At 53.6% G+C, this 141,104-nt stretch overlaps 3 protein-coding genes across 6 annotated transcripts; 1 reads left to right on the forward strand and 2 right to left on the reverse strand.

Annotated features, from left to right (window-relative positions):
* Positions 1-4,333: 4,333 nt before the first annotated feature.
* LTO1 (LTO1 maturation factor of ABCE1) lies at positions 4,334-71,683 on the reverse strand. Of its 4 annotated transcripts, none has more exons than XM_005227378.5 (5): positions 71,518-71,683; positions 70,112-70,217; positions 68,985-69,055; positions 8,449-8,560; positions 4,334-4,652 (listed from the first exon to the last, which is right to left on the reverse strand). In XM_005227378.5, the coding sequence occupies exons 1-5, from the start codon at positions 71,565-71,567 to the stop codon at positions 4,599-4,601; spliced, it is 393 nt and encodes a 130-aa protein (XP_005227435.1). In that variant the 5' UTR covers positions 71,568-71,683; the 3' UTR covers positions 4,334-4,598. The 4 variants fall into 4 exon arrangements, with proteins under 4 accessions (XP_005227435.1, XP_010819573.1, XP_005227436.2 ...); XM_002699422.7 differs by lacking the exons at positions 4,334-4,652; positions 8,449-8,560 and adding exons at positions 53,778-65,854; positions 66,111-66,228; XM_010821271.4 differs by lacking the exon at positions 8,449-8,560.
* On the forward strand, positions 43,543-53,004 carry CCND1 (cyclin D1). The gene is given in 5 exon segments (NM_001046273.2): positions 43,543-43,900; positions 45,473-45,688; positions 46,196-46,355; positions 50,153-50,301; positions 52,700-53,004. Coding segments are annotated over 5 exon segments (888 nt in total). The 5' UTR covers positions 43,543-43,702; the 3' UTR covers positions 52,865-53,004.
* Positions 71,684-91,968: 20,285 nt separating the features above from the next.
* On the reverse strand, positions 91,969-97,431 carry FGF19 (fibroblast growth factor 19). Its single transcript, XM_010821272.3, has 3 exons — positions 96,877-97,431; positions 96,371-96,474; positions 91,969-93,618 (listed from the first exon to the last, which is right to left on the reverse strand). The coding sequence occupies exons 1-3, from the start codon at positions 97,115-97,117 to the stop codon at positions 93,307-93,309; spliced, it is 657 nt and encodes a 218-aa protein (XP_010819574.3). The 5' UTR covers positions 97,118-97,431; the 3' UTR covers positions 91,969-93,306.
* Positions 97,432-141,104: the final 43,673 nt, after the last annotated feature.

Genomic DNA, 141,104 nt, shown 5'->3' on the forward strand with positions numbered 1-141,104 from the left:
GTGCAGAACTGACCACACCTGGCCAGAATTTTTTCAATTGTTTACTACTGTTGTCCCTGAGTCAGGAAGATCCCCCTGGAGGAAGGCATGACAACCCCGTCCAGTATTCTCGCCTGGAGAATCCCATGGACAGAGGAGCCTGGCGGGCCTCAGTGCCTGGGGCCACACAGAGCCGGACACGACTGAGTGACAGACGCTTGTACTTGTTGTTATCGTGATGCAGCCACCGTTCCTCTGTTCAGAAAAGAAACAGCCTCGAGCTCCTGTCACTTCTGATCTTGGCGTAAGTACAGGTGTCCCCCAGCTGTGAGCACTGGGCCCTGCCCCTGGCACCTGCCCCTGGCACCGTGGGCAAACACCCACTGAGTCCTGGTCTGACAGAGAACTTCCCCAGGAGTCCGACCAGGGAGATGGGACCCTTTCTACAGGTCACCTGAGTCCCACAGCCCTGACTCTCAGCTTGGATGACCGTCCCGCCCCGACGAGGAGCTTCAGAAAGGAAGACTGCGACTCTCCTCCCCCGGCAGCACAGCCCTCCTCGTTCCTGCTGGGGGGCCACCAGTGGCCCCCAGTCACAGTCCCAGCGTCAAGTCTGGGAAGCTCTGGTCAGTGGTTACTCATCCCCCTCGCCAGGCCCTGAGGGCCACTGGCTGGACAGTGAGGTGTTCACAGGTGGGGTTTATACCCTGTGGTGCAGCCCCTCCACATGGAGGGGAGAAGTAGGTACTGGAAACCTTGAGGGCGGGGCTTAGGAAGAGATCTGTGTCCACCTGGTCAAAGCCTGCAGGGACCTCTGGACCCCTGGACTCTCTTGGGACTCACAGGCAGGCGGAAGTGGGGGGCACTGCCCCTCTGCCCAGAGAAGCACCCTGGACTCCAGGCCCAGGAGCCAGAGGCCCTGGGGACTGGCTGGTCGTGGAGGGGCCCCAAAGCATGCCCACCCCAACCACTGGTCTCCTGCAACCAGAGACGAAGACCCTGGTGGAGGAGCCAGGGCGGCAGCCAGCCTCCGAGCCGGCCCGGGGCCCGGGGGCTGCCTGGCCTTTGTGCTTTTGTGTAGGTCCCTCCCCTGGAGAGCGGGATGTGCTGGAGAGGCCGGCTCCTCCCTGGGACCCTCGGCCCGGTGCAGCCGGCCGCCACATTGTGAGGATGCTCGCGCAGCCTGTGGGGAGGCTCGGGGTGAGGACATGAGGCTCCTGGAGGTGGCTCCCCCGGCCCCGCCAAGCCTTCAGATGAGGACGCTCCAGCCACACCTCAAGTACAATCTCACGACAGACCCGGGGTCAGGGCCACTCACCTGGAGCCCCTCCCCAGTTCCTCCCCCTCAGGAACTGAGAGAACGAAAGTGTACTCCTGCCTTCAGATGCTGCGCTTGAGGGGTCATTTGTTACGCAGCACTAGGGAACGGACGGGCTTCCCTGGTGACTCAGGGGTAAAGAATCTGCCTGCCAACGCAGGAGATGCTGGTTCGATCCCTGGATCAGGAAGATCCCCTGGAGGAGGAAATGGCAACCCACTCCTGTATTCTGGCCTGGGAAATCCCATGGACGGAGGAGCCTGGCGGGTCACAAAGAGTCAGACAAGACTTAGCGACTAAACAACAGCAACAAAAGGTAACTGATACCCGCAGCGAGGTTTACAAGCTCGGGATCAGGGAGTGAAGTCTGGAGGCTTGGAGGCTCTGGTCAATTCAGCTGTACAGCCCTGGGTCCTGGCCCGGAGGCGGGCACCCACAGCCAAGGTTCCCAGAGGAAGCCACAAGTTATGAAACAGGATCTCAGGCAGGGCAAAATGCTCAGAGAGGACAGAAAGAGCAGTGACTGGGCATCTATGCCCCTCCTTCACCGCCTGCCAGCGTGGACAATTCCAGTGAGGTCAGCCAAGCCAAGACCCAGGTCTTAGACCCCAGGTCTGGTGCTATGAGCATCCAGTTATATCTGATTATATTTGACAGCTGGTTGTTACCAAGTCACTGGCTCGCTCCAGCTAGGCACTGGAGAATAAATCCCATTTTCCAGAGTTGAAAACTGAGAACAGAACAGTTAATTAAGTACCTAGAAGTGAGAGACAGAGACAGGTGTTCCTGGGGGTCTGGGTGCGGTGGAAGTGCAGCAAGGTCGGGGGGACCAAAGTGCCTTCCTCCACCCGAGGCACATCGCTCCCTGCGTGAGAGGACCTCGGCCAACCTGCATGACTTCAGCTTCCCCCAGATGTAGGTCCCGGGAGAGACCGAGCCAGCCGGTCCCAGGTCCCACATCCTCAGCATCTGCCTGCAGGCATCTACGCAAGGCGAAGAGGAACGGCTGACCACAGGCAAGGAAACGGGTTAAAGAAGCTGGAGATGGATGTGGAGATGCTCATTCAGACTGAAAGAGCAAAATAAATACCGTGTAATAATGCATGTATGTGGAGTCTAGAAAATGGTACAGAAGATCTTACTTGCAAAACAGAAATAGAGACACAGATGTAGCGAACAAATGAATGGACACTGAGAAGGGAAAGGGGGGATGGGATTAATTGGAACTGGCATGTATATGTTATTGATATTGCTGCTGCTGCTGCTGCTGCTAAGTCGCTTCAGTCGTGTCCGACTCGGTGCGACCCCATAGACAGCAGCCCACCAGGCTTCCCCATCCCTGGGATTCTCTAGGCAAGAACACTGGAGTGGGTTGCCATTTCCTTCTCCAATGCATGAAAGTGGAAAGTGAAAGTGAAGTCGCTCAGTCGGGTCCGACTCTAGTGACCCATGGACTGCAGCCTACCAGGCTCCTCCGTCCATGGGATTTTCCAGGCAAAAGTACTGGAGTGGGGTGCCATTGCCTTCTCCTGATACTGTTACTAATAGATGACTAATGAGAATCCACCGCACAGCCCCAGGAACTCTCCCAACGCTCTGTGTGACCTAAATGGGAAGGCAATTAAAGAAGAGGGGATGCACACATACGTACAGCCGATTCACGTGGCTGTACAGCGGAAACTAACACAGCGTCGTACAGCAGCTGTACTCAACTAAAAATTAATTTTAAAAAAGGAGAACCTGGAGATGCCAAGAAGGGCTGGGTTCAGCCCACCCTGCAGGGGTGTGAGCAGCCCTGCCGAAGGGGTCCCAGGCGACCGTGACGCGCCGGCTCTCAGTGGCGGTGGACGCCTCCCTCGGAGTTCCCAGTCCTCCACCTTCCACACACCTCTGCCTCTTGAAACGAGATCCCACAGGCCATCTAAGCCTTCAGATGCCTGTAATTCCTTGGCTAATGCTTAGCTTAATTAAGACATTGACTTTAATGGCATTCTCACCGATTACTTTACGAAATGGCAGGTCTGTAAGAGGATATTTCCTGGTGAGCGGGGATATCGGGATGAAATCTCCAAGTCATCATTTCAACACAGGAAGTTATCGGCTACCTGGGGCAGCGCTGGCCCGGCCACACAATTGGCCCGCTGTTCCGAGCGTTATTTAAGAGGCTGAGGCATCTACGTCCCCCAGCAGCCAGTGAGGGGGGAGAAAGGATCAGTTGAGGAGGTTAGCTTTGCCTATGAGCCTTCTCGATGTTTGCTTTGCTTTGATGCAAAGGAAAAGTAAGCGCTATACGTTTGAACCCATGGCTTTATCTTTGCCAGACTTCTGTCGTGCCTTCTGGTCGACTTTAAAAAAAAAGTCGTCTTAGGTTCAACTTGCATTTCTCCCTTTCTTTCTTTGTCTGTCTTTATTCCCTTTAGTTTTTAAAAAAAATAAACAGCATATTTTCATAACATTAAGAGACCAGAATGTTTGAAACTCAGCGGTCCCTCAGGAATGAGGCCACCACGCAATTGCTATTAGAACGCAGGAATCCACTAACATCTACAGGCACACCAGCCATCCACCTGATGGTTAGGACTGGGGGACAGGGGGACGGGAGACTGTTCTGTAAGGAATCAAATGCACGGTTTCTCAAATGACTCTAACAGGAGGGGGGTCTACCGCTTTGTTCAGGATAGAATCCCTTTTATTTTTTTGGCTATGTTACAAGCCATGTGGGATCTTAGACCCCCGACCAGAGATCGAACCCATGTCCCTGCTGCAATGGAAGCACAGAATCCTAACCACTGGACCTTCAGGGAAGTCCCCACATCATATCCTCTTTTTCAGCCTGCAGCTCCGTTGCCAGAAAGAACAGTCTGATGGGAGCAGAAAGTGAATACGTCCCCAAGCTGACCTATGGGAGTGCGTGAGGGGGCTCTTCCAGGGTCCCTGTCCATCATCAAAACAGGAGCCCTGTCAGAGCTGGGCTAGCAGCCCCCCACCTGCTCTCCATCCCCAGAGTTCCAGATGGATTCAGCAAGAGGACGCATCAGTGGTTCGTGTCCTTTATTAACCAGACAGGCATTGAGCGTCCATAGCAGGAAGAGGCACTGCTGAGAAGGCTCAGAACACTGCTCGTGAATCTCACAGGATGTCGGCTTTGGAGAGGGTGGTTCCCAAGGCAGATCTCACCACGTGAACCTCTCCCTGCCTGCGCTCGGTGCCAGATTCAGACACAGCACCACTCCTGCGTGCTCCAGCACGTGACCATCCTCCAGCAGGTGTGATGATGGTGACGAAATCAGGAGGGCTTCCCTCAAACCCACAGTGGATGGAGCTGGCCACGGAGGACAGGACCACCTCCGACAAACTGGGGAGGAAGAAAGCCTGCCGTTAGTCATCCTCCTCCTCACTCTGCGTACCCCTGGGCTCCACGCCCCACGAGGAGGAAGGACCTTGCCCCCTCCCCCACGGCTGACGCTGTCCAACTTCTCACTTCCTTGGCCTCTGGGCAGCGGGCTCCTCTGCAAAGATGCACAGTCCACTTATATACCCAGTCCCCTCGGATTTATTCATCAGGTTGAAATCACCTCTTTTTTTCCTTTTCCTTTATAGGATTCAGAGTTATGTTGTTTATTCTAAAGGTTAAAAAGAAATCAAGATCATGAAAAGTTTATAAAAAGCAATCAACTCTGTGATGCTTAACATAATTTCCATAGCTCAAAAGCCACTCAGAAGACCTTTAGAATCCAAAAGCAAAGAATGAGAAATCACCTCTTTTTAATAAAAGCCCAAGGAGAGGCAATGGAAGTAGCTCTCTGAATGCAGAAGTTGGTCCAGGGCTGGCCCACATGGGTTTTCTCATAGCCCCTCTTGCAGATGGCATCATAGACTCAGTTGACATGAGTCTGAGCAAACTCCTAGAGATAGTGAAGGATAGGGAAGCCTGGCATGCTGCAGTCCATGGGATCACAAAGAGTCAGACACAACTTAGCAACTGAACAGCAACTCTCGCAGGGTCCCTGCCACGTGCCAGGCTGGGGGCGGGGGGCAGGCCAGAGAGACCAGGGGCAGCAGTGTAGCTTCATCCTCAATTTGCCCCCTTTCAGTAGCTCTGCCCACACCCCACCCTCACCACTGCAGACCTCCATGGTCAACCCACAAACGCAGCCACTCTGTCCCCTCAAGCTCACTGCGCCTCTGGGAAGCGTGGGCACCCACTCGGGTCCCCCAGGAGCTCGGCTGCCAGGAGCACCTCCAGCCTCTGATGCTGGCTGTTCAGGCAGCTCCTGGTCCAGTTGTTGCTGCTGTTGTTGCTCAGTCGTGTCTGATTCTTTTCGACCCCATGGACTGCAGCGCACCAGGCCTCCCTGTCCTTCACTGTCTCCCAGAATTTGCTTAAATTCATATCCTTGAGTCAGTGATGCCATCCAACCATCTTATCCTCTGTCATCCTCTTCTCCTCCTGCCTTCAATCTTTCCCAGCATCAGGGTCTTTTCCAGTGATTCAGCTCTTTGCATCAGGTGGCCAAAGTATTACAGCTTCAGCTTCAGCCTCAGTCCTTCCAAAGAATACTCACGGTTGATATCCTTTAGGATTGACTGGTTTCATCTCTTTGCAGTCCAAGGGACTCTCGAGAGCCTTCTCTAGCACCACAGTTCGAAAGCACAGATTCATCAGTGCTCGGCCTTCTTTATGGTCTAGCTCTCACATCCGTACTTGACTATGGGGAAAACCTTAGCTTTGACCTGGTCCTCAACCCCATGGGAGCCCTGGCTAAGAACATCACGCTTTGGCCATCCTGGGAAACCACAGCCAGTGTCCGGCTAACTTGGTGGGGGGTGTACAAAAAGCCCCCATGGTGGCCTCAAGAGGCATCAAGTCTATTGGTGCCACATCTGACACCCCAGAGCTCCATGAGGGCCCAGGCTGAGGCCAGTCTCCGGCTGAGACCACCACCTCACTGAGGCTTGCCCCCTGCCCCATCCTGCCTCCTTCACTTCCTTTGAGAGACCTCCCTCAATAAATCACGTGGATCCCAGCCCTACCTCAGGCTCTGCATCCGGGAAACCTGACCCAAGACCCTGCCCTTTTGTGTCTCTGGCTTTGCTGTCTGTATAACATCATGGAAGGACCACCTTCCCTTTGTCAGGGGCCAAATTGTCTCCCCCAAAGAGCCCTGTGTTGGGGTCCTGACCCAGCACCTCACGATGTGACTGTATCTGGAGCTGGGCCTTTCAAAAAGTGATTAAGGTAAAAATGAAGTCTTTTGGGCGGGCCCTAGTCTCATAGAGGTCTAGTGGCCTTATAAGAAGAGGCGGTCAGGACACAGACACACTCAGAGGGACGACCCTGTGAGGACACGGGCAGGAGATGGCTGTCTGCACGCCCAGGATGGGGCCTCAGGAGGACCGGCCCCACCCACACCCGGGTCTGGGGTTCCAGCCTGCAGCCCCTCTGGCTGGGGTGCTTTGTGACAGCAGCCTGAATAAACTCACAGAGTCTTCCTCTCACTGAGTTTCCATTTATCCTTCAGAACCCATCTGAAATCTCATCCTAGGTTCTCTGAGACAGAAGAAATCATTTATCCGAAACGTTTTCGTGCTTCTGTGCGTGTGTCAGTGTGCGCTCAGTTGCTTCAGTTTTGTCTGACTCTTTGCGACCCCAGGGACTGTAGCCCACCAGGCTCCTCTGTCCATGGGATTCTGTAGGCATGAGTGGGTTGCCCTTTCCTCCTCCAGGGGATCTTCCTGACCCAGGGATCAAACCCGCATCTCCTGTGTCACCTGCATTGCAGGTGGATTCTTTACTACTGAGCCACTGGGGAAGCCCACCTCTCTTTACGTATATATATGCACATATGCATATATATACATGCACATATATCTTATCCTCACTTGTGTTACAGTAGTCACATACACTCCTCTCCCTCCCAGTGCAGATTTTGTGATTTAATTTATCCATCCATCCACCCTAGTAAATTCTCCATCCATGTCTGTCGAGCTAAAAAGGCCTGGGATTGAGTTTCTCGAGTCCCCAGGCCGGCCACCTCCCTCCTCCCCCGCCGCCCAGCGCAGGGGCACCCCTGATGGTATCGCAGACCTACACGAGGTGCAGGACAGGCTCAAACACCGGCTCCATTCAGACGGCCCTAGGGACACAGGCTGGAAACTTAAATTTCTTCCCATGCGGCCCAAGTCTTCCTGGGAAGTCGCTGACTGAACACACCTCGCCGGATAGATTAGAGATGAAACTGAGCGGCCGGATCGGTCTCGGTTTCCCGGGGGGCCCCTAATCTGCAGGGCCAGCTTCCCTCGACATCGCCCGCAGGAGTGCGGCTGCTGGGCGGCTCACCCAGAGGTCGGCTGTCCGATATGGCTGAGCCAAAGCTATCTGTTAGGCAGACAACCTGTGTGTGTGTCAGGATCCGCAACCATCATCCTTGATGCTGGGTTTTTTCTTCCTCGTTGAAATGGATCTTTTGAGAGCCAGTCAAGGGGAAAGAATGTGGAAGGATGGAGTGCAGTGGGGTACCTCCATGAAAGAGGCGCTTGATTATATGGGAAACATTAAAAACAGGGAGTTTTCCCTTTTACCACTCATTTCCTTCAGTTACCTATAAATTTCACTGTCAGAGAAACTACCCATCTGTTTTCCTGAAGAAGCGGGTAGAAAACATCCAGAGTGCAGCATATTTACCACAAATGTTCTCCATTGTCAGGAGCTGAGTTTTTGAAGTACATGTACATGCCTCTCTCCCTGCCCCCACCCCCCTAAGAATACTAAGAGCTGCTTTGCATAAGCCGCCGGTTGGGCAGACGGGGAAGGCGAATGCAAATATCATAGGATGGATTATGATCGCCCGGCCCTTGCCTTATGGACAATAGATTTCTCGACAGACCCAACATCAGCGACAGCCAGGTTGCATTTTCAAAAGGACTTTTGTGCATTTTTTTTTTCTCCTTCTTAGTACTTAGGAGTCCCCGAAAAGACATCAAAACCGTTTAGTGCAGATATTCAGAATAAATGAAACTCTTTTTTTTTTTTGCCCTTGTTGGTTGCCTTTGTAATAACGGTCTCCTTATGTGTTTGGATACTTATGTAACTTAAGATGAAAAGACATCTTATCGCCTCCAAGCAGAATGATGGGAAATTAGCGGCATACCTGCAACTCCAATTTGCCTGGGACGGAGTCCATTCCAGACCATGGGAAAGGGGCGCATTTGCTCCGTGGGATCAATCTCACGCCTTCCAATATTTCCATACAACGACTTTTCCTAAAAGCATGTAAAAAAATACCTTGGCTAACTGGTTTTGTTAATGAACATGAGAGGAAGGTGGTCATGGAGAGCCACGGAGGGTTTGCCCAAGAATTTAAGTAACTGGTTTTGGAGTAGATTTGTTGAAATTTTCATGTCCCTCACTGATTTCGCGACATTAAAATGAACCAGGCAAGTCAGGGTGGAAAACAGAAAAGTCGAGATCAAAGTCTCCAAGCAAGTCGGCTCATCTTAAAGGGCCTCAGATGACCCTGCGATGAAATGGGTATAATTATACCCAGTACATCAGGTCGCTGTGAAGCTTAATGACAACCTGAAAGTGTTCTGAGATCCTCAGATGAAAATAGACCACAAACACAGTGTTATTACAGAATTCAAAAGGATGCTTTCCTTTCTGCAATAAAACGCCGTGGGCACCGTCTGAACTTTGTCCCTTCTGGCCCTGACAATTCCCGCCATGTCCGAGTCTTCACCACACCTGCTTCTCAACCCCTTTAAAGTCCTTTGATTTCTGTGGGCCTCTTCACATGCCCCAAGACAATGGTCTTTCATTATGAATACGCTCCTTAGCAACAGTCTCCAGGAAGGAAAAGATATCTCTGCTGCGCCCAGTGGATTCTTACTCATTTCTCCATCATCAACAGCATCATCCTGGGGGTGACTGTGGTACCCACCACACCTGACTTGGATTCTACCAGATCACAACGGCCTTTCTAAAGAGCAGCCAGGGAGAGGTCTTGGGTTTGCCTCTTTTATTTATTCTTTTTTGCTGTAATCAAGGAGAAAGACTTGACTGATCATAACTAAACTTGGTCTCTAATAAACGGATGCCTGCTACACATATTTTTGTTTCCCCTTTGGATCTGCCATCTTCAAATCACAATTTTCTTGTCCAGATTATGTCCATCGGCAAGAAAAATGGATGGAGGACCCTGTGAAGCCCCTGGGCTCACCAGTACATGAAGCAGTTACATAATCCTGCTAAGCCACTTTCTCAGGGGTATTATGTGAAGTTGAATATTTTTTATTTCTAGACACTGAATGCGCTGGAATGGAAAAGACCCTCATCTCCATGAGGTGGTCCCCTGCTATCCCCTCTTAGAGGAGGGAATGGCAATCCCCTCTTGCCTGGAGAATCCCATGGACAGAGAAGCCTGGCGGGCTACAGTCCATGGGGTTACAAAGAGTCAAACACAACTGAGAGACTAACACACGCTATCCCCTCCATCCAGAACACTTCACTCCTGATGGTCACCTGACTCCCTCCTCTTTCTCATCAGAGCTGCACACAATGCCTCCTGGCCTCTCTAGCTTCCCCCAACCCCACTGCCTGTCTCCCTCCACTGGCTCTTGGGATCTCTTGTTGTTCAGTCGCTCAGTTGTGTCCAACTCTTTGCAACTCCACGAACTGCAGCACGCCAGACTTCCCTGACTTTACCATCTCCCAGAGCTTGCTCAAACTCATGTCTATTGAGTCTGTGGACGATGCCATCCAATCATCTCATTCTCTGTCACGCCCCTCTCCTTTCCTCAGTCTTTCCCAGCATCAGGATCTTTTCTGATGAGTCAATTCTTTGTATCAGTGGCCAAAGGATTGGAGCTTCAGCTTCAGCATCAGTCCTTCCAATGAGTATTCAGGGTTGATTTCCTTTAGAATTGAACGGTTTGATCTCCTTGCTGTCCAGGGGATTCTCCAGAGTGTTTTCCAGCACCACAATTCAAAAGCATCAGTTCTTCAGCAGTCAACCTTCTTTATGGTCCAGCTCTCATGTCTAACCTTCATCTGTCAGTTTCCCCCCTCCATCGGACAGAGGATCAGCCCACAGAATGTTGACTTCCCAGCACTTCCAGATAGTGTGTGTGAGGGCTAAGCACACACCCATGGCAGTCCTCAGAGGAGCTTAGGGGCAGGAAGCAAGAGGCATGTTCAGCACGTACCTCCAGCGAGGCACCGGGTGTGGGGGGTGGGGGTGGCGGTGACAATGAGAAATGGCTCTCCTACTTCAGCCTTTGTTCTTGAACCCATGAATTTCAACTTTGGGGGTCACAGCACCATATCTGGCTATTGATTGGGTGCACTGATGGGTAGCTGAGTCATTCACAGGATGCTCTTGTATTCTCCCAGCCTATCTGCTTCTGACTGATGAGAGTAGGTCCTAAGACCAGTAGACCACAAGGCCATGTGTTCAGTGTGGTATCTCCCCAGCTGTAAAATGACTTCTCAATTCAAGGTGTGCAGTCAGACCTCGGGGATGGATTCTGTAAGCCCTTTGATGGATGCTGGGAAGCACTGTGAGCAGAGGAAGCAAACCCATACCAAGAGTAATGGCAGTTCCAGAAAAGACAAACTGCTGTTCTACCCAGATTAGAAGGGCTTCCCTAGTGGATTAGCTGATGAAGAATCTGTCCACAATGCAGGAAAGATGGGACTAGGGTTCAGTCCCTAGCTCAGAAAGATCCCCTGGAGAAGGGAACGGTTACCTCCTCCAGTATTCTTGCCTGGAGAATTCCAGATTAAAAGAGGGTGATGGACTCAACCTGCCGCTAAGGGGCCCACTGGTGCTCTCAAGGCAGGGTGTCACGTTGAAGGGTCATCATTTGTCTTGGTTGCTGAAAGTCTGGGTGTCCAGCATGGGTATTGGTGTCTATGGGCCACTTAACATGCCCCAAGACCATAGTCATTATTTCTGAACACTCTCGTAGTAACGTAATTTCCAGGAAGAAAGAGGTATCTTTGCTGTCTCCTGTGGATTCTTGTTCATTACTCCATCATCAATAGCATCATCTGGGGATGACTGTGGTCATCCAAAGAGAGCAGCCAAAGAGAGATTTGGGGGTCATCATCTTTGATTTATTCTTTTGTGCCATAACCAAGTAGAAAGACTGGCCATCATCTCCAGGACAGGTCATCCCACTGACCTGGTCCCTGCGGGCCTGAACTATGGGACAGGCCCTGAAGGCCAGTTGGCACCCACACACTTTTGCCCACTGCTGTAGGTCCGTCTCCAAACTAAGTTGTTCCCGACCTCCTAATACTGTGCCTTTCAGGCTCCTATCCCATAAGACAAGCCGTGTGCCCATGTCCAGGCGTCTGTGGATTTTCCTGCTTCTGGGTACTTTTCTATGTACAGTGGATGACCAGTGTGCTGCCTGCGGGATGCCCCCACCGCCCCTGCTGTCTTTCAGGGTTACTTCTCAGAGAGGACGTGATGCAAAAAAGAGTCAGTCTTCAGCCAGCTCATGAGAGGCACTTCAGCTGCACAGCCGCCTGGAGTGCCCTGGCCAGGTGCTCCAGCCCTGTTGGAACCTACTAGCAACTCACAAGCTGTTCTTCAAACCGCCAGTGGCTTCTATATTGTAGAGAGCACATCTTGGGGCTTCCCTGGCAGCCTAGTGGTTAAGACTCTGCACTTCCAACAGAGGGGGGCACAGGCTCAATTTCTGGTCAAGAAACTAAGATCCTGCATGCTGCACAGTATGGCCAAAAAAAAAAAAAGAAAAGAAAAATTTCTAGAAAGAGCATGTCTTCACTCAAGAACCCCACAGGTCTATGCTGAGACGTTCCTGGAGAGGTTTTCTGCACTCTCCACCTGTGCAAGCCTTCATCACCTTATCTGGTGGATCGCAAGCCCCTAGGGACAGAGAAACTTACACTCCAGGCTCTGCCTGCCACCGAGCCCTCTAAGACCTGCTCTGGGTCTCACGTGAGATAGAAAGCCTTTCAAACCACTCAATAAGCTGGTTAGAACAGAATTCCTGAGAGTGCTATCGATTTCCACCTCCCCCCAAGTCCAAACAACTTTAAGTTTTGTGCTTCTTTCCTGCTAGCTGTAGAAGATGTAGGATGGGCAGCAAATGGTTCTTTGCTTTAAAGGGAAGCCCCACGGGCCCTGGACACTGGGTCCCTGCTCATTTCATTGGCATGCAGCCCTTTATATTGTCAGAAGTCTCTTTCTCACTTTCTGCATACTCTATGCTCCGTGCTCACCACTTCCAGTTCACATGGGTTATCAGTACAGAAGACCAGCCTGATCTATAGAATATCAGGATGACTATGGTCCCTATGAGGTGTCTTGTTGGGAGAACAGGAGAGTTAGCTCCAGTCTGGAACCAGAGAGCGAATGTGAACTTCTGTCCTTCTCCTATGATGACAAATTGTTTTTTATCCTCTTCACCAATGGGATTGGAGAAGAACACTTCTAGATCAATAGGTGCATACCATTTAACTTCCATTTCTGGCTCCCAGATGGAGAAGTGACTACCAGTGGAAGCTTCCTGCCATAAAGAACCATAAAACTGGGGGGGAAAATATGAAGCAATCTTGTTTGGGCAACAGAAAGCAGGCATTAGAGACTGTGATCCCTGAGAGAAGGGAAATTCATAAGGCAATCCCATTAACTGCCCAGCCTCTCTGCCTGGGGAAATTTCCTGACCACAGTATAGGAGCGAGAGCAGAGGAGAACAATCGTATTGAGCGGAGGGGACTGTGAAAATGATGTGAATCTGTGGTCAGGGTGCCAGAGAGGAGGCAGCTGTGCCCACAGGAACACCTCAGACATTTGCATGAAGATTACCTGCAAGTCTTTGGCTAAGAGTGGGGTTGTGAGTATACAGGGAAAGACTATGTAAGAATTACTCGAGATCAGGTGCTGTGCAGTTGAGAGACCAAAGTTTGCTGAGACACACTGAAGTTGCCAGCCAACCAGAAAGGAGAAGAGACATCAGAAAAGTTGTGCCTTAGGAGTAAAGATCATAACTTACAGCAAAGTCTAGTCTATCTAAGTCTAGAGCCTTAAATCAACTCTCAACAAAGCTTGAAGACAGAATTCAGAAGGAGAGTCAAAGCAACTTAGAGGGGCCCAGGAAAAGCCAGATCCAAGTCTATGCAAGTTCAACTTATCAGCCAGGAATATCCACCACCTACAAGAATAAAACCAGCAGTACTCAGAGACAAATATCAAATTCAAAATCTCTAAAATGTGTCATCTGAAGTTCCAAATAATAGTAAAAAATCTAGACAAGCAAAGCACAAGGAAAATATAACTCATATGCCATAAAATAGGAGTCAATTGCCACTGACCCGAAGATAGCCCAGATGTTGGACTTAGCAGATATATAAAGCCATTATTATAAATATGTTCAAGGATTTAAAGGAAAATATGGCCCTAATGAACAAATCAATAAAGAATCTCAGCAGATAAATTAGAACTGGAAAAGAGAACTAAATGGAAATTCCAGAATTCACAGGCACAATAACAAGTGAAAAAGTAAGTGGATTCAAAGAAGATTAGAAATATCAGTAGAAATTACCTGAAGACAGATCAATAGAAACTATCCAATCAACAGAGAGGCCTTCTCTGGTGATTTAGTGGATAGGAATCTGCCTGCCAGTGCTGGGGACATGGGTTCCACCCGGTCTGGGAAGGTTCTGCATGCAGTAGAGCAACTAAGCCTGCGCACCACAACTGCTGAGCCCAGGCTGCCTGGAGCCTCACGTGCCTGGAGCCTGTGCTCCACAAAAGAGAAGCCACTGCACGAGAAGTCCACGCATCGCCATGAGGAGCAGCCGCCCCTCACCACAACCGCACACAGCCACAAAGACCCAGTCCTACCAGAGTAAATTTTAAAGAGAGAGAGGGAAATCTAAAGAAAGTTAGCAAATGCTCAGAGACCCTTGGAACAAAGTCACATGGCCTGGAATATGTGTAGTTGCAGTCCCAGAAATAAAACAGAGTGAAAGGAAGCACAAAAAGACTGAGTAAATAAAACAAAAAATTCCCAAAGTTGAAGATCTCCATATAATAGGGAGAAAGCTATTTACAGATCCAAGAAACACAATAAATCCCAAATAGGATAATTACAAAACAAAATCCCAAAAAAGCCTGAAAACCATACCTGCACACATTGTCATACTACTGAAAAATAGAAAATCTTGAAAGCAGCCAGATAAAAAAGCACATTACATATCCAGGAAGAACCCAACACTCATGGCTGATATCTCATCAGAAACAAAAGAGATCAGCAAATAGTGGGAAATGATATTTAAAGTGTTGGAAGGAAAGACTCACCAACTCAGAATGTTATACCCAAAGACAATGTCCTTCAAAAACAAGAGAATTGAAATAAAGGCATTTTCAGATCAATAACACACAAGGAGATCAAACCAGTCAATCCTAAAGGAAATCAGCCCTTAATATTCTTTGAAAGGACTGATGCTGAAGCTGAAGCTCCAATACTTTGGTCACCTGATGCAAAGAGCCAACTCATTCCCTGATGCTGGAAAAGATTGAGGGCAGGAAGAGAAGAGGAAAGCAGAGGATGAGATGGTTAGATGGCATCACCGACTCAATGAACATGAATCTGAGCAAACTCTGGGAGATAGTGGAGGACAGAGGCGCCTGCCGGGCTGCAGTCCATGGGATCACAAAGAGTTGGACTTGACTTAGCAACTGAACGACAACACAAGCAAAAATTTACTGCCAGCTGATCTATATGGCCAGGACGCTCTTCCGGTGGAAGCTTCACCCAACTGACAACAAGAGTTTACAGGAGGAATGAAAAGTGCCTAAACCAGTAAATGAGTGAGAACACAACCACATACAGCGTCAGGGGCCGTGTCAGTCTCCTCGTTACCATACACCGCATCTGGCGTGGTTTACAGAACGTCCTGCGTGCTTTGGGGTCAGATGGGTGAGCGGAATGGGAATGCGATGGGGCAGGACCCCCGCATCCTTAAGTGTTTTGTGATGCACCAAGTCTTTGCAGCTCCTCCTGGGGTGGTTTTGCTTCTGCCTCACTGCCTCAGCCAGGAGGGGACAGTTTCAGGTGACTCCACTTGGCTCCTCCCACCGAATGACTCCTTTTCTGCAGGTCACAGAATCAAAGCCAGGGTCCTGCCGACTCTGGATTGCAGCCCCCCGAGTTACACAATAAGGGACCGAGAAAGTGATCGCAGGTGAGCCCCTGGATTCACTGTGACATGAAATTGGGCCAGGACTCTATTTATCACTGTCATTGGGGTCAGCAACAGAGTTTCAGGTCTCCTGGTAGCAGACCCTGCATCCAACAATCCTGGAAAGTCTTTTCTCAGGACACACATACCATGGTCAGTAGCCATGTATCTATCACTTTGGGGAAGGATCAGGAAAATAATGATGGCATCAACCGGCAGTGACATTTACAGGATCTGTCCTCAAAGAGACTTGACTTCTAGTTAATCGATCAATAGTGTCCGGGTCTGTGAACAGAGCCAGACCAACCATCACGTGTATTTTCCTGGTTCCATTGGCACCCATTACCAGCTCCGGCTCTCTTCATTGCCTGACATATTTCTCCTCTGCAGACATCCTGATGGCCAATCTTAGTTATCAGCCTTACCAGTCGATGTATTGAGGGGCCATGGGTTCCATTAGGGAGGACAAATGTCAAGTGTCTTGAGTGAGGCTCTGGGAAATATCTCCGAGAAAGGGGACACGTCCCCTCTGTCAGAGGTAAGGAGATTGCTTCTGTTGATGGGGTGGGAGCCTGTGTGTAAGTGTGACTGCTGATTTCAGGGTGCAATTCCATACCCAGCCCAGCCTCCATGGCACTGCTAACTCAGAAGTTAACATTGTCAGCCAGAGGACTTCCCTGGTGGCCCAGTGGCTAAGACTTCAAGCTCCCAAAGCAGGGGATCGCAGTTTAATGCCTGGTCAGAGAACTAGACCCCATGTGCCGTAACTAAGAGTTCACACGTCGCAACTAAAGATCCTGTGGGCTGCTACGAAGACCTGGCACAGCCAAATAATTCTTTTTAAATGATCAGACAATAGGCTGCCCGGATGATAAACAGAAACCTGCAGATCTAAAGACACTGAAATCCCCTGGATGTTCCGGAATTCATACCAGAGTCTGCCTCATTCCCGGGTGGCTCAGTGGCAAAGCATCTGCCTGCAATTCAGGAGACCTGGGTTCGATCCCTGGGTCAGGAAGATGCCCTGGAGGAGGGCATGACAACCTGCTCCAGTGTCCTTGCCTGGAGAATCCCGTGGACGGAGGAGCCTGGCGGGCTACAGTCCATGGGGCCCCAAAGAGTCAGACACGACTGAACGCACACGTGCTGCCTCATCCCAAACCTCTCGGTCTGCCTACTAGACAGATTTTGTTCTGAGAATTCAGGACCACCAGCCCAAATGGGCCCCCGGTTACCTGAAGAATAATTCGAGTAGGGTGAGTGAGGTTCAAGTTTGCTTAAGGAAGAGGCCCAACAAGCCAGTGGACTCCCGAGGGCTCCCGAGGGCTTCACTGTGGTCTCCACAGGCAGGAAGTTTGCTGTCTCCCCGAGGTTGCTTTCTAAAATGTAAACACAGCTTTTCTCCTCCTCCTTCTTCTTCTTTTTCTTCTCCTCTTCCTCCTCTTCTTCCTCCTCCTCCTTCAGTCTGTGGGATTTTCCTCTTTGACGGTACAATTTGCTAAAAATGAACATTTTGACAAGAAAAATATGTGGGCACCAGGGCCAGGAGGGAAGCTGTGAATTCTCTGCCCGCTGTCCCAGAGGGAGTGGGGGGAGCGGGGGCCGGCCTCGCGTTCCTGCCCCTGGGGGGCAAAGGGACTCCACCTGGGTTCCTCGCACCGTCCCATGCGGCCGCTGTCCTCAGTCCTGCCCTGCAGGGTGGCTCCTGGTGTCCCCCACCACCAGCCCAGCGGGAGCCCTCATGGTGATGACCAGGAAAAGGACCAACTCAGCCATCCCGAGTCCAGTATTCCCAGTGCCTGGCCTTAAGCCACATGACCTGGGGGTGAGGCTCAGAGATGTGAGGCTCAGAGATGTGGAGCTCAGAAGGAACAGGGTTCGAGTTCAAAACCAGTCCTTCGGACCCCAGACCCCTTGCCTTATTTTTGCTCCACTCCGGCCCAGAGGCAACGCTAAGCACCAAGGACGTGGCTGAATGCAGAAAGAAGTCCTATTTGGTCAGAGAACTCCTCAGCCAGAGGATTCAGGGATGGAAAGGAGCTCCCAGTCAGGCTGCTCCTTACCACCTGCCCAGGTGTGAGCAGTCTGGGTCCTCAGGGAGTCTCAAAGGGCCTTAGTGGTCTTGGAGGGCCTCCAGGGGTCTGGGACCTTCAGGGATCTGTGGGGGCCTCTACGGTCAGGGAGGAACTCAGGAGTGGACCTTGGGAAATCTGGGGGCCAGCAAGGGGATTTGTGATCTCAGAGGCCTAGGGGGCCTTGGTGGTCTGGGGAACCTCGAGGAGTCTGGGGGGACCTCAGGGAGTCTGGGGGGAACTCGGGAAGTCTGGGGGGATTTCAAGGAGTCTGGGGGACCTCAGGGCATCTGGGGGATCTCAGAGAGTCTGAGGGAACCTCAGGGAGTCTGGGGGGACCTTGGGAAGTCTGGAGAGACCTCAGGGAGTCTGGGGGAAACTTGGGGAGCCTGAGGGGCCTCAGGGAGTCTGGAGATACCTCTGGGAATCTGAGGGGCTTAGGGATCTGGGGGATCACTGTCTTGCTGAGAGAAACCAGTAGGGTTGGGGAACCCCAGGGGTCATGGGGCACAGAGCTTATCCCCAGATTCAGTTCATGGTGGGACGTCTTGCATGCTTGCAGCCATGTGCCACTTCCTACTCAGTAAACCCAGTGTGATCAGCTCCAGGATGGGAAGCCAGGCAGGGGACCAGGGAACATCCCTGAGGAAGAAGAGAAGTGGCAGCCGTGCAGCCAGAAAGCCTTTCAACTTTCAGGGTCAACACAGCCCCTCCAGATGCTCCAAAGTTAGGAAGCGAACGGCAGCGGCGAGGGTGTCTCGGGGCTCTGCCTGCCCTGACCATAGAAGTCACTGTCCGAGTGAGTCACTGACATGTTCCTGCTCCCTGCAGCACAGGGCTGGGCGCCAGGACCCCGAGCAGGCCATCTGCTCCCGGGTTCCATCAGCGAGGCCACCTGGCTTCAAAGGAACCGGAGTGAAGTCACAAACAGAAAATCTGTGTTTAAAAGCTCAGGGCCTTTGGGGTCACCTCATCATGGGAGCCTGGACCTGGGCGGGGCGGGGGAGGGGTGGGCTCCCACAGTGGCAAGGCACACAGCGAGGAGCTCAGAGAGCCTGTCCAGTTCATCCTGAGCAGATGGCCTGGGGCACTTTCTCGGATGTGTGGCCCATTCATGACTTTCCTGGAAGGTTTTTAAAATTTTTATTCATTCCTGTGACCACATCCTCCAGGAATCACATCCACAGGGAATCATCCAGAATGCTCTGATTTCAGGGCTCAGGTTTGCATTCTTCGGGGGAGCGGGGGGGTGAAAAGATTACCAGGGAAAGGGGTCTGCGTTATTTCTGCAACGGAAACTTGTTATTGTTGTTTGCTGTTTGGACGGTAAGTTGTGTCCAACTCTTTGCAACTCCACGGACTGAGGCATGCCAGGCTTGCCTGTCCTTCACTCTCTCCTGGAGCTTGCTCAGACTCATGTACATCGAGTCGATGATGTCATCCAACCTTCTCATCCTCTGTCATTTCCTTCTCCTCCTGCCTTCAGTTTTCCCCAGCATCAGGGTATTTTGCAATGAGTCAGCTCTTCGCATCAGGTGGCCAAAGTATTAGAGCTTCAGCTTCAACATCAGTCCTTCCAGTGAATATTCAGGGTCGATATCCTTTAGGATTAACTGGTTTGATCTTGCTGTCTAGGGGACTCTCAAGAGTCTTCTCCAGGACCACAGTTCGAAAGCACTCTGCCTTCTTTATGATCCAACTCTCAGATCCATACAAGACTACTGGAAAAACCATAGCTTTGACTATACAGACCTTTGTCGGCAAAGTGATGTCTCCGGTTTGTAATATGCTGTCTGCGTTTGTCATGGCTTTTCTTCCAAGGAGCAAGCGTCTTTTAATTTCACGGCTGTAGTCACCATCCACAGTGATTTTGGAGCCCAAGAAAATAAAGTCTGTCACTGTTTCCATTTTCCCTTTAATTGGCAGCAGCTAACGGAGACCAGCTGGACACAGAGAGAACACTGGCTCCTAGGCAAGGATGCAAGATGAGTGAGATACCGCCCCCTCGAAAAGGCTCTCAGTTTACTGGGACTTCCCTGGTGGTCCAGCAGCTAAGACTCCACACTCCCAATGCAGGGGGCCCAGGTTCAATCCCTGGCTGAGGAACTAGATCCCACATGCCTCCCCTAAAAATGATCCTGCGTGCCACAACAAAGCCTGAAGATCCTGCGTGCTTCAACAGAAGACCGAGCACAGACAAATAAATAAATATTTTAAAAGAAAACAAACCCCCAAAAAAGAAGTTTGCTGGTTAAGGGGTGTGATCGCCTAGGTGGACTAGAGAAGAGGCAGCCCAGCCTGATCTTGTACTGCAGAGTCAGAATCCCACCTCCACCAACATTACTTCCTGCCCTCAGCCCCGTCCACCCCATCAGAACTTTCCTCCGCATGAAGACCCTGGGCATCCCCTCTGCATCCCTGAAATAAATCCCAAACTCCCTGGCCTGACTCCCTGCCTCCTCTACTCGGGCCCCGCCCACTCCTTGAAGTTGCCCTTCCCCCATGCCACTCGCCCGCCTTCCCCACCCCTGCTCCCAGGGAACTCCACCCTCCTGTAGGATAACAGCTCTCGCTCCTGGGGACATCCTCACACTTCAAACCTGATAGCCCTCTCCTCTGCGTGTCCTCTCTGTCTCCTGACGGTTGCCCATTGTTTTGTGATGGTTTGTGTAGGAGTCAAGTGTCCACCTGGTTGCCTGCTCCAGGCGGAGCGAGGTGGTACCACTTCCCCAACAAGCAGGCTTCTCTGGTGGCTCCGTGGTAAAGAATCCGCCTGCAATGCAGAAGATGCAGGGTCGATCCCTGGGTCAGGAAGATCCCCTGGAGGACGGCGTGACAACCCCGTCCAGTATTCTTGCCTGGAGAATCCCATGGACAGAGGAGCCTGGCGGGCTACAGTCCATGAAGTCACAAAGAGTCGGACGTGACCGAGCGACTTAGCACACACGCACCCCACCCAGCACAGCTCAGGACACAGGAAGAGGCAGGAAGATGCTCAGGAGCCCTCAGGAGAGTCCCTGACCCAGGCTTCGGGGGACCATGGCAGAGGGCAGAGAAGAGACTGAAAAGGGGCGGGGACCTCAGAGGGGCTCCCTGAAAGGGTGAGGAGGACTAGCACCTGCCCCTCTGAGCTCTCAGATCTGGGAGTAAGGGGGTCTCTAGAGCTGGTCCTTGGGTAAGCTCTGCGCCCCACCCCCCGCCCCGAAATCTTCAAAACTGTAAAAGCCATAAGATACAACAGAAAAGCCTCCTGCATCCGTGCTCTGCTCCCCACCGCACACAGCCTCAACCAATTTTCTTAGAAAGTCATATTTGAATCTCTGACTGCACCTTTTCAGGAGGGCAGGGCCGGCAGGGCTGGCCTGCCTGCAAATGGAAACTTTGCCGAGAATGCTGTGGTCTGGTGACCCAAACAAGCCCATTTGCAAATTGGCAGGTGGAATTGACCCCGTGGAGATAAAAGGCTTGATTGGGGAACATTTCAAGAAGTTGTTGAGTTTTTTGTTTTTTGTTTTTCTTTTACTGAGTGCAAAAGCAAGAGAGGGCAAAAAAAAAAAATCAAGTTAATAAAAATTGTACTGAATGAAGTTAGACACAATAGTAGTATTTTAAAGCAACAACTTCCACGGAGGCTTTTAAAACAGATTTTTACAAGCTGTTTTTCTCTTTCCTTTTTTCTTGCTTGTTTTAAACCGTGCTCGGTGAAAAGCCTTCTAAATTACTGTTGACCACATTATTTTCAATTCTTGAACCACGATTTTTCCCCTGTGCCTGGGGAGGCTCCATCTCCGAATTTACAGGCAGGCCGGTTCCCAAAGGACAGCTGCTATAATTCAGCTCTAAGATTCCTCAGTGTGAGTCTGCAGAAGCGATTTAATGATAACCGTGATCCCAAGGGACCCCAAAGGCCTTTGATGGGAGACTTAACCCTAGGAGCCCTTGTGATTACTCAGCGGCCCATCTCCACGTCTTCCCAAAATGAGAAGATGGGGTGAGGAAAGACCCATTTGTGGCAATAAACCATTTGAGATCAAAAGGAGGGCTGTGGACTGAATGTTTGTGTTGCCCCAAAGTTCATATGTTGAGGGCCTAGGGAGATGGGAGTGAGCTTTATTCACGTCGCAGCAGGGAGAGTTTGGGAGGTTCACACGGTTCTGGGAAAGGAAAGAGGCAGGCTGGTCAGAGGGCTATCTGGGTCACCAGTGAGCTGCCCTTGTTGGCCATTATGAGAATGGAGCTGCGCCTGCCATGCCAGGGGTGGGCACAGGCATCCTTTGCTTCGAGTCCAGCCCCAAACTCCCCCACCTGCGTCCCCCACGCTGGCATCTGGGTGCCACCCTGCCAGAGGAGCTGCCACTTTTGCGGACACTGTCGGAAACAGGGCAAGGGTGTTTCCCCATCCCTGGAATGCGCCTCCTTTGTATTAATTGGCATAGAATTGCTTTGCAGTGTTAGGTTAGTTTTTGCTGCACAGCGAAATGAATCAACTACATGGACACATGTCCCCTCCCTCGTGAGCCCCGCCCCTGCCCAACCCCATCCTTCGGTCATCACAGAGCAGCAAGCACCTGCTACTCGGCAGGTCCCCATTGCTTTACACTGTGTGGGGTGTTAACATACATGACGATCCTGATCTCCCGACCTGCCCCCGCCCCGCTCCTTCCCCCCATGTCCGCATGTCCCTTCTCTACATCTGTGCCTCTATTCCTGCCCTGCACAACGGTTCATCTCTACCTTCTTTCTAAATCCCGTGCATGTGCGCTCAGTCATGCCCAACTCTTTGGGACCCCATGGACTATAGCCGGCCAGGCTCCTCTGTCCATGGGATTTCCCAGGCAAAAATACTGGAGTGGGTTGCCATTTCCTTCTCCAGGGGATCTTTTCAACCCAGGGATCAAACCAATGTCTCCTGCATTGCAGGTGGATTCATTACCACTGTGCCCCCTGGAAGCCCACCTGCATTAATATAGGAGATTTGTTTTTCTCCTTCTGACTTACTCTACTCTGTATGACAGACTCTAGTCCATCCACCTCTCTACAAGTGACCCAGTTTTGTTCATTTTTATGGCTAATACGGAATGCCCTCCTTTAAATACAGCCCCATCTTGCCTACCAGGTCCAGCTGTCTGCACTTCCAGCTGCTGTCTGCAGGCCCTGAGGTCTGCCCTGGCCTCCGCTGCCCTTTCGTTTCAACACTGTCCCCAAACCAGAGCGAGTCAACCCTCCTCTGCGGGCGGAGAAGCCCCAGGCTCCCTGTGTCAAGGATGTGCTTGCCCTCTGGAAGGAGAGGTAGGGGAATGAAAGGAAGCTCTTGTTTTTTTGGATTCTTCTAGAACAGCCTGAACACAGATGCTTATCACCATATGGAACCGCCCCTGTATGTCTGTCCACCTGTCTGAATCGTGGAAAATTCATATCCTTCAAGGAAGAAATAGTTCTTCTTCCATTCAATAGACTCATAAATATGTATATGGGGGGGGGGACAAATTAGGAGTTTGGGATTAGCAGGTATAAACTTTTGTATATAAAATAAACAAGGTCCTACTGGATAGCACAGGGAGCTATATTCAAGGCCTTGTAATAAACCATAATGGAAAAGAATATGAAAAAGAATATATATGTGCAACTGAATCACTTTGCCTTACCCTAGAAACGAATACCACACTGTAAATCAACTGTATATATATATATATATAGAAAGAGAGAGAGTACATTATGTAAGTATAATACAAATAGAGTTTTGAATCAAACTGAAAAGAACAGAGAAAAAGTATAGTCTAGCCTCGATCATAAACATAGACTTAGGGATGCAAACAGTAAGGAAAACTGGAAAAATTCAGTGAAGCCTGGAGTTAACAGCAATGTCCTGATGTTGGTCTCTTGGCTTTGACGCCCCGGCTGTAGTTATGTGAGATACTAACAACAGATATGTCATGAGGGATATATAGGAACTTCCTGTGTATCTAAATTATTCTTAAAACAAAAATCGTATTCTAAAATTCTAAATATGAGCAAAGACTTTCAGCACTTAAAAATATAAGTGTCTACAGCGACCAAATAGGGTCTGTCCCAAAAATATTGGTGGTGATAAAGCAGGAAAATGACGTATCATATCAGCACAAGAAATAATAAAAGGTAATTGAATTATACCAATAGATATCAATGAGACACTTTGGGAAAAAATCATTATTTAAAAATTTGTAACAATTAAACACATTTCTTATTTTAAACATGATGAAATTGTGGATTTAGAACCAAAAGCCAGTATCACTTAAGTAACAGGTCACGAGCCTTAAAGATCAGTCATCCTGTGATGTGTCCTGTCCAGTGACTGTTCCCATTTTAAAATAAACCTAGAAATACCCGAGGAAGCTGCTTAAGAAGCAAAAGAAATAACATAGAAATGTAGAAAAAGGAGGCATACAAATATTCTTTCTCTTGTGGTCATAAGGGCTTCCCTGGTGGCTCAGAGGTAAAGAATCTGCCTCCCAAAGCAGGAGACGAGACGTAGGTTCAATCCCTGGGTTAGGGAAGGTGCCCTAGGGAAGGAAAGAGCAACGCGTTCCAGTATTCTTGCCTGGAAAATCCCATGGACACAAGATCCTGGAGGGCTACAGTCCATGGAGTTGCAAAGAGTCAGATACGACTTAGCAACTAAACAACAACAATATCGCAAGTATAAACCTGGGAAAGCAACCGGTAAATTAACTCTGGACGATACGGCACATACAAAAGCAAAGGTTACCAATTGTGTATTATGCAAGTGCCAGGCAATTAGAAAAAAATGCTTGTAAAATAAGAGATCCCAAGAGCAGTAAAAAAAAATCAGATAATTCATTTTTTAATCATTTTAATTTAATTGTTTAATAATTGCCTTCCCATTTACTAGAGAATATACAACTTAGCAGGCCCTAATAGGAGAGAAAAAAAAAAGGAAGGCAAAAAGCAGAACTGTATTTTGCTCTTGAGGAAGAAGAAACACAAGAAAGATGATGGGCCAGTGGGCAGAACCCAAATGTTACATATTCAGGAAATTCACAAGACATTGGCCACGTCCTGAAGAGCTCGAAATCAGCCATGTTGGCCACAATGGGAGTATTTACACCAAGGGGATCACCAAGCATCTTGAATCGGGTCTTTCCTTCCTGCAGAGCCGTTTTCCTAAACACCGTCACGTCTGGTAAAGACAAAAGACTTTTACTGGTACTCTCAGCAATGTGATAAATTGACTTTGAAATTCCAGAGGAAGAGTGTACGTGCCCCTGTGCACATGGATAGATCTATGTGCGTGTATGTGCATGGGTGTGACCACTTTAAAAAATTAGAGTTAAAAATGTTTAACTCGTGTATGAACACAAGGGCTTCACAGGTGGCTCAGGGATAAAGAATCTGCCTGCCAATGCGAGAGATGCAGGGGGTTCAATCCTTGAGTCAGAAGATTTCCCTGGAGGAGCAATTGGCAACCCACTCCAATATTCTTGCCTGGAAAACCCGAGGGACAGAGCAGTCCATGGGGTCGCAAAGAGTCGGACATGATTTAAATAAATAACAATGAACAAACAGAAAAATCCAAAAAGATATATAAAGAATATTACCAATGCTAGCTGGGTGGTAAGATTGTAGGTCCTTATTTATTTTTCTTATTTTTATTTTTCATAACAAACATCTATTGCTTGTATGATTAGGAAACCCTTTTTCATTTTTTTTTCAGGTTTTAACAAGCTAGAAGAAAGTAGAACAGCACTTTTTTCCCCATCCATGTAAAAGAAATTCTGACTAAAGAAATGGAAACATCTCATTGGAGACAAGATGGAGGGGTTTGATTATGTTAAAAAAAATTAACTTCTTTCATAATCATATGCATGATAAAATTTTAAAAGAGCAATGCTATGCTATGCTAAGTCACTTCAGTCGTGTCCGACTCTGTTCGACCCCATAGACGGCAGCCCACCAGGCTGCCCCATCCCTGGGACTCTCCAGGCAAGAACACTGGAGTGGGTTGCCATTTCCTTCTCCAATGCATGAAAGTGAAAAGTGAAGTCGCTGAGTCGTGTCCGACTCTTCGCCACCCCATGGACTGCAGCCCACCAGGCTCTTCCATCCATGGGATTTTCCAGGCATGAGTACTGGAGTGGGGTGCCATTGCCTTCTCCAAAAGCATTGGGAAAATGTGTAATAAACAAATAAAAGTTATAAGAAGTATCCGTATGAAACATACAAGATCAATATTCAGTTTCAACTTAAGTGATCAGAGAAGGAAAAACAATTAAATTTATACACCAGAAAATTATGGTGACACATTGTCACACAGGAAAATGCAAAGCTTCTTTACTAGCAATTAAAGAAATAAAACTCTAAACAATACGAAAGTATTATTATACCCCTGTGAATCCAGCCGAAAAAAAACAAAACGATAAGATTCGCTTGGAAGAGCTAAGGGAAAACTATCTTTGCACACTGCTGATGGTGGGACCTGCTGAAATCTGGTTGGGTCTGGTGAGGATTCTGACTGAAAGGATCTTCGAGGATGTCTGATTGAGAAAAAGAGACAAGCTATTTATATTTTTTTATATCACGTTGGAAAATATGCTGTGAGGCAGGGTTTCCCAGGAAAATTTCTGGAACCCGGCCAAACAAGCACGTTTCTACTCTGCAGGACTCCTCAGTGCCTTTCCATGAATCCCCAAGAGTGTGTGACATAGACCCAGTTAATTGGCCCTCAGAATCTTTTTTATGGTAACTTTATTGGCATCCCACAGCACACTAGGCTACTGGAAATCAGAGAGAAAATAAGAGAAGCATTTTGTCTAAAGATGTCATTTCTTAAAGTGAAATCTTAGAGACAGTCTCAATTTACCTGAACGCAAGAAAGGTTGTCCAATTCCCTTGTACCTGGTAAGAAATCTTTTGCGTGGAAGTTCCCTCTTGTCTGCCAGGTAGATAAGCAGGCTTTTTGACTCCTAACTGAAGTCATTGAGAAAGACTGGAATAGGACGAGAGCCCTGCACTTGTCACTAGAGCTCCGTGTCCTGAGATGCGTTGCTCAGGGGTCCTTGTTTCATTGGGAAAACTAACTGGATTCCATTATCATCTTATCCAGAGATATTATCAAAAATCACATGTCCTACTGCAGGCAGACCGGAAAAGTATTCTCAGCATTAGATGCACGCATATCTCGGTTAACCTTCAGAAAGGGGAAGAAACCGAAGCCTGGTTCCCCATTGATGGTGTCAGCTCAGCCAACTGACCCCTGATTAGATCTTAGTTTGAGTTAGGATCGGAAGGATAGACGCATGCACATCTTATTCAGTCTCGTATTCTGCCGATGTGTTTGCCTTCGGGTTTCCTAGAAAGCATTCCTGTTTGAAAATGTCCAGTCTTCTCCCAGCCACGTGGAGGGAAAGAGGAAATTCACACTGCTTTGGTCACTGGTGGGGGTGGGGAATTGAACCAAAGAAACATAAGTGGAAAACCGGAGCATCAAAGACTCACGCACAGGTTAACGTACTTTTACAAGGGCAGTGGTGATGAATACAGCCTATGCCACCCTGCAGGGACAGAGAGGCTGGGGACCCACAGCTGTGGACAGCATTCCCCCCGCCCCCACCCCTCACCTCATCCAACCACTTGCATCCCATAGCTCCCACAACATTTCACACATACACACACACGCATGCACGCATGCACAGAGTTTGTCTGTTTTCTCAGTAGCCTGATCTTGGTAATTCAGGAAGCAAGAGAAAGTACCAAAGTGGTCACTAGCCAGAGAGAACCCATGTGTTCCCAGCAACATTCAAATGACCTTGGCCATCAGGAAGACCTCTTGGGGCAGACCCCAGCCTGGAATGACCCCTGAAGGCCATCACTCCTCAAGCCAAAGACACATCTGTTCCCATTCATCCCATTCACTTCTCATTCCTTGGCCCAACACATCCGTGCAGAGCCCCTCAAGGTGCACGACCCCAGAACGGGGTGAGTTTTCTGTCTCCCCTCCTGCCGCCAAATGTTCACAGTCTAGGACACGGAGCATCTCAAAGACCCAGGTCCAGCAAAAATGAAGCCGGCCAGCTGCGTGCATTTAGAACGAGATGGCAAATGAGACTTGTATTTCCAGGTTTCCAAAGCAGCCACGGAAAGGGCCGGTCTCCACGGCCCACAAAGGCCCAGCCTTCCCAGCCTGTTGCGGCTGCAGGAGAAGGGCCTGTGGGCCACTGGCTTTGATGGCCGCCCCTGGGGGCCGTACTCCGTGGCTGGTCACCAGCGGAGGTTTGCGAGTTTATCACATTAACTGTGTCTGATCCCCGAATCCAAATTACAGGCCAAAGCCACAAAATTGTCTCCCAATCAGAGGCCTCTTGCTCAAGTCCCCCACAAACACCAATCCCCCTTAATCAGGAACCGGGGGACGGGCCAGGCACTCTGCAATGGGGAGCACACTCATTTTTTTTTCCAATTTTACAAAGCTCCTCTGCAGCCTCCCTCTAATTTTCCAGCTCAGGTTCTTTTGAGGAGGTTTTGTGCCTTGCAAGCCAGAGTCCTATGGCAAGCAGAACAACGGGAGGAACGGCAAAAGGCCAAGCCAGAGCCCAGAGCGGGCTGCCAGACCAGCCTCCACCCCTCGAGGTCTCCTGCGAGCTTGGCGTTCATGTGGTCTTGATGCTTTAGTCCAGGCATCTGACCACGAGACGCTCGAAAGCCTATGAGCTCCGTGCTTCTGCGTGATTTCCAAAGAGCTACCTTTGCAGGCAGAATCCCACCTCCCTGCATCCCAGCCCTGCATTCCAAATTCAGAGGGAGACAGCATCCCTGGAGGACAACCTGGGTTTCTTTTTCCCTTGAGCTCTTTGCAAGGCCAGGATGGTTGTGGGAGGGGTGAGTGGTCACCGATTCTAAAGGAAGCAACCTAGGCCCAGCCATATGGGTGGGCCCCACAGTGTGAGAGGCGGACTGCAGAGCAGCCTTTGCGCACAGCACTGGGGTCTCTCTCGAAGGCCAAGCTGTCGTGCACTTGGGGCTGGAGGACCACCGCAAAGGGAGGCTATAGAGGAGTGGAGCACGCGTGGAGGTTTCATAGGAGGAGTGGGAGGGATGGAGCACGCGTGGAGGTTTCATAGGAGGAGTGGGAGGGAAGGGGGGAGGCATGCACGTGGGCAAAGAGGGTCTTGGAACGCCAGGCTACTCATTGGAGAAAGTCTTCAGGGGGCCTTGGGGGGCCACTGGGGGGGTACCCGAGCAGTGGAACAGTCTTAACGTCAAGCCAGGCGATCATTATAGTAGCAACACACACCTTACCCTCATGGTGGCTCTGCTTGTCTGCACAGCTTTACATTAAGTCCTAAGGCCAGTAGTATCAGTCCTCAGACTTTGTTCTTTATACCGTGCTGGTTTTCGCCTGCCCATATAAACTTTAGAATCAGTGTGTTGATATCCACAAAACAACTTGCTGGAATTTTGATTAGATAGCATTGACTCTCTAGACCAAGTTGGGAAGAAGAACTGATATCTTGAGAAGCTTTTTTTCCTAAACATGGAATTTATTTTGTTCTCTGATTTTTTTCATCAGAGTGTTGTAGTTCTTCTCAGATAGATCTCACACAAATTTTGTTAGATTTATTACCTGGGGACGGGGTATGCTAATGTAAGGGCTTCCCATGTGGGCACTAGTGGTAAAGAACCCATCTACCAATGCAGCAGATGTAAGAGATGTGGGTTTGATCCCTGGGTCGGGAAGATGCCCTGGAAGAGGGCATGGCAACCCACTCTAGTAGTCTTGCCTGGAGAGTTCCATGGACAGAGCCTGGTGATCTATGGTCCATAGGGTCACAAAGAGTCAGACATGACTGAAGTGGCTTAGCACAGACGCATGCATGCTAATATAAACAATATTGTATTTCTCATCTCAAATTCTACTTGTTCATTGCTGGTACTTGGTGAGCAGGACTGACTTGTATATTAACCTTGTACACTGCAACCTTGCCACATGCCTTTACCTTTTAATGATTCAACCCAAAAGTTTTACTCGTCACTTTTACTCATAATTTGTTGGCTAGGACAAGTCACACGGCCGTACCAGCAGCAAGGGAGACTGGGAAATGTCATCTTTCCGTGAATAACAGGTGCCGAGGAAAAATCCCGTTTTTGTAGGGAATGGATATCAGAGGATGCAGTGATACCCGGCCCCTAGCCTCCTCCCCGGGCAGTCTCTCCTTGCGTGATTCTGTCTATACGATGCCCTTGTTAGGAATCCAGCCTCCTTCCAGGTATCTTTATTTGTCCTAGTAGACATCAGGTAACCACTGGATCAGCACACACGTGCCTCCCAAGTTCAGTTCAGTCGCTCAGTCATGTCCGACTCTTTGCGACCCCGTGGACTGCAGCACGCCAGGCTTCCCTGTCCATCACCAACTCCTGGAGCTTGCTCAAACTCATGTCCGTTGAGTCGGTGATGCCATCACCAGCTCCCAAGGACCACTTGAATTCTTAGAGATGATGCGGCCCACGCCCACATCAAGGAGAGGACAGCTGCCCCAACTCCTTCTCATTCATGCTCTCAGCACCAGCGCAGCCTGGTGAGGGAAGAGCATTTTACACATTGGTCTGTATCTGCAAGCTCCTCTTTGCATTTCCTCCTGCCTTCAGCCAACACCCTACATCTCAGGGGGCATAGTCTGGACTTCCTCTGCTCTGAAGTGGTCACTGCCCAGCGATGATCATACTGGCTATGTGTTTACAAGTGTCGTCTACCCTGGGGCCCACTAAACTCTGCCTAGGGCACCAGCTTCCCACCCCTTTGTCTGCTGGAGCCATGTGTGAATTCAGGCTCCTCCTGGCCTGGCACCTGGGATGCTCCTTGGTGACAGGGAGAACCCCATGAGGCCACGTCCCGATGAGCCACAGGGAGTCTGGCTCAGGTGTCCCAAGGAAAGACAGGGGGCCTGAGGGTCTGCAAAATGCCTGGGTATCCTTTGGAGTTGTTTTGGGTTTGATTCTTTTTTTCTGGTTTTAATATAAATATTTGTTCATAGGAGGATAGAGTGTATGGAAAGGACGTGGTAGAGCATAGAAGGAAGGGGAAAAATCAACCTTATCAACCCTTCAAAGCTCAGCTCCTTCCATTTTGTGATATGTCCTTCAAACCAGCTACGTACGTCTTACAGTTGAGCTAGTGTGGTACCTGTGCATTTGTATCTCGCTATATATCAACCTCTGGATATGCCATAATCCACCATCCCCTGTGATTGGACATGAGATCATTTCTAGGATGACTCTTGTAAGTTTCTTGTTTGGCAGTGAGGTCACAGGTCTTCGTGCAAGCCGCAAACGTGCTCAATCGTGGCGTCCTTCTCATCCAAGTGTTCGGTTGCAAGCAACTGAAACCAGTGCTGATGGGGTTAAGCAAGAAAGGAAAACCAGATGGCGAAAACGGGCTGGGCCAGGGGAGGTGAGGCAGCATGAACTCCAGCCAGACCAGGCCCCGATCCTGTCTCAGGAGGCGCTTGAACCATCCCCAGCACCGGACCTGCGCTGGCCCAGACCTGGTCAGCAGGTGCTGTGACCTCATCGCTGCGCCTGAATCTGGACGCCCTGCCAGCCCTACAGGAGGGATTTCCTGCCTCTTCTGATCCTGTCCACCACCGGTTCCCATTCAGCACGGTATTACCTCCACTGCGGCTGAGGGGACAAAGCAGAGGGTCCCTGCATGGACACATCCCAGATCTTTCCCCACAAGATCTTTCTTCATAGAGCATGGACCTGTGCGTGGCTAATCAGGACACATGCCCACCCTGTCAAGTTTCTTAATGTCTCACACACGCACACACACACACACAATTTCTGATGCACTCTTATTCATGGTTCTAGACCTTAGGACCTCCCTGAAGATGGAAGAGAAAAGATGAAAGAGAGAGGACAAGAGATAGAAGGACCAGGCAGGAGGTTTGACCAATGAGAAGCCCTCTTTGGATGTGTCTAGATCTCTCCAGTCCCAGAGAACAGCCCTCCCCCGAAGACTGACCCTTCACTTGATTGTATAGAAAAGATGACCCTTTATACACAGAGAAATGAACACATGAGTGTTCAGAACAGCATTATGCTCACAGTCCAAACACAGAAGTAACCCAGATGAATCCATAAAATGTGGCACAGCCATCCAGTGGAATATTACTCAGCCATAAAAAGGAATTAAGCACTGAAATGTGCTACGAAACACAGATGAACCTTGGAAACATTATGCTAAAGAAGACACAAAAGCCCCCATATCAGAGGACTCCGTTTACGGGAAACAGTCAAATTAGGTAAATCCATAGCAATAGAGAACAGGTTACTGGTTTCCTGGGGCTTGAGGGGGTGAGGGGCAGAGGAAAAGGGTGTGTCTATTAATGGGTTCATGGTTTCTTTCAGTTCAGTTCAGTCGCTCTGTCGTGTCCGACTCCTTGTGACCCCATGAATCGCAGCACGCCAGGCCTCCCTGTCTATCACCAACTCCCGGAGTTCACTCAGACTCATATCCATCGAGTCAGTGATGCCATCCAGCCATCTCATCCTCTGTCGTCCCCTTCTCCTCCTGCCCCCAATCCCTCCCAGCATCAGAGTCTTTTCCAATGAGTCAACTCTTCGCATGAGGTGGCCAAAGTAGTGGAGTTTCAGCCTTAACATCATTCCTTAGCATCATTACTCCCATTCCTGGGAGTTTGAAAATTCAGATTTTCATCATCATTTCCTTCCAAAGAAATCCCAGGGCTGATCTCCTTCAGAATGGACTGGTTGGATCTCCTTGCAGTCCAAGGGACTCTGAAGAGTCTTCTCCAACACCACAGTTCAAAAGCGTCAATTCTTCGGCCCTCAGCTTTCTTCACAGTCCAACTCTCACATCCATACATGACCAATGGAAAAACCATAGCCTTGACTAGACCATGGTTTCTTTAGGAGTAATGAAAATGTTCTAAAATTAAATAGTGACAATGGTTGCACAGCTCTGCAAATATACTGAAAATCACTGACTTACACACTTTAAATGGGTGAACTTTATGGTGTATAAATTATATCTCAATAAAGCTGTTTTTAAAATGGTGAACACTGTAATTTCTAGGGGCTTCAAATTTTGTCATTCCTTCCCCTGGGTTTTAAAGTCCGACAAAGCCAGAGGCATCCCAGCTTTGTCATAGCTAATGACTCTGTGGGCCTCGATTTCCTCATCTGTAAAATGGGGAAGAAGTGACTGTCCTCAGAGGCTGATGTGAAGATGAATTAGCTGCTCTCTGTAAAGCAGCTGTGTGGGTAGAGAGGAAGAGGATTGTGTGTGGGGGGGGGACGGGGGGCAGTTCCTAACTTTCCTTCCTGTTCCCACCTTCCTGATCGCTGGATTCCCCTCTCCTCCCGCCCCCCACCTCTAGGCATTGCAGTCACACCTTCCTTGCCACCATCCTTATCTTTCATCTCCTCTTTCCAAACCCCCTCTTTCTATGACTTTGAAACTTGCACGGGAACTTGCTGGTGGGTGGACTCCGAGTTTGGACTCATCAGCCAGAAAGGGCAGGAAGAAGGGATAGGTGAGGCTTGGGAAGGGGCCAAGAAGAGCCTCCCAGGTCTCCGTCTAGGAAAGCTCAGATTCCTCTCCCCCACCGAGAGCTGCTCTGACGTCACCCCTGTGGCCCCAACCCTGCCCTCTGTGACCCTCAGTGGCTCGCTTCCTGCTGTTGTAATCCCAGCCTGGGAAGCCACAAGTTCTGAGACCTGTTTCCAATCCATCCAAAAGCACAGAGCGAAGAGTGCATTCAGCCAGGACAAGGCAGCAACACCCAACTCCCGCGTATTTCCCCCAAGTCCGGAAGGCTATCGACTCGCCTAACAGCACTGCTACCGCACTGCGCAGAGCGGGGGCTGCTCTCCAGTTGCGGTGCGTGGGCTGCTCATCGGCGGGCTTCTCTTGTTGCGGAGCAAGGGCTCTAGACGCGCATGTTGACCGATCTTATTGGCAGTTACAGAAGCTTTTGATTGAAAAAATGAGTTGAGTTGGCTGTGACTTAATGAAGGGGCTCTTTTACACGACTACAATTTTCAGATTTATAGTGCGCCTCAGGGCTTCCCTAAAGAATCTGCCTGCAATGCAGGAGACCCAGGTTCCGTCTGTGGGTCAGGAAGACCCCCTGGAGAAGGGAAGGGCAACCCACTCCAGTATTCTTGCCTGGGGAATTCCATGGATAGAGAAACCTGGTGCGCTACAGTCCATGAGGTCGCAAAGAGTCAGACACGACTGAGCAACTGCCTTTTCACAGCTAATAATGGCTGCCCTCCCCGTGCCATCTGGATTCACCCGCCCAAACTCATTTAGTTTCTGTGAAAACCCTGTGAGGTCAACACTATCCTTAGCAGTCCCTCACATCCACGGGTTCCCTATCGTGGATTCAAATCAACCACGGGTCAAAAAATACTCCAAGAAAATGAAAATTCCAGAAAGCTCCCAAAAGCAAAGCTTGAATTTGCCGCACAGTGGCAACCACAGCCGAGCACCGACAGTGTCGTCGGCGTCACCCGTAACCACGAGACGACTTCAAGTGTACGGGAGAGGGGCTTCCCGGGCGGTCCAGGGGCCAAGAACCCGCCTTCCAACCCAGGGGACTCAGGTTTGATCCCTGGTGGGGGAACTAAGATCCCACCTACTGTGGGGCAACTAAGCCCGAGTCTCAACTAGAGAGCCTGCATTTGGCGACTAGAGAAAGCCCGCGTGCTGCAAATCCAACAACAGCAAAAAAAAAAAAAAAAACAGAAAAAATTTAACAGTGAAGCCTAATGGGAAGCTGTGTGTGGGTTATATGCAGGCCTTTATAAATAAAGGCCACAAGTACCAGCAGATTGGGGCATCTAAGGGGGTTCTGGAATCGGCCCCCTGTGGATAATGTCAACGATTTATCTCCGTTCCCCCCACCCATCTGCTTTAAAGGGTTCAGACTCGGCTTTTCAGCCAAGTGCATACCCTGCAATCTCTCCTTGCGGGGTTTCCTTTATACTGTTCAAACACCTAGAACATTGTCTCCTCTCTCTTAGCCTTCCTCATTCTTGGATAAAGCCTTTCTCTTTACTCCTCCCTAAAATTCTAACTGTGGGACTTCTCTGGTGGTCCAGGGATTAAGAAGCTGCCTTCCAGTGCAGGCGACGTGGATTCGATCTCTGGTCAGGGAATTAAGAGCCCGCATGCTGCAGGGCAATGAAGCCCGCGCACTGCGACTCAAGAGCCTGTGGGCCACAGTCAAGATCAAACCCAGGTCTCCCGCATTGCAGGCAGATTCTTTACTGTCTGAGCCACAAGGGAAGCCCGACTAAGATCCTATGCAGCCAAAAATAAAGAATATTTTTAAAAGAAAATTTTAATCACAACATGCTTTTCATGACTTCTCCTGTCTATCTCTGCAAAGGAGTGAATACGACAGGGATAGTGGTTGCCTATAGAAGGCATCTGCCTATTTTGCCACAAACTTTCTCTTAAAAATAATATTTCCATGTATTATTTCTCAGGCCTCCAGTGGAAAGTCCTGGAAGACACACACCATAACTCAGTTATGCTTGGGCCCTGTCCCTCTGCCCCCTGACATAAACCAAGACCTTACCAAACACAAGGATTTGATGGCAGAGTTTAAACTTTAAGACCCGTCCCATCTTTGCTCTTCTTCCCACCTGTGGTGGGCTGAATGGTGGCCCCCAAGAGTCGTGTTCCCCTCTTGACCACCAGAGCCTGTGCATTCGATGGCTTTTGGAAATAAGGTCTTTGCAGAAGTAATCAAGTTTAGGATCTTCTTGGATTATCCAGGTGGTCCCTAAATCCAACAACAGATGTCCTTATAAGAGACAGAAGAGGACAAGACACACAGAAAAGAGAAGGCCCTGTGAAGACGGAGGCAGACACTGGATTGATGTGGCCACAAGTCAAGAGACAGGGGAGCCCCAGAAGCTGGAAGAAGCAAGCACAGGTCTCCCCAGGATCCTGCAGAGGGGACAAAGCCCTGCCAACTTCCTGATTTGGGACTCGAGCCTTCAGAACTAGGAGAGAAGCGGTTACTGTTGTCTGAAGCCACTCAGTTTGTGGTCCTCTGTTACAGCTGCTGCTGCTGCTAAGTCACTTCAGTCGTGTCCGACTCTGTGCGACCCCATAGACGGCACCCGCCAGGCTTCCCCGTCCCTGGGATTCTCCAGGCAAGAACACTGGAGCGGGTTGCCATTTCCTTCTCCAATGCAGGAAAGTGAAAAGTGAAAGTGAAGTCGCTCAGTCGTGTCTGACTCTTCGCGACCCCATGGACTGCAGCCCACCAGGCTCCTCCGTCCATGGGATTTTCCAGGCAAGAGTACTGGAGTGGGGTGCCATTGCCTTCTCCGTCTGTTACAGCAGCAGGGGGAAAGCATACTTGGCCTGACTCACCAGGACCAAAGAAGGGTGGAGGCTCACAGGGGAGGGAGCAGCGTGACCAGCCCTCTCACCTCACAAGAGCTCAAGGAGCATGTATTTGCCTGTTGGCCAAGCTGCCGGCACTAAGCTTGCGTTTTGCTCGGAAATTTCCCAGCTGCTTTTTCCAGTTTCCTCTTTGGGTTAGAAAGGCAATTAAAACTTTCTAATCACCAAGAAAGAAAAGAAAGAAAATGAAGTCGCTTAGTCATGTCCCACTCTTTGCGGCCCCATGGACTGTAACCTATCAGGCTCCTCTGACCATGGGATTTTCCAGGCAAGAATACTGGAGTGGGTTGCCATTTCCTTCTCCAGGGAAATCTTCCTGACCCAGGGATTGAACCCGGGTCTCCTGCCTTGCAGGCAAGCTCCATTCTAAAGGCTATGACAAACCCAGACAGCAGCATATTAAAAAGCAGAGACACTTTGCCAACAAAGGTCCTTATAGTCAAAGCTATGGTTTTTCCAAAAGGCATGTATGGATGTGAGAGTTGACCATAAAGAAGGCTGAGCACCGAAGATCTGATGCTTTTGAACTGTGGTGCTGGAGAAGACTATTGAGAGTCCCTTGGACTACATGGAGAGCAAACCAGTCAATCCTAAAGGAAAAATCAACCCTGAATATTCATTGGAAGGACTGATGCTGAAGCTGAAACTCCAGTTCTTTGGTCACCTGATGTGAAGGGCCAACTCATTGGAAAAGACCCTGATGCTGGGAAAGATTGAAGGCAGGAGAAGGGGGCAACAGAGAATGAGATGGTTGGATGGCATCACTGACTCAATGGACATGAGTTTGAGCAAACTCAGGGAGATAGTGAAGGACAGGGGAGCCTGGCGTGCTGCTGTTCACGGGGTTGCAGAGAGTTGGACACAACCGAGCGACTGAACAATAATCACTGAAGGAGAGAAGGGTTGACCAGAGTCCTTTGGGCACCGGGAGGCCCTCCGGACTGGTGGTCCAGGACTCCTCTCTCCCCAGTAGGCCCAAGCCTCAGCGAAATGTTTAAACCAGCCTCCCCTGTCCTTCTTCCCTTCGGGGCCCCTGAGGGCAGCCTGTGCCCTGGCCATGGGCTGACGCTGTCAGCAGCTTCCAGTCCGATGGCTTCTTGACACTTCTGCCTCTTTGCTTCCGCCAGTGTCAGTGACCTGCACGTTTGGTCAGTTTCACTTCTGATCACCTCTCCCTCCCCCCTTTTTTTTAAATGACTCTGGGCCCCACCTATCCAAAGACCTGGGTAGGGCCTCAGGCTGTCCACCCTCTTTGACCACCAGAAATCCCCCTTTTTGTTTCTGACCCTCAGCCTTGCCTTGACACTTTAACCCTTAACTAACATGCTTCCTTTTTTAATCATTGGGGTTTCCCTGATGGCTCAGCAGTAAAGAATCTGCCTGCAATGCAGGAGACAAAGGAGACATGGGTTCGATCCCTGGGTCAGGAAGATCCCCTGGACAAAGAAATAGCAACCCACTCCAGTACTCTTCCTGGAGAATCCCATGGACAGAGGAGCCTGCTGGGATGTAGTTCATGGGGTCACAGAGAGTTGGACATGACAGTGACTGGCAATTTTTAAAATTCACTTTTTTACTTCTTTTGCATGTTGAGAAGTAAGAAGGGAAGATTATCGTGGTTAAACTTTTTTTTTTTAATGCGTGCTCTAGGATTTAAATCTCATGAACACAGATAGCTCAGGAGAAGTCAGCAAATAAAAGTGAGTTTATAGACTATAAAGCCATTTTGTAATCCTCTTTCTGAATATAAACTGAAATGTTTAATTAATTCCACATACAGCCTGCATCACATGGCCTTCATTCTGCACAAGAACAAATACATGAATGAATAAATCCAACAGGCCTTGACATATGCCAGGCCCCAGGCTAACGCCCCACACGCGTTACCATAATTACTCGTCTCCACAGCCTTCCAGACACACAGTCATGCTCCCTTTTACAGACGGAGAGAGATTTGCCGGATGCACACCTACTGGCTGATACAGGTCTGTGTGTGATACTCTTCTGCAAGCTCACAGATATGCTTGCAAATTTCCTGGCACCCTGAAAAAGTGGTTTGGTTTTGCATGAATTTTTGAAAAGTAGATCATTATTCTGGTTCTCAGAAAAAGACCCCTCAGGATTTTTTTTTTTTTTTTAAATAATATAGGTAGCAACCCACTCCAGCATTCTTGCCTGGAGAATCCCATGGACAGAGGAGCCTGGCGGGCTACAGTCCATGGGGTCGCACAGAGTCGGGCACAACTGAGACGACTGAGCACGCAGGCTCTGATGGTAAAGAATCAGCCTGCAGTGCAGGAGATAAGGGAAATGAGGGCTTGATCCCTGGGTCGGGAAGATCCCCTGGAAGAGGAAATGGCAACCCACTCCAGCATTCTTGCCTGGAGAATCCCATGGACCCAGGAGCCTGACAGGCTACGGTCCATGGGGTCACAAAGAGTCGGACACGACTGAGCAGCTAAGTACAGGCAGCTTTATGGACGTTCCCTATGCTCTAAAAAGGCTTACCTGGTGGCTCAGAGGTTAAAGTGTCTGCCTGCAATGCAGGAGACCTGGGTTCGATCCCTGGGTCGGGAAGATCCCCTGCAGAAGGAAATGGCAACCCACTCCAGTATTCTTGCCTGGAGAATCCCATGGACGGAGGATCCTGGTGGGCTACAGTCCATGGGTTTGCAAAGAGTCGGACACGACTGAGTGACTACTTCACTTACTTCACTATGCTCTAAGGACGTCATAGGTTCTGTTTCCCAGTCTCACGGATACTGGGTTGAGCCACCGACTGATTTGGAATAGTCAGAAAAAGAAGAAAGTCCTCCTCTGCCTGCTGCAAGTCCTCCACTAAGCTCTCACCGCTGTGAAGGCAGAATGGTCATCGGTCCGGTTCCGTGACGTTCCTGAGATGGAAGTCATCCTCCTGACATACCAGTGGGACCTACCAATGGATGTGTCACAACTTCAGCTGTAGGCTCCTTGTTACGTAAAAAGGAGCAACTTCTGGCTATTCACCCGGACAGAGTAGGCAGGTCGGGATTCACCCTGGGAGGTCCGCAGGCGAGCCCAAGCTGGGTTGTGCGCCTCTCTTCTGAACCTTACGGTAAGCACGGCGCGCGCCGCGACCACGTGGCGGCGGAGCCGAGGCCGGGCGGGAATGTGCGGAATGCTCGGCGCGGCCCTGGAGCCCCGGCCCGGGTTCCCGCGGCGCGCGCTCTTCCCTCCTCTCTCTCTCCCCGGCCGGGCCGCACCCCAGTCCCCAACTTCGTTTCCCCGGACTCCCAGGGCAGGCGATTCTAGCGCAAGCAGGAGGGCGGGGCGTGGGGACAGGGCGCGGCCTTTCGAGCCCCTAGAACCCCGAACCCCAGAATTCCCCAAAGCCGTGTCCCGCCCTAGCCCCGACGTCGCGAAGCCAAGGGACCCTAGGAAACGCGTGCAGCGCGCTAAGTACGCAACCCCTCTCTCCGCACTTGGAACTCTGCCCCCGCCCCCATCCCCGAAGCCAGTGTTGGGAGCCCTGGAATGTCTAGACGGCCCTTAACTAAGACCCCCCGGCCCTTCCCCAGGGTCAATTCAAAGGATGGGAACGTTTTCAGGGCGTTTCCACGGCAGAAAGAAGCAGGCTGGAAGGCTCTAGTACAGGGGGTCCTCCCCGCGGACACTCTCCGGGAAAAGGCGAGGACGGGGGCGCGAGTGACAAGTCCTGAAGGAGGCGGAAGGTGTGCCGCGGGAGCCCACGGGGGTCTTAGAGAGGCTCCTTCCAGCGGAAGTTTTCCGACGCCTCGCGGGTCTCTGCAGTGGCGCCCTGCTCTCTGGGCGGAGGTTGGGCGTCGGGGACGCGGGGCGAAGGAGGGGGCGTGGGGTGGTGTCCTGGTCAGCCGCGGGTAGGCTTGTTCGAGGGAGACGCGGGAGGGGTATGGCCTCCTAGGTCGTTATCCCCACCCACCGCCCAATTCCTTCGCCTTGGCTGGAGGTGGTTATCTATATCAGCCGGGGCACCCGCCCCGCGGTCATTGGTTAGAGACCGGCCAGGGGGCCTGAGCCAAGGGGCCAGGCAATTCCTGGTGAACTTTGGGGGTTCGTATTGCTCAGGGAAGCAGGCGGTGCGTTTTGAGGGCAGAGGTCAAGGAGTTCGAATCTCCTTTCATCTCCGAGCGTGCACCTTCTCCCTTGGGATCCCAGAGGCTTTGAGGGAACCGGGCCCCGCCCCCCAACCTGTTGGGGTTTGTTTTTAGCTCCCGCGCGCACTTCGCCCACGGCCTTAAGGGCTGAGGGACTGTGGTCCCGTCCCCCGCTACCTGCCCGATAGCTTGGGGCGGTGGGAGGCGAGGTTGCCCCAGTTCCCAGCCTGTGAGTGTCCGGGTGGGCCCTGGGGCCGGAGTTGGCTCCGGCTTGTTCCGCAACTTTGGGGCGCAGGGGATCCGCACCGCGTATCCCTGGCGGAGCTATCTCAGCACGTGGACCGCCGTACGCGCCCCGCCAAAAGCGAGCACTTTGTGGGGGAAGTGAAGCCCCCGGAACCCTGCGGCCCGCACTCGGAAGCGTTTTCCAGAACGACTTAAGGGCTTAACAATGGAAAACTCGCAGAGCTGGAGCCAAGTCCTTTCAAGTCGCCGCCAGGTATGCGGCTGCAGGTGACCCCACCTGCACGCGCCCGCCCGCCGCCCAGTCCTCTCCGGGGAGGGCAGGGGCCGGAGTTCTACGGCCGGAGGAAGGTCTCCGCTGGGCCCTGCACCCCCTCCCCAGAGCCCCCCGGCTCAGCGGCGCGCAGCCGCGGTGCGTCCCGGAGTCGGCGCCGCGGCGCGCTGGCTCCTGAATGAACGCGCTCCCTTCCCCCGCCGTGAATGAAGGTTCCCACAGCCAGGGACGGTGGCAAAGGCGCCCGCCGCGGAATTGGCCCTCTCGGGACTGGCGTCCCTCCCGGCTTGAGGTCACTTCGACGAGGGGACCAGGGGGCGAGGAAAGGTGATCTAAGTGACTTTTGCATTTTCTTCCCAACCAACTTGGTTTCCCGTTGAGCCACTGGCCCTTTGTTTCAAAGGGTCATCAAGAAATAGCACAGAGCACTCTAAATGAGCCCAGAACTTGTAGTTCCTGCTTCGTGGTGGGTTTTATCAAGGCCGTGCAAAATTAAACCTTAAGCCGTGAAGTGTTTAAAAGTTGCTTTTTCTCTCAAAAAAAAAAATACATAAATAAAACGCGTCCCCTGCTCTCCTATAAGCAGCCTTTATTAAAGGCCCGAAGCTGTTGCCACCACCACCACCCCCTCCCCACCCCGGTTCTCCAGGGAATGCGGATCTGGGCTCCTCAGGGTGGGGGCTGGGCGGCGGGCTCTCCCCCCCCGGCACCAAATTCCAGCGCCTCCCCCCGCGGGTTCCTGGACGGCTCTTCACGCTCGGCAGCCGGGCTTGCACTTTTGCGCCCGTCCCTGAGCGGGGAAATCAACGAAGTTCCTCGTCTAGATCTGCCCGGCCCGCCTAGTAACAGCGCCGCTCCCCCATTGGCTCATGCTAATTCCAGTTTCCTCCGTCTTTCTCCGGGGTTAGGGGGAAGCTCCCTCCTGGATCTGGAGTCCGTCCCGCCGGAGTGGGCGATCCTCTTTACGACCCGCTGCACCTCGCCGTGGCCAGCCTGCCTCGGGCCCGGGTGCGGGCACACGCGGGGCTCGGGCCCCTTCGCCTCCCGCCCTCCGGGACAGAAGCAACCCGGTGGTAGCGCGCAACCCCATAAATCATCCCGGCGGCCGCCGGGTCGGGATTTTATGAATGAAAAGCAACCCAGCCGCCCTCGTGCACGGGCTGATGCTCCGAGGCTCCCGCGTGCCGGGGCCCAATGCGAGCCTGGGTGCCCAGGGAGGGGGACACGGCGGTGGGCGCGCCCATGTCGGGCCATCCGCTCCTCCCGAGGCGTGAGCCCAGGGTAATTACCCTCCTGGACCCGGAATATTAGTAACCCTGATCCTCGGCGGGGGAGGGGCGCGGGAATCAGCTCTGAAAAGTGAGGGGGTCTTGTCCTGTTGTGTGCGCCCTTGCGAAGGGGAGGGGGGGCTTTTTAATCCGTTTTCTTTGAGCCTTTAACGTTAGGGTATCAGATGGTTTGATGACACTGGACTACATTCAGAGGGAAGTTAATGAACAGTGTTCTTAATTTGGGGCAGGTAGAGTAAAAACTAAAAAAAAATGTTAAGACTGGGTAAGATGTCCTTTTATTTTAAAAATAAGCACCAAAGAGACTGAATCTTTTCATTTTAAAAAACTATATTCTTTTATATTCTTAGAAGTTGGCGATTAATATTGGGGACTCGCGTATAGCCACAAATATATATAGGTTTTGTTTAAAATCATCAGATCAATACACCTATTTCTTTAACTTGTAATTGTTCTGATTGTTGCCAGACCCCCGCCAACCACCTCAGGCTCACGAATGCAGCCCCCGGGCAAATTCTAAAGGTGAAGAGAGGTCCACACCCCCAACAAAGCCAATTAGGAAGTTTCCGGTGGTCTTCTCCCAGGCGGGGAGGCGACTAGTATTTCCAGCGATTTAGCTTAATTTTTAATTTAAAAAATGAGACAGGACAGAGACCACTATTTTGCAGCCTTCCTTTCAGAGTGTTTTTCTAGCTGTTAAATTGCCGGCACAGGGCGGGGACGCGGGGGGAGGGTTGCGGGCCCCCCGCAAGAATGGACTAGCTAAGGTAGGAAGACAGCGCGCAGATCCCCCAGGCGAGGAGGACAGGGCGAAGGAAATGCTGGCCACCATCTTGGGCTGCTGCTGGAATTTTCGGGCATTTATTTTATTTTATTTTTTGAGCGAGCGCATGTTAGGCTGAAAGCCCTTTAACTTTGGGGGTTACCCCTCCGGCATTTGCACAGACCCCCCTCGGTGCGGGAATGAAACCTCCACCGGGGTTGTCGGCTCTGCCCTGAGTCCCTGAATGGTAAATGGTTCCTGAAATTTACACGTGTTAATGAAAATGAAAGAAGACAGACGCTAAGATTCTTTGGCTGCCTCCGCCCGTGGGTGCCCTCGTGGCGTTCTCGGAAATGCGCCCATTCTCCCGGCTCAGAGTGTCACCGAACCCCAGCGTCCCCCCTCCATGCGGTCTCCCCCAGCTGCGTGTGGCCTGCCCGCCCTCCTAGTTGTCCCCCTCTGCAGAGCCACCTTCACCCAACCCCCCAAATCCTGCGGGACCCAGTCGGGGAGGACAGACCCCCCCAACCCCCGCTCCTGCACCCCTCTTCCCCGGCGGGGAGAAAGGCTGCCTTAGGACGGTTTGCATTTCTATGAAAACCCGGCTTCGGGGGCAACACCGCGCGGTGCAGGCGCGGCGCCTCCGGGATGGCTTTTGGGCTCTGCCCCTCGCCGCTCCCCGGCGCTCGGCGCCCGCGCCCCCTCCCCCTGCGCCCGGCCCCCCTCCTTCCCGCTCCCATTCTCTGCCCGGCTTTGATCTCTGCTTAACAACAGTAACGTCACACGGACTACAGGGGAGTTTTGTTGGAAGTTGCAAAGTCCTAGAGCCTCCAGAGGGCTGTCGGCGCAGTAGCAGCGAGCAGCAGCGTCCGCGCGCTCCGGCGAGGGGCAGACGAGCTCGAGGGAGCGCGGGGCAGCAGGAGCCCGAGCCGAGCGCCGACCCAGCCCCGGACCCACCGCCGCCCCCCGGCCACCTAGCCGAGCCCCCAACCATGGCACACCAGCTCCTGTGCTGCGAGATGGAGACCATCCGCCGGGCGTACCCCGATGCCAACCTCCTCAACGACCGAGTGCTGCGGGCCATGCTCAAGGCGGAGGAGACCTGCGCGCCCTCGGTGTCCTACTTCAAGTGTGTGCAGAAGGAGATCCTGCCGTCCATGCGGAAGATCGTGGCCACCTGGATGCTGGAGGTGCGGGGCTCCGGGCGGCTGTCTTAGCACTTTCCTGCGACTTGTTGCGCAAGCCCACTTTTCTTTGCCACTCATCTCCTTCCCTTCTCTCCCACCCGAACTTTGAAGTTTGCCAGAGTGTTGCTAGGAATCGTAGTTCCAAAATATATAGATATTCAGGGTATTTTTTTGAACAGGGAGGGGGTGGGGTGGGGTCGTTAGATAATTCTTTTCGTGGGGGGGGGCGGCTGTCGAAGAGGGGTGCCCTGGGGGAAGCCACTGCCCGGGCCCCCCAGGTGGCTTCGGGGTGCGGGCCCGTAGGCTGGGCGTCCTTTGTGGCCCCCGCCGGGACCTCCGCCGCGCAGCCCCGCTGCGCCTCCTCTTGCCGCCGCGCGGCTGCTGAGCCGCCAGCTCCAGGGGGAGGGGGCATAGATTTGATTTTTAAATTAATATCCATGGACACGTATGCAAGGGCAGCTCGTGCCAGTATTATGCGCCATCTTTGTTCTTTTATTGCAAAGCAAAAGTGTTTATTAATAATTGGGGGCAGGGTGGGGGCGGGGAGCGGCCGGCCAGGCGCTTGGGGCCGCCGCGAGGGGCCGTGCCGCCGCCGGGAACCAGCGGGAGGGGCGCGGGGACAGAGCTCGGGTAGTTGTGGGGGGACCCCTCTCGGGAAAGGGGGCCCCTTTGTTCAAGCAGTGGGTCCCGGGGCGTCCCGCAAGGCCAGCTTGGGCCGGAGAGCACGCCGGGCTGCAAGGTCGCGTGGCCCCCAAGACGCTAGGAATGGACCCTCATCTGCCAGGATCTCAGCTTGGGGGACCTGTCTGGAGCGAGCTGGGGGCCAGGGGCACGTTTGCAGGCTTTCAGAGGGCTCCCCGGGGCACCGCAAGTATTTTAAAATAATTTTTGAAAGTGCGGTGTGGTGCCCTTGCGAGAGGGAAACGGCGCCCGCGCCCAGGGGGAAGGGGGGCCCCCGAATTTGAATTCCTGGGGCTCTCCCCTGAGCCCGCAACGAGCTCCCGACTCCCGGCCTGGGTAAAGGACAGTCTGAGGGTCATTTTCAGGGGATTTTTATGTACCCACTTAATTTTTTTATATTTTTAAATATTTTTTGAAAAGATGACGTCTGGGGAAATGCGGCGCGGCGGCCTGGGACGCCACCTTTGTGTCTCGCAGGCGCTGCGAGCGCGGCGCCCAGCCCCGCGGCCCTCCCCGCTGCCCTGCGCCCCATTTTTTGCCGACCCCAGGTCTGGCAGCTTCCGAAGCACCCACGCGGGCCGGGGTCCCCGGGGCCCACAGCCCGCGCACGGCACACGCCGCCCAGCCGTGCCCGCTCCCGCCCCCACTGTGCCAGCTTAGCTGGGACTTTCCCTTTCAGTTTCGGGGTGGGTGGGTATTGGGGAGTCCCGGGGAAGGGGGGCGCGGCAGCGGCGGCTTCTGCCGCCCCCAGCCCCAACCTTCCGCGCGCTCGGGGACCCCGCAGTCCAGTCGCCCTGGCGCGAGCCGGGTCGGGGGGCGCGAGGTCTCCGCAGAGGGGGCCGGGCGCTCCCGGCGGCGGCGGCGGCGGTCACGGCCCCCGGTGCCCCCCGGCAGGTCTGCGAGGAGCAGAAGTGCGAGGAAGAGGTCTTCCCGCTGGCCATGAACTACCTGGACCGCTTCCTGTCGCTGGAGCCCGTGAAAAAGAGCCGCCTGCAGCTGCTGGGGGCCACCTGCATGTTCGTGGCCTCGAAGATGAAGGAGACCATCCCCCTGACGGCCGAGAAGCTGTGCATTTACACTGACAACTCCATCCGGCCCGACGAGCTGCTGGTAACCCTGGGACCCCCGCCACGGTCCCCGAACGCCCCGTTAGCCGCGGGACCCCGGCGTGGGGGAGGCGCGGGGGTCCCGGGCGGGCCGCCGAGAGACCCTCGGCCCCCAAGGAAGGCGGCCGCACGGGCGGGGCCCCGCGCCGCCCCGCAGCCGCGCCGCCTCCCCCCTGGCCTTCTCTCCGACTCCCACCGCCTCTGCGCCCCCAGCATTGCGAAAAGTGGGGGGCGCGCGCCCTCCAGCGGCGGCGGCGGGGCGGCGCCCGCGCGGTTGACCCGGCCCCGCGTTCCAGGTGTGGGCGGACCCCTGGTCTCCGCGGGCCCAGGGTAGGCTGAGTTTAGGGCAGGACCCTTGGCGAGCAGCACCGTCCCTGCTCGGAATGTGGGGTCGCGCGCTGTCCCCCTCACTTCCCGGGCCCTCCAGCGACCCCCATCCCCTCTCCCCGTCCCCTGCTCCACTGGGGTCCTCGCCTGCGCCTCTCGACACGCGTTTCCCCCGGGTCCGCAGCACATGGAGCTGGTCCTGGTGAACAAACTCAAGTGGAACCTGGCGGCCATGACCCCGCACGACTTCATCGAGCACTTCCTCTCCAAGATGCCGGTGGCCGAGGAGAACAAGCAGATCATCCGCAAACACGCGCAGACCTTCGTTGCCCTCTGTGCCACAGGTAGGGTGCTGGCCCCGCCGCTGGTGCCCGGGAGGAGCTGCTTGGCCCCCGCCTCGGTTACCCCGTCGGTGGAGATGGTCCCCGGGCCCCTCCCGTTCTTGGAAGCGCTCCTCTGTCCCCTGTTCTGGGGAGCAGAGAGGGCTGGGCTGCTTTTAAGGGCTCCAGGGAGGGGGGCGTTGCCTCCTGGGCGGGGGCAGCAGAGGCTGGTCTGTTACCACCCAATGCCTGGGGGCTGCGGGGGCGGGTGGCCCGCCTGCCTGTGTCCAGCTGCTGTAGCTTCTGCTCCCCACTGCAGGCAGGGGTCACTCTGTGCTGAAAGGGGTCTACCTTGGCCGTCCAGCCCCCACTGTCCCCCTCCCCACCCGTTCTTCCCATGTCCTCAAGGAGCCTGAGCTGCGGGGTCCCCCTCCTAGCCTCTCCCAGGCTGGGCCACCTGCCAGGGGCGCCTCCAAGGGTGGGGAGCGCCGGCCGGCAGTGCCTGGACCACGTGCTCTGGGCCGCCGGCCGCGGCCCTCACGCGGGGGTGGCCAGCAGAGGCGCTTGTCTGCCTGAGGCCCTGCCAGGGGCGCCGGCTCTGCTCCCTACTCTTCCTGGGAGCAGCTTCAGAGCGCCTGGGCTCAGGCCGCTGCGGTTGGCAGCAGGAGCCCCACCCACCCACCCCCTGTAACTCCCCTGGCACCATTCTGGACCATCCCTGGGGGACCCTCCCTGGCAGGGCCCTCTCCCCAGCCCCCAGGCGGCCAGTCACTCAGAACCCAGGGAGACACAGATGCCACCTCCTGCTTCTCCCAGCCCTGCCCCCTGAGCCCTTTGACCCCTTCCTCCCTTGGATCCCATGCTCTGGGCCCAGGACCCCTGGGGACCCTGACCAGGGACCCAAGCCCCGTCCTGCCCAGCTCTTCTCTGGGCTGTCTCTCCCTCTCACCAGGCCTCAGCAGTCAGATCTGTTGGGGGCTCCCTCTTGGCGACCTGAGGACCATGTTCCACCAAAGAGGGGTTGGGGTGGGGTCCCCCACCCAGCATCTTATGTCACCCTCTCCATGTCCAGAGGCTCTAGTAGCTGAGGTTTCCAGGTTAGGGGAGGTGGAGAGATTGTGCTACCTGCTTCTTCTGCCTGCTCAAGGCGTGAACCCCTCTAAGAAGGACCCCTCAGAAGTCCTGCCAAGTGAGCCGTGGGGTGGGGGCAGACAAGAGGCCAAAAACATCTCAGCTTGGATGGATCTGAGGGGTGAGGGTGCCCCCTCCCCTGGCTCTCCTGCCCCACAGCACCCGCCCTTGGGCAGGGACAGTGTGGTGGTGGTGGGGCTCTCACATGTGTCTCCCCGGCCTCCAGGGGCCAGCCCAGCAAGCGGGCAGGGAGGCATTCTCTGGCTGAGATGCCTCCGAGAAGAGAAGCCTCCAGAGATTTGCAGGCAGCCTTTTATGGAGCTGAAAGTGGTTCAGAGAAACGACCAAGTTTCCCGCAGATAATGCAAGGAACGGTTCCTGCACGCGCTCCCCGGAGGATGGCTGGGACAGCCCGGAGGCCCCCCCGCCAACTCCAGGGACCCCTGGGAAGTGGGGTGTGTGGCCTGGGTGGGGTGCAGACAGCACAGAAGCTGGGCACAGAGGCCATGCCTGCACTCTGGCGGCTGTCTTGAGAACTGGCCCAGCCAGTGCCCCTGGCCCGGAGTTACACAGATACCTTCTCACACCTGGGGTGAAAGAGGGGGGATGGCCCGGGGTGACTCAGCATTTCATCTGCAGCAGCATTTGGGGGGGCCTAGGGAGCAGCACCCCTCAACCGGGTCCTGAGCTGTTGAACTTAAGCGGCACAGCTGTGTGCTTTAGTCACAAGTGGGGGTGGGAGGTAGTTTCTTGGATGAGAAGGGCATGTTACAGCCTCAAACAGGTTTTGTGAAGTGGAGGCATGAGTACGTGTCCCAGGAGATGCTGTGTCCTCCACATGGCAGGGGTCCCTTTAGAAGGTGCTGGAGAGGGGGGTGGTTGTCTGCTCCTCCTGGTCCATGTGCCTGGCAGACCTAGGTTCTTGATTAGGTGCCCAGGGGTGGTGGGGCACATCACCCACACACCAGGTAGGGTTTTGCTCTGCTTCTAATGTGTGTGTCCACGTGTGCACGCTCTGTGCTCAAGTTTTGCTCAGTTGTGTCCGACTCTTTGCGACCCCATGGACCATAGCCCACCGGGCTCCTCTGTCCGTGGGCTTCTCCAGGCAAGAATACTGCAGAGGGTGGCCGCTTCCTCCTCCAGGGGAATCTTCCCAGCCCGGGGATCGAGCCTGGGTCTCTTGTATCACCTGTTCCGACAGGCAGATTCTTTACCAGGAGTGCCACCTGGCCTGTGGGTGTACGCAGTAGAGCGTTTCTTGTGAGGAGCGCCTCTTTGAGGCTGGCACAGTACCAGGCTGAGAGAACAGGCCCGAGGGGGGTCAGCTCCAATGCCCACTGGCGTTGGCCCACTGGACTCTTGGCCGCTCAGTCGTGTCTGACTCTTGGCGACCCCATGGAGTGGGCAGCAAATAGGAACGGCGCACACGGACGCACGCTTATGCTTGTGCATGCCGTCCAAGCATGTCATCCCTCCCTGCTGGACGGGGCTCTCAAGGTGCAGCCAGTCAGAAGCCATGCTCTGGCCACAGTGATGTCTGGGATTCTGATGGGCCCTGATGAAACGCTCCCAGGCTGGGTGGACCTGCTCCTGTTTAGAGGGAAGTGGGGGGCACACCTCACGGGGGCATTTCTTTTTTAAGTGGTTAGAGCGTGCAGCCCCAACTTTGTCTCCCCTTCAGGGCTGGCTGTCTTTCTCCCCTCCCAGCCCTTCTGCGGGCTCCCACTCCCTGAAAGGAGGCCCTGGCTGTTCGCTCTTACAATGAAATCTCAAGCCAGGCCGTGGGGCGGGGGCGTGCTCCCCCGTCCCCCGGGGGCCGCACTGCCTTTGTGCCCTGTCCCCTCCCACGCAGCTCAGTGGTGCAGGGTGAGGCGGTGGGGACTGACCTCCTAGAGCCCAACTCTAGGCCGAGAGGACCCCCCCCTCCGCCCCCCCATTCAGATGCTGAGATTAGCGGCCTCCCGCCAGTCATTCCTCATTGAAAACGACAGAGGTAGCCTGCAGGCCCTGGGTCACTTCAGTATCCCTTGTGGCTTTTCCACCTTCCATGACACTGTTCCCCCTGAAGGGAAGCCAGGTGTGCGTACAGCAGGGAGTGGCTGACGGGTGACCTTGGCTGGGTGCCACCCAGGGAGCCAGCCTCCCCCCACCGCCCCGCCGCCTGGGTGGACACTTGCCCAGCAGCGTGGGGAGAGCTGCTGAGGACACGCAGATGCAGTGATGAAGTCACGCTGCACCCCTCCCAAGTCCCTGGGGGCAGGTAAATGGAGTGAACATCTGGGCACGCTCCCACGTGGAGGATGGCTGCCCCGGTGCTTGGGGTTCGCGTTGTAGAGGGACACCGCCTTCCTTGTGGGCGCTCCCCACCTTCTTACGACTCTTCTATGTACTGTGTGAATAAGCGATCCGTTCATAGGCTTATATGCCAAGAGGCCTCCGCCAGCGGTTTTCCTGGTCTGCTTTCCTGGCGTCTGTAAATGAGCGTCACGGGCCATGTTCGGGGAGCCTGAGCTGACTTGCTCTCTCTGCCGCCCAGGGTGATGACCAAGGCTGGGGCGTGGGGAGCCTCGCCGACTTCCTGACCATCCCTTTGAAATTTGCAGGACAGGCCAGGGGTGGGGGGCCCTGAACACAGGGTCCCAGGGCGCCCTCACTCAACCCCCTTGCCTCTCTGTCTCCCCCTGCCACAGACGTGAAGTTCATTTCCAACCCGCCCTCCATGGTGGCCGCCGGGAGCGTGGCGGCCGCGGCTCAAGGCCTGCATCTGGGAAGCGCCAACGGCTTCCTCTCCTATCACCGCCTGACGCGGTTCCTCTCCAAGGTGATCAGATGTGACCCGGTGAGTCTCCCGCTCCCGTGTGGGCAGGGGGCCTGCCCGGCTCTGGGCACTAGAAGATATCAAGGGCCTGGGAAGCAGGGGCCATGTGGAGGATGGATGGACCGGCGGCTGTCTGCATCCGGCAGCACGGGCCAGGCTGCAGCCTTGGCAGAGTGCCTGGGGGCACTCCACGCCCTTTCCCGGGGGGTGGGGATCCTTTGGGGAGAAAAGACTCCAGGAACTTGTCAGTGCGTAGGAGGGTGGTCCCCGGGGGCCCCTGGAGCCTAAACCCCTCCCGGGGTGGGGGAGCCATCCAGGAAGAGGGGCCACAAGGCAGGCGGGGTCAACGGTCCGTGCCCTAATGCCGTGTGGGGTGGGGACCGGTCGAGCTTTGTCCGGGCGACAATGTGGATGCCCGATAAATGGAAGCTTTACAAGGGCTCCTGTGAGGTCTCCCTCCACAGCGAGCCCGCTCCAGACAACTTGTTTTTATGGCCCCTTTTGAGAGGCTGCTTCTGTGAAAGCCAGAGTCCATTGTCTCTTTCTCCTTAAAGATGCCATTGTCTTATCCCCCATTCTTTTCCTAAACAATTAAAGTGACAATTACAAGGGTCGGGGGCATTTACCAAATTAGACCAGCAAGGTTTGGTGGCGGGGGAGTCACACCGGCCCTGCCAGGGTCCCGTGGGGGAGACAGTGACCGCCTTGACCCCCGTCCAGGTCTGGCTCGGGCTGCTGGTGGTCCCCCCTCAAGCAGGCGGGAGGCAGAGGAAGGCGGGGTGTGGGGTGGACGCCCGCCTGTCCTCTGCCAACGGCGCTTGGCCGCAGCCTGCGTGACCCCCAGAGGAGGAAGCTTTCCTGTCTGGAGGTGTGGGCATCTCGGAGAGGGAGTCCCGTGGAAGGAGCGGGCATCTCAGCCTCACTGCCAGGGGTCAGCCTCAGCCAAAAACGCCAACGATGGTGCTGTCCCCAGACAGTTGTAGGAAATGGCTGCGTAACCCCTCATTTGAATAGAGATTGTTTTAATTAGACCTGAGACAAAGGCTTCCCGGCTGAAGGATGGGGTGGTGGGGGAATCGTTAGTCTGGTGACCAGGTGACAAACAGCACTGAGTTCAGACAGAAAGTTCTCGGTGGTGGAGGCGTGGCCCCGTCTGCCTTCCATGGGATGAGGCTGAGGGGGCTGTGGGGTGCGGGGCTCCGCAGAGAGGGGGCCCTTCCTGTACCCCTCTGCTGTAGCTCCACCACACAGCCCCCCGAGTTACCGGGGCAAGTGAGCTGTCCCCGGGAGGGAAGAGGGGGCCTTCCTGCTATGGTGGTGGTGGGGCTTTCCGGAGGCAGTGGTGGGTGTTTGAATGGGAACCTGAGGAGGGTGTCGGCAGTCTTGGGTCCCCCGCCACACCTTCCGGGCCTCAGTTTCCGCTTCCGTAAAATGGGGCCATGTGCACATACATGCCTTCTTCCTTCGCCATGATGAATATTGAAAAGGCGTCTCGGGAAGCCTCCCCAGCCCGTAATCCCTGTACCCGTGGGAGATCCCCAGGGGTTCACTCAAGCCCTCCTGGTCCAGCTTCACTTTTCTGGGGTGATGTTCACCATAGCCAGCCCCATCTAGGTGGATGCTGGGGGTGCCTTCTCATGCCAAACCTTGCTCCTCCAGTGGGAAAGGCATGGGTCTGGGCTCTGGACTGCCCTGAAGCCTTCTCCTGGTTCCAGAAGAGAAGGCCTGTGTGGCCTCTGTTTAGCCCAGGAGCCATGGCCACCCGACTACCAGCGGCGCCTTTGAGCTGCTGGGAGATTTGCCCCCGGGTGGGACCAGCAGAGGCCCACAGCCTCCATGGTTCCTCCTCCCCCTTGAACTCGTGGGGTGGTCGCTGCGGGAGGAGGTCTGTGGCAGGCGGGAGCCGTGCCCAGCCGGAGCATCTTCCGGGATGCAGGCCCGAGCAGGAGAGGACGGCGGTAAAGGACCCAGGTCCCCCGGGGCCGCCTGGCGTTCATCTTCTGTCAGGCGTGGCCTAACGCTTCTGACGGCCGTTCATCACAGGAGGCTGGGTTCACCACCAGGGCTGACACGACAGAGGTTAAGTCCAAGAAGTGGGGGCTCAGAGGGCCTCCTGTCCGGGCTCAGATGATGCTGCTGAATGTGCTGAGGGGGCCGCAGTGGGGCCAGTGGGAACCTGGGGGCTGGGCTCTGCTGGGGGCTCCGGACAGGTGGACAGGGTCAGCTGTGTCCACCGGAGCCCCTGGGTCCTGAGTGGGCTTGCCACCGCTTGGGTGATCTGCGGGCTCCTTGGGCCAGGGCAGGGGAGCAGCTGGTAGCCAGACAGGGTCGGCACTGTGGATCCTGGAGTCTGAGGGAAGCAGCATTTGAGGTTAGTGGAGCCTCTTCTGAGAGCCCCGTGCCCACCCCCCTCGCCCAGGACTGCCTCCGCGCCTGCCAGGAGCAGATCGAAGCCCTCCTGGAGTCCAGCCTGCGCCAGGCCCAGCAGCAGAACTTGGACCCCAAAGCCGCGGAGGAGGAGGAGGAGGAGGAGGAGGTGGACCTGGCCTGCACGCCCACCGACGTGCGTGACGTGAACATCTGAGGGCACCGTGGCAAGGGAGGGGCCGCCCCGGCCTGGCCCCCTCGGGGGGACAGCGGCCCCCTCCTCACTGTCCTGGTGTTTTCCTTTGCTCTTTTTCCCTTCCGTCTCTGACTTAAGCAAAAGAAAAAAGTACCCAAAAAGCTGTCTTTAAAAAAAAAGAGAGGAAAAAAAAATAGTATTTACATAACCCTAAGCTGGAGAGAGGGAAGAGGGTTGTGCTACAAAAATAGAGGATTTTAAGCCCCGTAATCAACTAGTTTTGATATTCATGTGTTTGTGTCTCCGTGTTGTAAGAATAGACATTAACACAAGGAGCGAGTCTGCGGGAGAGGATTAGATTTGATTCTTTATGTGTTTAAAACAAACAAAAAAAAGCATAAAAATGTTTCTTAAAAAAAAAATAATAGAAAAAAGTCCACATCCCATTTTTAAAGTAGAAGAGGATTTTAGATAGGGGAGCATACTCGTGTGCTTTTCTTAAGGACACGGCTTTAAAGCAGTTCTAGGCATCCTGTATCTTGCTTATGCATGTAGTCACTTTATAAGTCATTTGTTTATTTTATTTTGTAGGTAGGCGTGTAACCTTCACCTTGTCAATGGCTGATGTAATGTAACCTCTCGGCTAGGGTAGCATTAGAGTTTGGCATCTTGGAAAGGCTAATCCTCTTTCTCCCTGTGGACTGACCACCAGGGGGTCTGTCAGGCGCCGGCCTGCATCACGGTGACGGAAGGCCGCCACCAACTCCTCGTCCACTACAGGAAAGAGAAACCGCAATAGTGACCTAATATATTCTATTTTTATAATCTTCATATTTTTGTAGTTAACCTGTTTATGAGATGCTGGGTTTTTTTTTCACTCAACAGACCTGCAGCCTGCTTATATCCAGGTGAAATCTACAGCTGTTCTGTTCTGTTTTGTTGGTTTTTTTTTTTTCCTTCTCTATATTCCAAAACCATTCCATTTCAAAGCACTTTCAGTCTCTAGGTGACATCTCTGCTTCTGTGGTGTGTGGAGGGCGGGGAACAGTTTCCAAATGGAATGGTTTGGGGATATTCCAGTACTAGGGTGCAGACAGGACGCAAGGCAGGTGCTTGTCACTGTGGTGTTAGCGGAAGGGGGTGGTGATACTTTGGAGGACTAGGTTCTGGTCGAGGAGAAGAAAGTGTGCATTCATTCTTCACGTTGCCAGGATGGTGTGTTCCTTTCCTTTTCTGTAGAGAAGCTGAAGTTTAGGAATCCTTCAGTGCCAACTGGTGTTTGAAAGTAGAGGCCTTAAAGGTTTGCCTAGAGAACCAGCAGTTTCAGAGTTAACTTTAGATGTTTTGCAACGGAAGGTTTTTAAACACTAAAATATATAATTTATAGTTAAGGCTAAAAAAGAATATTTATTGCAGAGGGTGTTTGTAAGGCCAGTATGATTTATAAAGTAATGCAATCTCCCCTTGATTTACACACACACACACACACACACACACACTTTTCTGCCTTAGATGTCGCAAGTGTAGGACAGTTTATTAAAGTTAGATCCTTTTATAGGAGAGGGGGGGAAATCCCGAGAGAAAAACACAAAGACGTGAATTCAGCTGATCTGGCCTGTTTGGTGTTTCCCAGAGTGATCCAGTTGGAGAGGCATCAGTTTCGAGGACAACTAGGATGCTTGGAGACAAGTTCAGTTCTAATACGATCTCTGACCCCTCCTTTCATAAAAAAAACTTAGCAACCGATAGGTAATTTGCACATCTTGGCTGTGTACCTTTTTGTAATTATCCTGTAGGGAGAGTGTGAAGGGAGCAAGGAGGTGAGAGTGGAAGTGTGCGGAGGGGAGGCGGGCGGGGACCACGCGAGGGACAGGCTGCGGTTCCGTTTTCTTTGTTCGCTGCTACCGATGACTTCCCAGAACAGTCTGGAAACATCCACGTTGCTTCTCTTTATCTTTCACATTGTTTTGCTGCTATTGGAGGATCAGATTTTTTTTGGTTTGTTTTACAATGTCATATACTAGCCATGTTCTAGTTTGAATTTTCTCATAGAAAAAAAAAAATGTATTACGGATGCCTTTTTTTTGTAGGTTTTTTTTTTTTATGTGATCAATTTTGACTTAATGTGATTACTGCTCTATTCCAAAAAGGTTCCTGTTTCACAATACCTCAAGCTTCACTTAGCCATTTGCAGACCAGGCGGTCAGGCCGTCTGACCCACGGCCTCCTGCTTCGGCAGACAGACACGTGGACGAGAACCCAAAAAAAGGGGCCCGGTGGGGATCCCCGACCCCCGGCCACGTTCACGAGGACCCCTGGGCGTCTCTGGAGACCGGCCGTGTCCGTTTCCTCTGCCCTGCGCCTGTTGTGCTGGACTCTCCACCTGACCTGAGATTGACCATCCAGTAGGTTTTTACAGCTGTGTCGTTCTTTGCGTTTAGCTATGAAAACTGCATTATTGTTGTTGATGTTGTTGTAACAAGTGTGTCTCCATGTGCCACCGTGGTGCTGTGCTGTAGGACTTGGTCATTTGGCATGATTGCAATCGCTCCCGGACCATGTCTCGGTTTGGGGTGTGTTGTATGTGTTATATTAGTGTTCTGTTTGTGGTTCTGGTCATTATAGCAAAAAAGAAAAAAAAAAAAATGCTCATTTAAAGAGACTTCAGATCTCAACGATAAGCCAGCTAACGGGGCTGTATGCCCAAGAGCCGCCAAGCACGCTGCCGAACCAAAAGGACTTGCGCCGTCCACCGCAGCCCCAGACGGGGCAGCTGCGACCCCCAGGCCCCTGGCGGGTGCAGCCCCACCTCACCCACCCTGCAGCCAGACCCCCGCTTGCGCTTACCTCAACCCTCCTGGCTGCGGCACCTCTGTCTGAACCAAAAGGGGTCCGAGCGGGACGATCTGTCCATGGCCAAGGGTGGGGGAACGTGTGTGCTCAGAGGCCAAAGGCGGGGGCGGGTCTGGGGGCAGTCTGTCCCGGGGCGGCGAGCGGGCGGGCGCTCGGGGGGGTCTGTGTGTGTTTATGGTCGCACACCGCGGTGTTTCCCAGCACAGACATGTAACCGGCACGTTTCCAGCAGGAAACAAGACAAACGCGAAAAGTCTAGAAATAAAATTGGTAAAACCCCAGTGCAGCGCCTGCTTGTCTGTCTCCTGGGGCGGGGTGACAGGTGGTCCACTGCGGACGCCGGGGCCGGGTCGGGCCGCCCCGGGCGCCGTGGGGTGTCGCAGGGTGTCTGCCCGCCTCCCTGGCCTCCACCCGCTAGGTGGCAGGACGTCCAGTCGTGACAACCGAGAACACCTCGACGTATCAGCGGTCCCCTGGCGAGCAGCAGGGGGAAATCCAGCCCAGAGGTCTGCGGTGGGGTGGGCCACGTGGGGCCCCCAGAGATGGGGGACATGCTTGCAGGTGGCCCTGACCGCTTCAGACAGCGGCTCGGGGCCCAGTCATGCGACCGTACTGTCCCCCCGTGGATCAGCCCACGTCTGACCGGTTTGCCCTCCCCGGTTATTTGCAGATAGTCAAGTAAAGTTGGCATTCCTTACTCTTCTGGCGCAAAATGCTGTTTGCTCTAGGTGAATTGTGGCCCCACGGGGCCCTGAGCCCGGGGGAGTGACGTGAGTGTCCAGTCTGCAGTCCAGTGGCCTCTACCTGGACCTGGCGGCCTGGGAGGCCTGCTGGACACCTGCGAGGCATCCTCTGGGCTTCAGAAGCCTGTGAACTGCCCACATTCCCAGCTCCAGGAGGAAGTACTATGTGAACCTTGGTCCCAGCGCTGCGGGGGCCGCGGCCTCTTCTCAAAACCTGGGGGTCCCCGAGGTGCCCTCCCCCCGACCCCCACAAGTGTTCACTGAGCTAGGAGCTCAGGAGCCAGGAGCAGGCCTGGGTCACGTGGCCAGTCCGCCACTATGCACCAGGTCGCTCACTGCAGCCCTTAGGAAACGCCTGCTGTGTACCAGACTGCAGGGAGAGGGCTGGGGGACCCATGAGTCCATGGAACCTGTAGCTTCTGGGAGAGGGTGGGGTGGAGGGGCTTGAATTGCAGCCTCCTCGCACCAGCACTGCCAGCTGGATGTGGGGAAGAAGGCAAGGTCCCTGCCCCGGGAGCCTGCCGGGCGCTCCAAAAGGGGGTCCCATATGGCAGGGCGGAGGGATGGAGCTGCGGGGCGGGGCGGGCACCTGAAGGCCAGGGCCCAGTCTGCATCTCTGCAGTGGCTCAGTCCAGGACGTGCCAGGGCCCAGAGACGTTGACGGTCTGTCCCCGCGGACTGCAGGCCTAGAGGGGCCCAAGTGAGGCTCTGATGCCACCAGGGCCTCGGGGTATCTTGAGAGGCAGTTTCAGGGGGGAGTGGGGGCTTCCCTGTTGGCTCTGTGGGTAAAGAACCCGCCTGCAGTGTGGGAGACACAGGAGGCACAGGTTCAATCCCTGGGTCGGGAAGATCCCCTGGAGAAGGAAATGGTGACCCACTCCAGTCTTCTTGGAGAATCCCATGGACAGAGGAGCCTGACGGGCTGCAGTCCATGGGGTCACAGAGAGTCGGACATGACTGAACACACCTGTGTTCATCACACAGTGATTGTGTTAAGTTCCAGTGAGAATCGACAGAGGAAGCTGTGGGGGCAGGGGGTGGGGGGAGGTGGATGCTGGGGCAGCCGGGGCTGCAGGCTGTTTTATGGAGTCTAGGGTTTCAGGTGGAAGATCTGTTCGTGGGTTGACAGGTCGGACAGTGGAAGGAACAGGGCGTGACGGGGAGGTGGCCCTTGTGTGTGGAGCATGGGAGGCGGGGAGCCAAAGCGGGGGACCCCGTGTGGACGAGATGCACGACCCCCAGCACACAGAGGGTCTGGGCTGAGGGTCCTCCGGGGCCCATCTTTCCAGCACCGAAGCCCCAGGGAGGAGTGGGGTGGGCTCCCCTCAGTTGTGCTGCATGCCCAGAGCTCTCCAACTGCCACGGTCCCCTTGGGGTCCCCTCCTGGGATGGCAGGGAAGGCCCCGTCCCCTGGCGGTCTGGCTGCCCCTTGCCTGTCATGAAAACAAACCTGGGCCTTTGCGGGGCTTCAGAGACAAAGCTGTCCCATGTCAGTCCACCGTCCCCTTCCGGAAGCCTGGTCTCAGTTGGACCCATGGCCACTCACCTGGGGCCTCCCTGCCTCCCAGCCGGTCTCTCTGCCTCTGGCAGCCCCTCCACCCTCTGCCAGACCTCCCTGGGGCTTCTAGCTCCTTCCAGCTCCGTCCAAGGTCCTGGGGCCTGGGCCTGTCTCTGGGGCCTCGCCCCCATCTCCCCCAGCGTCACCCCCCTCTATACCCGAAGTTCCCGCCCTCAGGACTGCAGGACACGCCGGAGGACTAGACCCCTTGAGTTTTGTGTCTGGAGTCCCCTCCCCCCGCCCTCCCCCAGGCGACCTAAGACCCTCTGCCTGCATTCTCCACCCCACCCAGACGGGCGGCTCTGGGTGGTCCGGGAACCATCGCACACGGTGCTTCCCTGCTCCGGACTGTGAGCCCTGGAGGACAGCCGTCTGGCTGGTGGGGTGCGCCCCTGGCCTGCACACAGTGGGGCCGCGTGGAGCTGCAGAGGCCCTTCGGGACCCGGGTGTGGTGGGCAGGCCCCTCGTGTTGTGAGGAATCCGGGGCTGGGGGCTCCCCTGGAGCTGGCCAGCTCCTGATCCTGCTGAGGAGGCCCAGTAAGCCCAGGACACAGCCTGTGTGCTAAGGCCAGGGCGGGGGGTGGTCCCTGGGCAGGCATGTTTGCAGAGGAGGTCACAGTCAGGCCCTGGGTGACCACGGCCGCGGGCCAGGCTCCCACCTCCCGCCTACCCCGACCCTGTCCCCCTGGAAGCAGGCAGCCGTATCTCTGGGACCTGCAGGTGGCAGGGGTCGGCTGTCCCACCATGAACCCAGCCCCAGCTCCGGGGGGCGGGGGGGGGGGGGCCTGTGTGGGGGGTGTGTCCCGCATGCTGGGCCGCCTCCGAGTGCACAGGGCTTTGTCATCCCAGGAATGCCTTTGATCAGGAGTTGGTGCAGGAGGGACGCAAGCCGGCCCCTGGCCTCTAATCCGTTCCCACAGTCCCCCTGCCCGCCGGCCCCTGCCCTGAGCCACACCGGGGCCCAGGAGACAATAGCCTCGGCCGGTGGGCGGGCAGCTCAGCGACGGGGCTGGAGGCCCACATCCGGGGGCATTGTCACTGCCAGCCCAGGGTGCACGGGGGGACGCGGGAGCCCTCACCGAAGGGCTGCCACCAGCCGGGGCAGCTCAGCTCGTCCTTATGAGCTGCAGCTAATGGCAGCCGAGATGGCCTCTCCAGGGCAGTCCTCCAGAGCAAGACCCGTTTAGCTGGAAGGTGAGCCCACAGCCTGGAGCTCGCAAGGCAGTGGTCCTCCCGGTCCCATTGAGGGAGGCCAGTAGCTCAAGTTCACCAGTCACGCCCTGGGGACCAGATATCGTGCTATGGGCCAAACACATCACTTCTCCCTAAATCTTGAATCAGCCTCCAGGGGTTCTGACAGGCAGGGGGCATGCCGGGGATGGGTCCCGCGGAGCCCACGTTCACTCTGGGAGGGACAGTTACCCCATCTTCCAGGTCAAGGGTTGGCAGGCTTTCCACAAAGGGCCAGGCCAGGCAGTGGGCACTTGGGACTTCACAGGCTCTGTTCTCCATGCAGCTCCTTGAACCTGCTGCATGGAGCCCCGGGCACAGCCAGCCTCCGTCTGGGTGAGGGCGGGACTGAGCCGACCTCTGCGGCAGGTGTGGAAACAGGCCCAGGGAGGTGAAGTCACTGAGCCAGGACCACACGGCGGGGAAGTGACGGAGCCAGGCCAGTGGCCGGGTTTGTGTCTCTGGGGCCTGCGCTGCACCCCCCGCCCCATCAGTCAGCCTGGCTGCCTGCTGAGAAGGGCACAAGGGCTTCAAAAACGCACTTGAAGAAAATGCACGCAGTCTTCATTTGAGCGTCTTCACCCTGTGCCAGTGCTAGAGGAAGTCAACCCTGAATATTCACGGGAAGGACTGGTGCTGAGTGAGGCTGAAGCTCCAATACTTTGGCCACCTGATGAGAAGAGCCGACTCATTGGAAAAGACCCTGATGCTGGGGAAGACTGAAGGCAGGAGGAGAAGGGGACGACAGAGGATGAGATGGTTGGATGGCATCACCGACTCAATGGGCATGAGTTTGGGCAAACTCTGGGAGGTGGTGAAGAACAGGGAAGCCTGGCATGCTGCATCCATGGGGTCACAAAGAGTCGGACGTGACTGAGCGACTGAACAACAACCACCCTACGCTTAGCGCTTCCACTCAGGGCCCTGATGTGCCCGGAGGCCCAGGGGTTGGGGTCAGGTCCACCCAAGGCGTCTAGTCAGCGGTCCCTGTGGTCAGCACAGCATCCTGGTCAGCCGGTCAGGAGAATGGAGGCCAGGCGCGCTAGCAGCGGCATCTGATGTGGTCAGTGGTTGTCTGAAAGACACACCTCTCCCCCATGAGCACATTCAGAGGAAAAGATCCAGGAGGTGGATCTCAGCTCTGCAACTTTCAGGCTGCGTGGCTTCTCCTTCTGGGCCTGGACTTTCTTACCCAGAAGATGGGGATCGTCGTGGGACTTCCCTGGGGGTCCAGTGGTTAAGAATCTTCCTTCCAATGCAGGACGCACGGGTTCGATCCCTGATCAGGGAACTAAAATCCCACATGCCTTGGAGCAACTAAACCCACGTGCTGCAACTGCTGAGCCCTCGACGCACAGCTATTAATAGAAGCCCATACAAGGCGATGAAGGTCCAGCGAAGCCAAAGTTAAAAAAAGAAAACTGGCAACAGCCCTGTCTATGAGAATGGAGGCTCCAGGAGCGCGTGCTAACGTCTGTGACACGCCCAGCGGGAGGTGAGATGGGCTCTGTCCAGTGCCCGCCTCCGGGGGTGATGCGAGGACAGATGACTCGAGGTCCATGAGGCCCTGAGCACACACCAGCTGCACGGGCATCACTGAGTAAGGGCCCCCGTCCCGCCAGGGCCATCGCCGTCACCCCGTGCAGTGTCCAGCTGAGCAAGGAGGCCCCACTGGTCCCCGAGGGCGGTTCCCTCCCCTGGCAGTTCCTGGTCTTCATGCCTCTCTCCTGGTGTTGCCAGCCCCCAGATTTCGCTCGGTGGGAAGCACCATTCTCAGCTCCGTGGCTTTGGGGGGACTGGCCCCCTCCCCGGCTCCAGGACAGGTGCTGAGGCGCTCAGAGCCAGCAGCACATCTGCCCCCTGGGAGGAGTGGCAGGTTCAAGGGTAGATGTGAAATTTAACAGCCAGCGAGACTTGGGGAGAGATTTTTCTGGAGCTTCTGGCCAAGAGAGTCCTCCACCCTGATCCTTAGGACTCCGGGGGTTGGCACAGCCCTTCCGCCGCCTCGCGAGGGGTACCTGGGGAGCTTCGGCCACTGAATGGAGCCTGAGAGCAAGCTTGGTCGGGCAGGAGAGCAGGAGAGGGGACCAGGCCTCCAGGAAAGCTGCTGGATCGAGCCAGCCCCCTTGTTCCAGGAGCCCAGGACTGCTCCTTACTGTTGGAGTTCGTCTGATGTGGCCTTCCCGGCATTTTCAGAGCTTAACGGCCCCACGGTCTGCATGTTTTCGACCTATTTCCAAAGAAGGTCCATTCCCAGGTGCCAGAGGCTGGAATGTTCTCGTGTCTTTTAGGGGACACGGCTCAGTCCAACAGGTGTGTTTGAGCTCTCAGAGCTAGAGAGCACATTCGTGGAGCACCCCGTGATCTCAGGGGTGCACGTCCACCGGGAAAAATGGAAGTTCAGTAAATCCTGGCTGAAAGGGTGGCGACACCTGCCACGAAGTCTTCAGTTTCGTGGCTGTTTACCTGAGCGAGGGGTTCCCCGCTCCGTCCCACTCTTTAGTCAGCAGAGACAGGACCACATTCAGGTTTCACTACGACCCCGGCGACCCACAGCCCAGCCGATGTGATCACGGGGCACCCAGGAGCTGGGGCTGAAGCGCTGGCTCCACGGGGCCCCCCAGGGACAGACCAGCCAGGGCCTGGATGTCAGGTGAGGAGTGTAGTCACCATCAGGGCTGTGGGCAAGAAGCGACTGTCCTTGGAACCGTGACGTCCGTACTGAGCCCCATAGCACTGATGGCGCGGACAGGACCCTGCTGCCCTCGGGTCCTGGCCCGGCATCTGCATGACGCTCATGTCCTGGGGGAACTGAACAGAGCACTCACTTTTCTCTGCCTGATCAGACTCACTTGGGGACTCGTCTCCTGGGCTGCAGACCAGTTCCTCACTTCACTCCCTAAGGACTGGAATATCTGTGGAGTTGGGACCACCTTGCCTGTTAACTTGCAGCTTTTGATCTCTCCAGACTACACAGTGTTCTCAGGCAGGGTAGAACAGACATTCTCCGGCATGCTGAACACAAACGAAAGTGCCCAGTGAGTCGTGCCAAGGTCACCTCCTCCAGGAAGCCTTCCTGCCCTCCTTCCCACTCCCTTATTCCCCAGGCAGAGCTGAACACACCCCCCCACGCACATTTCCAGACTCCCCACCCATACTTCAGTGAGCCCTGCTCACAGGGTTGGGGGCAGGTGCTGGTCCGTTCTGCTCCCGCCTCTACTACCACAGCCAGCACGGGTCCCGACCCATAAATCCGTCCGCCTCCACTCCAATCAGCTAGATGCAAGACTGGTCACACAGACAGGCTGTGAGTTATCAGAAAAATGAGGCTCTGTCCTGGCTAAGGATAATTCATGCAAACCGCTCGACCCCCGCTGTGCTTAGTGAGGCCTGAGGTCGGCCACTTACTGCAGCCGTCGGGTTCATCACTCAGCTCAACTGGGTGCCCCATGCCTCCATCTGCAGCGGGGGTGGGGGGTCGGACGGCGGGGGGGGAACAACGGCCCCACCTCGCAGGCTTTGTGGACGCTTCAGGGACCTGAAGAAGGTCAAGGCGGCCCTGGACAGCCACTTGGCAAGTTAAGACTTCTTATCCGTCCCCCAGATCACTCCATTCTCTCCTCACCGCTGGTGGAGAAATACAACAGGCTGAAGGTGAAATAACTCAGTGTGGCGGGTGCCATCCAGCCCCGGGTGGGTGTAAAGCCCTTCAACCATCACGGTGCCTGAGAGCGTAGTCCCGAAGGGTAAGTTTGGCTGGAAGGTGGATTAGTCCGCTTATTCCCAATTATAATGTTCAAGAAAAACAAAATGGAGTTACTTCAACTTTTAAGTGGAATGGCGTTCTTCTCTCCCAAGTCAAGTCTGTCCAGGCAGCCAGACGGGGTGGCTCTTATGGGCTGAATGATGTCCCTACCAAAATTCATAGTGAAGAATGGATCCCCAGGACCTCAGAATGTAAAGCCGTCATCAAGGCAGACCCCGATCCAACAGGACTGCGGTCCTTAAGAACACAGGATGCCCATGTGAGCACATGGGGAGGAGATGGCCATCTATCACGCCCAGGAGAGAGGCCTCAGGACGGACCAGCCCTGCCCACACCTGGGTCTCGGATTCCAGCCTCGACTGGGAGACAGCAAACACCTGCTGTTTAAGGCCCTCGGTGTGGGGAATCTGCTGTGGCAGTCCGGGCTGACTGATAACGTGGCAAGAATATGCTGGGGGGTTTCCGATGGGGGAAGAGTGAGCAGGCCTTGGGAAACCTGAGCCCCCCAGAGAGGGGGTGAATCCTTGGTGAAATCCAAGGGTTAGGTGGACAGGAAGAGATGGGACAGGATGTGGGAGGTGAGCAAGGCATGGAAACCCCCGCAAGAAAGACAGGAGCAGGGCGCCATTTCCTTCTCCAGGGGAGCCTTCCCGACCCAGGGATCAAACCCATGTCTCTTGCGTCTCCTGTATTGCCAGGCAGGTTCTTTATACCATTAGCGCCACCTGGGAAGCCCAGAACCAGGGCATGCACCAGGCTCCTGTAACTCGAAGTCGGCCAGTGGGCGCCTCAGGGGCTGGTTGGCACAGCTGCTAGGGGACGACATCAGGGGGTCCCCCTGGCTTGGCCCTGCCAGGCGCAGGGGTGGCTCCATCAGTAGCTGCCTGTCAAAATTCCGGTATCACAGCCCCAAGGGACAACTTCCAAAAGAGATCCCGTCTCCTCCTTCCCCCGAAGCCCTGCAGCATCCTCCACCATTCCATCAGCCAGAAGAGCAAGCTCTCCAGACCCCGTGGCTGGAGGCAGCATCGTGGGGTCAGGGTGTGAGCAACGGAGCGGGGACTCTGTACTACAATCCAGGACATCTCTCCGGTAAGCAAGGTTTCCCGGCCATGGGGTCTCATCCTCCAAGAAGGAGCTGGGTGGGCACAGGGCAAGCCCAGGGTCCAGAGGCCCTGAAGACCAGCAACAAGGCAGCTGAGCCCCACGGGATGGGGGAGAGGAAGGGGCTGCTGGGGGGCTGGCTGACACCGGGCACAGGAGAGGCCGAGACGGGGCAAGAGCGAAGGGGGGAAGGGGGGCAGGGGGACGCGCGAGGAGCTGGGAACAGGGGCAGGGGGCAGCAGGACCGCCCTCCCACAGAAGCCGCCTCCACGTGTGTTAGTTGAAGCCAGACACAAACGCAAGAGGGGGCTGCCGGTGCGACCCTGGTTTCTGAACCCCAAATACCATGGAGGAAGGAACGAATTCACCAGAAGTCGCATCAAAAAGGTCCCAGACAGCCTTTGGCTTTAAAATATGCTGTTTATTTTTTTTCTCCAATTATAAAAATAATACATTATCCAAACAGCTAGCTTAGGAAACACAAAATTCCGCCCAGGAAAACGATGACGAGAGCCCTCCACCCCGCTGGACGGAGATGAGCTGGTGGTCTCTGTGACGACGGCGCAGCCGAGGCCCGGCCCGCCCAGAGCTGAGAAGGGGCTTCAGGCCAGAAACACACAGCGAGACGCACGGGACGGAGCCACAGCGCGTCCATCAGCCTCAAGACACCAACCCGCCCTCCTCGGCACCCAGGACCCCAACATCCAGGCCCCGCAGGGACCCTCAGCAGCTGCCAGGGGAGCAGAGCACACCCAGATGCTCTGGGAGGATTTTAAAAGCTGGACTAGACTCACAGTGACCCCAAGGTGCCTGCATGCAGAGCGACGGCCTTCAGATCTCCCCTGGGACCATTTTTAACGACGAGTACCACCCCACACCCGGGGACGCGGAAGAGCACGTTCCGGCTCCTCGGGCACAGGGCCGGCCTCTCCTCCTCTCAGCCAGATGCCCACGTCCACGGCACAGGAGGCGACGAGCACAGCGCTGTTCATGGGCGGGGACCCCGGGCCTGTGGGTGCGAGCGTGCGTCCCAGGGCACCAGGAGACAGGGCGAGCGCCAGGGCCGGAGTCCCAGCTCTGCCGCCTGCAGCCCTTGGACCGGGCGGTCTCTCAGGCCTCGGGTTCCTCTATAAACCACGAGTAACGCCTGCCTCGTGGGCTCCCGAAGGGAATAAATAAGACACCAGGGGCAGGTCACAAAGCGCTGGTGCATCTCTAGGGCCAGTATACGCCACAGTACCCGTCACTCCTGCCGTGCCAACCCTGTCCCCTCATCTCTGAAAAAACAGCCCTCTGAGCACTGAGCAAAGCCCGAGGAGTAACGGGTGTTGCTTCCATCCGGAGCCAGGTCTGGATCCAGCCAGGCCTGCCAGGGGGCAGGCACCCACGTGCCCACGGCCGGACCCCGGAGCAGAGACGGGCAGCCCTCGAGGGCTCTGCCAGGGCTGCACCCAGAGTGTGGGGCAGACAGGACCCGACCCAGGACAGGCTTGTGCAGAGCGGCCCCCCGCGGGGGAGGACGCAGGCCACACGGGGGGACCTCGGGGAAGGGGGCCCTTTCACCGGCCAAACTGGACCCGACCCTGCAAAACGATGGATCCTCCCCACTGTCTTGCTTTTAATCACGTTTTTCAACACTTAACACGTGAACCTCTGCTCCTTGATGTCCCGTCTTTGTTCATCTGTCCTCAGAATGAAAGTCCAGAACCTTCTGTGCTGATTTTAAAGTCGGGCTGAACGTTCAGTAATGAACAAAGCTGGAAACACAAGAGGAAAAAGGTGGCTTTTTAAATGAGCGCAGACCTCTCTCTAGGCCACCACCCTCCATGAGGTCCTCGCATCTGCTCCCCAGAGGGCCCCGGTTTCCTCACATCGAGGTACACAAGGACTTGCTTTATGGACCCAAGACACGGCTCTGGTGGCCCTAAAACCGTTAGCAAAGGGAGCCCCCAAGGCACCCAGCTACACCTAAGACAGGCATCCTGATCAAAGAGAAATATGCGGGACACAAACCTGCTTAAACTTCCCTCTAATTCTGTCTAAGTCTTCATGAAGTTTATCGTAAGTAGGGTCATCATAAGGGAACTTCTGAATCATCCCAATCAATGCCTCTAAGACCTTCATCTTTTTGCTGTAAAACACAGAAAGAAAGACCTTCAGTCCCCGGCACTGCAGGCTTGGCCCATGCAGCAAGGTGCCGGGCGCGCTCCTTAAAGCAGTGGTGCTGAGCACGCCGGGGTTCAGGAGCTGGTGGCTAACGTAATCATCACTGAACAACCTTCCCCCGCCTGGCGATGGGCACCCACCCACCCCTGCGCCCGACATCAAGCGAGAACCGACCTCGCCACGCCGGCTGCGGCCTGGACCAGCGGCCGAGGAGACTCGACAAGCACCCAGACCACCGGTCCCAGGCCTGAGCCGGGAGCAGACACAACCAGAAGGAAAGAGCGCTGGGCATGGCCACGCCTGCTCCCATCTGGGGGGTTTCTCGGATCCAGAACCTTCACACTCAGGGCCTCAGGGAGTTTAACAGCAGGTAAACACCAAGCCTGCTCCGTCCACAGTGTCTGCTGCCTGAGTTCAGCCACTTCCCCAGGAAGACAAGGGGCTCAGGCTGGAGCAGGACTGCCCCCAGGCACTCAGGGACTTCACGGTTCTGGGACTCGGCATCCTCATCTGTAAAATGGGGCCCTGATGGCCACCTCCCAGGCTCAGGAGGATCAGTAATCCAGAGAAAGCCCAGGACATGCCACAGAACAGCGCTGAGTAACCGTCAGTCTCCACCAGACCCTGGAGGCCAGGGCTCCCATTGGGGAGGGCAGGCGCCCTTCTGGGTCATGGACAAGTGACCCTGCCCATCTCCGATCACCGGGCGTCAGGAGCATACTAGGTATCTGTTCCCAGGGAATTTCGAAGGACTTGTCCTTAGGATGAAGCTACAGCCATTCAAAGCGACCAGGACCCGCTCACGTTTGCTGTTCTTAAACCAGTTTACAAGAATTACAACAGCTGCCTCTCGGGGAAAACACAAAACTGCGAAGCGTCACAGAGAGTGAAGGAAAGCAACCAGGCGCTGGGTTTCCAGCAGATGGAAGGCAGATGCCACACGGGGAACGGCTGTGCGTGCCGGACGCGGGGACCACCGCCCACTCTCAAGGCCGCAAGCAGCCCCGCCCGACGGCCGGTCACCCCAGCTGCTCCAGACGCACTCAGCCCGGCGCACAGTCAAGGCCGGTGCACACCGGGGGGTGTGGCCCGCTCACGGCTCCAGTAAGGAAAACGGGGCTCCACCATCCTGCGGGAGGGCAGGGCAGCTCGGGGAGGGTCAGAAAGCCATGGTCACCCGCTGGACACCCCATCCTGCAGGCTGAGACGGGTTCCCACACGCCTTCTCCGGGTGAGAAGCCCCCGGCGTCACTGAGTGAGGCCGCTTCTCCTCTAACATCCTCACTTGGAACATAAGGCAGCGGGAGGTCCTCTGTGTGCCTTCTACCATTTTTCTTTTAAACTGTAGAGACTTAGAAAATCCAAAAATCACTCCTCTAAGATGAAAGGGTTTAGGCTGCAGTTCAGAGACCACCAGGCTCTGCTGCTGGGGTGGGGGCAGCGGGGCTCCCACCAGCCCTGACACAACCCACGTGACCCTCCCCCTGATGGAGCCTGGGGGCACGGCTTTAGGACGGCGGGGGTGGGGGGTGGGGCGAACCCTGCCCTGGGGCGTGAGTTGGCAGCCCCCAGGTACAGGAACCTTCACACCCTCCGTGCGCTGCAGACACCAGCAGAGGGACAAGGGGAGGCTGCTGGAGAATGACCGGGCGCGCCACCCCCAGCTTCGCAGGCCGGGAGTGCAGAGGCACCTTCAGCCCTGACCGGCCTGACCGCCACCCAGTGCTGCCACGTGCTGCCACCCACCGTCCCAACCAGATCACCAGCTACGCCGCCGCCCCGCTGGGCCTTTAGAGGAAAACCTCCTCGAGGTGTCCCTGCATGGTGGATGAGTCTGTTCAGCTCCCACTTGATCAGTGATGGGACAGGTCAGAGAGCAGCGACCCCAGAATCACCCAGACCCTGTCTCGAGCATCCCTGCTCTGACACATGAATACGGCAGTGGCACAAACTCTAGAAATTCAAAACATTCCAAATAAGACGACAAGTCACGTGGACGGGGGAATGCCGCTTCTGCCTCTGTCACTCACACTCCTGGAGCCCCTCCCTGGCCAGGCAAGGCCACCAGGCATCCGAATGACGCAGAGCAGCCGCCGAAGCCCTGTGTCGGCTCCCCTGAGCGGCAGCACAGCCTTTCACAGACGGCTGAAGAGTGAAGACCGCGGGTGGGGACAGGGTCCCGGGGCTTCGGGAAGCGGCACCCGTAAGAGCAGGTTCAGAAGGCTGCAAGCGCTACAGAGGACGGCTGACGGCGCCTTAGCGCTTCCCGACCCGGCAAAACACACGGACCCGGCACCTCGTTAGACCTTCCGGCTACGTCACAAGTCCCAGTGCCGGTGGAGCCACCACTTCTGAGCCTGGATCACACCCAGACTACCGTGCTCTGTTTATCAGAAGCTCAGGGGAAACGAGAAGATAAAATTGTTTTCAGCCTGCCTTGACTGGCAGGGAGTGCTTGAAGGCCTCCAGGGAAAAGGCAGGGGGGATCAGAGGACTCTTGAGAAAACAGTAGGTGTTCATCCAACACCCACAACAGGCCCGGCACCTTCTAGGTACTATTTCCTGTAAACCCTGTAACAATTTCATGAGGTTACTTCAACCCGATTATTTTCTCCGTTTTACAGATGAGAAGACTGAGACTCTAACCACCCGCGATCAGGGTGCACCACAAAACCGCAACTCCGGTCCAGACACCAAAGAAGAAAGGAGGTTCGGCCTTACCTGTCTCTCTCAGTGGCGCAACTGTGCAGGAGACCTCTCCAAGCAAACGCGAAGCCTTGGTAGCACCCGATCTGTGAATTGATGAGACATTTACGAGTACAATGAATAACCGAGCGCTGTATTTGATCTAATTACCAAGCTCTCAAAACTAAAGTGGGGGAGGGCGGGAGGGGGTGCTCCTTCTCGTGCTGTCCTGGAGCAGGAAATGGAAGTCGGAGGTCGAGTTATCAGCGGGACAGCCGGCCTCCAAGGCAGCCCACTGGGCCCCACCTCCCCACTGCACTGGTACTCACGCCTGCGTGGTCTCCCGACTGTGTCGGGTGGCCGTGATGAGCAGGACACAAAAGAGGTGGCACGTGGCCTTCCGATTAATGGGCAATGTCACCTCTGCCCTGCCCACCTGGGCCACCCACACAGGGTCAGGAGGACACTCAGGCGGCCCTAAGGAGAAGTCCACGTGCTGAAGACCCCGAGGGGGCGAGCCGTCTGACAAGTACCTCCTCTGGCCCCAGGCAAGCCTTCGAGTGGCTGACTCAACTCCAGCACCAAGGGGCCCTGAGCCAGAACCACCCGGCTCAGCTGCTCCTGGACCACGGACCACCAGGACCTCTGTGGCATAAGTAACACTGGTTGTCTTAAGGCCATGGGCGTGGAATGATTTCACTTTGAAGCCACAGACGCCTAATACAGTTCCAGTGGCCTCAGACTTCACTGTTCATGGCTGGTCACCTGTAAGTGAGGGCCCATCCAGGACAAAAGGCAGGAGAAAAGGAAAATCGGGCATTTTATGGAATTCCTAGGTAAATATCAACAGCATGCTTTCACAGGACACAGGGGTGCTCACTCTGCAGGAGGACTCGGCACCATGACACTCGACATCCACCGAGGTGACGAGGGACCTGTTTTTTCCTCCAGCCCACCCGACTACGTCATCGCCACACAGCCACACGCTCTGCAGGCTCTGTCCTAGGAATATGCCTCCATCAGCGTTCTATCTAGCCTACTGCCGCTTTAAGAGACCTGAAATTGTGGCTTCACCATACTGACCGTCAAGGTAAACTGTCAACAGTCAAAGAACAGGACTCCTTTCTAAGTGACGGTGGGGCAGGGGGGAGGTCCCCACTCACTTCAGATCCAATTTTAGCTCCATGGAGGGTGCCGTGCTGTCTCCCTTCGATCATACCCAAACTGCTTCCTTCTTCATAGCCTTCTCGGTACCCTTCCCCGTGAAACCTGCGACGGAGAAGCAGCAAGTCTGAGTAAATAAACAGGAGAAAGAGGATTCTCCCTGGAAAAACTCATCTCCTCCATGTGACCCAGACCTAGTATCACAGAAAAACAACAGAACCTGGACCTAAAACAGGCCCATGTCAGCTCCACCCCTCCCCGAGCCTGTGCTGTGGCAAGGCGCTGTACTCCTTGAAGCCAAATTCAGCTCTTTTACAATGAGGAAGCTAGGATAAATCAGGGATTCCCAAACCGGGGAGAACACTGGAAACACACAGGAAAATCCCAAAGATACAAATTCAGGAGCCTCGCCCCTCATCTCAGTAAAGCTCAGGAATCTGCTTTTTGAAATCTCCCCGGTGACTTAGTCAGCAGCCCCAGTTCTGTAAGTCTGTAAGTTGGACTGTTTGGGCAAGTGCTTCAAAACAAACAAACGAAACTCTGCCATCTGCACCAGGCTTTGCATCACACGTCAGGAGCCAGGCAGGGAGAAGGGCCATCAGGTCACCGCAGTGCACCATGACTGCCGGGCCACAGGGGCCGGCAGTGGGACTGTACCAGCACAACCCACGGGCCACCAAAGTTAAAAGGGCTGGCTGGAGCCCCCGGGGAGGCCAAGTGTGCCATTCCCACTTATACTGGCTCCCGCCCCCGCCCCGGGAGTGACCCTGCCTCCCATCCCAAAGACGGGATCTAGTTCACAAGTAGGGATAAAATAGATAACGGGGGTACAAGGCTTAGTTCAGCGTGCGGCTCATAGCAAGTTCCAAATGAACTGTCAGCGACTGATCGCTTCCTGCTCCCTCTTTCTCAGGGACGTCTATCGATGTCTCAAGCGGGCTGGGCACTGGAAGACAGCCATCAAAGCGGCCAAGAGCTCCCCCCCACCCCACCCTCCAACCCCGCCTTGTCACAGCTCCTAGGCGCTGCCCAGGGGCTCAGGAGGGAAAAGGATGATGCCTGACACCGTGATGAGCCTGTCCGTGAATGCGGCCGTCTGTCCTACTACTGAGGAACAAGAAAGAGGTGGGCAGCGCCCAGATGGCAGAGGTCCGCCCCACCCGAGGACGGGGAGTCCCTGGAGGGAGGCAGTCACCAGGCCGAGCAGATGCATGGGGGCAGCCCCGGAGGAGGGAGGCGGGTCTCGAGGAGCAGCTGGGCGCCTGGCGCTCGCCCGAGAAGTGGAAGTAACAGCATCCTGGGCCCTCCCGCGCCGGCCACCCCCGGGGCCCCAGGGCGCTCCCCTAGAGCCGCAGCCCAAAGCTGAGAGCCGGCACGCCAGGGCTGGGGGCCCCGACCCACCCACCTCTCATCTGCCATCACGACAGCGTCGAACATGTCCTGATCCCCGGCCATGGCGGCCGCCGACCAGCCCCCGTCCGTCGGGCTCCGCCGCCCCGCGATGGAGCCGCGGACACGCGAGGCCACAACTCGCGGAAACCCCGGCCACTCGCGACGCCAAGTTCACTTCCGGGGGCGACCGCGCGGGGCAGGCCGGGTAACGACGGCACGCCGGAAGGCTCAGCACGCGCCCGGGCGGGCCCAGGGCGCGTGCGCGGCGGCGGCGGCGGCGCTGGGCGGGGCTAGGCCGGGACGCGGCTCCACCCCGAGGCCCCTTGCCCCGCCCCCCGGCAGGGCCGCGAGCCGGTTGGTCGGTCCCCACCTGGAGCATCCACCTGGCCAAGCGGGGCTGACCCATGATCTCACTTTCCCAAAATCAGGCAGAGGCCACCGAACTGCCAACAGCGGCTCAGAAAGAACCACGGAAAGAAACTTGGAAAATTTATCAAAGAACCAAACGCCTCCCCCGGAGCTCTGGCCAACAGGCTCTGGGCCCGTGGGATTTGAGGGAAAGAAGTTCCAGGAAAGGCAATTCGCGGAGTGGAGACAGTACCCAGAGAAGAGTGGCCCAGTCCCCCGCCAATCCCGATCCACAGCCAAGGGCCACCCGCCAGGACCAAGTCAGACTTGAGACCCCCCGCCTAAAAGGCCACTGAATCCACGATAACAGTATTCCAGGGCATTTGGGCTTTTGTTCGAGAAACAACGCAGGGCTGACCCGACCCCCCGGGAATCTGAAACAGCAGTAGGTGACAGGAACAGCCTAGGTCCTCTTAACACTCAATGAATAACTGACCATAGACTGCCAGGCTCCTCTGTCCATGGAATTCTCCAGGCAAGCATGTTGGAGTGGGTTGGTATTCCCTTCTCCAGGGGAATCTTCCCAATCCAGGGACTGAACCCAGGTCTCCTGCATTGCAGGCAGATTCTTGACCATCTGAGCCATGAGGGAAGCCCCAGTAAAAGTAGTGAGTGGAAGTGGCTCCTTCATGTCTGACTCTTTGCAACCCCATGGACTATACCGACCATGGAGTTCTTCAGGCCAGAATACTGGAGAAGATCTTCCCAACTCAGGGATCGAACCCCGATCTCCCACTTTGCAGGTGGATTCTTTACCAGCTGAGCCACAAGTAAAAGTAGACCTATTCAAAATGCAGGCAGAGAGTCAAGAATCAGCACAAAAGGATTTGTAATTAACACCCCCCAGAGCCCTCTGTTCAGCTGAAGGCATCCCCCCTTTAAAAAAAAAAAAAAATAGCTTCTGCTGTTAGTCCTCCCGTTTGTCATTTCCACGGCAGGTACTTCCTGGACATGATTTTTAAAGGTATGTCAAACTATCAGCCACAGTGGAACATAGATATGAATTACCAAAAGCTTTCCCGTTAAAATCAGGAGTAAAGCAAGAATGCTTTGAACACATCCAGTAAACCTAATCAGTGCAATAAAATCGAGCAAGAAGTCTTAACTATCTTTGGGAAAAAAAGACAACAAAGTGCCATTATATGTAGGTGTGGTGGTCCATCTAGAAATTCCAAAATAAGCATTTAGACCCTCTCAGAATTCATAATACAGTTCAGTAAGTAGCTATGCAGCTGAATTGCCAAAAAAAAAAAAATCACTTGCTTTTTGTTATTCTAACAATAATTAATACTGGTCTGAGCAGGGATACTCAGAGAAATCCACTTTACCATGGTCACAATAAGATCTGAGCAGAACCTATACAAGAATAACTACCCCACCACCCAAGATAGGAAGAAATGCAACCCCACATAATCCACATAATCTGGGGGAAATGTGTCAAACTCTAAATTCTATCTGGGAACTCCCCTGGTGATCCAGTGGTTAAGAATCCACCTTCCAATGCAGAGGATGCAGGTTCAATCGGTGGTCAGGAACGTAAAATCCCATATGCATATGGAGCAACTAAACCCTTGAGCCACGACAAAGACCCACGGCAGCCAAAGCAATAAAAAAGTAAAATAATAAATCAATAAATTTCATCTGGATGAATAAGTTGATAAGAATAACTAAGATGCTTTTGAAAGAGAGAATGATATGGAAGACTTGCTATACCAGATGTGTAAAAAGAAAGTCTCCATAAAAGTATGGCTTCCCGTGTGGCTTGGTGGTAAAGAACGCATCTGGCAATGCAGGAGACATGGGTTCTGTCCCTGAGTCAGGAAGATCCCCTGGAGAAGGAAATGGCAACTCACTCCAGTATTCTTGCCTGGGAAATCAACCCCATGGGCAGAGGGGCCTGAAGGGCTACAGTCCATAGGGTTGCAAAGAGTCAGGCACAACTTAGAGACCAAACAACAGTATCCATAAGAATACTGTAGCATGTTTGTTCAAGAACAGACAAATGAATGAAATAGGGATGGAAGGGCCTGGAAGGGGACTCAGGAAACGTAAAGCCTTCCCACAGGATAAAAAGCACCACAAATTAATGGGGGGAAGGGATATTCATCCATCACTAAAATGGGAAAACTTGTTGTCTGGGAAAAGTCAAGTTCCATGTATATCTCACGTACTCAATCACTCAGCCCTGTCTGATTCTTTGTGACTCCATAGACTGGAGCCTGCTAGGCTCCTCTGTCCATGAATTTCCCAAGCAAGACTATTGGAATGGGTTGCCATTTCCTTCTCCAGAGAATCTTCCCAACCCAGGGATCAAACTGGTATCTCTTGTGTCTCCTGTGTCTTCTGTGTTGGCAGGTGGATTCTTTACCACTATGCCATCCGGAAAGGCTTTATATCTCATACCATTCATCAAAATAGTTCTAAATGCATGAAAGACTTTTTTTTAGAGAAAAAAGCAAGACATTTAAAAATTTAGGTAGAACATTCAGGTGAGTATGGAGATTCGTTTTTAACACATGAAAAGCCACGGGGGAAATCACAAAGGGAAAATCAATGCAAATTTATGCAAGTCCAAGCGTGGTAATAGGACTTCCCAGGTGGCTCATGGGTAAAGAATCTACCTGCCATGCAGAAGGCGCAGGAGACATGGGTTTGATCACTGGGTGGGGAAGGTCCCCTGGAGAAGGGCACGGCAACCACTCCAGTATTCTTGCCTGGAGAATCCCAGGGACAGAGCAGCCTGGTGGGCTACAGTCTGTGGGGTCGCAGAGAGTTGGACACGACTGAGCGACTGAGCACACACACGTGCAACGTGGTAATGAACAGAATTAAAAACCAGAGGATAATCTGGGGATGTATTGGTCATAAATATTATAACTAAAGGAATAGTATTTCTGGTTTATGAAGATTCTCTTAAAATGGATAAGAAGTTAATGCATCTTAACAGGGAAAAGCATGGTCCAAGGACTTGAATATCCAATTCACAGAAAAGAAGAATATAGTTCTCTGGCAAACAAAAGCATAGCAAAGACAGACTCACTAGTAGTAAAAAAAATAAGTGAAAGAAAATGTGGATCAAAAGAACGAGCCTCATTTTTTACCTTTTCCAAATGGAAAAAAAATCATCATTTTTAGAAGGAAAATACTGTCAGTGACCACAGATGCCCAAGTTAAAGCTACCTTTTGGCCTAGCAGTTCAAAAAGATAAGAAGGACAAAGGACATTTTAAATGTTTTTACCCTTCTGCCTAGCAATTTCCTTTCTAGGACTTCAGCTCAAGGAAATAAACAGAGAAAAGTGAAAATTCTTTGTACAATGATGTCCAATGCAGTATTATAGCACGAGCTACAAAAGCCAGAAAGAGAAAGCAGCTTACGGCGGCAAAGTGAGGATGAAGCTACATATGGTAGGATACTCTCAGTGAAGACTTTTAAGCTCCCAGCAAAAATAATATTTGAAATAAGAGTAATGTCACAGAGAAGGCTCCTGATGTTTAAAGAAAAAGAGAAAAAAAAATCCAGTACACCTAAAACATGATATGGCAAATCAATGACATTTAAATAAAAAATACAAATAAAAAAATAGAAACGAAGGGTAAAAAATAAAGAAAAAGCTCTACATATACTCTGATACCAATGACATTAAATAATTACGCTTTTAAAAAACTAAAGTAAGTACACCCAAATGTTAACAGTGATTATATCTAGATTTTGGAATTACAGTAATTTTAAATTTCCTCTTTTATATTTTTTTCTGAATATTCCGTGTTCACACAGCGAACATGAGTCACTTAAATAAAAAGTCCAACAAAAATATATTTGTGAAGATGAAGTGAAGCAGACTTTGTATTATTTTGTTACCTTCTCTTTGTTAGTTTTTTGTCCATTTTTCATAAATCACAAAACATTTGGGATGTAAGAAAAAGGGCAACACACACAGCAAACAAATCCACTCTTGTCACCAATTCATTTCTGCTAATTTTGTCACGTTTTCCCCTTTGAATTTCCACAGAAAAATAATCTTCATATATGTATAACTTTACATCCACCCCACCCCCAAACACTTCACATCGCATTGCAAACACGTCCCATGTAAGGGAACTGTTCTCTTATTACATACATAAAATACGTGTCATGAGCATAGCCCGTTATCTGCTGAAAGAAAGTAAAAGCTCTATCTTTTGGCACAGGGAAACTGATATATGAAGAGAGAAAAAGAGACCGATTATACTGTACTGGGAAGATTCCCTGCAGTAGGAAACGGCATCCCACTCCAGTATGCTTGCCTGGAAAATTCCATGGGCAGAGGAGCCTGGTGGGCTACAGTCCACGGAGCCACAAAGAGCCGGACACAGCTGAGCACTCCCACGTAGCTATACGGTAAAACTCACGGGTACAAAGACTTGTACAGAAGAGCACAAGTTAATTTCAAGCTTTAAAGAAGTGTGCAAGAGCTTTAAAAGATTATATGTGCTACAAAAATCAACATTACTGACTCAAGCTATTAGTCTGAAAATTAAAGCTTTACAGGGACTCCCCGCAACCACTGCATTTATTTCTCTGACTGTGTTCCTAAAATATTATTTTGAACACAGATTGTCTTAATGTTGAAGGCCAGGAGTTTGATTACGTTATTTTGGCTTTTTAATATTGTTTTCACAAATTGCTTCCTTTTCTAACAAGGGCCAGACTTTAAAGCTAGGGCCTTGAAGGTAGAAAAAGGCTAAGTTTTAAGTTCAAATATAATTTGTTGCAAAATTTTTAGCTAAATTTCAAATTTGATGCCCGAGTTAGCAACTGAACCCATAAGAAGCAAGCAGGAAAAATCGAAATTGGTCTCTCTCCTTGTTAAATCAGTTTCTGAGAAAACGCTGTGATGTTTGCTTGTATTTATCTCAGGAACTAAAATTTCTCCATCTAACTGAATGGAATAAAAAATGGTTTGGGGAATTCTCTGGTGGTCCAGTGGTTAATGCAGGGGACATGGGTTCGATCCCTGGTTGAGGAACTAAGATCCCACATGCCACAGGGCAACTAAACCCAAGCCCCACAACAGCTGAGCCTGTGCTCTAGAGCCCGTGGTCTGCAACAGGAGAAGCCCCCACGGTGAGAAGCCCGTGCACCCCAACTAGAGAAAGCCCGTGTGCAGCAGCGAAGACCCAACACAGCCAAAAATAACTAATTTAATTTTAAAAACAAGAGATGGTTTATATGGGTACAACGGAAACTATCTAAAAAGGTTTTCAAGGGTATAGAACTTTCTAAACTTCCAATTTTAGTTTCCTCTGAAAGCTGCCTTAATTGCACTTATTCCAATGGTTTCAAAACATTAATATTAAATAATTTATAACAAAAATATAAAGGAGCTGGTATAATCAACTCCCAGTGAAGTGAAAGTCTCTCAGTTGTATCTGACTCTTTGTGACCCCATGGAGTATACAGTCCATGGAATTCTTCAGGCCAGAATACTGGAGTGGGTAGTCTTTCCCTTTTCCAGGGGATTTTCCCAACTTACGGATCGAACCCAGTTCTCCCACATTGCAGGCGGATTCTTTCCCAGCTGAGCCACAAGAGAAGCCAGGGATCTACCATATTAACAAATAAAACACAGTTTTAAAAACAGAAATGTTTTCCATATTCTTCTTTCAAAGAGAACCAGGTGGATATAACTGAAATGAAAAACTTCATCAAAGTTGATTGGAAAGTGTTGTCTTATTGGAAATGATTTTTTTTTTAATTTTTATGTTCACAGTGAAATACTAGGCAACCTCCAGAATGAACCAAACCAAATGTGATCTGAGCTCTATAGTGGCTGACCTGGAAACATGACCATTTTATCAGAATGAAAAAGCAAACCAAATTAAAAACAAAATGTGTCATTTGCTCCTGTGGTGGTTGAAGAAAGAACCTGTAGGCATACTGACTGTTTTTAATATATGTTCAAAACTATATTGCAGAGTTGGGGTCCCTTTCCTAGTGTAGATTAATCCTATCCAAGTCCTTGAGTTACAGAGCTTCCTCTCTGGGGGATAGGACTGATGAGATCGTGAATAATATTTATTTTCTATGTTTTTATGAGTTTGATTTTTTTTTTAAATCACAAAGTAACATAGCCTTTCATAATCAGGGAAAAAAACAGATTTCAGTGTCTTAAACGGAAGTCATTAAAATGACAACTCACTTCCAGGAAACAAATCTCCGTCTTGTACTATATGCATCATGAAGTGAAAGTGTCAGTCGCTCAGTCGTGTCCGACTCTTTGAGACTCCACAGGCTGTATCCTCCGTCCATGGAATTCTCCAGGCAAGAATACTGGAGTGGGTAGTATTCTTCTTCTCCAGGGGCTCTTCCTAACCCAGGGATCAAACATGGGTCTCCTGCATTGCAGGCAGTTTCTTTACCAACTGAGCTGCCCATAAGTGAAAAGGATTGGAAAAAGGTATTCTTCAGGCTTTCATCCAAGTTTGACCCACTGGGGCAGGGGACCGAGAATCCAAGGGTTGAGTCCCTTCCAGCCTTTCTGGCGGAGTCTCTTCTGCTCCTTGCCTGCCAGAGGCTCTCTGGAGCCTGCCTTCAAGGGCCATTTTCCACCTGCCTCCACAGGAATCCCCTGCAGCCACATAGCAGGAGACCTGGGGTGTGGGTGGGAGCCTGAGTTGTGACCCGTGACCACCACCAGGGGTCCCCTGAGCACCTTGAAGCATGGGTCCCCAGTCTGAGACCTGTTAGGAAGGCGGTGCACAGCAGGAGGTGAGCGGTGGCGACTGAGCCTTCCAAGCTTCACCTGCAGCTCCCCATTGGTCCCTCCCGAACCCTCACCCCCCAACCCAGTGGAAAAATTATCTTCCACGAAAGTGGTCCCTGCTTCCAAAAAGCTTGGGGATCACTGCCCTAGAGAAGGGCCCTGGCCAGCAGAGGTCAGTCTCTGCCCCCGAGGCAGCAGGGACCCCTGGGTGGTTGAACAGCACAGGCCAGTGCTGTGCAGGACAAGCCCTGAGATGCGGACCAGACTGTGTGAGCCCAGCCCCCCAGCTCCTGGCCATTCGCCTTTCTGCCTCTGCTCCAGGATCCACAGGGGCAGAGCCTTCGATTCCAAGTGCTGGAAGGAGAAGCAGGGTTAACTACCACTTCTTTTCTTGAAGGAAGCAAAGGCCAGACTCCTTGCTTCCTTAAACCCAGGCTGTTCCCCGGGAGTAATGTGCTGACTGAGAAGCAGAGAGGACTTGGGGAGAGTAGCCCAAAGACAGGGCAACAAGCCCTGCACTGCGGGGGGGCGGGGGGGGGGGTGCGGGGGGCAGAGTCAGAGGGGCGACTGCTCACCTTGTGTTAGGCTTAGCTAGGCTGGGCTGCAGGAACAAAGAAACACTGCTGTCTCAGGGGCTTAACCCAGGAAGGGCTATTTCCCATTTACACAGAATCCATTATGGGCTCAGCAGTGGTTTCTCCAAACCCAGGGGTTTCCCAGATGGTGCAGTGGTAAAGAACCTGCCCCTCGGGCCAATGCAGGAGATATAAGAGATGTGAGTTCAATCCCTGGGTCAGAAGACCCCGTCTGGAGCAGGAAATGGCTACCCACTCCAGTATTCTTGCCTGAGAAATCCCACAGACAGAGGAGCCTGGTGGGCTGCAATCCATTGGGTTGCAGAGTCAGGCACGACAGCATCTGAGCACAGCACAAAGGTGGAAAAGACAAGATGAACATCTTTGAGTGTTAGTATCAATAGATACCAAAACTGCAGAGCTCATTTTGTGCAGGATCGAGCACCGTGCAGATGCCCAATAGATGGCTGTCGAACGAGTAAGTGAGAGGCTGTTGAATGAATAAGTGAGGGGACCCAGGGGCTGAGAAGCAGACCCCCTTGGAGGGAGGAGGGGCCAGAGGCCACCATGGCTGTGTTTGCCCACAGCGCCTTCCCGAAAGAGAAGGTGATCACAGAAAGGGTTTTCTTTCCAGAGCTCAAAGATCTTTCACCAGGAGGGGAGGCAGCCCTCTAGGAATGTACTGCACCTGGAGAGGCAGAGCCCCGGACCAGGCAATGACCGGTCCAGCCAGGCATGGTGTTCCAGAGATGGAAGGGGCCTGCCGAGGTCAGATGATGGGCAAAGGCACAACCCGTCCGTCCTGCAGGGCACACATGACTCATGACCCCAGAGCAGGTGCCCTCCAGTGTCTCCACATGGCTGACACCCCTTCTTTTCCTCAGAGGGGCCTCAGCTCTGGGCCTCCAGTGTCTGCCTCCCAGCTCTGTAGCCCCTCTGGCCTGGGACCCCTCTATGGGTTTTCCCGGCGCTGCAGCCCTTCCCCTCCAGGCAGCCCCTACCTCTTCCCCGTTCTTCACCAGCTGGAGGGTGGCATCCAGAAGGCCCCAAGTCAGGCCCAGAGTGGAGTCTCCAGCAATAACAGTGGGGTGGCGGGGGAATGGTCCTCAACAGCCTGCCCTTCCCTCCTCTGCTCTGCAGCAGGAAACCAGCTTTGGCATCATCTGAAATGGAGTCTCACCCACTGGCGTTAGTAGAATTCCCCTGACGGTGCCTCAGTTTGCCCATCTGTAAAATGGGAGGGGGAGGGAATATTGATACCCTGATAAAAGGATGAGTACCTGGCACGTGGGAAATAGGATGAATTCATAAATATTATAAATGCATTTTTAATGTCAGGTTGCAGAAGGGATGAAGCGTTCCTCTCCTTTCACACTCTCCCGGAGTCCATGATAGGAGACTCTCCCGCCTCCCGGGAGAGGGTCGTCTGCGAAAGAGGACGGGTGGGCTGCCGCGGATCAACCCCAGGATGAAATCTGAGCTCGAGGATGGAGATGGCGCGGGAGCTGGCAACGTGAGCCTCCGGATCCGGAGCCGCCACTTGGGGGCACCATTGTGCTTCGGATGTGCTTCCGCCGCACCCGAGCTGCCGCCGGCCTGGGCCAGGGCTCCCGTACTCCCTAACCGTTCCTACGGGTGCTGGAACATTCTACTCCCCAGCTTCCACTTCTCCAGTCCGGAACCATAACCACGATAAGGACCCACTGTGTGTCAGACCCTCTTCTCAGGTTATCACTGTCATCTTGAAAGCAGACGTGGAGACGGACTTTATCAGCATTACTCACAGAAGCTCCGGACAGCTACCGGGCTTTGCAGAGGCAAATGTCCAAGCCGGGAGGCCGGGGGTAGCCACCTCTGCTGCAACTCGACTCAGCCCCCTGACTGCCCAGCCCCGGCTTGGGACTGATCAACGAGCTCTGGCCCACTGCCCCCGTCGGCTCAGGGCCCTCAGATCACACATGGGGAGAAGAAAACGTGGGCCAGGGGACAGCTCACCTGGTTCTGATGGAAGAAGCCGGATTATGGAGCCCCGCCTTCCAAGTCTCCCAGGGGTGTCCTGGAGCCTGGTCCAGCCAGGTGGCTTGAATCTGAGTCCTGCTTCAATCCAAGGTCTCAGACTCCTCATTGTGGGCTGGCGTTGGGATCCAGGCTTCAGCCTCAGTCACTCCACCTGGGACCCCGGGCCCCGGATAGAAGAGCTGACAAGGAAGGAGGTGACCCCCATAGCCCCCAGCCTGCCTCAGGCCCCGCCAGCCCTGACTATGGGGAAGGCAGGGCTCCCAGCCCGGGATGGAGTGGGTGGTGGGTGAAACTGGATGAGGCATCATCACCACCTGTTCTCAGTCTCCCCAAAGTAAATGGAGGTCGCAGCTTCTGATAAGTCTGTCTCGTGTGCCCAAGCTCGTGGTAACGTTGCCCCTGGATAAACTGAGGATGCAGTCTGACAGCCTCTGGCAATGTTTTAAACGTGCATGTCCTTTCCAACACAAGGGCTTCCCTGGTGGCTCACGTGGTTAAGAATCTGCGGGCAATGCCGGAGACCTGGGTTCGATCCCTGGGTCGGAAAGAGCCCTTGGAGAAGGGAATGGCTACCCACTCCAGTAATCTTGCCTAGAGAATGCTATGGACAGAGGAGCCTGGCGGGCTGCAGTCCATGGGTCCCAAAGAGTCGGATACAACTGAGTGACTAACGGTTTCCAACATAGCAATTTTACTAATGTCTGTCCATCTGTCGTGGGTTGGATGGCCCCCAAAAGATATGATTAAGTCCTAACCCCAGAACCTGTGGATGTGACCTTAGCTAGAAAAGTGTTTTTGCAGGAATAAGGCTCTGATGGTGAGAACACCCTGTTTATTACCCACAAGGCCCTAAATCCAAGGTCCAGTGTTCTATTGTGACACAGAGAGCAGACACACAGGGAAGAAAATCAGGGCACGTGAAGATGGAAGCAGAGGCTAGAGGGACGCGGCCACAAGCCCAGGGATTCCTGGAGCCCCCAGAAGCTGGAGCAGAGCTCTGCCCACACCTCCATCTCAGACTGCTGGCCTCCAGAGCTGGTTGTTCAGTTACTCAGTCATGTCCGTCTCTGCGACCCCATAGACTGCAGCACGCCAGGCTTCCCTGTCCTTCGCCATCTCCCAGAGCTTGCTCAAACTCATGTCCATTGAGTTGGTGATGCCATCCATCCACCTCATCCTCTGTCGTGCCCTTCTCCTCCCACCTTCAACCTTTCCCAGCATCAGGGTCTTTTCCAATGAGTCAGCTCTTCACATCAGGTGGCCAAAGGATTGGAGCTTCAGCTTCAGCATCAGAACTGGCCCCCAGAACTGGGAAGGACAAATCCGTGCTGTTCCAGTATCCTGGTGTGCGGTCCTTTGTTACGGCAGCTCTAAGAAATGACACCATCACCCTGGAGAAGCACTTGCAGCCGAGCGTGGAGATGTGTTCCGGGACATCTCTGCTGATAAGGGTGAGGCATCACAGCATCTGTGGGCCTCCACGGTACCGAGAGCGGTCCGTGCGTGGGACGGAATCCAGTGTAGACAAAAGGCAGGCTGGGTTAGTCAGTGTGGTCTGGAAGGTCTGCATTGAAGTGCGGGGGTGAGATGGCTCCAGACAGAGTCTAAGGGTGAAGGGTCACGGGGGAGGAGCCGTGCAGAGGCCAGAGAAGCTGGCAGAGAGGTGGGGGGCCGGGAGAGGGAGGTGGGGCAGGAGAGGAGAGGAATGAGGCAGGGGTGATGGGCTTGGGACGACAGTGATGCCAACCATGGATGTAACCACTCACTCAGCGGTCCAGAATGGTGAGAGGGTGGGCAGCAGTGGGTGAGGTGGGGACAGGCCTTTTCTTTGCTCATAGAATTTGCTCTTTCACAAAAATAACTCATGCATCGTTGTTAGTGTAATTAAATGCACACCTTTCTAAAAGGAAAATCACATTGAATCCAAAGACCCAGGTTCGAGCCCCCATTTTACAGGTGGGAAGATGGAGGCCCAGAAAGAACCCAGCTCTGCAGCTGATGTCCGAGCTGTGACTGGTAAGGACTCTTCACCAGGCTCCTCACTCCCCCTGGAAAAGAAAAGAAACTACTCCCTCTGGGCCTGGAGTGGGCACAGGTTCCTCGGACTCTCGTGCAGGGAGCCTGCAGGTGTCCAGGGGCTGGGGGTACAACAGGGAGTGAACGTTAAAACCTGCCTCAAGGAGCTTACGTGCTAGGAAAGACGTGCCACCTGCAAGTTAAATCCTCTCATCTGGACTGCATTCTTGGCAAAACTAGGTGGGGATATTTATTAATTTGCCGAGTGTGTCATGGGCTTCCCTGGTGGCTCCGTGGTAAAGAATCCACCTCCAATGCAGGAGACGTGGGTTCGATCCCCGGATCAGGAAGATCCTCTAGAGAAGGAAATGGCAACCCACTCCAGTATTCTTGGGAAATCCCATGGACAGAGGACCCTGGTAGGCTACAGTCCATGGGGTCGCAGAGAGTCAGACATGACTTAGCAACTGAATAACAACAAGTGTGCCATAGAAAATTATCCTGGAGTCCCACTCCTGGGCATGCATCTGGAGACGACTCGAATTCAAAAAGACACATGTACCCCAGTGTTCACAGTAGCACTGTTTACAAGACATGGAAGCAACCTGAATGTCCACTGACAGAGGCGTGGATAAAGAATGGAATACTCCACTATATACATTAAGAATGGCATTTGTGTATAGAGTGGAGAGTTAGCATATTCAGCCATAAAAATGAAATAACGCGATTTGCAGCAACATGAACGGACCTAGAGATTTTCATGCTGAGCGAGGTAAGTTAGAAAGAGAAGGACAAATACCACACGATGCCACTTATATGTGGGGTCTAAACCATGATACAAGTGACCTTTACAAACCAGAAACAGTCTCACACAGAAACTGAACTTATGGTTACCAAAGGGAGAAGGGGAGAGGAATTAATTAGGAGCTTGGGATTAAAATATATACGTCACTGTATCTAAAACAGATAAACAGCAAGAACTTACTGTATAGCACAGGAAACCATATTCAGTATCTTAGAATAGCCACTCATAGAAAAGAATCCATTAAAAGGTGTATATATATATAGCAATTCTCCAGGCAAGAACACTGGAGTGGGTTGCCATTTCCTTCTCCGGGCGGTTCTCTGCTGCTGCTGCTGCTAAGTCGCTTCAGTCGTGTGTGACTCTGTGGGACCCCATAGACAGCAGCCCACCAGGCTCCCCCGTCCCTGGGATTCTCCAAGCAAGAACACCGGAGTGGGTTGCCATTTCCTTCTCCAATGCATGAAAGTGAAAAGTGAAAGTGAAGTCGCTCAGTCGTGTCCGACTCTTAGCGACCCCATGGACTGCAGCCCACCAGGCTCCTCCATCCATGGGATTTCCCAGGCACGAGTACTGGAGTGGGGTGCCATTGCCTTCTCCGAGATATATATATACACACATATATGTGTATGTATGTACGTATAACTGAATCGCCTTGCTGTACACCTGAGACTAATACAACGTAACTCAACTATTTCAATAAAACTTATAAAACCACAGACGAGGGCCTTAAACAGCAGAAACGTATTGTCTCTGTTCCTGAGGCTGGAGGCTGGAGGTTCCGCTCCTCCTGAGGCCTCTTTCCGTGGCTGGCAGCCCGCCTTGTCCCGTATCCTCCTGTGATTTTTCTCTGTGTGTGCGTCTGGTGTCTATTCTTCTTCTTATAAGGACACCAATCATGTTGGATGGGCAGCCCACCCTAATGACCTCCTTTTAGCCTCTTTAAAGACCTTATCCCCTCATACAGTCACACCCAGAAATATACTGGGGGTTACGGTGTCAACATATGAATTTGGGGGAATGCAATTCAGTCCATAATACAGATATATATATACAGACTATATCCATGCTCTCTGTACTTCCTTCCGGAGAGGTCCCCTGCACACAGAAGCCTCTAGGAAGGACGGCAGTTGGTGACATTTACCTTAAATCCTAGATGGGAGGAAGAGAAAGCAAGCAGGAAGTTTAAAGTTATCAAGGAAGTTAAAAGAGAGGATGGAAGGAAGGAAGCTTAGATAGATGCTATGGGTGAGGGGATGGCTGGAGGGGTGACGGATGGATAGATGGATGGATGGATGGATGGAGGATAGATGGTTGGTTGGACAGATGGATGGATGGAAGGACAGATGGCTGGATGGCTGGATGGCTGGATGGAGGATGGATGGGAGAGGAAGAGGGAAGAGGTTGAGTTCTATCTTGGTCCAGCAAGGCCGCCCCAATCTCAGACAAAGGAAAACCAGCAGGATTTGTTGCCAGCAACCCTACCAGTAAAGAATGGCTAGAGGAGGTTCTCTGAAGATTCAAAGAATTTAGAAGAAGGCTTGGAACTTCAGAGAGGAAAGAAAAGCATCAAACTGAGCAGTTACTTGTCACACCAGGGGGTAAATACTAACACTTGAGACTGTCCTTCTCAGGAGTTTCTTAACATCCCGTTAGATAGGTCAATCAAAAACGATAACCTCTGATGCGGGACTCAGCGCTTACAGAGGAAATACCAAAGGCAACTGTGCTTAGAAGGTGGGTCAGGGAGCAGAAGATCTAAATAAAAAGACGCTTCCTCCCCTCCACTCATATCACGGAAAGCCTGGAATCTCCTTTCTCCATGATGAGGCCGTCCCCAGCCAGCAGGGACCCCTGCAGTGAGGGGGTGATGTGTGTCCTGTGACACCCAGGGTCTCTTTCTGTCCTTCTCTGTCTTTCCCCCTCGTTGCAAAACACACTCCTCCTCTCTACATCCCCGTAGTTGAGCCTGCTTTCTGGTGCCCCGATAGCGCGGGAGTGGAATTTAAGAGTGGGGCTGGGAGGTTGTCCTGCCCTCTGCGACTGGGTGAGCAGTTTCTGCATCCTGGCATGGGGCAGGATGCAGAAACTGCACCCTTTAGATCTCCCAGTCTTCTGGATCCTTTGTAGATGGCATGTCCTGACCCAGAAGCGAGACGCCCAGCCAATCAAGCACTAAGTGGAGTGTGTGTTTAGTTGTTGAATTGTGTCCGATTCTTTGGGACCCCATGGACTATAGCCCTCCGGGCTCCTCTGTCCATGGAAACTTCCAGACAAGAATACTGGAGTGGGTGCCCATTCCCTTCTCCAGGGGATCTTCCTGACCCAGGGATGGAACCCTGGTCTGCTGCATTGCAGGCAGATTCTTTACCATCTGAGCCTCCAGGGAAGACTCAGCCCTAGATGGTGGATGTAGACATTTAGAGGGAATTTCTACCCCCCTGGGTTTTCCCCTAGGCAACCAACCCCCCCTCCAGCCCAGAGCTTCATGGGGACAACTCCTCCGGGGGCTAGAGGAAGTGACACAGCCCTGGCCAGCCAGAGCATCGTGACTCCTGGCTGTGGAGATCTGGTGCGGAAAGAAGATGGGACATGATAAGAGTCCACCAGACCTGGGACTCCTGCAGGAGCCGTTGATAGGAGAGACTTGTGCTTCACCCCTGCTGACGAGGCAGGAGGATGGAAGAGAAGCCGGAACCACTGGGGACGGCCTCGTCATCACAGAGGATGGAGATGCCTGGAAGCAGAGACGAGACCCTTACCCCGGATGCCGTCTGGGCCCAGACCCAGCATGCACAGGCCTTGCCGGGGTATCAAGACTCTCACTTTACAGATAGGAGCCGGCCCAAACAAAGAATGGAATTCTACAAGGGTGCCCTGCCCATGGGGTCTTCCGGATTCTGCTTCTGGGCTCTGATCCCTGGCCAGGCTTGTCCAAATGAGCAACTTTCTGCCCCTGGCCCTCCCTCATCACTTCACCCCATGTCAGTGGTGAGGAGCTAAAGCTAGGATGGCCAGATGAAACCCTGGACATCAGTTTTACGTGAATTTCAGATGAACAATCAATAATTTGTTACTGTTGTTCAGTCGCTAAGTCGTGTCTGACTCTGTGATCCCATGGACTGAAGCATGCCAGGCTTCCCTGTTCCTCACCATCTGGAGTTCACTCAGACTTATGTCCATTGAGTCAACGATGCCATCCAACCATCTCATCCTCTGTCATCCCCTTCTCCTCCTGTCCTCAATCTTTCCCAGCATCAGGGTCTTTTCTAATGAGTTGGCTCTTCACATCAGGTGGCCAAAGTATTGGAGTTTCAGCTTCAGCATCGGTTCTTCCAATGAATATTCAGGGTTGATTTCCTTTAGGATTGGTACTGGTTTGATCGCCTTGCAGTCCAAGGGACTCTCAAGAGTCTTCAGCACCACAATCTAAAAGCATCAATACTTCAGTGCTCAGCCTTCTAAAATAAATTTTTAGTATGTCTCAAATATTGTATGGGACATACTTATACTGAAAAAAAGAGAGACAAAGCTTTGCTTATCTGAGATTCAAATTTAACTAGGCATGCTGAACTTTCTTTGCTAAATTTGACAGCACTATCTAAGCAGGGAGGGGAAAGACAGCAAGAAAGCAATCCACCTTTCTAGGAGGAGGCAGGGCAGGGGGGGTGGGTGGTGAGTGAAAATCAAAAGTGAAAGTCACTCAGGTATGTCTGACTCTTTGCGACCCCATGGACTGTAGCCTGCCAGGCTCCTGTGCCCATAGAACTCTCCAGGCCAAAATACTGGAGTGGGTAGCCGTTCCCTTGGATACACAACAAGGTTCTGCCGTATAGCACAAGGAGCTGTGTTCCACATCCTGTGATAAACCATAATGGGAAAGAACATTAAAAAGCAATGTACATGCTTTTAAATATATGTGTGTGTGCATGACTGAATTACTGCTGGGGACCTTCCCAGCCCAGGGATTGAGCCTAGGTCTCCCGCATTGCAGGGCAGGGGGCTGGGTGCTGAGAGACAGTCTCAAAAAACTAATCTTCCCCATTTCCTGCCAGACTACCCACATCATCCATAGAGACAGTCATCACGACTCTTTGGCCTCTGGGTCAAGTGACCTGAAGATGTGACCTGAAGATGTGACCTGAAGAGAAGGCACATCAACCATCAACACTTTAGTATAAGTTAGTTAATGAAGTTGTGCGTTTACTCATCGTCAGCTATGCTGCAGGGAAGAGGCTCCAGGGTGGGAGGCACTTCATTTTTCTCCTGGAGTGTCTGTCTCTAGAGTAAAAAGGATGGGGTGTAAACTGTTTCTCTGGTTCTTAACCTAGGCTGCAGAGGAGAACAAAGGGGGAAGATTTAAAAAGTCCCTCTGGCCTTGAAAAGAGCTTTGTGGTTGCTAAGGGGGAGGGGTTTGGGAGAGGAGTGCGGCGGGAGGTTGGGGTTAGCAGATGTAAGCTATTATATATGGGATGGATAAACAAGAAGGGCCTACCGTCTAGCACAGAGAACTATGTTCCATACCCTATTATAAACCATAATGGGAAAGAACATTAAAGAGTGATGTACATATATACACATATGTGTGTGCGTGTGCACAACTGAATTACTGCTGTACAGCAGAAATTAACACAATGCAGTAAGCCAACTATACTTCAATTTTTTTTAAATCCCTGTGTCCAGACCAGACTTATTCCAATTAAATCAGGATCTCCAGGGATGGGGCTAATCATCCCACCCCAGGGGATTCCAGTGTGCAACCTGTCGACTGAAAAGATACACCACCCAGAAGTTGAGAATTATGTTCTACTCCACAGACTTTTTGAGGACTTGAGCCTCTCAGACAGGTCTGAGGGACTGCTTTAAGAAGAACCCAAAGATAAACAAAACCATGTACTCGCATCAAAACCTTAGACATCAGAAGATTACTGTTACAGAAAAGCCAGACATCTCAAGTTAATGAATTTAGCAGTTTTCTCTGTACGGGCAGATGCAGGAGTCTGGGCTCATTGAAATCACTCCTTTGATTGAATCTCAGCTCTCTGGGGCCAGCAACCTGCTTTTCTCCATCCTGAAAGCCCTTGGGGTGCACAGTCTTGGGTGGCCGCCGTGACTGGGGGCTTGATGGCTGCAACACCCTTTGTTGACTGATGTGACAGGTGACATTTTTTATCCATAGCCAAATCTGAGAACCACTGGAAGTAATGGTTCAGGGTGGAGTGTTCTAGCCTCGGCGAGGGCTGCTGTTGCTGGCAGCCTACGCTGTATCAGGATCTTTCACACAAATGATACTCAACTGCAGGGGCTTCCCTGGTGTCTCAGAGGTAAAGAATCTACCTGCCAATGCAGGAGACATGGGTTTGATCTCTGGGTCAGGAAGATCCCTTGGAGGAGGAAATGACAACCTCTCCAGTATTCTTGCCTGGGAAATCCCATGGACAAAGGAGCCTGGTGGGCTACCATCGGTGGGGTCACAAAGAGTCAGACCAAACAACTAGGTTTAAAAAAAAAATACTCAATTTCCTCCAACAGCCCTGCAAGGCAGACATTGTTCATCTCACCCTTCTCACAAGGCGCAGACTCAGAAAGGGGCCGGCACTGACTCAAAGTCACACAGCAGGTCAAGAGCCTGGGGTTTCCTTGCCAGGCTGGCCTGACCCCAGAGCCTTCCGTCATCCTGCCTCTGGGCTGCGCAACTTTGCATGTGTGCCTTCCCCTCTCTGGTCCCACACTCCCTCGTCTATAACGCAGGGCTAGAGGATGATGCATCAGTAAGCGCTGTTACGCGGTTCTGTCTACCTAGGATGACGGGGCATTAAGGAGGGAAAGGCCCTCCTGACATGCAAATGAAAGTGAAAGTCGCTCAGGCGTGTCCGACTCTTTGCAGCTCCATGGACTACACAGTCCATGGAATTCTCCTGGCCAGGATACTGGAGTGGGTAGCCGTTCCCTTCTCCAGGGGATCTTCCCAACCCAGGGATTGAACCCAGGTCTCCCGCATTGCAGGCGGATTCTTTACCAACTGAGCCACCAGGGAAGCCCTGATGTGCAAATGGCAGGATTCCATTCTGAGTGCCTTGGGGGTGTCATCAGTGTGAAAGATGGTTTAGAAGGTGGGGACCACTTGCTGGTGCAGTGAGAAGAGCCCAGTGAAATAGCCTTCATAGACTTTAACAAGGCTTCCCTGGTGGCTCAGATTGTAAAGGATCTGCCTACAATGCAGGAGACATGGGTTCAATCCTTGGGATGGGAAAATCCCCTGGAGAAGGGAACGACCCAGTTCAGTTCAGTTCAGTTCAGTCACTCAGTCATGTCCAACTCTTTGCAACTCCATGGACTGCAGCACACCAGGCTTCCCTGTCCATTACCAACTCCCAGAGCTTGCTCAAACTCATGTCTATCGAGTCAGTGATGCCATCAAACCATCTCATCCTCCATCATCCTCTTCTCTCCTGCCTTCAATCTTTCCCAGCATCAGGGTCTTTTCCAGTGAGTCAGTTCTTTGCACCAGGTGGCCACCCACTCCATGGAGAATTCCATGGACAAAGCAAGCCGACAGGCTACAGTCCATGGGGTCACAGAGTCAGACACGACTGAGCAACTAACACTTCAAACATCGTAAGAGGCCCACCGAAGCACCCAGTCACCCTGTGCTGAGTGAGTGAAGCCGACATTTGTCCACACCAGGTGCTATTCTCTGCCCATTTACAGATGAGGAAGTTGAGGCTCAGCTAAACATGAACAGCCAGTAGGTGGAGGAGGATCTGCTGAGCCTCCCGCAGTCCATTTTCCAGGCTTCACTCTTAGCCTCACTGCATTTGTGACCTGGATGGCTTGAGGAGCAAACATTTGAGGTTTTTATGAAGTCAGAGAACAGGTTCATTTTGTTTGGGGGTCTTGAAGGAGCCTTATTTTTAATTTAGAATTATTCTAGAAAAATTCTAGATTCACAGTAAGTGGCAAAGTTAGCATAAAGAGGTCCTGTATCCCCTTTGCCCAGCTCCCTGCAGTGTTTACATCTTAAGTAATCCTGGGGCCACATCAAAACCAGGGAATCCAGGTCAGTCAAAGGCGTGTGCAATTCTGGCGTTTTATCACACGTGTGGAGCTGATGCCACCACCACCAGAGACACGCAAAACTGTCTCAGCACCACCTTTACAGTCACCCCACCGCCGGGCCCTGGCAGCCTGGTACCGACTTTCAAGTTTTGCAGCTGAATCCACGCACCTGTACTTGCATTTAGGAGGTAGGTCCTGAACTGGTCACTCCATGGGTACCAACCACCGCCTCCTTTCTCACGAGCAGACGCCCGGCCCCCATCCCCTTCCATCAGAGCAGCACTGTGCTGCACCTGCCACCTGCTTTCCCAGCTGGCCCTGCAGAGGCGGTGGGGTGAGCCCTGCGACCTGGCTCGCTGGATGCAGATGGCATTTGTGGGAAAGGTGTAAGAAAGCTTCGGCTTTGCAGATGAGAGGCCAAGGCAGCTGCGAGTCCATGTCCCTGGCTTGAGAAGACAGAAGTTTCTACTGAAGGCTCAGTACCCACGCTGAGACCACAAAGCCACACCATGGAAATGCCACGAGAGTCACAGAACAGCCTGGGTGTCACTGGGCCCGTGACCCAGCATTGCCACTTGCTTTGTTACTGGGCACGAGAAACCCTGTACGTTTAGGCCAGAGGTTCTCAGTCAAATGAGAGGGCGCTTTTGTCCCCCAGAGAAAGGTAGCGACTTCTGGACATTTTTGATTACCATGACTGGGGTGAGGGGGTGTTACTGGTGCATTGTCAGTAGCGGCTGGGGACACTGTTCATCATCCTAGAACATTCAGGAACATGTGCCCCCAACAGAGAATCACGTGGCCCCAGTGATCCAAGTCTCAGACACAGCGGACACAGGCTCCTTCCCTCCCCTCTCCTCCTGCACAAATATTCCAGATAATTTTTGATACAAATTCCCCTTTAATGTAGAAAAAAAACAAAAAAACAAAACTCGTGTACATACATAAATACCATTTGGGGGTATAAATAAAGTAAGAAAATAAAGAGATGTACATATCAAACACAATAAATTACTCATAAATATCACAGTGGAAACCAAGTGCTGGAAAACGGACTCGATCTCCATGCGGCTTTGACAAGTTACTGGTGAGATTCGGGGTTTTCAGATCTTCTTTTTCGGGGCTTTGGAATGAAAGGGTCAGGACCCCAGGCGGAGGACTTGCTCTGACCTTTTCAGGTCAACATCCCAGCGGGTAGAAAGGAGGTGGGGGTCAGACCCCGGAATGAGGTGAGTGAACTGCGGGGAGGAAGCCTGTAGGGTTCCTTCTCTAAGGGCCCTCAAGTGACAACCCGAGATCGATTGCCTGGAAACCCCGGCCACCATGGCAAGGAAGATGCTGCCGGGACTGGCCACGCCTCTGAGCAGGCGGCAGTGCGGCCATTCACCTTAGGGGACCAGCATGACCCCGGGTAAGTGTTGACCACGTGCAGAGCAATGGTGAAGGGGGGGAAGAGGAGGGATGGATAGGCCGCCTTATCTGCCCCGGGTGGGTTGCCAAGGGGTCCCATGAGGCTGTCCAACCCAGAGCCAGCCATAACAGGGAGTTCTCAAGATTGACCCCGGCTGGAGGGGCCTCTGGGCTCCCCCTGCTCTTGGAGCTTGGTGGTGCCTGCAAGTGGTTACTTCTGTGCTGGAGGAGCTTGGGGAGGCCCAGTGGTCCTTTCTTGGAGTTGAGAGCTGGAAGAATTTCCCCAGGCAGTAGAGTCAGATTTACCTGAGGTTTCACAAAATTGATTACCTGCCCATGAGTTTTAAAAAAATAACTGCTTTTCCTCTGGCCACGCGTGCTGCAAAAGAATAGGAGGAGAGAACTGCTGAGAAGTTCAGCCTGGCATAAGAACCTTGCCGGAGGCAGTGAGCTCTCCGCCAGTGGAGGTACTCAGGCAGAACCAGGGCAGCACACACTCGTCCAGCAGGGTTGAGGGGCTGGGGTAGGTAGAAGCTGGGTGGGTGGGGTGGAAGGCTTACCATTTTATGATCGTACAAGTCTATCCGCTAGAAACCGGCACAGCCCATGTAAAACTTTGTCTATGTACAAGTTCTAAATATTTCCTCCTAAAGCTACATAGAACCTGGACTCAGGATCATACAGGAGTAGAAAACCCACTCCGCAAGCACCTCAGGCCTGGGGTCCTGGTCTCCAGGGCCAGGGTGGAGGGGAGAGGACAGAGCCTCCATTAATTATAGAAGCTGGGACTCTTCACCGATCCCAGTTTGGTGGCGAGCCCGAAAGGGTCCATGCTATCTGTTTTCAGGGGCAGAAAGAAATCAGGCTTCAGGGGTTCCTGGAGGTCTTCAGGTTCGGCTGGGATGGTGGACAGCATGGGCAGGAAGTGAGACAGCGGCAGGAAGCCCCTGCTTTTGAACAGCTGCCTCTGCCTGGAGCTGCTCAGGGAGACCGGGAGATGGTGCTTCCTGGACCAGTACACGTTGTAGCCGTCAGGACGGATCTCCTCCTCGAAAGCACAGTCCTCGGCTGAGTACTGGGTCTGCGAAGCAAAGAGACAGCCTCAATCGGGGCCCACCGGGCTGGGTGACCAGCAGAGACAGCCGGACAACCAGTTGCAGGTGAGTAGGTGTCCACGCCGTTGGCTAACGGCCCATGCCATTAGCCAAGGATGTGTGCAAGTTTATAAAGCACGGAGGTGTATAAAGAACATATATAAACACATAAATATTTAGTATAATGTTATATATGCACACATATAAAATGCAAAGCATGTGTTATATTAATATACCCATTAGATATTACATCATATTAACATAAATGTTATAAGTAATATATATGTTATAAATAAAACATAAATTATATAACATTAAATATGTGTTAGACATTAAACACATATACGAAACACATACGTTAGCATTGCAGGCGGATTCTTTACTGGCTGAGCCACAAGGGAAGCCCCAAAATATATATAGGTACTTATATATTCAGTATGAAAGCTTTTTGTTATATATTAATATGCTCATTAAATACACATCACGTTGAATTCACATGTAAATAGTAATGTCACAGAAAATACATGTGTAACATTAAACATATATACTCAACATATTAGACATATATGTAGTTTGTATACCTTTATACTTTATAACCTTCAACTATATACACATACTTCAGGTATATTTCATGTGTTCGGTGTATATTCTCAGTATCTATATATAACTCACATAGATCCGTTGTATTTTTTCACTAAGTCACATCACTTTTTAAACTTGGTCTTGTTCTGAGCAACATCTATAAAGTCACAGCCTTGACAGGCATGCAATGCTTCCCTCCCCGACGTTAAATATATAATTATTGCCATGAAAAAGTCCCTTGTATTCCACAGGCGGTTTGGGAAACACTGCTAACTAGGTTATCCTTTTAGGATCAGTCTTTTAATTAAGAATCACGAGTAATCCAATCTGGAGCCCAGATGAAAGCATCTATTTCCCATTTAGACCCAAATGACTGTGGTCCTGAGCCTTTTTGTCTGGAGCTCTGGTAAGAGAAACCTCAGTCCCTCTGGCTCCTTTATTCAGTAGCTGCCCTCCAGGCAGCCTGCCAGGATCGTGGAGATAAAGGCAGCCCCCTCCCCCCAGGCCAGGAGGAAGCCTGCACCCCGTGGGTGGCCAGAAAGTCAGAAGGCAGAAGTTTGAGAGTGAGCCGGTGGAGTCCCAAATGCAGAGGGTCAGTTTGTCTTCAGGACACAAGAGCACAGCCAAAGGCGGGGAGCCAGGAGGGCTCGGCCATAAAATGCCCTGGGAGGCACCCAGTCTCATTTCTGCCCAAGCCTACAAAGGTCGCTTCACTGCAGGTGAGGGAGCGCTGTGCTCAGATAAGGCCCTGATAAGGCCTGCATCCAATGGAGCGATATGCCCAGCTCCCGTGCGGGGGAATAAGGCCACCAGATGGAGGGGAGAAATGCAAATTGATAAACAAGGGAATTAAAATCAAATAGAGTGACTATTTCACCCTGCTGGTTCTTTGGGAGAAACTGACATCTCATTTGCCAAAGAGAGAGTGTAACGACTTCGAGTTTCTGGGAGGATGTGGAATTGTTTATTTTTTTTAATCTTCAAGTTTTGCTAAACTGTGACCGCAGGACCTAGAGGCAGAACAGGATTTTAGTTGAGGGACCCTCAGTTTGGATTAGAATGATGATGGGTTAGACCCAGCCGCCCCTGCGGGGGCTCTGCCCCTGAAGCCCCCACCACCCCTAAGTAAACCTCACATGGGTTGCAACTGCGGGGGCTCGGAGTGGCTTTGGGTATCAGCTTTCTTGCCGCCTTTCTTGTCCTTTCACGCGGGATGCCATAAAACCTGAGCCAGGTTTATTTATCTCTGGATAAACAGAATAAAGGGGCACCAGAGCCACAAAACACTGAGACACTAAAGAGATCTGAGCCGCGGACAGGAGGGCATCCCTGGAGGGCCGGTGCCCTCCCCTGCCCCTGCTGCCCCCTGGCCCTCCATCGGAGCCCCGGCCCAGCAGGGCTGCATTGAGGCCCTGCGCCAGGCCGGGACCTCACACAGCCTCCGCTGCGCGCCCGGGGGGCTCAGGTTCCCTTTGAACTCTCAGCCTTTGTTCCGGCGACCAGAGAGCCGGCATCTGCACACTTCCTGCCCCCAGACTTCTCTGGCTACCTGGGCCTGCCCTCCCACCGCCACCCAAAGAGGCCTCTGCCATACAGGTGAGCCCGACAGGGGGATGAGTGCGGCCACGAAAATAGGACCCCAACGCAGCTACAAAATAATCTATTTTTTAGCGGGTAAAAATTAATTTTAAAAAGCCTCTTCAATCCCAAATGTAATTTTTCTTCTGACTTAAAAAAAAAATCCAAGTTGTGGATACACCCTTTTTCTTTTTTTCCTCCCCAGCCACCCCCCCACCCACCACTTTAAAAAAAAAAAAACTACCTCAAGGAGGGAGGGGAAGGCGAGCGCCACACGCGCACAGGGCAAAGCCGAAAACGCCCACGGTGGGCTCCCCGTTTAACATCGAAGCGCCGACTTCCTCCGTCCGACTGATCTGCCTCTAGTTCAGGGGGAATGCAAAGGCGGGGCCTCACCCGTTCTCCATAAACTTACAAATTAGAAAGTGGGACAGAAGAGTAATCCGGGCCTCGCCGCCTTCCCCTCCGAGTTCCACACCGGCCCGGACAGAGCAAACAAGGAAACTGAACCTGACCCTGCGCGCCCTCCTGCCCCGCAGGCCCGCGCCCCCGCGCGTCCGGCCGGACCGAGACACCTACCAGTCCTTGCATCTTGCCGTCGGCGTCCATGCAGAGGTACAGCACGCTGCGCTCGCCCTTGATGGCTACGGTGCTCAGAGCGACCGCCCTGATCTCCATCAAACCTGGGCGGGAAAACAGCAGAAAACTGCAGCCGGAACCCGCGGGGCCCACAACTCGTGAAAGTGGTTGGTGGGTGTACAGGCCCGTCCTCCCCAACCCCCCAGCCCCTCTCCATGTCTGGAGGCTCGGGATGGGAGTGGAACGCCCAGGTGCCAAGACCTGGAGTTCCCCGGAATGGTGGGGGCGGGGGGGGGGGTCCGCAGAAGCCGAAGTGGGGGAAGGGGAGGGGAGCCCATCGGTGCAGTAGGTCCACGCACCCGTTGCCCCCTCCCCCAGCTCCTCCCGCAGTCGGGGGGTCGGGGAGGGAGAGATCGCTAAGTGCCAAGAGCCGGGGTTCCGGGAGCGAGAAGGAGGCAAAGGGAAGAAGGGGCGCTGTGACGGGTGGGGGCCCGGCGGGCACTCACTGTGCGCGCTCTGGACCTGCGCGCAGTCCACGGCGCCGTCGGAGTGGATGCGCAGAAAGCAGCTGTAGAGGCCCTGCGGGCCCGCGGTATACAGGTGCCGCAAGCGAACCGACTCGCCCCAGCCGTAGTGCACGTGCGGCCCCGCATCCGAGAAGGCCAGGGGGCGCCCGGCTGCGGCCAGCCAGAGGCCAGCCAGGACCAGGGCGCGGGCCACGGCGCACCGGCTCGGAGCGCTCCGCATGGCACCTCCCTCGGGCTCGGAGCTCTGCGCGCAGATCTGGCGGTGAGGGTGCGGGAGGCTGGGCGGCGGCCCCGAGGCCCTGCGGGACAGAGCGTGCGGAGGAGGGGTGGCCGTGCCCTTGAGCCAGGAGACCGCTGCACGCTCCGGGGACCTGGGCACCTCTCCAGCTCCGACGGCGCGGCTGCTGGCGGCCGGAGACCTTATATAGCGCGTCTGCCCGCGATGCGAAGCCCTTATCGGGATTGCATCAGCCCTCCGCCCCTCGCACACACCCACTCACACCCCGCCCCCCGACCCAGCCTCTCCCTGGGCCCCGCCCGGGTGACCCCGCCCATATCTGGAAGTGAAGGAGGCCCTCTTTCGCTGGAAACTTGAGGGGAGCTCCTCCTGGCGGCGCTGGGGCGACGCCAGGTCGCTTCCGTCTGGGCGAGTTTGATTTTGTAAAGAAATGAAGCGGACGGCGGAGCCCACTCCCACCCCCCCGCCCAGGCCATTGGTTTCAACCCCCCACCCCCCGGGAATGCTCTCGTCGCCGGGCGCTGGCCGGGGCTGCGCGGAGCCGGGGTCCCGACATCAAAGACGGGGACGGGGGACACTGAGCTTTGCATCCTTCACTCCCGGTGGGAAAAACCCCGCCTCGGCTTTGGGGCCCCCTCCCCTACAATCCACATCCACTCGCTCACGCCACGATTCCAGCCCTTAAAGCCCCGGGGGTAGAGCGGTCCACTGGAATTTATTTTCCCCCTGCAGCTCAGAGCCTCTCACGTTATCCGGCTTTATGTTCTTCAGATTCCTGCCCGGCCCCCCTTTCCACGCCAGTACTTTGTCCCCCGGCTTGGGGCCAGGCGCGACCTGGGCTCTCGGAGGAACAATAGGGTCGCGCGGGCGAGCGCTAGATGGCGCTTCAGCCCGGGTATCGGCCGGGCCCGGCCCGCGGCGGTCCCTGGACCCGGAGCCTGGGAGGAGGGCGCCTGGAGTGGGGCAGGGTGGGCTTGCAAGCTGCAGACTGGGAAACTGACTTTCCAGGGCGCGTAGCGCAGGGAGGCTCCTCTGTTTTTGCTGTGTCTTTCGTCGTCGGTGCTGTCCTTGGGTCCCTGAGAGCTTCTCCAGGGGCTGGGCGTGCAGTTCGCGGGGCGCGCGGCGGGCAGGAACAGGGGAGCACCTTACCTGGTGGGGAGGGGCAGGGCTGCAGTGGTGGGCGCTGCTTGCGGGGAGGAGGGGAGGCGTGGGGCGGGGAGAGGCACCAGTTGGGGAAACTGGGGCCACCTAGTGAAGTGGCCACCCCCCTCCCCCCGCCACCCCCCCGCCCCGCAAACCGGATGGCTTTTCTGATGAGGCTCAGAAAAAGTCCACATCTGGAGAATGCCCCTGCGGGAAAGAGAGGGGTCCTTCTAGGGACGAATGTTGGCTCAACACTGGTTCTTTCTCATTATTCCTCCAACCACCTGCCCCCCAACTCCGGGATGTGGGGCTCCAAGGAGGCTGGTTTTGGGGAAAAGCCACACTGGCTGAGCCCAGGAGCGCGGGGGAGGGCCCACAGTGGAGACAGGGAGAGAGAGCCACGCCAGGCCTGATGAATTTCAATGAGTAAAGACCACGTTCATACCCCAGCCGGTGACTGGCGTTAATGACGGAGCGCGCAGAAAATGTCACCAGGAAAGTCGTTACAAAAAAAGACATCATCTCGAAAGCTTTATGGGCCAGGGACCCCCACGCTGAGTGTCTTGGTTCAGAAAGCCGGGGCTTCTGTTAAATCTAATTACTTCCCCCCTGTGGCTTTAAATCGACAGCGGCTCCTATTAAACTTAATTACCCTCCCCTGCAGCTTTCCTTGTAAAGACCCTGGATAAATGCAGGGCATTGAAGAGGATGGCAGAGGGTGCGCTGGGGGCCATGCCCCAAATCTGGCTGGGGGAGGAGGGGAGGCGGCCTCTGGTTCCACCCACAAGGGCTCTGCTGCCCCTCCTAAGGCCAAGTGGGCGGAGAGAGGCCTGCCCCAACCCCCTCGGCCCCCATGCAGGAGTTCAGGAAGCTGGGAGAGGCCTGGGCAGCTCCCTGCACCCAGGCCCTACTCTGAGCATCTTCTGCCCTCCCCCAGTGAACAGGTCTCAGTTCAGTGCAGTTGCTCAGTCGTGTCCGATTCTTTGCCACCCCATGGACTGCAGCACGCCAGGCCTCCCTGTCCATCACCAGCTCCCGGAGTTTACTCAAACTCGTGTCCATCGAGTTGGTAATGCCAATGAACAGATAGGGGGCCCCAGAGTGACCTGGGGCTGCCCGGGTCAGAGTGCCAGAGTGACCCAAGTTTGCACAGTATGTAAGTGGTGAACCCAGGCTGTCAGGCTTGTAAATCTAGGTCAAGCTGCATTTCAGGGAGGCTGTGTGGCCTCCTAAAAGGGGCAAGGGTCCCAGGGTCAGACCCTCGGCAGCATGGATCACGCCCGGCCACTCCCCGGGCAGGTCATGAACCCGCTGGGGCTTCTTGCCTCCTTATGCCTCCAGCCTTGTCTGGAGTCGCACTGGAGAGTGGACAGACAGTGCCTCAGATACAGTTCACAGAGAAGGACAACCATCTGCTCAGGGGCTGCCGCGTACGTGGAATGTCGTGGTCAGAGCAGTGCTCTGCAAGTTTCGGTGATTTATCCGTGCTACACGTGAGGAAGCTGAGGCTTACAGACTTGGCCAGGCAGCCAGCGAGGGTTGACACCCTGGGTGGTTGGGCCCAGCGTCTGTGCTGGCTTGCTGGTACCCCTGGTCTGTGTCAATCCTGAAGGAAATCAACCCTGAATTCTCCCTGGAAGGACTGATACTGAAACTGAAGCTCCAACACTTTGGAGCCTTTTTCATTAGAAAAAACCCTGATGCTGGGAAAGATTGAAGGCAAAAGGAGAAGGGGGGGACAAAGGATGAGATGGTTAGCCAGCATCACCGACTCAGTGGACATGAATCTAAGCAAACTCCACGAGAGAGTGAAGGACAGAGAGCCTGGCGTGCTGCAGCCCACGGGGTCGCCAAGCATCTGAAACGACTTAGCGGCTGAACAACTGGTGTGTGCGGTTGGAGTAAGCGGGGAAGCGCAGAGGAAAGGCGGCGCTGGTCAGCGGGGGGCGCTGTTGCCCACTGTGGGGCTCTCCAGGTGAGAGCCTGATGGAGGTGAGGACCAACCGGCTGCCAAGCTGCTCACTGCAGACCCCGCCCCCTGCAGCCCCCGGTGCGCTGGGTGGAGCCGGTTTTCAGTGTTCAGGCTGCGTTTGATTTGGTCCAGGTGGCTGAGCCATCTGACTCACCCTGGTGAGTGGAGTGGACAATGCAAGGCAGGTCCAATCCCCGCCATGCCCTGTCATCCCCATGCAGGGCCCCAGGGGTCTCAGGCCCAGATGGCCAGAAGAGCTTGGCTTGGCGGCTTTGTTCTGGATCTGATGTTAGCTGCCCTTTTTAACCGCCCTAAACCCTTCTCCTGGGGTCTCCCCGCTTCATCTGGGTTTGTTGGTTTTGTTCTTCTGATGGTGGTCAATTTCCATTGTTTCTAAACCCACGTCCCAACAGTACAAAGATCTCCTCTTTTAGCTTGACTTCCAGGCTTTGCATTGTAAAAGTAATCCCTCTTCTTTTCACTTTTCAGTTAGAAATTTACGTTACAATGTCCAACATGCCTTCTTAAATACACAAGTACTTCTCTGTGCTCATCCCAAACCCCCTGCTCCCACCGCTTGGCGGAGAAGTACTTTGTAATTACGGAAACTTCTGGGTGTTGGTAAAAAAAGGAAAGAAAGAAAATCTTCATCAGTAAAAAATAAGAACTTAGGGACAGAAAAATGGTGAAGTCTTGGATGGGTTGGAGAGGGACAAGCCACACAGTGAGTTCTGGACCTCCCTGAGACTGGAACTCTGGGTAGGGTAGGGGACATCTGAGTCTTAGCCTGTGACATTTTTGCTAGAATCTATTCCCTGGTGGCTCAGACGGTAAAGCGTCTGCCTGCAATGAGGGAGACCCGGGTTCGATTCCTGGGTCGGGAAGATCCCCTGGAGAAGGAAATGGCATCTACTCCAGCACTCTTGCCTGGAAAATCCCACAGATGGAGGAGCCTAATAGGCTACGGGTCCATGGGGTGGCAAAGAGTTGGACACGACTGAGAGACTTCACTTCACTTCACTTCACCCAGGTGGCGCTAGTGGTAAAGAATCCCCCTGCCAATGGAGGAGACATAAGAGACTTAGGTTCAGTCCCTGGGTTGGGAAGATTCCCTGAAGGAGGGTGTGGCAACCCACTCCAGTATTCTTGCCTAGAAAATCCCCTTGGAAACAGGAGCCTGGTGGGCTACAGTTCATAGGGTTGCAAAGAGTCAGACACGACTGACTGATCGACTTAGCACGCACACACTGGGACATGCACTCTTTTCCCCAAAGTGTTCGGTTTCATTAGAGCCCATTTTCCCCCCGTTAGGATCATTATTCTAAAAAGAGGGCTCCCCGCTAGGCCAGAAAAGGGAGGTCTTCCGTGAGCCTCAGTTTCCTTATCTGTGAAACAGAAAAAGGAATGCTGCATATTTACAGAGCATCCACCTGGCGAATGAAGGTGTGTGACAGATGGCTTATCTTCGCCATGCTTATTATTTATTTTAAGATGTAACAGTAACACTAAAGAGACCCATCTAACCTACAGTGGCAAACCGGGCTGTGGTTGCCCGAGGCCGGAGAGGAGGTGAATCTGCTGGAAAGGATGCCTTCTGGAACGACAGGACAGGCAATGACGTTTGTCCAAACTAGGCGACATCTTATTTTAAATTAAGCCTCAATATAGTTGATATTTAACATTTTCATTGCAAAAATAGGCCTTGTTCCTGGTAGAAAATTTGGAAAACACAGCAAAGCACAAAGGAAAATTTTGAAACCTGGAATATCATGACCCCATTCTGAGTCACCATTTCTAACTGGGTGAATTTCTTCCTCAGACTTTTGAAAGTGTATACGTATCTTTTTCTTTTTACTTTAAAGTATTTGAATTGTATCCTCCTGTTACCAACTTGTGATCCAACTGTGTGGAACACAACAAACTGTGGAAAATTTTTCAAGTGATGGGAATAACAGACCACCTGACCTGCCTCCTGAGAAATCTGTATGCAGGTCAAAAAGCAACAGTTAGAACTGGACATGGAACAACAGACTGGTTCCAAACCAGAAAGAAGTACATCCAGGCTGTATATTGTCACCCTGCTAATTTAACTTATATGCAGAGTACATCATGTGAAATACTGGGCTGGATGAAGCACAAGCTGGAATTAAGATTGCCGGGAGAAATATCAGTAACCTCAGATATGCAGATGATACCACTCTAATGGCAGAAAGGAAAGAGGAACTAAAGAGCCTCTTGTTGAAAGTGAAAGAGGAAAGTGAAAAAGCTGGCTTAAAACTCAACATTCAAAAAACTAAGATCATGGCATCTGGTCCCATCGCTTCATGGCAAATAGATGGGGAAACAATGGAAAAAGTGAGTGTCTTTATTTTCTTGGCTCCAAAATCACTGCAGATGGTGACAGCAGCCATGAAATTAAAAGATGCTTGCTCCTTGGAAGGAAAGTTATGACAAACCTAGACAGCATATTTAAAAAGCAGAGACATTACTTTGTCAGCAAAGGTCCATGTAGTCAAAGCTATGGTTTTTCCAGTAGTCATGTATGGATGTGAGAGTTGGACTATAAAGAAAGCTGAGCACTGAAGAATTGATGCTTTTGAACTATGGTGTTGGAGAAGACTCTTGAGAGACCCTTGGACTGCAAGGAGATCCAACGAGTCAATCCTAAAGGAAATCAGTCCTGAATATTCGTTGGAAGCTGAAACTGAACTGAATCTGAAAATCCAATACTTTGGCCACCTGATGTGAAGAACTGACTCATTGGAAAAGACCCTGATGCTGGGAAAGTGAAGGCAGGAGGAGAAGGGGGCGACAGAGGATGAGATGGTTGGATGATATCACCGACTCGATGGACATGAGTTTGAGCTAGCTCCGGGAGTTGGTGATGGACAGGGAGGCCTGGCGTGCTGCAGTCCACAGGGTTGCAAAGAGTAGGACACGACTGAGCAACTGAACTGAACTGTTACCCACTTGGGCTTCTAGATGGCGCTAGTGGTAAAGAATCCCCCTGCCAATGCAGGGGACCCAAGAGACTTGGGTTTGATCCCTGGATCAGGAAGGTCTGCCTGGAGGAAGGCACGGCAACCCATGCCCTATTCTTGCCTGGAGAATCCCATGGACAGAAAGCCTGGTGGGCTACAGTCCACAGGGTGGAAAAGAGTCAGACAGGACTGAAGCAACTTAGCATGCACGCACGCACATTACCGGCTTACTGTAAACGTCTCCCACGGCATTAGATGGCCTTCTGCATGTGGCATCTCTCGGTGCCTGTAAACCCGAGTGGGGTACCCCGGGGCGTGCAGTCCGTCCCCTGTTGCTGTCTGTCTAGCTTGTTTCCAATTTCCTCACCCACATCACAGAGGGGAGGACGTCCGTGGAGGCATATCTCACACCTGTCCACTCTCGGAAGGGGAATCACTGGACTCTGTTCCCAGTGGATCCCATCAGCATGAGGCCACTAGGTCAGCGCAGGCTGTGGGGACTTTCTCCTGGACTTAGGGAACTACCCTGCTCTGTCCACGCTGAGGGAGGTACACCTTCCTCCAGACATCATCGGGGCCAATCTGTTCTTTGCTTTTTTAAATATATATATATATATATTTGTTGTTGTTGAGGTATAGTCGACTTACAATGTTTCAGGTGGCCAGAAAGGTGATTCAGTTGTACATGTACACATACGTTATTTTTAAAATCATTTTCCATGATAGGTTATTATAAGATATTGACTGTAGTTCTCTGTGCTATACAGTAAACCTTTGCTGCTCATTGCATATCTATTTTTTACATTGAAATCTAGCATTCTATTCATACTAAGTCAAACAAGTGCAATCAAAACGTCATCATTTTTTTAGTTAGGTAAAAATTCATCAGTTCAGTTCAGTCGCTCAGTTGTGTCCGATTCTTTGTGACCTCATGGACTGCAGCACGCCAGGCTTCCCTGTCCATCACCAACTCCCAGAGTTTACTTAAATTCATGTCCATCAAGTCGGTGATGCCATCCAACCATCTCATCCTCTGTCGTCCCCTTCTCCTCCTGCCTTCAGTCTTTCCCAGCATCAGGGTCTTTTCCAGTGAGTCAGTTCTTCGCATCAAGTGGCCAAAGTATTGGAGTTTCAGCTTCAGCTGAAAATTCATAAGTGTTCTATTTTTGGCCATACCACACAGCGTGTGGGTTCTTAGTTCCCCAACCAGGGATGGAACCTGTGTCCGCTGTATTAGGCGCAAAGAGTCTTAACCACTGAACCGCCAGGGGGTTCCCCACTGGGTGAGTCTGACACTGTGTTTAAGTCATGGCCACCACCAGTGGTCACCAAGGGGGCAGAGTTGCTGGGACTGGCAGCCTCTCTTGCTGCTGCTTCAGACGCTCACTCTCTCATGCTCACCACCAGGGCTTGAGACCCGCCAGCCAAGCAGCCCCACCCCCCACCCCACTCAGGCGGGGCCTGGGTGTGGCTGCGCCTTACTTGTGTCGTTTGCAAGAACAGGAGGGGGCAGGTTTTCCGGGGATGGATGGATTCCTGCCTTTTTGGCCACAGAGGCGATTTCTGCCTGAGAATTCTATTTTCTCACTGCCTCTGTCATCAAAACGGAAAGGTGTCCCGATGGAAAAGATTTGGACCCGTCGGCATAGTGATGTGAAAATGCAGCCACACCCGAAACGTGACCCAGGGAAGGAAAAAGTCACTTGATGAGGAAAGAGTAACCGTGCTAGTTCTGACGGCCTTAAGATAAAGTTGAAATACTGAAATTGGAAAGTACCGGGACCCCAGGCTGCCAACCCAACGTCCACCAACTGACTGTTCCTCAGACTTGATACACAAAATAGTTTGTTTGTTTTTTTGGCCTTTCTCCAAAACTGCAACAACAGATGCATTTTCTCTCCCTGTGTTCAAAGGTGGTGGGAAATCCTGAGAGATGCACAGCCAGCCCAGTTTGTTGAATGCCTGTCATATACCATAGCCTTGACTAGACAGACCTTTGTCAAGACATTACTTTGCCAACAAAGGTCCGTCTAGTCAAGGTTATGGTTTTTCCAGTGGTTATGTATGGATGTGAGAGTTGGACTATAAAGAAAGCTGAGCACCGAAGAATTGATGCTTCTGAACTGTGGTGTTGGAGAAGACTCGAGAGTCCCTTGGACTGCAAGGAGATCCAACCAGTCCATCCTAAAGGAGATCAGTCCTGGGTGTTCATTGGAGGGACTGAAATTGAAGGTGAAACTCCAATATTTTGGCCACCTGATGCGAAGAGCTGACTCATTGGAAAAGACCCTGATGCTGGGAAAGATTGAGGGCAGAAGGAGAAGGGGACGACAGAGGATGAGATGGTTGGATGGCATCACTGACTCAATGGACATGAGTTTGGGTGAACTCTGGGAGTTAGTGATGGACAGGGAGGCCTGGCGTGCTGCGGTTCGTGGGGTCACAAAGAGTCGGACACGACTGAGCGACTGAACTGAACTGAACTGAGCGGCTGGTTTTGGTGATGCTGGTGATGGTGATCCTGGTGATGGGATGAGGACGGGTTTGGGAGTGGCCGGCACTTCGTAAACGCTTAGTACATGCCAGCAGGTGTGCTGGGCACTTTATGTTCTCACCTTTAATTTTCACAGCGCCCATTATATTTTTATTGGAGTCTAGTTGCTTTACAATGTGTTTACTTCAAATATATGGCAAAGTGATTCAGTTCTACGTATACATGTATCTATGCTTCTTCAGATTCTTTTCCCGTATAGGTTATCACAGAGTACTGAGTGCCCTGTGTTATACTGTGGGTCCTTGCTGATTATTTCAGGACAGCGGTATGTAGATGTTAATCCCAAACTCCTAATGCATCCTCCCAGCCTCTTCCCCTTCGATAGCCATGCATTTGTTTTCCGTGTCTGCAAGTCTGTTTCGGATTTGTAAATAAGTTCATTTGTATCATTTTTTTTAGATTCCACATATAAGAGATCTCATATGATACTTGTCTTCCTCTGTCTGACTCCCTTTACTTAATGTGATCATTTCTAGGTGCATGCATGTTGCAGCAAATGACATTATTTCATTCTTCTTTATGGCTAAGTAATATTCTTTTCTATACACACACACACACATATATCACATCTTTTTTATCCATTCATTTGCCACTGGACACTTAGGTTGCTCCCATGTCTTGGCACTTGTGAATACAAAGGACCCATTTTAAAGATGTGGAAAGTGGGACTTAGAAAGTAGTTTGCCGAGAGACACAAATAATAAACAGCAGAATTTGGATTTGAATCCAGTGCTGTCTGAACTCAAGTTATAAAACTCTTAATTGTTTCACTATATTTTTGAAGAACAGAAAGAAGGGAAAACCAGAAGCAGACTCTCAGAAAGTTGAGAGGCCTGTCCAAATTCAGAGGCTAGGCCGGGGCCAGGACCCTGCCTGGCGATTCCTTAGCCCATCACTTGTCTGGCTATTTTCCAAGAGTGGTCATCTGAGCCCCTGGGTTGATTCCGGGCAGGAGAGCAAGAGAGACCCACCCCTCAACCCTTCAGAGTGGCCCCAGCTCAGTCACACCTGGGACTTGGGGTCATTATGGCTCTGTCTCTGCCCCCTCCTGGACACGGCTCCTCGGACCTCATGCAGATTCCAACACGAAGTTGGTGGTTACGAAATATTGCTCAAATCATTTAAAGGAGCCACGACGTGTTCACGTGGGCCGTGAATTCACCGGATTGGACTGTTTGTCTGTCCTTTCCTTGTTCATTCTGTCCATCCTTCCACCCTTCCCTGGCTTTCATCACCGTGTCGGTTTTTCATTCATCCGCCAGCCCTTCTGAGCATTTCTGATGGGTCAGACCTCCTGTGTCAGACCCTCTTCCTGCCCTACGGCTCCCTGGAGTCGGGGCTTCCCCCACAGCTGGGGTGTGCTTGGGGCATCCAGAGATGCAGGCAGGGAGGCCCTGCACGGATGTGGTTGGCATTTCAGTCACAGCGTGGTTTGGGCCCGCCGGGTAGCGTAAATGGGAACCTTCTCAGAAGTCCGAAGCAGGATAGCCCCCTGTACCGTAATTACACTTCGGAGAGCACTGCTGGACTCTGAGATGTCTTCTGTCGCGTTCATCGTGACCCGAGGAATGCTGGAATTCCTCTTGGAGACAAATTGATAAGGAGAGAAACCCACCAGTGTTGCGGGGAGGAGGAATGGCGACTTTACCCGCGACCAGACCCAGTTCCTGTGCCTCAGAGACCTCATCTCTGGGGGACGGTCTGCAGTTTCCGCCTTCGTTGCACAGAATTCCTGCAGCAGTGAGCCGGCTGTTAACGCATTTGGCAGATGAGAGGTGGAGCCTCAAAGCCAGGCTGAAAGACCCACCGACGTGTGAGGGAGCCACGAGCGGGTTCTGGGAAAGGAACTGAACGAGGTCACCTGGGGGTGAGGGATGGTCTCCTCCTTCCTGGCCCAACTGCCCCCCAGGCCTGGCCAGAGACCTTGAGTCAGGACGGATACTCCCTGATGCTAAGCTTATGCGTGCTAAGTCGCTCAGTCATGTCTGACTCTTTGCAACCCTATGGGTTCTGTCCGCGGGGATTCTCCAAGCGAGGACACTGGAGTGTCATATCCTCCTCCAGGGGATCTCCCTGACATAGGGATTGAATCCAAGTCTTTGTATCCCCGGCATTGGCAGGTGCGTTCTTTACCAGGGAGCCACCTGGGAAGCACCCAGGGCGTTGAATGTGCTAGCCTATGCTATGCTAAGTCACTTCAGTCGTGTCCGACTCTGTGCGACCCCAGAGATGGCAGCCCACCGGGCTCCCCCGTCCCTGGGATTCTCCAGGCAAGAACACTGGCGTGGGCTGCCATTTCCTTCTCCAATGCGTGAAAGTGAAGTCACTCAGTCGTGTCCGACTCTTAGCAACCCCATGGATTGCAGCCTAACAGGCTCCTCCGTCCATGGGATTTTCCAGGCAAGAGTACTGGAGTGGGGTGCCATTGCCTTCTCCGTGTGCTATCCTAGCTCATTTGAAATGGATGAGCTCAGAATTCTGAGGCTAGACAGGACCAGCAAGACAGTTTCCTGGAAACTCCTCATCCCTAAATGAACAAAATAAAAACTAAGGAGGGGAAAGGATGGGCCCAGAGACCTCCAGCCTGTGGACAGAAGAGAGGGGACAGTAACTTAATCCATGCTTTTATTTTTAAATTAAAAAGTTTATTTATTTATTTGGCTGCACTGAGTCTTAGGTGCATCATGTGGGATCTTTATTTTCAGCATATGGGATCTATTTCCAGGGGTCAAATTGGAGCCCCCTGCATTGGGGGTGCAGAGTCTCAGCCCCTGGACTGCCAGGGAAGTCCCCAGGAACATATTCTATTGTAGTGACATTCCTTCTGCTCCTCCCGCAAAAGCACACACAGTCTAGTGTGACATTGGATTTGAATAAGTCTTTAGAAAAAGAACCCTTCCCGCCCACACACACTCTGAACACCCCTGCCCAGGGACTTCACCTGGTGGTCCAGCGGTTAAGATCCTGAGCATACAGGGCAGAGGGGCTGGGTTTGATACTTGACTGGAGAACTAAGATCCTGCATGCCATCAACAAATCAAAATTTTTTTAATTAAAATAAAGAGGGAAGAGTACTGCCAAAATAAAAGAATTAAACAAACAAAAAACACCTGCTCAGTCGTATTTCAAGAGGACGCCATACTGGAAAAGATCCCTGCACCTCAGTGTTCATAGCAGCAGTATTCACAACAGCCAGGACACGGAAGCAACCGAAGTGTCTATTGACAGAGGAATAAACAAAGAAGATGTGGTACATATGTTATGGAATACTACTCAGCCTAAAGAATGAAATAGAGCCGTTTGCAGCATACTGGATGGACCTAGAGATGATTGTACTAAGTAAATCAAAAAGAAAAAGACAAATATCATATGGTATCATTTATATACGGAATCTAAAAAATGATGCAAATGAGGGAATTCCCTGGCAGTCCAGGGCTTAGGACTCAGTGTTTTCACGTCTGTGGCCTGGGTTCAGTCCCTCATCAGGGAACGAAGTTCCTGAAAGCTGGGAAGCAAGGGAAAAAAAACAAGATACAAATGAACTTATTTACAAAAGAGCAACAGACTCACACACTTAGAAAATAAATTTACACTTACCAAAGGGGAAAGGATAAATGATAAGTTTGAAAATAGCTAATCATCAAGGACCTACTATATAGCAAAGGAGACTCTATTCAGTAACCAGTATGGGAAAAGGATCTGTGAAAGAACAGATGTATGCGTGCGTGTGTGCTAAGCCACTTCAGTCGAGTCTGACTTTTTGCGGACCTGTGGACTGTGGCCCACCAAGCTCCTCCGTCCATGGGATTCTCCAGGCAAGAGTACTGGAGCGGGCTGCTGTGCCTTCCTGCATGGGATCTTCCCGACCCAGGGATGGAACCCAAATCTCTTACGCCTCCTGCCTTGGCTGACAGGTTCTTTAGCGCTGGTGTGACCTGAGAAGCCAGGTGTGTGCATACGTGTAACCGATCATTTTGCTGTACTGGAAACTAACATCACCTTGTGACTCGACTATACTTCAATATAAAATAAAAATGCTTTTCATTAAAAAGTCTTAAACCCATCAAAAGAAAGTAAACTGCTGTGAAGAACACTCCTGAGACCAGTGGGGAATGCGAATGTGGGCCGTCTGTTGGCTAACTGTCTGTGATGGTTCAGTTTCCCGAGTTTGCTCCTTGTCTTGTGGTTCTGTAGGAAATGTCTTTGCTTGCAAAGTATTTAGAAATAAAAGTGTCACATCCACAGCTAACTTTCAAATGGTTCAGAAAAACGTGTGTGCAGCAGAGTAAGGAGGTACTTCCCAGGTGGCTCAGTGCTAAAGAATCGGCCTGCAAGGCAGGAGATGTGGGTTCGATCCCTGGGTGGGAAGATCCCCTGGAGGAGGGCATGGCAACCCACTCCAGTGTTCTCGCCTGGGAAAGCCTATGGACAGCGGAGCCTGGCGGGCTGCAGTCCATGGAGTCACAGAGAGTCGGACGTGACTGAGCTCACACACACAGGAGAGTAAGGACACAAACATGGCAGACACCAGTAACTGTGGAGGAAGCGGGGAATGGGGGTTTCTGACGCTGTTTGGGAAACTGCTCTGGAGGTTTGGAATTTTTCAAAAGTAAACATAGAGGGGGAAGCCCCACCCACCTGCCTGGAACCCACTCACGGCTTCTCATCCAGCCAGTGACTGACCCACTGAGGAGGGCTTTCCAGCCCCCAACCAGGTTCCCAGACTGCAGCAAGAGTGCTGTGATTCCCCACAGTTGCTGTCATCACACCATTTTCCAGAGTAGGAAACTGAGGTCCAGGAGGCCACGTGGCTGACCCACGGCACCACGCACGGCACAGCGCCAAGAGGGGGTGGAGAAGTCGGGCTATTTTGGGTCCTCCAGGGGCGTATCTCCTGGATGGATGGGAGTCACGTTCCTCCCTGATGTCACAGGACATATTTTCCGAGGCAGCCGTCCCCTGGGCACTGACCCCAAAGGCTCTCCAGTCCTCAGAGGCTCTTCCCCACCCCTCCCTGCCAGCAGAGAGTGGCTCAGTCTGGCTTCCATCAGGAGCTTCTTTTCGCTCATAAGCAATGCTGGTTTCTTTGTTTGCTTGTTTGCTTGGCTGCACTGAGTCTTAGCTGCTGCACTCGGGATCTCTGATCTTCATTTCGGCCTGTGGGATCTTGTTCCCTGACCAGAGATGGGGCCCCGGCCTCCTGCATTGGGAGTGTGGAGTGTTAGCCCCTAGACCACGAGGGAAGTCCCTGCGATGCTGTTTGTAAAAGTGGGAAGCCATGTTTGCAGACTTGGGGGCTGGGTCTCATTCCATAGTGGGGAGTCAGCTCCCTCTTTGAAGGGATTACCTAAGAGGCAATCCCAAGCCTAGAAAACAGGGAACAGCCATTTTGGGAATCGGAAGGTGGTGAGAAGTCCAGCTTCAACCCAATGTTCCAGAGCATTCTGCACTGTTTATACTGACGGTCGTCACTGTGGAGCTGAGTCCAGGCTCTGGGCCAGACCTGTGTGCACATGTGTGTGTACCCGTGAATGTGCATGAAGGCGTGTACTCGAGTGTGCTTGCGCGTGTACCTACATATGTGTGTGTGCTTGTGTGCATATGCCCCTGGGACCTGTGGTTCAGGCCGTGGCCCCCCCGAGGGTACCGTCCTCATTTCACAGCTGAGGAAATGGAGGTCAGAAAGGACCCTCGCCTGCTTTACAGAACTCACAGTACTTCTCATCAAAGGATGGTTTTGGCTGTTGGTTCCGTATCTCCCTCTGCCCAGTGTCTGAGAGCTCTGTGGGGGCGCTGGAGGTGTTGGCAGGTATGAAGCCCCGGGTCCCCGCCTGGCCCTGGCGTGCACCTGACCTCATAAACATCCACGGAGGGAAGCGGGGGAGCCTATGAGAGTGGCGTCCTGAGCCGCCCAAGTCTCCGGCCCTGCCTTTCTGGAAGGTCAGTGGAGACCAGAGGTATTTCTGTTTTGAGGCATTTAAACAGATGCTCCGACCTCAGCTCCAGCTAGGGTTTCTGGCTGCACATACCACAGACCAAGGGCTTGGAGATTCCTTCCAGAGGCTCCCGTGGCGGGCCGGGGACCGGCCCTGGACCCAGCTTCCCCATCTAGGAAATGGGACGAGACTTGCCTGCAGAGGGTGGGCCCCCAGGGTGGACCAGGGCCCGGGCCTGTCTGGAGGGCTGGTCCCCGCCCCCAGCACCGCTGCCGAGTGGCTCCCAGGCCCGCTGGTCTGCACCCCACCGCTCAGTCCACAGGAGCTGGTCGCAGCCTGCCCTCCATCCCAAGATGGCCCGTGAGCTCCCAGGCGACCCGACCCCTTGTGTCTGGTCTGAGTCTCATTTCCCCACCGTCTACAGGACGCAGCCCCTTTCTGCAGACGGGGAGACTGAGGCAGGGAGCAGTTGGCCAGCTGACCTTCACCAGTGGAGGTAGAAGGATGCTCCCAATGCCTTCGCCCTCTTTCCCACACACTGCCCGGCCCCGAGTCCTGGTTCAGGTTTTGATGTCCCTACAGAACAGCATCAGCTCATTCCTGGTCCCTGGATCCAGACCTATGAGCCCCTGAATCTCTATCCTGTCTTCCAGGAAGGGGTCAACAGCTTCAGCACCTTCTGCAAGCTGTTCCTGATCCCAGGACGCCAGGAATCCATCCCATGGATGGGCCAGGTCCTCCCCGTCCAAGGCTGGCCTTGGAGGAGACCTGACTAGGGCCCGCCACATACAGGCCACTCTTCCCCGCCAACCTGACCCCACTCCGAGCAGTTCTTTGACTGGATTCGAAGGCCTGAGTCTGGCAGCGGCCCTGTGGTCACTCCAGAAGGCTGTGTAAGCATCCCCCGAGGGTGTGTGGTCGTGGGGGTGTCCCTTGCAGAGCTGCTGGCCCCCGGGCAGTGGAGGGGACCCCTTCCCAGCGCAGAACGCCTGGCCTGTAGTGGGTAGAGCTTCCTCTTCCATCTTCAGTGTCTAGTTCCCATGAGTCCTCTCGGTTCCTTCTAGAAGCTTCCTCAGGAGCGTTGGAGAGATGGGATGTGTTCCCCTTGATCTCGGAACCAGTGACCCAGATGAGGAGCTGGGCTGAGCTCCGGTTCCTCTGCCCTTTCTGACGTGAGGTCGGCAGCTGCACTGGCCACAGGCCCCTCCGGCAGCCCTGAGACCCCCCACCAGGCATCACAGCCACCTGCCTCCCACCAGGCCACAGGAGATACTCCTGAGGGGTGGCCCTTGGCTTCCCGTCCTCTCTGACTGCAAATTGCCTGATGGCCTTTCCAGGCACCTCCGACGAGTTAGGCTCTACTACTACCCAGGTCCTCACCCCTGCGCGAGGGCATGGCTGCCCTTTTGGGGGGGCCAGAGTGCTTCCAGGCAGCAGCGCAGGGCTCCACATCGCTGTCCAGGGGCGACCGTACACATGACCCCAGCTGGGGCGGCTGGCACCCGCCAGCCTGTCTCTCACCATCCGGAGCCTGGAAGCCCAAGATGTCGATGTGAGCAGGGCTGGTTCTTGCCCGAGAGTCTGAGGGAGGGTCCTTCCTGCCTTTTCTGGCTCGGGGGCCTCCAAGTGTCCCCCGGCCTATGGCCGCTTCTCTCCAGCCTCTGCCTTCATCATCACATGGCTGCTCTCTGCCCTCGTCTCCGTCTCAGATGTCCCTCTGCCTCTCCCCTATAAAGACACTTGTCACTGGGTTCGGGACTCACCTGGGTAAACCAGGATGATCTCATTTCAAATTCCTTGATTCGATTACACCTGGGAAGAAAGAAAGTCACTCAGTCATGTCCGACTCTTTGCGGCCCCAGGGACTGTAGCCCACCAGGCTCCTCTGCTCATGGAATTCTCCAGGCAAGAATTCTGGAGTGGGTTGCCATTTCCTTGCTAGGACCTTTTGCCTAAATAAGGTCACACTCACAGGTTCCGGGTAGACCTCCTTGGGGGACACAGGTCAGCCACCCGTCAGCAGGCCGAGGTCAATGCTGTCCCACTCTGTCCACTGCAGCACAGTGGACCCCACCCTAGATGGCTCCTCCTTTGCCCAGAGAGAGGCTGGTGGGTGGCCGGGCTCAGAGCGTCCTGGAGCAGAGGCAGGGGATGTACCTGTGTGTGTGTACCAGGGGGCGGGCACGGGGTCCTCTGGAAGGGACATGGAGAGAGCAGGGGGGACGCCCAAGACTGGCCAGAGAGGATAACCCAGGGAGAGGGCCGGGCGGCCTCTCGACACTAGCTCACTAAGGGGCTCCCCTCCTGGCACCCTGGGGGCCGAAGGGCCCATTGGCCTGGCTTCCCTCTGGCCTGCCATGTTCCCAATGCGCCCTCCCCAGGCCCCCTGCGCTCTGGAACACCCTGGCATAGTCCCAGCAGGCCAAATCCAACGATTGGAAGCTGGGCCTCCGCGTCCCATACCGGGCGAGGCCTGGAGAGAAAACCTGTGAATCTGAAACAGAAGGGAAGGCTGCGTGCTCAGTGCTTAACAAGCGGTCAGGTGAGCGGGGGAGCAACCAAACTCGTGGGTCCCCGATTGGAATCGTTTCCTCGGGAGGCTGAGCGCGCAGAGCCGGACACCAGCTGGGCGCACAGCGGCTTCTGACTCTGAAAACAAGAGGGAAAAAAAACCAAACATGCACCGAGCTACAGGAGAAAGATAACTCCCCTGTTTCGTTCCTCTTTGCCTGTCTGTGCTTTCTCTGTCTTTGCTACGCTAAAAACAGATCATCTTTAAAATCGCAACACAGAAGCTCTGGCTAGAATCGACTGTTTTCGAGACGTTGACTCGGGGCAGCAGACAAAGGATTCCCGAGGAACGCTTGAGTGATTCTGATCTGTCAACACTGGGTGACCACACGCAGGGATGTCCGTGCGGCTTCAGTGGTCAAAGGTGTGCGGACAGCCCAGCCTTACACATCCCCAGGTGTCACCTTCCTCCCAAACATTCCCCGGCCCTGGGCACAATGGCCTGGCTGCTCCGGCCCTGCCAGCCGGAACCTTCCTGCCGCTTCCTTGGAGGGTCAGGGGAGCTGCCCTCTCGGGTGGAATCTGTGCCTGGCCGAGGCTGTGACCTCCTCCCGGGGGCCAGCCTCTCGTGGCCACTTTGTGCTCACAAAGCAGGCTTTTAACTCTGTGAAATGCTTTCGTGGTTCACGACCATGCCTCCTCCCAGGGGCTCCATGAAATTCTCAGAGACCTGTCACACCCAGTGAATCGGGAGGGCTTTGATTTAGCGGACAGATGCTTGCCAGCTGACACTCGGAGAGACTGAAGGAGGCGGGGAGAATTAAATAAGAAGTGGGGTGTCAGCTCCCAAAAGGTGGCATATCTCTGTCCTAATTCCTTGACGCCCAGTGTGCCTCAGAGGTCGGGGCTGTTAATGGGCAGGGAACAAATTGGGCGATGCCACCTGTGGCTTTTCCAAGGCAGGAGGGGGCTCCCCTTTACAATTCAGGGGCCGGTTTACTTTGAGCAAAGCCCAGGTGCTCCAGGGTCTGACACTCACCTGCTTTGTGGTGCTCGCCAGCCTCTCTGAGCTTCTTCCATGATGCTGATACTTATAAGAAAGGTGGATCAGAATACCTAGGCCTTAGGAGGCTTTGTCTGTCAGCTTCCTGGTCTCTGTGAGCCCGGGGGGCCCTGGCACAAGGCCGCCATGCACAGTGGCCCGGGCTGTGCACTGCACAACGCCACAGATCCTGGGGTGATGCAATATGGCAATGCAGCCCGGATAACTGTGGGGTGGGGTTAGGGAGAGAAGAGACTCAGGAAAACCTTCTACCCCAACACGACACGACATACGTGACTATTTCATTTGTACCTTCTTTTACTTTCACGCTTCCCCTGCTGACGGCTCTTGAGGGCTTGTCCACCTGAATGGCGCTGTTTCTCCAGCACCTAGCACCTGCCCAGCGTGATGTAGCTGCTTGGGAAATATTTCTGGCATGAACAAAGTCAGGGTTCGTGTGCGGGGTGAAGATGGGCAAAGGGAAATTTACGAGCTACCGGCTAGCCCAGAGCTCCAGGCAGCCACGGGCGGACCAGCTTCACTCTGCATACTGACCACCCTGGTTTCCCCATGGGAGGGTTAAAGAAGTCGGGGGCTCAGGGTGTGGGTCAGGTGGGCTCTCAGAGACAAGACAGCTGCTGACCTGTGTCTGGTGGGGAGGGAGGCAGTAAAATGATGGCCTTGCTTCCCATCTGCAGCTAAGGGAAGACCGTGTAACCCCAAACTCAGGCCTTCAGTGCAGAAGTCTATGTACAGTGGCTTCCAATTCAAGACAAACAGAAACCCAACATGGCAGGGAAGAAAAAAAGCAGAGGAAATAGACCAGGTGACAGCGGCTCCAGGCAGGGGACTGCGGCGGGCTCTGTCTGCCCTCTTTCTTTTTCTTCCAACTCCCAAATTTTCTCTAAAGACCACGAACTATATTTATAATGATTGAAAAAAAAAAAAACCTGGTTAGAAGCAGGGGAACGATCACAGAAACGGGTAGAAATGTATATGTGGGTAAATTCGGTCTAGTCTTACTCACTGGAATAAGAAATGGAAACCAACCTCAATGTCCAGCTCCTGGACAAGGTTTGATTCTCACACCATGGGCGGCTGTGCCGGTTAGGGAGCGAGGTAGATTTGCCGGAGCTCAAGGTGCTTAATAAACCCAGGCTTCTAAACAATACCCACGTACAAGCCCGTTCTGATTATAAAGCAAATGTGCCTGTGGTGATAAAATTACACAATCAGGAGGGCAGAACATGAAGTGTGAACTTAGCTCCGTGCTCAGCAGCCCACTTGCTAACAGGCTTTGGCTGGGACTTCTCTCTGAAGCGTCCTCTGCACACACAAGCACTTACTGGGGAGCGTTTGGTTTTGTGTGGGCACATACTGACCCCACTGCCATTTCAAAGTTGGCTTTAAGAAACAGTTGGCATCGTTCTGCCACGTAGAAGCTCCGAGTGCCATGACCCACAATCCCCCTGCCCAGCAGGATCGGCCTGCCCCACCAGCCCTTCTGAGCAGCTACACCTCTGTAGCTAAAGCCTGAAACGGTCCAGCCATCCCTCTACAGGGGAATGAATAAATGAAGCATAGCATGGTCACACTGTGGGATATCACACAGCAAAGGAAGGTGAATGAATTCCGAGTCCATGGGGCCGCAGGAGCAAAACTCACAAACGTAAGACAGAAGGAGAAGGCGAAGCACGGAGCAGCTAACATCAAGAGGTGTGTCCAGATTCAAAGAAGGAAATTATTTTCACAAAAGTCAGAAGGGTGATTATGTTGGGGAAAGGGGGCTGGCCTGGGGCTGCAGCAGGGCCGGAGGAAGGGTTCATCGTGCCAAGGTTCTCCTTCCCGTCTGGGTGTTGCTTCTGTGGGTCCTTGCCTTATGCTTGTTAGTGAGTCTGTTTCATAGATAAGCTCATTTGTGTCATATTGTAGATTCCACATATAAGTGATGTCATATGAAATTTGTCTTGCTCTGACTGACTCCACTTAATACGATAATCTCTAGGTACATTCACGTTGCTGCAGATGACATCAGTTATTCTTTTTTACGGCTAAGCAATATTCCACTGTATATATGCACCACCTCTTCTTTATCGATTCCTCTGTAGATGGACATTTAGGTTCTTTCCAGGTTTCGGCTATTGTAAATAGTGCTGCAGTCCATGGAGTCGCAAAGAGTCAGACAAAACTTAGCAACTGAATAATAACAACCATGAACAATAGGGTATATGGTGAGGGAGGGCTAAATCAGAAGTTTGGGATTAGCGGATACAAACTGCTATATATAAAATAGATACACAGCAAGGCCCTACTGGATAGCACTGGGAACTACATTCAATATCCTGCAATAAACCATGTTTTTCAGTTGCTAAGCCCTGTCTGACTCTTTGTGACCCCCTGGGCTAAAGCACCCCAGGTTTCCCTGTCCTTCACTAGCTCCTGGAGTTTGCTCAAACTCATGTCCATTGAGTCGATGATGCCATCCAACCATCTCATCCTCAGTCATCGCCTTTTCCTCCTGCCCTCAATCTTTCCCAGCATCAGGGTCTTTTCCAGTGAGTCGGTTCTTCGCATCAGGTGGTCGAAGTATTGGAGCTTCAGCTTCAGCATCAGTCTTTCTAATGAATATTCAGGGTTGATTTCCTTTAGGATTGATTAGTTGGATCTCCTTGCAGTCCAGGGGACTCTCAAGAGTCTTTTCCAGAACCACAGTTCAAAAACATCAATTCTTTGGTGCTCAACCTTCTTTATAGTCCAACTCTCATGTCATAATAAACCATAAGGGAAAATAATATGAAAAAAGAATATATATAAATACATACATACACACACATGTATATGTAGGACTGAACCACTTTGCCGTACATCTGAAACTCACAGCATTGTAATCAACTACTCGTCAGTTTTAAGAGGGCACTAGTGACCTGCATTGTGTCTTTTATGTGCTTTCTAGCATAGATGCTATTTTCCACAAAAACAAGAAGAAGAAAGCAAAAGGTCCCAAAGAGAGACCCCAGATAGTAGCAGGCTGACCTTTGGGAGGTGAAATGCTGGGTAATTTCCACTTTCATGTTAATAAAATCATAACCATCCCCTGAGCGCTTGACATCTGTCATCTAATTTAATCCTCACAACAATTTTGAAACTAGCTTTTATTACCCGCCTTTCACACCTAGAGAACCCAAAGCCCAGAGAGGTGGATGGTGTTACACGGGGAGGTGGGATTCCTGCTCCCATCCTGGGGGGCCAGGCACTTGGATGGTTTGACTTCAAAAATGACCGTAGGTGACTTCTGTCAACACCGCCAGAGAAGCTGGGCAGGAGGAAAGGCCACCGTGGCCCGGCCGGGCTGGGCTCCAGGTGGTGGGACCTGGGCTGCCCTGGCTGCCCCAGCCTGGGGCCAAATGGCGGGACCGCCGAGGCTAGAGGAGTCCGGGGGCTGCTGCCTTCCTCGGTGCTACAAGCAGGTTGTAAAGCACTTTGGGGACCAGTTGACACCAGGATAGGGAATTGCACCCTCGAGGTGGTTTGTGACCCCATAAATTGCCCCGAGGTGGGAGGCAGCTGGGAGCAATGTAGCCAGTTCGCCGGGGGCTGTGACTCTGGAGGTGTGGCATTCCACAGGGCCATGGCCCTCGGCTGGGCGAGACCCTGGGGCAAAGGTGGACGAGTTCCAACCCCCCAGGGACAGGGCTGGGGTGCCTCTTGGCACTGCAGACCGTTGAGAGTGGGCTTGTATACCTACCAGGAGCCTCATGGGGGTCTTCCTGGATACCCAAGTCAAGGTGCCTTAGGTCCAGAGGTCAGAAGGGCCACACCAAGCACTCATGCCTTCCAGGTGTGGACAAGCCCACCGGGAGCATCAGCTATGTTACCGAAGAGGCACCTGGCCTGCCTGCTTGCATGCACGGAAACACCAGCACCACCCGATTGGGTGTCTGAGCACTCTGTGTGCTGCGTCTCGGCCGTCCTGACATTTAAGGGATGGAGGGAACCTCACAAGCTCCTGTGAGGAGCTTCCTGATCCAAGCACAGCTGCTCCCACTAGCCTAAAAGATGTTCTTGCAACTGAGAAAAAGGTGCCCTCACTCTCTACAGATGCAGCCCCACACTGGGCACCCAGCTTGGTGGGCCTGCCAGAGTTCAGGCTGGGAGAGCCTTTGTGCAGTGCACCATCTTCACAGCTGTACAAGGCAGACCTGCCTGGGCCGTGTGTGCAAGGTTGTGCACTCGTGTGTGTGTGTATAATGCATGTGTGCACTTCCCTGGACAGTCTGTGGGTCGCAAAGGGGTTTGTGACCTCATATAATGACAGTGATCTCTGGAACACTGGACCAGCAGCAACTTGAGTCACCTAAGTTCAACAGGGCTTCCCCAGCCCGTGGTGCCAGGCCCGCCGGGGGTTTGGGAGACAGAGTGCCCGGGAGCTGGGATTTTTCTTCCCCATCTGTCGAAAGAACAGTGCACTATCGTGTTGGATAACCCTCAGAGCAACACTGCAAGACCATGGGTGCTGTGGTTGCCTTCATTCTGGAGACCAGACACCAAGGCTTGGAGGGCTGTGTGAACTTGCCCAGGCCCAGTGGCAGGTGAGAGGCGGCGACTGCCTCATGTCGATGGCAGAGTTGGCCCAGGCCAGGGTGCATGTCCATCTGGGTCTCTGGACCCCGGAACCAGCGCCTGCAGACACACAGGAGGATGTGGTGCCCGGCAGAATGCTGGCCACAGCGGAAAGGCCGGAAGTCTCCAGCATGGGAGGTTCCCCTGCATGCTGCCTCCCCAAGTGCTTCCTGCTCGGCTGTTTGTACTCAGACCCTTGGGTCTGAATCGCCAGGGTCAGGTTTAAGAGCTGAAGGTCAGAGGTTGCCCAGGCACCCATGCCAGGCCAGAGGGCTGACCTTTGTGTGACCAAATCGAAGGCCCCTGGGACCCAAAGAGGGGCTTCAGACCGCTGGCCGCCATCTGAAATGCTGCTTGGGGGTTGATCCTAATCACCCCTAATTTAGGGGACAAATGGCCAATTAAGGGACCGTTTGAGAGTCAGAGAAGCAGAAGATGAATGGAGGAGACAGATGAAGCGCAGCTGAATCCCCACATTGGAGCTGGTCATGGGGTTCAGCCTGGGAGGGAGGGGGACTCCTCTCTTGGCATCAGGGGACCCTGGGGTCTGCTGTCCTCTGCCTACCCTGTGGTTGCCAAGGGCCCCAAAAGCCACCAAAGTCCCAGTGGCAGCATTTCCATGAGGCTCACTGCAAAGTGAGTCCCCTGCAGCCGCTGGACTCGGGGGTCCCCACCCCTGCCTGCTCACTATCGTCTGAATGCCCACCGGGTGCTTCCACCAAAGCCAGGACCACTCCATCTAGACAAAGCAGAGCCCCCACCCTAGTGGGGCATCAGGTCTCCTGTGTGTGTGTGTGAGTGAGTGTGTGTACGAGAGAATCCATGAGTGTGGGTGTGTGCAATTGTGTAGTACATGTATGTGTGGGTGTGCATGGGTGTGCAAGAGTAAATGTGACATTGTGTGTGAATGTGTGTGCCCGTGTGGATGTGAAACCAAGAAACACACAAAAAATACACAAGCAGTGGAAGTATCAGACGGTACCACCGCTGAACTGAGTGGCTTTACACAACCGACCCAGCTGGAAATCCCGTGTGCAGGAACTGGGGACTCTGCGGCGTCTGCTCACGTGGCCCACTGGGCTCCCCAAGGTGGCTTTCATGCACAGGAGGCTATAAGTGCCCGTGGCCACCGTCATGATGAGGCCTGAGTGCCCCAGCCCCCCGCCCCCACCAGGCCCCCGTCCAGGGCCTCAGCCTCCTCGGCTTCTCTCCCAAGCAAGGCCGCCTTTTACCCCGGCCCCATGTCCTGGGTGCTCAGGGCAGAGAAGTGGGCCTCACCTCTGGAGGGCCTGGTGGGCATCTTAGAAAAGACCCACCCGAGAAGGGTGCTCCGCCCACAGCCGGGTCCTGGGGCCCCTGGTGCAGAAGGCTGAACAAGAGGGGGATGTGCCCTGAGCAGCCGGGTCACCCTGTCCAGGGAAGCCCGAAAGCCCGAGAGGGAAAGGGGCTGGGGAGTGGGGGCAAGGCGGGTGGGACGGGGGTCTCAGAAGAGCCTTAGCTTTGCTCTAAAGAGGGGTCCCGGAGGGCCAAGCTCAGGCGGGAATCCAGGGAGGCAGGTGGATGGGGTGGGGGGTGGGGGTCAGAGGTCGTGGTCAGCAAGCTGAGGGCTAAGAAGGGCTGTGTGTTCTGTCAGAACTAGAAGCAGGGGCAGCTGGAGGAGGGGGTCCTGGGGATGGTTTATGCTTAACACGGGGTGTCTGCTGCCCAGGACAGAGGAGAAACTAGGGGTGTAGGAGAAGGAGGCAGGGATGGGTGAGGGAAGGGTCCAGGCCTGGGAACAGGAGGCGGGAGGGGAGGAGCCGTACGTGGGTGGTCTTCCAACTGCTCCATGTTCCCCGTGAACTAGACTCACGGTTCCCAGGTAAGACTGAGGAGAAGAGGTCTGGTGGGAAAGGCTCTTCTCCAGGGTTCTACGGACCAGACACTTGGGCTCAGAAAGGTTGGGTCACTTGCCCAAGGTCACACAGCAAGCACACACGTGTGGATTGGATGTCACTCTCCCGGCTCCTGGCCCATCGACTGTGCCTGGAGAGCTTGGGAGTGGGGCCTGGAGGGATGAAGGCAGCTCCCTGTGCCCCCCAGCCCCCTGACCCCTCCTCACTGTGTCCTTGGTCCTGGCAGGACCTCCTCGCCATCCACTGTGGCAGGGATGGGGACAACCAGTCCTGGCCATGGACCCCCCTGCCCAGCATCAGCCAAGCGTGGAGGCAAGAGCAGACCCCAGCGCGGGAGTGGAAGATTCCAGAGGTGAGAGAGGTGTCCTGTGCCCGCTGCACCTTACAGATGCCCTCTGGCAAGTCCCCCCTGCACGTGCCAGGGGTCCTGGGGGCAGAAGCCATGTGGCGCTCACCCCACCTGACCTGGCCTGGGGCTGGGCTGTGCACGCAGCGGGTGAGTGCCAGGTACTTCCTGAGTGAATGGACCAGTGGTAGGTGGACACGGAGGGGGAGGGCTTGGTGTTGGGAGGCGCAGGTCCAGGCCCTGTCACTCTGCACCGCCTGTCCAGGGGGACCGGGGGGTCGCCAGGACTCAGGCCTTCCACTGCTAAGATCGGGATGTGCTGGTCACCCTATCTGTGACTCAGCCCGGGAGCCTCCATCCTCTCCTGCCCTGAACCAGGGCTTAGAGCAGCTGCCATCAAGGGGTGTGCCCGTGAGCCCCCATGTCCACAGAGAGCGGGAGACCCCGAGTCCCTCATGATCCAAATAGAAAGGACCCCTCAGTTAATGATCAAACCTCAGCTTGGCCGGGAAATGCCACCCCTGCTCCCCAAACACACGCCCTCCTGAGCCCCAGGTTAAGGCACTCCTGTGCCAGGAGTCCTCCAAACCAGCTTGCTGACAGAGGTCTCAAGGCAGAGGCCCAGGAGTGGCATTCAGTCCTGGCTACTGGATGGAATGGGGGCCAGGGCCCACCCGCACTTGGGGACCAGTGTGGTTCCCCCATCCCCACCTGTGGCTTTGTGGTCTTGGGATCTTATCAGTTGCTCTGTAATTGAAAGTGATTTGTTTGGGCTGAAAATAATCTGTTTTGGAGGCTAACTTGATTATCTCCTGGAGGGAGCAGCGGTGGGGGCGGGGGGGAGGCTTGCTACCTGCCCCCCCCCAGGCTGCTCACCATTACCATCCATTACCATAAAGATCTTCTTCAAAGGGCAGCCCCTCCCCCAGGCCAGCCCGTTAAGAGCAGGGATGAGGCACCAAGGGCGGCAATAAACTTTCTGCTGTTAAATGATGGCCGAAGTGTCAGACACGTGAGGCGAGCGGGGCCCAGGCCTCTGTGTTTGTCAGGCTGAGATGCCTGCTAACTGGGAACCCGGGTCTCTGCGGGGTTTTCCACAGTCCGGCCCATTCTCCACCACCAGACCCTGCAGGCAGCACCCAGGTGACTGACCGCCATCCCCTATGTTAGGCTCCCAAAGTCCTCAGCAGGTCCTTAGGAGGCTCCCAAAGTCCTTGGCCGATCCTAGGAAACAGTCTCCTGAATCTTCTCAACAACCTGTGAGGCAGGGTAATTTGTGCCCATTTCACAGATAAGGAAACTGAGGCTCAGAGAAATGAAAAGACCGGTCCAGGTCACCCAAGGAGGAAGTGAATGATAACAGGATTGAAAGCTGGGCCTGAGCACCCACCACTCCATCACGAGACCATGAAGACATGAATTCCCAGGTGTGGGCCCAGTGGTTTCAGCTGTGGGGTGTTTGTGCGACACTTACTGAGGTCACTCAGGCCCGTGGCTCACTTAGGCCAGATCTGATGACCACAGCGCCTCACACAGACCTCTGGGTTCCAAAAGGAATCAGGCAGCAGAGCACAAGAAGGTGGGCAGGGGGGCCTCCATTAACCAGACATCCTGGGAGCGGCCAGGATCCGTTGGACGATGGTGTAGGGCACGGCAGGCAGGCATCCGGGCGCTGCGAAGAGCTGCGTCTGTGTTGGGGGACAGTGGTGTCCAGGCCCTGCCAGCCAGCCCCCACCCCCTTCAAGGCTGGGGGCAGGGCGGGCATTGGGCGATCGTGTCCTGTGGCTTCTCCCCGCTTTTCCGGGGGAGACAGCCCATCTCCGGAGATATCCTGCAGAAGCTGGAAGCCCCAGGCTGCAGTCCCTGCACAAACATCAAAAATCCATAAGGAAAAGGGAAGTCAGGAAAGCTGGCCGCTTTCTCCCCCGGCCCCCGGGGGCCACCCTCCACTATAGCAGCGGCTGTTTGGGTGGTGCTGGATGGAGAAGAATAAGGATCTTTCATAGACACCCTGGCAGGCCACAAGCAGAGTGAAGGAATGTAGAAGACGGTGACCTTTTGCAGAAATTCTCCTTTCCCGGCCGCCCAAGTCTCTGCTGGCTTTTCCTGGGGCTTTTCCAGGGGGTTTCCCTGGAACCTCTTCCTTCCCTCCAGTTGGAACACCCGGGAAGGTGAGGCCTCTGTCTGGGGACTCCCGGGGAGGGGCGCAGGTCAGGGGCCCTCCCAGGTCTCCCCTCTTGAAGATGAATCGAGCCAGCATCCGGCGCCAGCCTCTGCAGGGTGCAGCGGTCCTCCTGGCCGATGGCTGATTCACACTTGGTTGTGCTGCCCACCTACCTCTTCCCACCAAAAGGAGCGTTCATGGGCGGGGGAGTTAGTTGGCAGTGCCAGCCAATGCTGGTGACATAAGAGACATGGTTTTGATCCCTGGGTCAGGAAGATCCCCTGGAGGAAGGCGTGGCATCCCACTCCAGTATTCTTGCCTGGAGAATCCCATGGACAGAGGAGCCTGGCGGGCTGCAGTCCATGGGGTCGCGAAGAGTCAGAACGACTGAAGCAACTTAGCATGCACACAGACAGAATAAAGAGGAGCCAAATATACTTAGAGGAGGTGCCCGAGGCAAGATGAAAGCACAGGGTCTCGGATTTCTTGCGCAAACTTGGGGGTATTTACTGGACAGTGATGTGCTGGTGACCTCTTACTACTGATATATGGCAGCCACCCCACAGCTTTGGGGCGTAAAACACCAGCCGTTTGTTCACCATCCTGAAACTTGGGTAGTGCTGGGATGCTCATGTTCCCCCTATGAGGGGGCCTGTGCCACTCCAGTGGGCACCTCCATCTGGGAGCTTCGTTGGGTCTGGAACTTCCAAGGTGGCTGGACCCGGCGGGCAGGTACCCCCCGGGCTGCACAAGCTGGGGGCTGCCAAGGCCCTGGTCTCTCACTGCACGGCCTTTCCAGGAGGGTGGGTGACCCTTTGCCAATGGTTCTTTCAACCGGAAGAAAGGAAAAGAGGGTAGGAGCCTGCTTCTGACTCACTGTGGCTCTTCTGCTCACATTCTATTGGTGAGAGGTGGTCCCAGGGCTCTATCTAGATCTAGGAGAGGCTGGGAAGTATACTTATGGAGAGAGGAGATGGAAACTCATTAGCTACAACCCTACCCTGAATGATGTAGCAGTCAGGAAAGCCTAGGTTATGCTGCAGTAACAAACACCCCCCAAATCTCAGCAGCTTGAAACAGCAAACTTTATCTTTCAAAGCCTATGTCCTTCCAGGGTCAGCACGGGATTATTTATTTGTTGCTCAGAGAACCAGACTGATGGAGGGGCCCCCTCCCCAGGTGCCTTCACAGTTACAGAGGCAGGGGGACTGTGAAGCACTGGTTCTTAAAGCTTCTGCCCAGAGTAGCCATTTTATTGGTCAGAGCAAGTCACCTGGCAACGGCTGGATTCAAATGATACCAGGTTCCCAGAATGAGAGAAGTGAGCTGCTCAGACATGACCACAGCGGGAGTCTGAATCTCGGTGGGTATCGGGCTGCTCTAGCGCTGAGCCCAGGAGCCACCAGGCTGTGGGAAGAACACAGCTCAGTCTTCTGTGTCCTTGTCATCAGAGATCGAGCTCTGACTGAGTCTCCAGTGTGGGAAGAGCCCCCAGAAGGTAGGCTGTCAGGAGGTGAAGACCCCAAATGTGGACGGCTGGAAGTCCCACCCGATCAATGCACCTTTGGCTTCGTCCTGAAAAGAAGGCCACCCCCAAGGAATGGAAGCTGGGGAGAGCATGGCTGGTTTTAAAAGGACACACTAGCCTGGTAGCCAATGTCAAGGGTGAATCAGCTGTAAGTAAAGGAAAACTCAACCCAATTATTTAGGGGAAGAAAAAAATGGAAGGAGAAAATTATTGATTCGTGCAACTAAGTAGGTGGGGATTTCTGCCTTCTGGTCTGGTTTGTTCCAGGAGTTCAAGAGGATCATGAAGACCTTGCTTCTTTTTCTCAATCTCTTGGTTCTGCCTCCTCTAGGCTGGATCCAGGCCTGGATAATCACTTCTAGATGGCATAACACCCAGTCGCAGAGGATAGGATGAGAGCACCTCCCCAGGTCCCAGAGTTTCCCTGTTTGGATGAGCCTGGGCCATGTGCCATCTCTGAACCAATGATTGCTATTGGAGGACTGACGTGCATTGGTCGGCCAGGCCTGGGTCACATGATTTGCCATGTGGGGGAAAGAGACTAGAGAGGGAGAGTTTCCTTATCATGCATGCGTGCAGAGTCGTGTCCGACTCTTTGTGACCCTATGGACAGTGGCCCACCAGGCAGCTCTGTCTGTGGGATTTCCCAGGCAAGAACACTGGAGTGGGTTGCTGTTTTCTGCCATAGGGGATCTTCTCAACCCAGGGATCAAACCTGTGTCTCCTGCATTGGCAGGCAGATTCCTTATCACTGAGCCACCTGGGAAGCCTTTCCTTATCATGTGAAATCTTAAAACAAAATTCCACATTTGAAATTGCAGCTGTGCCCTTCAGATTACACAGAGTCCCAAGCCTTTCTTTGGCATAAGTACCTCTGGCATGAGGTACCATCTGATACACTACATGGGTTTTGTTTGCTTGACCACATCACACAGCGTGCGGGAACTTAGTTCCCCGACCAGGGACTGAGCCTGTGCCCCCTGCAGTGGGTGGGTAGAGTCTTAACTACTGGACTGCCAGGGAAGTCCCTGATATGCTATACATTTTTAAGAACTTCTTCCTAAGTTGTCTTCCCCACTGAAATGTCAGCGCCAGGAAGGAGCAGAGGCCGTCGATCTAGTCTTTTCACTGCCCTGGGCCTGCATAGTAGGCTCTCAGGAAGGGCTGTCGAGTGAATGGATGAATGAAGAGGCTCCTGTAGGCTGCGGGAAGGTAGCAGTGGCGTTTCTGAGCGCAGCCTGGAGGCCTGGCGCTGTGCTAAATGCCGCCCATCAGCTGTCTCAGTTAAGCCCCCAGCAGCCCTCCCCAGTTTCCGATGAGGCTCAGAGAAGCTCCATCACCTGCCGGAGGACACAGAGGACGTGGGGCCAGAGCCACTCAGTCCCAAGCCCACATTCTCACTCCTCACCTGCTGCCTCCACGGGAGCTCGACAGCTAAGAGCAAGCGAGGGGTGGGCTTGACCCACCGGAGGATTAACCCCCAAGAGGACCTTAAAAATGCCTGTCCTTTGGGACTCTTGGAGACAGCTGATGGAAGTTTAAACCGGAACCACTGGTTTGGAAAAACAATCTGGCGTTATCTGATCCCAGTAAAGGTGAACACATCTTCCCATGCGAGGACTCAGTCCCTAGGTGCCAGAGAGATCCATGCACTGCAGACAGCGTTGCTGGGAAGAGAACAGGACCTGAGCGTTGCCCCTCCTGTCACCAGGAGGACCATTTGAATCCATGGGGACAGAACCTGCGATCAAGAGAGCCGACTGTATGTGGCAAAGTTCATGACTGAGCAGATTCCGGTGGCATTTGTGGTCAGGTTCGTGTGTAAATCACATGTGCGTGCACGGGGCACATGCCTTCCCGTGCACGAATGCATGAGTGCTGGCATGCACACGTGTCTGCTGAAGTCAGGCCCCAGGGAGTGTCCCACACATCGCTGCTCAGACCTCCAGGCTGCCCACTGCCCTCCAAGAATGTGTCTGTCCTCCCTTGCCCAAAGCTGATGCTCCTCAAATCTTCAGGTGTCAGGATCCCCCAAGAGGGGATGAGGCCCCTCGTGGGGCCTGCTGACTTGGGCCCTGGGCCAACCATCTGCAGTCAGGGGCTTTGTGACCCTATGAAATGGGGCGGAAAATGCCGGCCCTGTGTGTCTGCGTGGGGGAGACACAGCGAGACATGGCGGGGATTCAGACATCAGATGACAGTCCAGCTGCTGGGCGTGTGGCCAGCTTAGCCTGCTGGCTCCTAGGGAGCTGGACTCCAGGGCAAATCTGGAAGAGTGAAGCCACCTGTCGGTGTGGGATCCCACCCACCAGCATCCCCGGGAACACCTGGTGGTCTTGCTTCACGGTAGCCAGCCTCCAAGACCGCCTCTGGTGACCCGTCTCCCGGGGCTCTGTGCCCTTGCAGACACTGCTCCACGCTGTGGCAGCGCGGCTCTGTGCGAGCAGCAGAACACGGTGGAGGCAATGATGTAGGACCTCCCAGGCATCGCTGCTGCCGCCTTGCTCTTGGGTCACTTGCTCCCGGGGTGGCTGGCTGCCCTGTTGCAAAGTGACCCAAGCAGCTGCCTGGAAAGGTCCACTTGGGAGGAACTGAGACCCTGTACCAACAGCCGCGGGAGTGAACCACCCTGGAGGCTCATCTTCCAGCCCCAGTTAAGCCTTCCGATGAGACCGTGGCCCCAGTCAACTGCTGGACTCCGACATCAGGAGAGGTCTTGAGCCAGAAACACGCAGTTGCGTTTCCCCTGCGTTCCTGATGCTGAGCTACCGTCTGAGATTATAACCGCTGCTTGTTCTTTTCAGCCTCTACCTGTCCAGACAGTCTGCTGGCAACAATAGATGATGACTCTGCTTCCCTGGTGACTCACTGGTAAAGAATCTGCCTGCAATGCAGGAGCCCAGGTTCGATCCCTGGGTTGGGAAGATCCCCTGGAGACGGGCACGGCAACCGACTCGTGGACAGAGGAGGCTGTCGTGTGGCAGTCCATGGGGTTGCAAAGAGTTGGACAGGACCAAAGCGACTTAGCATGCACAGACAGTCTTTTCCATTTATTGAACACTCAGCACATGAATGTTTTACGTTCTACAATAGTTTCATCATCACAGAAATCCTGACGGTGGAAGTAATGGTCCCCATTGCATAGAAGAAGACACGGAGGCTCAGAGAGGAGCAGTGACTTGTCCAAGTTTGAGCCCTGGACAGAGGCAGAGAGCCACACTTCTAAACCCAGATCGTATGTGCAAGCGTGTTCAGTGGCTCAGTTGTGTTAGACTCTTTGCAACCCAAGGACTGTAGCCTACCAGGCTCCTCTGTCCATGGGATTTCCCAGGGAAGAATACTGGGGTGGGTTGCCATTTTCTACTCCAGGGGATCTTTCCGACCCAGGGATTGAACCGCATCTCTTGCATCTCATGCGCTGGCAGGCGGATTCTTTACTGCTGAGCCACCTGGGAAGCTCCATACTGTCAGCTCAAAGACCTCTCTTCCTTAAGCTCTGCCCCCTCCTTCCTTCCTTGCTTTGGCAGCCGAGGTCCCTGCCGGAAGTCAGGCCCGGGTGTCTGATGGGACATTTCAGTTGCACAGAGAATTTTTTACATTTTTATTTATTTATTTTGGCAGTGCTAGGTCTCTGTGGCTGCATGTGGGCTTTCTCTAGCTTCAGTGAGCGGGACCTACTCTCTAGTCGTGGTGGGCAGGCCTCTCACTGCCGCGGCTTCTCGCTGCAGAGAACAGGCTCTAGGGTGCTTGGGCTCAGTAGTTGTGGTGCAAGGGCTTAGTTGCCCCATGGCATGTGGGATCTTCCCAGATAAGAGATCAAACGCATATCCCCTTGGCAGGCAGATTCTTAACCACTGGACCACCATAGAAACCCCCAGAGAATTCTCTAGAGTAATGGCTACAAGAACAACTAGAATTTGTTCTTTTTCCCCAGGGCTGCTATAACAAACTGTTGCAAACTTAGAGGCTTCAAAGCACAGACATGCACTCTCTCCATTTGGGAGGGCAGAGTCTGGAATCAAGGTGTCCGCAGAGCCATCCTCCCACTGAAGGCTCTAGGGGAGAACGCTTCCTGCCTCTTCCAGCTTCTGGGGCTCTGGTGTTCCTGGGCTGGTGGCCACGTCCCTCCAGCCGCGGTCTCCTCCTCCTCACACGGCCTCCTCGTCTATGCATCTGTCTTCTCCTCTTCTGTCTCTTGGTCGTTGGATTCGGGGCTCCTCCTAAACCACCATTAGCCCATCTTGGTCCTCACCTGAGTTACCTCTACAGAGACGCTCTTCCAAATAAGGTCATGTTTGGAATCCAGAAAAATGATGCAAATAAACTTCTTTACAAAACAGAAGTAGACTCCCAGATATAGAAAACAAGCTTACAGTTACTAAAGGGCAAAGAGGGAGAGGGATAAATTGGGATTCAGTTCAGTTCAGTTCAGTCGCTCAGTCATGTCCGACTCTTTGTGACCCCATGAATCGCAGCACGCCAGGCCTCCCTGTCCATCACCAACTCCCGGAGTTCACTCAGACTCACATCCATCAAGTCAGTGATGCCATCCAGCCATTTCATCCTCTGTCGTCCCCTTCTCCTCCTGCCCCCAATCCCTCCCAGCATCAGAGTCTTTTCCAATGAGTCAACTCTTCGCATGAGGTGGCCAAAGTACTGGAATTTCAGCTTCAGCATCATTCCTTCCAAAGAAATCCCAGGGCTGATCTCCTTCAGAATGGACTGGTTGGATCTCCTTACAGTCCAAGGGACTCTCAAGAGTCTTCTCCAACACCACAGTTCAAAAGCATCAGTTCTTCGGCGCTTAGCTTTCTTCACAGTCCAACTCTCACATCCATACATGACCACAGGAAAAACCATAGCCTTGACTAGACGGAACTTTGTTGGCAAAGTAATGTCTCTGCTTTTCAATGTGTTATCTAGGTTGGTCAACAGACACTATATATACAAAATAGATAAGCAACAAAGACCTACAGCCCAGGGGACGATACTCACTATCTTATAATAACCTGTAATGGAAAAGAATATGAAAAAGAATATATGTATATATATAATACACCTATGAATCACTTTGCTGTATACCTGAATCATTATAAATCAACTATACTTCTTTTTCTGGCTGCACTGCCCTGCACGTGGGATCTAGTTCCCCGACCGGGGATCAAACTTGCACCCCTAGCGTGGGAAGTACAGAGTCCAACTGGACCACCAGGGAAGCCCATATACTTCAATTACAGAAAGAAAACGTCCCAGGTGGGCAGGAATTTCGGCAGAGGGGACATTATTCAACCCATTTCACACTTGCTTGGTGTTTTGTTATTTATAAAATCCCAGCACGGTTCAGCGAACCTGAAAGGTAGGTTTCAGTATTATTTGACACTGATAGTCGTAAGGGGCTTCCCTGGTGGCTCAGAGGTAAAGAATCCGCCTGCAATGCAGGAGACCTGGGTTTGATCCCTGGGTTGGGAAGATCCCCTGGAGAAGGGAACGGCTGCCCACTGAAGTATTCTTGCCTGTAAGACTGGCTCAGCTCCGGGATGGGCCTCAGGCCTCCCAGCCAGCAGGTGGTGGAGTGGGGCTTCTTGCCCCAAGTGTGTGACCTGGCATCCATCCACACGGGTGAGTCCGGCAGCCTGTGCGCTCCGGGTCCGCACTGCAGCCGACAGGGTCCTGGCCTTCCCTGCCTTGCGGGAGCTGTGGCTGCAGGTGGCTGCCGGGGGGCCGCTCCAGGTGGGCTCGGCGGCCATCAGAACCTGGTAATGATCGGGGAGCTCTCCTCGCAGAGTTCCCTAATGGTCCATTAAAGGCAAGTTGGGACCTCATGATTACAGGGAAAGTTCAGCGGGCTTCCTCTTTGAAATACACAAAGGCTGCTCAGGTGATGGCTTGAGCTGCTGTGTTTGAAGTGGCCGTCCTCCCAAGGAACATCTGGTAGGCTGGGCCGCCCGCACTACAAACACGCCGGGCACAGCTGGCCCTCAAAGGCTGCCCGGGCCAAACACGGGGGCCAGGCTCTGCTTTTTTCTCTGGTTTTGACTCGCCCCAAACTCTCGGCTGCTCACTTGTACCTTGCTTTGGTGGGTGGGTGGGTGGGTAAGGAGGGGGGTTCTTTCTTTTTATTTTTCCCTGAGCTGAACTTCAGAGAATATTAACACCAAAGAACCCAGGGTTGCCTCATTAATTCAGGATTAGTGCCGAGCCCAGCGATTATTGTGGATTCTCAACAACAGCTAAAAGAACTCACACAGTCAAGACCAGAGGACTGCCCTGATCAGAGCCCCATCGCAGGAGTCTAGGCAGTATTTTAGGAAACAGCAAATTCCCCTTTTTTCTAATCATCTGTGCATTTAACAAATAGTTATTAAGTGCCTACTATGTGCCAGGTAGTGGGAGCAGCAAGTGCAAAGACCCCGGGGCAGAGAGAGCTTGGAGCATTGGAGAGCCAGCAGGGAAAGGCAGTGAGGCTGGAGGGTGGTGAGCAAAGGGGTGCAGGGAGAATGAGGGGTCCATGGCAGGGGGTCCACAGCAGAGCCTAATCCCCCAGGGCACAGGGGTCTTCACTGGGCACCACTGGAGTCTGGGGCACCAGAGGAGTGACTTAGGTTTAACACGCATTTCCTGTGTCTACTTTCTCAGATATCTTTCCCAGAAAGCACTGTTGAATAGGGAGCTCCAAGCAGGGCCCACATCTGACTCTTGTCCCAACCCAGTGTGCAGCCTTGGGCCTGGCACACAGTGGTGACTTGGCACTTGTCAGCTTACCAGCTCAGTCAAGTCCAATGCCAGGGAGCACGGTGCCAGTGATGGACCCAGGAGCCTTCCCCAAGACTGTTGAAGGCTATGTGGCTAGTTTGGAGAAGATTAATCCCCTTCCGAGGGGTGTGGACCCTTCCGCAGCAACGCAGAGAGCATCCCCTCAGCCCTGGCTGGTACGGACCAGCACCCTGCTGCCACGGAGGAGCTCGGAGTGCTGCAAGGTGTCTGGAGGGGACAGAGCCTTGTGCAGAGGGGCAGAAGCACCCCGGGCATCCTCTCATCTCTCCTTTCAGTCTCCCTGCCTCATCCAGTCTCCAGGTCTTCCCAGACCCTCACGTGGAACCTGAGAAGACACGCAGCGAGTGTTGGATCCAACTGCGGCTTCAGTGAAAGAGTGGTCGAATGAGCGAACGCTGGTCCACAGCGGAACGCCGTCTGTCTTCCCTGGCCCTGGAACACCTTACCCCGGCCCCTCCAAATCCCTCCTTGGCTTCCAGCCCTCCTGGGCAGGAAGTAGCTACGATGTGTAGCTCACTTGGACTGGGGAGGGGGCCTGTGATGAGTCTGCACATCTGTGTCCTGAGACGGGCTGGAAGGATTTCCAAGAAATCTTTTTTTTTCAAAGATCTGTTTGTTTGTTTATTTTTGACCGTCCTGGGTTTTCACTGCTGCGTGGGCTTTTTCTCTAGTTGCAGAGAGCTGGGGCTCCTCCCTAGCTGCGGAGTGCGAGCTTCTTATTGCCGTGATTTCTCTTGTCGCCGAGCACAGGCTATAGGGCGCTCAGGCTTCAGAAGCTGCGGTACGAGGGCTCAATGGTTGTGACTCCCCGGCTCCAGAGCACAGTGGTTATGGAGCACACGCGGGCTTAGCTACTCTGCGGCCTGTGGGATCTTCCCAGATCAGGGACAAACCTGTGTCTCCTGCATCGGCAGGGGAATTCTTCACCCCAGAGCCACCAGGGAAGCCCTCCGAGAAATCTTGATGCTTTCTTCTTTTTCCATCTCTGAAATGTTTTCTGGTTCCAAGAGTTTGCCATGGACATTTTAGAAATAATGGAGGATGTAGGTGCCCACACAGACACCCACGCACAGTGCTTTTATGATTCCCCCACCCAGAGATGGGCAGCTTAAGTCTTTGGGCCTCTATCCTTCCATAATTTCTATGCATAATCACATCTATTAATATTTTCCAAACACCTTTCTGTTCAAACTGTTGCTGACCTGTTCTTTTCACTTAAGGTCTGGGGAGCAAATTTCTGAGGCTTTTTTTTTTTTTGGCCATATCTTGCAGGGTACGGGATCTTGTTCCCTGAGCAGGGATCAAACCGTGCCCCCTGCATTGGGAGTGTGGAGTCTGAACCGATGGACTACCAGGGAAGTCCCTGTTTCTGCATCCTTTAAATGTCACAGAAAGTCAATTCAGCGTGATTCTCTGCGCTCTTCTGGGAGGTACTGAGCTTGCATCCTTCTCTGAGTGTGAGTTTTTCTGATTGTGGAGAATTACAGGTAACACAAGATGGATCATTTCAACCGTTTTGAAGTGTATGATTCCGATGCATTGAGTCCGTTCACAATCTGTGCGACCACCACCCCCATCTAGCTCCAGAACACCCTCATCCCACAAGGAGTCAACAACCCTGAACCGTCAGCAGTCGGCCCCATCAGCCCCTTGCTCAGCCTCTGGGGACTGAGCTATTCTGGACGTGTCACAGACAGGGACTCCTGCACCACGTGGCCTTTTGGGTCTGGCTTCTCCACGTGGCCGAATGTCTTCAAGGTCCATGCTGCTGCCTGTGTCCGCGCTTCGCTCCTTTTGATGGCTGAGTAATATTCCACAGCGTGGATGGACCAGATTTTGGTTCTCATGCATCATTTGGGTGCGTGGGCTCTTTCTAGCCTTTGGTCACTGTGAATAGTGCTGGCTGAGCATCCGTGTGCAGGTTTTTGTGTGGACATGAATTTTCATTTCTTATTTTTCATTTTGTATCCCCAGGAGTCGAATTGCTGGGTCCTGGGGTGTTCCTACTTTTAACTCACTGGGGAGCTGCCTGAATGTTCCCCACAGAGGCTGCCCGCTGCACAATCCCTCCAGCGGACGTGCAGCAGCTTCAATGCTCCCAGTGGTCCTGAGACCCCGGCCTGGGGGGCTGATTCGCAGGTGGGTGCGTGGCGGCACCTGCTTTCTCTGCCATGTTGCTCTCCAGAAAGGCTCAGTCCCCGTAGGCCCTCTGGGTGGCAGGCACCTTGAGGGGATGGACGGCCCTGGGCGACCTTGGGCAAATCTGGCCCCTCTCGGGGACCTCATTTCAGCCTCTGGGCTGGCGCTGTGCATACAGAGGCTGCCCTGAGAATCAGTGCTTTTGTGGGGAAAACTTGGGAGGTCAAGGCTCCAGCAGGCAGCTCAGGCCCTCAGGCTGGAGGCAGAGAGGCTGGCCTCATCAGGGACCCCAGGATGGGGTGGGGGGAGGGTCCTCTGTACCCAGATTCTTCCTGGGCAAGCTCTGGTCATGCCCAGAACCCCGCTTTCTGTAAATTGCTAGCGTGGAGGCTGGGAGGGGTCCGCACCCCGCTGGATGGGTTGAGGGAGGGGACTGGAGCTGCTGGCGGTCAGGAAGGGATATGTGAGTCTTCAGCCAGAGTTTCCTCAGCACCGTCCCAGGAGCCTGGGCTGGGATCTTAGGAAAAATCTTTGGCCTCAGGCCAGCACCCATTATGGAGGGGCAAGGACAGGAGAACAAAGACTAGGAGGGAAGCGAGAAGGGGGACCTCTGGGAGGGCAAAGGGCAGGGCGGAGGCCTGGAGGCAGCCCAGACCAGAACAGAAGAGCACGCCGGCTGGGCCGCGTGCTGGGCCTGGAACGCTGGTCCAAGGCAGGCGTCTCTAGCCCCTGAGCAGGACATCACATCCCTCGGTCTGCCCTGAGGACAGCCTGCCCCAGAGGCTGCGGTGCCCGTGGTGCTGCCCAGGGAGGGGACAGGGGAGGGCTGGCCTCACCTCAGCGCAGGCGGGTTGGTGCCGGGGCCCAGATGACCTTGGCCACCGCCTCCCTTCTCCTTTCGTGGCTGTCGTTCCCACCTGGGCCCAAGAGGGTGACTGGAGGCTTTGTACTTCAATAGACCCTTTCATCTGCAGCCCCTGGGGGCCTCTGCAAGCCGCCTTAATTAAGGCTCCCAGCACCCTGGCCTCCTAAATGCTGTTTTGCAGTTGGATGGCATACAGAACAGAGGGATTAAGTGATTTGTCCAAGATTGCACAGCAGAGCTGGGCAGACTCCCCTCCCTGGGGCGGGGGGACGGGTTGGCGGGCCTCGGCCTCCGCCTGCCTTCTCTCTCCTCTTGTTGGGTCCCGTTCTGCTGGGCCCCAAGAGCTCAGCTGATGGCCCTTGGAAATCCACACTGTCCCCTGCTTGCCAGCAACCAGCCCACGGGCGAGCCAGGCAGGGGACATTTCCTGGACGGGGTGCCGAAGGCAAGGGTGGCTCTCAGGGTGTGGAATCCACTCCCACAGGGCCTGCTGGGTCCTGCAGGGCTGCTGCTGGCCGGGGACCTCTGGGCGCTGGACACAGCAGGGGTGAGGGGGCCGGGCAGAGAGGCAGGGCTGCGGGGAGGGGAAATTCCTGACGTTCTTTCTTTGGGTCTGTGAGCTCATGAGCAAGTGTGGTGGGTGCATTTCATAGACCGGAAAATAAATCATTCATTGAAAAGGAGAAAAACAAATGCATTTCCAATCTGAAGGGTCAGCGGCCATTGAAGTCAAGGACAGGGAGGCGGCCTGGCTGTCTCCATGGGCTGGGCCAGCATGGTATTTGCAAAGAACAAGCTCTCTGAACCTCCCACCTCCCAGCTCTCCTCCGGTGCCAGCCGCGGACCTGCTGCCTCGGTGACTTCAAGGGCCTCCAGGCCGGTCTGCGCTTCCTGTTCCACCACAGTCTGTTCCCAGCTCAACAGCCAGAGCAACTCGCTTACAGAACAAGTCACACTGGTCTCCTGCTCTGCTCCAAATGACCAGAGGCTCCCACTCACTCCAAGAAGACGCTCTGGTCCCCCTCTGCCCTCTGCGCCCTCACCCCATCCTGCAGCCACTGAGCGTCTCCGTCCCCACTGTGCCCTCGGCCTGGCACACCGCCGCCCTAGGTCCACCTCCTGCTCAAAGGCCTTTTTCCTCCCAACAAGTCCTTTCCCACCACTTGAATTTAAACTGCAGCTCCCGCTCCCATCCCGTGTATGCACTAGCATTTCCAACACCTCTTTCATCCAGGATACTCTGTTATTTTCCAATTTTCTTTATTAATCACCACCATGAAAAATGCCCCCCTCTCCTACCCTCTCCTCACTTCAAGGCAAAGTTCTGAAATTACAGAAAAAAAACTTGGCGTAATAGTGGGAGACCCCAAGAGGGTGTCCTCAGCAGAGAGGTTTACGGGGAGGTGAGACTCCATCAGGAGAGCTCGTGAGAGCCGTCACTCTCCAAATGGAGAAAAAGACCCCACATTGTGAGGCTGACTCCTCACGGAGGTTCCTGGCTTTTTCGGGAGAAGTACAATCAAGCTTTAGGAAAATAAAAAGGAATAAATTTGGAGTTCTCTTCCACAGTTTTCATTACGCTCAGTCATATCCGACTCTTTGAGACCCCATGGACTGTAATCCACCAGGCTCCTCTGTCCACGGGATTTCCCAGGCAGAAATACTGGAGTGGGTTGCTCTTTCTTCCTCCAGGGATCTTCCCAATCCAGGGATCTAACCTGGGTCTCCTGCATTGCAGGCAGATTCTTCACCATCTGAGCCATCAGGGAAGTTCACTAGAGTAGTACCTGGCACACCATGGGCAGCAGGAAATGCTTGCTTGATCCTGAGTGCCCTGTGTTCCTTGGAGGAGGGGCAGCCAGCCTGAGCCAGGATCTTTAGTGTGTTTCGTTCAGAGTCAGTTGTGGGGCATTTTGCTCAGAATCACAAATCTGGGAGGTCCCCAGGGATGGGAGGGAGTCAGGGCTAGAGTCCAACTCGAACACCCCAGGGCAGGCAGGACCACCCAGAGCCTCATTCTCTGGGCAAGGCAGGGTTGACTGTGGACCTGCCTCCCTCCTCACCAGATTTGAAGGACAGAAGACAGTGGTTCTGCCAAAGAGGAGACTGCAGAAGACAAGAAGCCAGAGGGGTGGGAGTTAGCTGGGGTTTTGAGCAAAGGTCCCCTATGGCTATACCTAGGTCATCCCAGGGAAAGGGGGCAGGGAGGTCCTAGCCCTTGGGACCTCCCTGGCAGCATCAGACATCTGTGATCTCGGGTGCCTGCAGCACGGCCCCTTGAGAAACATGAATTTCTCCCAAGCTACGGTGATCCATAAAATGACTTAAGGCACAGCCCCTCAGTCAGGACCACGTAGAAGAGGGACCCCAACAATTCAGGCCAACCCAAAGCTTTGGTTGGGCCCTGCGCTTCCTGCCCTGGTCTTGCAGGTCGGTCTCCCTGTAAGATCTGCCCTGGAGAGAGGGGTACAGAAGTGTCCCCGAGGCCCCAGAAAAAAAGAACTGGGAATTAGAATGGCCAGACTTCACAAGTGAGAACAAGACACCCAGTTCAATTTGAATTTCAGGTACATATCAAATACTTTGTTAGTATAAGTATCTTCCAAATTTAGTATGAGTATGGCCCATGGAAACAGTGAGAGACTTTATTTTTGGAGGGGTGGGGCTCCCAAATCACTGCAGATGGTGACTTCAGCCATGAAATTAAAAGATGCTTGCTCCTTGGAAGAAAAGCTATGACCAACCTAGATAGCATATTAAAAAGCAGAGACATTACTTTGCCAGCAAAGGTCCATCTAGTCAAAGCTATGGTTTTTCCAGTAGTCATGTATAGATGTGAGAGTTGGACTATAAAGAAAGCTGAGCACCGAAGAATTGATGCTTTTGAACTGTGGTGTTGGAGAAGACTCTTGAGAGTCCCTTGGACTGCAAGGAGATCAGACCAGTCAATCCCAAAGGAAATTAGTCCTGAATATTCATTGGAAGGACTGATGCTGAACCTGAAGCTCCAATCCTTTGGCCACCTGATGCAAAGAACTGACTCACTGGAAAAGACCCTGATGCTGGGAAAGATTGAAGGCAGGAGAAGGGGACAGCTGAAGATGAGATGGTTGGATGGCATCACCAACTCGATGGACATGAGTTTGAGCAAGCTCTGGGAGTTGGTGATGGACAGGGAAGCCTGGTGTGCTGCAGTCCACGGGGTTGCAAAGAGTCAGACATGACTGAGCAACTGAACTGATGGCCCACGCACCGAAACGTTTACTGCTTACTTGAAACTCAAATGTAACTGGGCACCCTGGATTGTATCTAACAATCCAGAGGTCCCTGCCTCAGACAGGGCAGTACATGAGAGTCCTGGGGCAAGAGATAGAGGCCCTGGAATTCTAAGATTTCCAAGGTCAGAAGCGGAAGGAGAAACAACCAAGATTCGTCTTACAGATGAGGAAACCGAGGCCTTGGGAGATGGGCTGACTGGCTGGCGCTGAACCCAGGCGCCCAGTCTCCCTGCTCTCTGCACACACCCACTGCCTGGAGTGAGTGTGGACCAAGGTCTAGAGTGAATGGGGCCAGAGTTGGGGGCCACAGCAGCCCCCGGGAGCCAGCGGCCTTGTCTCCCACACCAGCATGGTGAGAGCTCCCCAGGAGAGGGATCGCCTGGCCCAGCCACCGCTCTGCCTGGCCCTGTGTGTTTGCCCAGCCTTGGGTCCTGGTCCCCGAGCCAGCCTTTAGGGTTTGGTGCCCCTCACCCCCGCTGCCCCAGCTTGTCAAAGCCCCAGTGTCTGGGGACCCCAAGAGGCCTGGTGTTTGCACATGAATAGGTGGAGATTTCCTGAGGTCATCTTTCCCCCAGAAATGCACATTTCTCACCAAAAGGCTCCAAGTCGGGCACTGCAGCAAGTGGCCGCTGATCCTGTCCCCAGGGGTCTGCCTGGCTCAACGCGGGAGTCTGCAGGAGCCAGGACCGAGGTTCCCCCAACGTTCCCTAGGGCCCTGCCTGGGAGCCGATTTTCAGGGCTGGGGGTGAACCACAGACTACAAAGTGATGCTTCCCTATTTGTGCTCATTCCTTCACTCAACAAACAGCAGGTCCTGTCCCTGCCCAGTGCTGGGCGCTCTTCCAGATGCTGGGGGTGCAGAGACCTGCTCTCGTGACACATAACACAGGTGAGCGTCATGGTTTGGGTTGTTAATATGGGCTGGGGGCTGCTGGGGAGCATCCAGAAGGCTGCTCCAGCTGGGGTCAGAGGAGGTGGCATTCAGATGTAGACGAACCCATCTGTGAAGATTGGAGATGAGAAGATCCCAGGCTAAGGGAGCAAATGCAAAGGCCCTGGGGCTGGATGGTATGGAGTGCTGCAGGAAGCTGAGGCTGGGAAGTGGCAGGGACCTTGAGAACCGGTGCTAGCTGGCTGGTTCTGTCTTCCTCCACTTTACGCCTCTGCCCTGAGGGCACACACTGCCCATGATGGACCTGCTCCTCTTTCTGGGCCAGGGCATCAGATGGGGCCAGCCAGGCAGCCATCGATCTCCCTCTTCATCCAGAGCCCAGGAGAGTGGCTCCTGGTCCAGCCAGGCTGGCCGAGGTGGGGTTGGGCCTTTGCCTCCCCATCTGCGTAGGAATGAATGGTGACCCCCAAGGAGACATATCCAAGTCCTCACCCACCAGGGCCTGTGTGTAAGTCACTGGGTCGAGTCCAACTCTTTGAAACCCCATGGACTGTAGCCAACCAGGCTCCTCTGTCCATGGGATTCTCCAGGCAGGAATACTGGAGTGGGTTGCTATTCCCTTCTTAAGGGGATCTTCCCGACCCAAGAATCAAATCCAGGTTTCCCACATTGTAGGCAGTTTTTTACCATCTGGGCTACCAGGGAAGCCCTGTAAGTGGGACTTTAATTGGAAATACGGTCTTTGCAGATGTAACTAAGGTAAGGATCTCAAGAAGAGATCGTCTTGGATTTAGAGTGGACCCTAAACCCAATTACAGTTGTCCTTGTAAGAGGAGAGAAGGGGAAACCAGAAGCAGGACAGCGTGGAGGAGGCCAGATGACAATGAAGACAGGGGCTGGGGGAATGCAGCCAGGGACACGGGGCGCCCCAGGGGCTAGTGGAGGCAGGAAGGACCCTAATTTCGGGGAGAGGAAATGATGCTGACACGATCTGAAGCCATCTGATGTGTCATCGCTTGTTACAGCAGGCTAGGGACACTCAAAGGCCTGCCTTTGACCTGATCACTGGACAGGAGGCTCAAATACTGGTGAGCCTTCTTATCTTTTCTGCCTGGACAGTCTCTTGAGTCCCTCATTTGGGAGAAGGGATTACAGGAAGTTTAAGGGTTAAATAAGTTTGGGGGTCGAAGGGACCCCCTACTACTAGACTGGCAGGTAACTGTAGGCTGTCTTGCTTACCCATGAAGTGGGGTACCACAGTACCCCCTCGCCGGGTCTGCAGGGTCTGCCTCTCCAGAAGACCCCAAAGCAAGGATTTCAGCAAAGCTT

Source organism: Bos taurus, chromosome 29 (genome assembly GCF_002263795.3).
Source record: "Bos taurus isolate L1 Dominette 01449 registration number 42190680 breed Hereford chromosome 29, ARS-UCD2.0, whole genome shotgun sequence".
Lineage (NCBI taxonomy): Eukaryota > Metazoa > Chordata > Mammalia > Artiodactyla > Bovidae > Bos > Bos taurus.

Excerpts from the sequence above, each read along its gene's own strand:
- LTO1 (XM_010821271.4), bottom strand. The coding sequence starts at position 71,567 with ATGGCCGGGGATCAGGACATGTTCGACGCTGTCGTGATGGCAGATGAG. Across the intron at positions 70,218-71,517 it reads GTCGTGATGGCAGATGAGAG|GTTTCACGGGGAAGGGTACC; the intron begins GTGGGTGGGTCG and ends TCTCCGTCGCAG. Across the intron at positions 69,056-70,111 it reads GAGCTAAAATTGGATCTGAA|ATCGGGTGCTACCAAGGCTT; the intron begins GTGAGTGGGGAC and ends ATCAATTCACAG.
- FGF19 (XM_010821272.3), bottom strand. The coding sequence starts at position 97,117 with ATGCGGAGCGCTCCGAGCCGGTGCGCCGTGGCCCGCGCCCTGGTCCTG. Across the intron at positions 96,475-96,876 it reads GCAGGTCCAGAGCGCGCACA|GTTTGATGGAGATCAGGGCG; the intron begins GTGAGTGCCCGC and ends TTTCCCGCCCAG. Across the intron at positions 93,619-96,370 it reads ACGGCAAGATGCAAGGACTG|ACCCAGTACTCAGCCGAGGA; the intron begins GTAGGTGTCTCG and ends TTTGCTTCGCAG.